Genomic DNA, 141,625 nt, shown 5'->3' on the forward strand with positions numbered 1-141,625 from the left:
ATGAATATTTTGGACCGATTTATTTGTTCAAATTTCTGTTAATTTAGATTGGTTTTAATTCAAACTTGGTCCATTGATACCTATGTTCTTATCTTCTATTAATGGACCACATATTGGTTCAATCCATAAATTTATTATAGACGGACTAGGTCCAATCCAATATATCATATTGGTCCGTCCAGTCTGTTCAAATTTAATGTTTTATTGGTCTATCCAATCTATCCAAATAGATTTTAATTTGGATGAAATCCAACCCAAAGCCGGTCCATTAACACCTCTATCCTGCAAGCCTCCCTCTGGGTCACACATTCATTTTATTTATGATCAAGTATTGATTCATTTCTTTTATTTTTTTTTATGAGTTAAATTAGGTCATGTTTGATTTGTTGCCATGGCCTCGTTCTTTTAATTCTTACGATTCTGAAAAAGAATGGGCAAGAGTGAATGAGATGCGGGTGTTTGAATTACCATTTCTTGCTGCAGGACTCATTCTTATAAGAATGAAACTTGGGTCCTGCGCGAAAAATATAACATGTATTGCGGCACGAAAAATATTCGTGCCCCATTTTACCGGCTCATTCTTTTTTCGTTAAAAGTGTTTGAAACTTGAGTTCTCGACTACCCTCGTCTCAACTGAAATTTTCATCACTCTTTCTCCGGTAAAATCAATCGGCTAAGATCGATCTCCTTGGTAGTGAGGGTAAGATCGATCTCTCTTCTTCTTCTTCTTCCCGTCTTCTTCTTCATCTTCTTCTCAAGCTGCGCACAGAGCACGAAGCTAACAGTGAAGTTAAGTTGGATACCTCCTCCTCCTCCTCCTCCCCCTTCTTCTTCTTCTTACTCTGTTTTTCCCCTTTTTCTAGGTCGACCACTAATTTGTATTCATTACAAAGCTAACAGTGAAGGTAATGTTGTCTTTAGTTTGTAAAATTGTTTAATGGTCAATATTTAGTCTCTCTGTATCCATGATTTAATGTTCAAAGCCAAAATCCCCAAAATATTCAGGCAGAGCTTCAACTTTCAAAACATAATAGTTTCAGGCATTCGGCATCCTAGCTATAGCTAAGTGTTCCAATTTAGTGTTCATCCAAACTCCAAAGTAACAGCCCATACCAAGACGCATGTCATTTTGGGAAAAAAACGAAAACTGAATTTTCAAACGCCAAGTCTCAAGATGCAACATTCAGTGCTTGGCGAAAGTTATAAGGGCCATTATGATTTCCTTGCTAGAAATCAACGAATCATGATTTGAACTTTTAATTAGGAAGGTGGTGCATGCCTTAACTTAGATCTATCTCTACTACTTCACTCGAGTAACACAAACCTACTGTATGCAACTGAAACAAATTAATTTGTCCAACCCCAGTTGAGAGCAACAAAATAACAGGAATTTGTAGAATTGTTTAATCTTTGTTGTCTTTATAACCAAAAAACATTTGTTGGTTACCTTGTTTGTTTTTTGACAAAACAGGATAAATGTCGTAGATAGTGACATAGTGTATAAGATAACTTTGATTAAAAACACATGTTTTTATCCACATATAAACAATTTACAGTTTTACAGTAAACTGGTTGGCTTGAAAATCTTCCATTCATAAGCCCATAATTGGATACTAAAAGGCAGCTTGCTATTATGATGATAGGTCCATTACAACAAAATTTTGAACTTAATGTGCTAGTGAACTAAAACCCTTGCACAAAAAAAAAAATAATTAAAAAAAAAAACTTGGAGTCAATCCCCCTGTTGTGACAAATTAACTCCTTTCTTAGTTGTTGAGTAGATTTGAAAGCTCGTTTACTAAGGGCTGGTTTGATTGGACTGGTTTTAAATCTCTACCATGATCATTTTATGCCTGTCCTATTTTGATTAATTAAGGCCAAGTCTAGGCGAAGGTGAAGGGGAGTTGTTATTTTTTTTTATTTTTTATTTCTAGTGTCCGAAGCGAGGTAGTATTCACCTTTGGGGCTTCATATTAGTGGGTTTTGCTTATGACCTCAAAAGTTTCCTACTGGTTAGGTTGGCATATGAGGGGTTGGCATGGTTTTAAATTTTGATTCGAAGGATTGGTTCAAGCATATAATTTCTGGGTTTACTTAGGTTTGAATAGCTCCATGTTCAATTCTATTATTCATTTCCGAATGTAATCAAGTATGACTAATCCTTTGCTAATTGTGGTCATCTATCAAAAAATGCAAACTGTGGTGATATTTGTCCAGTTAGATTTTCTTAGACATTAATGACCTCAGGTAAATCTGTTTTATTAGGAAACTTCAATAAAATGTCATCTCTCCAGTCCAAATATGCAATATAGCTGTACTCCCCCACATGCACATGCAAGACCTATACCTGAAAACTATTTGTGGTATAGGTCTTTGGTCTGGCTTTCTCTATTTTTTCTCTTACTTCTGTCAAAGCAAACATAACCTAACGATTTTTTTTCTTTTTCCTACCTTCCCTTTCTCACTAATTCAAGGAATCAAATGCGGCCAAACTAAAACCAAACTTTCCCTTTCTCACTAATTTTATGTAGATTTTCTAGCCAAAATTGTAACTTCTGTTAGGAGTATTAAAAGATTTTTCCATCACATAAGTGTTTGTACCAGGTTACTAGACTTCATTCCATGATCTACTTATTGTTTGTTTGTTTCCCAAATATTGTTACTAAAATTTGGAAAGCCAGTTTCCTCTCTCTCATCATGACCTAGTTGTATACAGATGTATTCATGATTCATGCTGATTATTGATCTACCTCACATCAGAAAATGGGTCTTCATCTAAATGTTATTATACTTTGTCCAACAGGCAGTTGAGTAGATGGGGATTTTCAAGTCATAGGGGGCATGGCTCCCCTCAGCCACCTCTTGACTCCACCCCTGTCTATAATGCAAACAAACAAAACAAGGCAAAAACAGAAAAAAAAAGGATCAGAATTTATATTGAAATCATTTGTACTCCCATACTTTTGCATCAATATAAATGAAAGTGCACCATAAACAAACAAGTCCTATTGAAACTTGTCAAATTGAATCGGAGTATATCTATATTTGCTTTGTAGTGCAAATACAAATATCTAGAGTGCAAAATCTTGTAATTGGTACTTTTAAACATTGTATTTGCATTGTACATATTTGTATTTGTATCCTTACCAAACTGAGCTAAATACAAATTTATACAAATACAAATATGCACAATGCAAAACATTGTATACTGTCTTTCTAAACCTTGTTTTGCACAGATCATTTTGGAAAGAGTACAAATACAAATTTATAGAGTGCAAAACCTTATATTTTGTATATATTTGTAATGTACATGTTTGTATTTATACTCTTTTCATGCATTTCAAATCTACAAAGGGGGAGTGGGAGAACTGAAGAAGTTAGCTATTAGGATTTTGGGTTGTCCCCCACAAATTAAGTGTAATAAAGAATTTTGGTTTTGGGTTGTAAGTCTATATTATGTTTTAGTGTTTAAGGTTCTGAATTTGTCCCCCACAAATTCAGTTTTCAGTGGTGGTCTATGTAGTTGGGAAACCGAATTATCTCTTCTTCTTGTCTGAAGAAAATATCTTCCTCCACCTGCCAACAATGCCATAACTCTTAACTAATCCATCTAATGTTTAGTTTTGGGTTTTGAGTGCACGGCAAGGACATCTTGCATGAAACTATACAATCCTTTTCCTGGTGGTGTCTGGTAGGAATATACAGTTATCTTCCTTTGATCAGTTCAGTCTTACTTTCTTCTCCCTTTTAATAAACTTGGGTGGAATACCAAGGGATGTTGAAGTGACTTACTATTGATGAACAAATCCCAGGAACCAATTTGATTAAATGGGGATATGGGTTCTGATACCAGTCCTGTTAGGGGAGGACTGGAGAGTGATTGAAGTCTTGCAACGGGACCCATGCTATTTAATGCCCAGCTTAACACCAGGGTACATTGTTAGTGATGGGTTCCACTGGGGAAGTCTTGCAATGGGACTTATAAATTTTCGCAATTTGTGTTTGTTGTTTATGTAAAGTTGACATGTAAGTTTGATAAGAGTGCAAAAAGTTAGTACAAGTTTATTCAAATAAAATGATGCAAGTCTATTTATTGAGGATGTTTTGTACTCAGGAGGATATTCCAGGGGGGAGAATGGCCTACCAACCTACATAAAAAGAATGAGAAAAAAAAGTAATGGAAATTTTAAGGATCATCCCACAAGTTTTCTTTTCTTACTCTTTTTCAGAAACCAATAACAGCCTTAGTAATTGAAGATAATTCAACCTACTACTTCTTGAAATCTTAAAATTAAAATGCTAGTTTTGAAGATAACAAGCAATGTTGGCTTATTGCTTGTCAGGGGACCCAACATTCACATGATCTCTCACCTACTTTATCAATACCAATACACTAGAATCTAATGTACCAAGTACATTAGATTTAAATCTAGTTATAAGCAAAAGAGTTTGTTGTATACTAAACCATGCACGTACCAACATATGCATCACAAATTAGAGATTCTTTAGGTGGTGCAGGAGACTTGAGTGTGCATCGATGCATGTGACTATATATTAAGTGTTGGTGAGGAAGAGGTAACCTGCATCCAAAGGATTAGATTGTCATGCTCATGGTTTTTTGAGAGAATAATGTATGCTTGCTAGCTAGCTGCATGGAAGAGAGTATAAAGCCAGGATTAGCAAGTTTCGTGTTCCCATAGTCCATAAGTAAGATTTATCTTATGGAAATTATAGGTGTAAGAAGGATGGATTTCATTTAGAATATTAGAGATACTTTGTAGTTATTTTTTCTATTTGCCACCATATCTCAAGGAATCTGTCATTGCTTCCAGCTTTAATATCAAAAAGTATTTCTTATTGCACGTACATGTATGATGCATATATATGCATTGATGGAAAATGCATACTGGCATATACCTCAATGGCATTGAATATGTACTTCTATATATATATAGATGATGAGTTAACTCACCGCACCCATGATCAACTGAGGATTACCAGGGAAACAAGTTAGCCTTCCCTTACCATAACCGAGTATCAAACTATCAATGGTTCTGTAATTGATCAAAATGAGGGAAGAAGGAAATGTGATGAGAAACCAGTTTGCTTTAGCAGTGAAAGTAAATAATTTTGGAGAGAGAGAGAGCTTATGAAATTACCTTACCCCTTCAATCCAACTTGGAAATTATGAAAATCTTCAATCCAACCCCTTCAAAATTATGAAAAGTAAATAATTTTGATGTTATGCATTGCTTCTTTTCATTTTTTATATAATTTTTAATGCAATAAAATACAAAATTTTCTCATGTTTTTTGTCCTTTTTCATATTGTGTTATTGATTTGGGGTCCACATGATTCCATTATATATTTGCCACCATGTAGGGGTATCAATTGGATCAACTAGATTGGACCAAATTCGATCCAGTTCAATATGAGTCCATTATAAATGAACCAGGTCCAATCCAATCCAATGAATATTTGGATCACTTTGGACCGATCCAATTTAGTGTCTGGACCGTCCAATCTGTTCAAATTCGTTTTGATTTAGATTGGTTTCAACCCAAACTCGGTCCATCAGCACCTATATTCTTACCTTATATTAATGGACCAGATATTGGCCTAATCTAACATAATCCAATATATTTTTTTATTACAGACGGACAGAATGGTCCAACCCAATCTAATACAATATTTTGGACCGGATTGGTCCAATCCATCCAAATTGATTTTGGATTGAATGGGGTCCAATCCAAAACCGGTTCATTGACACTCTTAGTTGTACGTATACTTATATATGTTATTATTTTGACTAATAAGAAAATGAATAAGAATGAAATTTGTAACCAAACAAGTTTTGGTTACAAATTTCACTCTCATTCTTGCTGTAAAAAAATCATTTTTTAGGAAAAAAGCGTTTGGTCTGTAGCAATATTTTCTCATTCTTCCCATTTTTATTCATTTTTTTTTTATTTTAGAATTTCATCTTGACAAGAACGAGAAAGAATGAGAATTGAACCAAACATGACCTCAGTGTTGCCGTAAGACTCGGACAGTAAAAACTGAAAATAAAATATCAATAATAAATTAAACTAAAAATAATGAGAATATTATATATGATTAATAAAATAAATTAAAATACTTAATATCATATATTATATATAAAATGACTTGAAAATAACTTTTTAGTAAATATGCAACATTTAAACTAATTTTAGTGATAGGTGGATATTAATTTTAGGTAGATATAACTACAAATGAAAATGTTTAAATATTGATTGTCTTTGTTTGCGATGCATTTTTTTTTTTGCACAAGTAGAAATACATGAGAAGGAAAATGAGAAAACTGCAAGTTCTGGTCCACTTTTGCTGTGAGTTTTACTTTATTTACCTTTTTTTGGTATTTAATGGTACACTTGTGTCCCCCCCATGGGGGCCAATGGGCCATACTTCTTTTTTCTTTGGCATGGTGCAGCCAGTCAGCATTACTCTAATAAGGGTCCATTTGATTTACAGTCAGAATTGGAATTGGAATCGCAAACGATATCTTCTGAAATCGGAATTGGAATGGTCCATTTCTATACTCTGTTTGGTTCAGACAGGAATTTGAATGAGAATTAGAATCAACATGAATGGGATTTCATTCCTAAGAGAGGGGCAAGAATGGGAATGAGATTCCGATTCTGCCTAACCAAACAGCCAGAATCGGAATAGCCCATTCTGATTCCAGACCCCTATTCCAGCGAAGCAAATGGGGCTTAATTCTTCTTCAAAGTCGATCATAGTAGGTAGCAGGATTTGAATCCACATCTCTGCTGCCAAGTGAGCCACTACTCAATTGGCTACTTTAGTTACTTTTAGGTTTTATTTTTTCCATCTATCATCAGGGGCGGAGCTAGAAATTTTTATTAAGGGGCCAAAGCCTAGTAAACATGGATAGTGGGACCAAAAGATAGGAAATTTGGGTAGGAGGGGCAAAATATATGTGGGATTTAATGTGACCATATTGGATTTCAAATTTGAAAGCGATACTAAGGTATTTAAAAGACAATTTTCTATCTCATAAATAATTTATATATGCATCAAGTAAGGCCCTAATTAATGTTCCTATATATTTAGGTGACATGAATTAATATTAAGGGGGCGCTCGTTTTTTGGATTTTGAGAGGAGGAGAGTTGGTCAATGGGATTTTGGTTCCTATTGACCAAGAAACCCATGTTTTTTTTAGATTTATATGGACTAAGGGAAATTTATTTTTTTGGGTATCTACCCATCTCCCATTCCCACCTAGGGAAAGTTGCCAAAACTTGGATGGGACAAAAATGCCCTTTTAATAATAGGTTTTTATGGCTAAAATGATTATTGTCTTATTTACTTGGAAATAGACATGTTCAGGGGTCGGGCTTTGCCTCTACATTAAAAGAATATGCTCATGGCTGAGCCTGATCATCGGGCCTAGGTCTTAAGCCCGAGCCTGAGCCTAGATAGAAATTTGGAATTTTTTTCCTTTCTTATTCCATTAAAAACTATTTTGTTTATATTAAAAGACCTAAAAACCTTAAAAAAATAATGAAAGATCTCACTATTACTTAAAAAAGAGAAGAAAAAAAAAAGAAAAAATATATTATATATATTATATAAAATATTTTTTATTATATAATACATTATCAAGTTGGGCCCAAGCCCGCGGACCTGAAATCTTGTCCAAGCCCGACTTAGATCATCTCGGCCCGTCGGGCTTCCTGGGCCATGAACAGGTCTACTGAGAAATAAAAGAGCATGGGTGCACTTACCAAGAAGCACTTACACAAGTAATTGCATTTACCGAGGTAAATAACTCATCAAAAAGCGAACAAGGCCAAATAGTAAGAAAATGGGATCTGGGCTCACATAAGGTCATTATTAATGAGACATAGTGTTTGTAATTGGGTATGGTTCAAAGAGGATTCAACCAATCACAAATTTGATCTGATTTACTAAAATATTAAGGGTCTAATTGAATATTTGTTGTACGCTAAATCAAAAATTTAACCAATCATGTTAAAAACTCAAGCTGGCCAGGCATGGTTTTTAATAATTAATCATGGGAAAAATGAGATATTAAAAATTTTAAAGGCTCAGTTTGGAAGGAATACAAATACAAATATGTCCAATACAAATACATACAAAATATTACAAAATACATAGTTTTGCACTCTACATATTTGTCTTTGTACTCCTTCCAATCTGAGCCAAAGCATCATGTCACCACTTTCCATTAGTCAAACTGGTGAAGGGGTGCAATTGCTACTTTCTTTGAAATATGAAGGGAGCTTTTAGTAGAGGTCAAAATGCAAGGGGAGGTATGAATATTTGTAGAGGTCAAAGAAGATAGGGCTGTCAATTGGACTGGATTTGGTCCAATCCGATCTAGTCCAATGTGAGTCCATTATAAATGGACCAAGTCCAATCCAATCCAATGAATGTTATGGACCAATTTGGACCATTCAATCTATTCAAATTCATTTTGATTTAGATTGGTTTCAACCCAAACTCGGTCCATTGACACATATATTCTTAGATATTGGCTTAATCCAACCCAATCCAATATAAATTTGTTACAGACGAACCAGGTCCAATCCAATCTAACAAATATTTTGGATCGGATTGGTCCAATCCAATATCTTGTTGGTCTGTCCAATCTGTCCAATTTGATTTTGGACTGGATGGGGTCCAATCCAAAACCGGTGCATTGACACCCTTAAAGGAAGAGGTTTAAGTAATTTTATAATATAGTAATTTTCCTTTATGTATTTTCCTTATTTTGACGCATCGGTTATTAAAGGAATAGGGGTGCAAATCAGGCCAGGTTAAGGTCAAATTTAAACCAATCCTAGGTGTTGAACCCTGGTATGGGTTAGGATCGGGTTAGTTTCAGGTTGGGCTCGGGTTGGGTTTGGGTTAGTCTACTTCCATTTACCAAATGCACTCATTTCCTAGACTCCGCATTCATGTTAATTCAATATTAACATTATTAGAAGTTTAAAAGAATATAGTTACCATGTTTTAGAAAAAAAAAAGTTGTCTTCAAACTTAATTTTTTGACATACAATATGTAAGCATACATGTATAGATAGATAAATATGTATGTACATGAATACATAAATAATTGTAGTAAAAAGATCCATTAATGTATATAGTTACTCGGCGGGAGGGTTTCTTTCTACACGAGGGTCTCTCTCTCGGCAAGAGGGTTTCTCTCTCTCGATGGGAGGGTTTCTTTCTACATGAGGGTCTCTCTCTCGACAAGAGGGTTTCTCTCTCTATGGGAGGGTATCTCTCTCAGTGGGAGGGTTTCTCTCTCACATCTATGGATGTAAGTTTTCATTTATTTCTCTTCATATCGGTAGTTGTTGGAGAGATTCTTTAGACAGATTTGAGAGACGACAGTTTTGATCTAGGCCTATGGAGCAGACTTGGGATCTTTGGTTCTATTCATTTGAATCTTCATTTTCCCTTGTTCTTTTTCTTATTTCTGTTGGGCCTTGGGGTCTGTCATGGGGGTCTGCCATGGGTATCCATTTGTTTGTTTTGGGCACTTTTGGCTTTGGGGTCTGCCATGGGTATCCATTTGTTTTGTAACGATGTTATCATTCCTGGCAAGCCTTTTTCCAGCGATCTTCGAGTTCTCTCCGACAACTTTCATGCTCCAATTGTTTTGGTTTCTACAATGACATGGATGGTTGTTTTTTTTCACATTTTACATCCCTACAGTTACAAGTTACAACTTCTTTTGTGCACTTTTGGCTTTCTATGGGGCCCATTCCTTGAATGTTTGGACGGTGGAGCGTTAGGAAGAGTTTTGTAGCAGGAGGCGATCTTGGGCCTCTCCCTCTTTCACATTTTCAATATTGCCATGGATTGGGTGCCATTGTACTTGTTTTCTCTATACCTCTTGAGGGTTTTGTGTAGTTGATCCTGACTCATTTGGTAGGGAGACACACTTGCTAACTTCATCTCTGTTTGAGGCGCTTAGCCGACCTTTTTGGCGTTTCATAAATTGCGTCAGTTGTGGAGATTTCTCAAGTTGTTTTTCTCCCGATGTTCTTGGTTACCTGTTTTTATCTCAACATGCGTAACATGTTTTTTTGTTGTATTTTTCATTTCTGTTAATTTTTTTACTTTGTAACCTAGGCACTTATTATGAACTGGCCTTTAGTGTCAAATATATATATATATATATGCATAAATACATATTTATAAAATATTTACATACGTAAATATGAAGTTAAGTTCAGTTGAGGTTGGTAAAGGCTTCAACCCAACCCTACTTTCTTGGGTTAGGTTCGAGCTAACCTGACCTAAGTTGTAGCCATATCTCTTATCTACTTCGTAAATTTTAAGTTAGGTTTTCTATTTGATTTAAGAAATTAAATCAGGTTTTATTTGTATTTTAATAAAACTTGATTAAAAAAGTTGGTCATTATTAGTATGGGTCCCACACCATTGAAGTGAGCACTTCTTGGGAGTAGAAATAACCACTTTCTAGACTTGAGAGGATAGATAACCAGTCAAGTCGGCCTATAGATCTTTTGCAAATCAATTATCATCACTACTTTCAAAATCAGACTCGGGAAAACTGGTAACTGATCACCTGACTGGTTTTATTTTAGCTAAAAATCATTAATTTGGTGACCCGGGCAGTCAAACCGTCAAAGTGTTCAACCCAGGAACAAGAAACAGTTTTTGGCCATTTAAGTTCCGCTGACCCAGGAACCGCCAAACTAGAGGTGATCATGGGCTGGCCTTTGCCTTCATAACAACTGGCTTAGGCTAGGCCCGGGCCCAGCCCGCATTATGGGCCTAAACATATAAGCTATGGTCTTTTAAAACATGGATTCTTTTCTTTATATAGATGACTAAGATGAGGGCAAGGCCTTCATTCTAATAATTGAGTAATGTGGGTGGGACATCTCCCCCTTATATATTTTGCCTTCATCTATATAAGGGGAGACCACTCTAGAGGAATAGCTTCTTTCTATTACATGTGAGTTGACTCACATGAGCTACCCAATTCCCACACATGAGTTCAACTCCGTTATAAATGAATTCGGATTAGTTAAATGCGATAGCTGTGGAACCAATGATGAAGTTTCACGCCAATAATAAATTTATGGGCCCCATTGTGATTGCAGGCCCCATGTATATTATTACTGGCATAAAACTTTATCATTGGTTCCAGTCTTCTGAACAGCCATGGCATTCAGCCAAACCTTGCTTGTTATAAATACTACTTTCAAATTTTAAAATATAAACAATATTTTTATATATATATAGCTGGGTTGGAGTGGGGATTTCACTCCCCGTCCCTGCCCTTATCCCTATTGGGTATCCCATTTATTCCGCATCCCTGTCCCCATCCCTGCCAGAGTAGTCTTCATACCTGACCGTATCGGGCCGGGGAGGCCGGGTGCCCAGTAGAAACTGGTAAATTTTTCATCCCTAAACTTTTTATCTAATTGGTCCCAAATCCAAATTTGTCAAATTCCATATTTGTTAAAAACCTCGAGGGAGATTTAAGGATTTTCCCTTAAATAGAACATATATTTCATATATGATTTAAGCTTGTAGACTTGAAAGCCTGGTTCATGCCCAAATCCATATTTTAGGCCTAGGTTGTTGGCCAAGCCAAGCTTGGGCCTAGGCTAAACCCTTTATATTAGTTGCTAAGCACCTCTTTATCTTGATCCATGGTCTCCTCTAGTTGTAGGCCTTCTGATAGCCCATGATTCAAAAGGTTCTTCCACCCAAAACCTAGAAAGAGATTCAAAAATGTTCTAAACCTTCAAGTATATCATATCATATTCACAGAAAAAGGGATGTCAATGTGCTGAATTATGGCTAGGCCAATGTCAAATAGTGCCAATTATGGGGAAGGATCTAGCATGCTTTGTTCAAGCTTCCACAGAAAATACAAAGGAAGAAACCCAGATCTTTCTCATGCATTGGTATATTTTCTTATACTAGTAATTAAGCACATATGTTCCGTGTGAAAAATATTTCTTCATATTAATTACTTGAATTTTAGATATATCATAATTAAATAGAAATTGAAAATTAACAAAAGTAATAATATGATTAAAAATAAACTTAAATGCTTGTAGCAAATTTTGTATTCCATTTCTATCATAAATAAAAAAAAAAAAACTTTTATTTTAACAATTATTTTTATTTAATACGACGAATATATAACATTAGAAATGTTCTCAAATGTTTTCTACAAAATTCTTTACATTTTCATTTTTTGTGTTCTATATTTTTTAAATATTTATTATTCAATTATAACATTATGGGTTTCTTTGAAAAGTTGGATCATTGGCCCACCATCTAGATAAGAAAATAGCTTTGTTTTCGGATTAGTTTTAAATTAGGAAAAAATATAGGCAGAGTAGTTGCACATTTAAAATTAGGGTACAAGTTGGTTCTGAAACCAACAAAACTTTAACAACCGGCTCTACATTTCAAATTCTAAAAACCTCCCACCATGTCATTGGAGGCTTACGTGGTTGTTGCCAACATGGGACTCTTAATCCATGTTGGACCACCAAAATCTTAACCGAGATTGCGCTTTAATGCTGGGTGATTGGAAAATAAAAAAAGGGTTTCTCTCTCTCTCTCTCTCTCTCTCTCTACTCAATGACTATGTGATTTGAAAATAAATAAAATGGTTTTCGGTTTCAGTATTTACGTTCTCTCTATCAATTTCTCTTATTCTCTCTCTACCTATCATTCTCCCCCAATCTCTCTATTCTCTTCCTCAATCGATCTCTCATCCCTTAATTTCTATTATTTGCCGTCAAATTCTCTCCCACTCCCTCTCTCGTTCTTTTTTTTTCTTACACACTTCTATGGTATTAATTAGATTGTATAAAAGAACATGAGACCAACTTGGTATGGTTCAAAATCATTACACCAATTTGATAAAAAAATTCACAAAAAAAAAAAACTCTTGGCTATGAAATTTGTACCAACTTGATAGAAATTTATAACTTGATTTTACAAGCGGTTGGTCCCTTTAGTTTTTTTATACTATCTAATTAATATTGTATAAGTTTGTAAGAAAAATTAAAAAAAAAAAAACGAAAGAGGGAGTAGAAGAATGACTGGGGGGAGAACGATATAGATTGAAGGAAAAGGACATATTGACTGAGAGGAGAAGAATGAGAGAGATTGAGGGAGAATGAGATATTGATTGAGAGGGAGAAGAATGAGAGAGATTGAGGGAGAACGAGATATTGATTGAGAGGGAGAAGAATGAGAGAGATTAAGGGAGAACGAGAGAGAGAGAGAGAGAGAGAGGTTTTGATTTGGCTACAAACCAAAGCTAGGAGAGTGGGAGACACATAGGGAGCGGGAGATCGAGAGATAACTATGAAAGTGAGAAAGAAGGGAGGGGGATAGAGAGACAGAGGGAGCAGGAGAGGCTAAAATCCTATTTTCAATATAGGATTTTTGTTGTGTCCAAATAAGGGAGGGAGATCAGATAAGCCTTCGATGGCATGATAGGGGCTTTTATAATTTGAAATGTGGAGTCGGTTGTCAGAATTTTGTTGGTTTCTAGACCAACTTGCAACATAATTTTAAATGTACAATTGGCTTTAACTATAATTTCCCTTTAAATTATATGTTTCATTTATTTTATATAAATATTTTTTACTTATCACAGTTAATTTTTGTTTGTCTATGATATCATTTGACCCAAACCACTAACCCACCACAAAAAAAAAATAGTTTGATTTCTAGGTTGACATTAAATTTTGTGTTACATTTCCATCATTGATAAAATTATTTCTTATCTATAATACTTACTTTTTGTTCAATATAATGAATGCATAACATTAGAGATGTACTCAATATTTTTTTTTACAAATATATAACATTAGATATGTGCCCAAATTTCTCTATCTTTTTTTTTATTTTATTCATTGAATTTTCTATTTTTAAAATTTTATTATTTGACTATGACATCATTTCATTTTTTGGCAGATTTTAAATTTGGCATTTCATTTTCATCATTAATAAAAATACTTCTTATATTTTATACTTATTTATTTTTTTATTATTTAATTATGGTATTATTTATCAAATTGCTTGCCCGCCATTGGGAGGGAAGAAAATGGTTTTGTTTTCAATTTACTTTTCAAAATATTTATTTTTATAGTAGTAAAATTAATATTGTGGATTTAATTACAAGAATTTAATGGTGAGAAAAATATATGTTAAATATAGGATTTAATGAGAGAGAATAGGAAAATATTTTTATTCCAATTGGTTTTAATTTTTGCATTCCATTTCCATCATTAATAAAAATATTTGTTATTTATCATACTTATTATTGTTTAATATGCATGTTAAAAATGTTCCAATTTTTTTTAATTTCTATTTTTTTCATTTTATCTATTTTGAATTTTATTATTTAATCGTGGCAACATGGATTGACCCATTTGACCCAAAATGGTTTAATTTCTCACCACCACCTAAATGAAAACACTATTTTTTTCTAGGTATATTTTAAAAATATAAGTTTTTATATTATTGGAATTATTAATTTATTAAGTATGAATTTAGTTAATAGAACTTAATGATAAGAACTTAAGAAGAAAGAAAAATGACTTAAATATATGATTCAATGAACATGAATGCAAGTTAATAACTTAAATGTTGGATTTAATGAGAGGGATTTGAATGCATTGAATATCATAAAATTACCTCTTTTCAACTCATTTAATATCAATAATCAATTACCCTATTTGTCCTCATTTTTTTCAATAAATTTAAATATAAAGGGGTAAATTTTGTCCTAAAAAATTCCAGAAATATTCTTGAGGCCATTCGTGCTTTTTAAAGTAGTATAAATTTTGGAGAATGTTGTAGGTAGTTTGTTCTTCTTCTACAGCAACAGTGGTGGGTTATTGGTGGGAGAAACATCAAGAGGAAAGAAAGCTCTATTTGATGTTAGGGCTCTGCTAATTATTTTTAGTATTTATTTCATTCTTTGAAGTTTTAAAATGAAAATCTAAAGAGTGAGTGACAGGGGCCTAACATTCCTTTCATCTTCCTGTAAGATGGTGAATATATATTTAAGTGTAAGAAAGTAAAAACTTCATTAATATGCATGACGAGATTAAGAGTAAATGAGGGAACGAATTGAGGAATGTTTTGAAACTTTGGCTTCATGCACGTATCATGCACGTAGCCTTGCTCTCTTACTCCTATAAAGGAGATCTAATCTTCATTTCACCCAAAGCTAAACCTCATTCCCTTTGATGGCATTTTCCTTCCTGCTTCCAAGACTCTTAAGTCTATCCTTATCCTTGGTGGCTTACACTTCTGACATGTTTGAATAATTGTATTCCTAAAGAGAAGGGTGTCAGTGGGTCTTCACTCGACTCTATTGGATTAGTGTCAAGACCGAATTCAGTGCTCACACCGTGTTCACAGCCTTTTGCAGACATGCATCAGGAACATCTTCATATTTATAAGTTTTTATTCATGAGAAGATATTCTCAATGTACAATTGCAATTAGCTGTGAACACCATTTTGTGAGGACTGAATCCAATTTCTTATGACATGTACAAGAAACTATTAACCATAGATGATATTGTATTTGGATTTAAGTTTTATGAAACGTAAAAACCCAATTTGCAGACATGCATCAGGAACATCTTCATATTTATAAGTTTTTATTCATGGGAAGATATTCTCAATGTACAACTGCAATTAGCTGTGAACACCATTTTGTGAGGACTGAATCCAATTTCATTTATGTCAGCTCAGCCTGAAAGCAAGTATGGGGTTGAAAATAGAAATGATTCAAGTGGACAGATATCAAACCGGATCTTATGACATGTACAAGAAACTATTAACCATAGATGATATTGTATTTGGATTTAAGTTTTATGAAATGTAAAAACCCAAGGCAAGAAGCATCCGCTGTATACATTATATCATATAATATAAAATAAACATATATAAGGGTTCGACTATATTATATCGGGGAGCATCGATAGTTTGAACTGAAGCTTGTTTGGAACCAAATACAAAGGAGAATTTCAATCGGAGTTGAAAGTTGCTCTATCTATAAATAAGAATGCAGTTATGCCTACAGTCCCTTGTCAATCAATAGGACAGTTACTATTTTTGAATACGAGACGATCACAAACCATCTCATTGGTTGAAGTTAGGGCCAGAGAGACCCATTAAATAGCAGTTCTCACAACCAGTGTCGGTAGATACTAGATACCGACCAAGTAAGGCTTATGTATCAGCACGATAAAAATTGTGGAATCATGAACCCAACAAAACAATCCTAATTCTACATCATCAAGAAATATATAACTTAAAACTTAAACATTAGAATAGCAAGGAGATAATCTCTGCCAACAAGATCAAGATTGAAAGAAAAGGGGTAAAAAATTGTCTGCAGGTTAGTAAATCCAAATCCCACTAAAAGATTTTTTCTTTTTTTTTTCAGTTTGAGAGGAAGTACATAACAAATGATACACTATCTGTGCACGTAGTAGTTCCCACTTCTCAGAACCTTAGAAGTTATCATCCTCTCATTTGTCTTCCCTTCCAAGCATCTATGCCTTCTGGAATTAAACAAGGATTTTGAACATGAGATGAAATGAAACACAGTAGGTATATGCAATTACCATCATTGTGTGTGTGGCTGTGTCCGTGTGGGTTAGGGAGGTTACCTGCATTGGAAGATACAACTTAAATTCTGGTGGGAGCTCTTCCTCAGAATAAAGGCGATCAGAGAAATATATCCTTCTCAAGCGGCAATTTGCATGAACCTGAACCCGAAGAGTTTCCACATAGTTTGTGCCATATGCTCTCTTTATAAGATCAGATAGATTCAACTGAATTTGATTCCACCCCTCATCCAGCCTCAAGGGCATAGTGCAGATATATGGCTTCACTCGAGTCACCGCCTTAAAAAGAACAAATTCAAGAGAATCAATGCTTTAATTCCCACAACCACGATTTGCTGAGGTTAAGACAGCATTTGCTATGTTTTGCTTTTAAAAATAGCTTTACTGATCAAGTTTCTTTTCTTGTTTTTTTTTTTTTTTGTTTGTTGGGGGGGGTAACTATTTGATGCATTAAAGTGAAAGAACCCTTCTAGTATCAATATCCAACCATAATAAATTCATGTGATGAATTTTCTTTTAATGGAGTTACATACTTTAACAACCTAACAAATAGTAATAATAGTAGTAGTACCAACACTCTTGGAAACAGCCTCTCTGCATGTGCAGGGGTAAGGCCGCATATATCTGCTGCCCTTTTTAGTAGTGGCACCAACACTATACTTTCAAAATATGAAGCACCTTGGAACCAAAAGTCAACAGTACTCCATCTGTGGTTCTAATACAATCCTCCAACCTGGTTCTATATCCCAAATGTTGATACAATGACAGTTTTATGCAGGACGACCTCAAAAAAGGAGCTTACCCAGAACAAGGGCGCAGTAAACAGCTAGATACAGTATCGCAGATTTAAACTAAAAATTGAAGTATCTGACATGATATGGCACCTCTTTGTACAGGTTTCTAGGTATCATAGATTGCATACTAGTAGAGATTAAGAAAGAAGAACATTAGAGAAGAAAAAGGGGGGAAAAGTGGTAGGGCCCTGCTACCCCAACTCTACCCCTGGATTTTGAGCTTCATTTTTGAAGGGGATAGCAGACTGTTAATCACTTCTCTAAGAATAAGCAAAATTGCATAGAACAATGGAAATGGCATGGCTATACATGACAAGGAGAGAAAATCTCCTATAAGAAATAAATCTAACTTGATGAGCAAATACATGAAAAGAACATCACAAGAAAAGAGAGCCCAGGAATATGTCATTGAATCTTTGGGTAGTCATCTATATAGTCCCCCCCCCCCCTGCAAAGACAATAGGTGCCCAAGAATTGTGGTAGAACTTAAAAAATTGTTACAATATAAAGACAAGCTAAAATAGAACTTAGATGAAATAACTAACAATATGTGGCATAAAATAGTTTCCCAAAAAATGTGTTACTTAATATGACCAACTGTGCAAAAATAGCAAAATAAGTGTTAGGAGAATCTGAAGGAAAATATAATCCGCTAAAGACACTTGATGGTGGAATGAAGAAATTTAAAATGTAACCAAGGCAAAAACAAACATCTTATAAAGATTAGAAAAGACTAAAATGTAGAAAACTTGGAAAAAATATAAAAAAAAAAAAAAACATTGAGTAGGAGCCAAAAAGAAAGTCAGTGAAGTTTGAAGGCATGTGATAAATTTTACCATAACCCAGACAGTAAAGGAGAAAATAGGATTCATAAACTTGGTAGAATCAAGGTTCAAAATTTCGATACGTATTGTATCAGTGGCTTCCCAATATGCCCCTACAGGGGGTGTTTCAGGCCTCAAACCAACCCCTCTGAACCAGTTTGAAAGAAAAACTAAAAAAAATAAAAGGCGAGCCAAGATACAGGCTGATACACCCCTACCGGTGTATTGGCCTGTGTTGATATTTTGAACCTTGGGCAGAAAGAGAGAATGAAAGAGGATAGACTTAAATCATGTTAGATGCATCAAAGGAGACGGAATACCCTGTAAGCAAAAACTCTGCACACAATTTGAAAGTACAGGCATCCAGCCATACATTGGGAACATCTCCCCATGAATTTAATATACAAGTATGGGAAATATTCCCAATGTGCGACTAGATGCCATGTGTGCAGAGTTTTTGCTTTTAGAAGATCTGGGCTCGCATCAAAGAAAAGATCAAAGAGTCTTGATAAAGGGTGAGAAATTATGGAAAGATGCAAAATTTGTTTTAGAAAATCACTAAATGAAGAACATATGGAGGGTGTGAGCTGGAGAGGGATTATTGTACCTACACCCAAACAACCCCCTCCGGAGGGTGTTGAAAATCTGAACTTTGATGGGAGTAGTCAAGGTAATCCAGGACCTTCGGATGTAGGAGGGATTTTGAGAGATAAGGATGGCAGCATTCTATCCTTATTTTCAAGTCCAGTGGGAGTTGGTGATTCTACAAGGGCTGAGATACTGGCTGTGGTACAAGGAATATAGATTGGCAACCAACTCTAAAGTGGTAGTGAGTTGGTTGTCAGATCCAGAAACAGTTTCCTGGGGCTACAGGGATCTTCTTAAGAAAATTAATTGGCTTACAAGGAATATGTCAGTCAGATTTCAGTGGGTTAGCAGATTGGCAAATGCCTTGGGCTGATTCTTTGGCTAAACAAGGGGCTTCTCGGGTTTCTCTGTTTTGGGCTACCTTATAATTGTATTCTGTTAAGAGTTTGGTTATGGTTTCATTTCTAAGGGGAGGTAACATCATGTGCCTCCTCTTAGGGTGATTGTATACTTTATTACTCTTAATAAAATTTCCATTCATTTATCGAAAAAAAAAAGGATGAAGAATGGGAAGGCATCAGCACCCAATGGTATTCCAATAGTTGTCTAGAAATGAATAGGGGAAGGCTTGGTGCAATTAACTGAACTATTCACTGAGATAATGAAAACCAAAAATGCCAAATAAATGGTGAGAAGAAAAACAACCTTCTGAAATAAACAGACTGTTTAAAAAGATGCAGAAAAGTGATAGAGAACAGCAGAAACCAAGAATCAAGAAGAGAGAAGAGGAAGAAGATGGTGGTGGCAATAAGGGTTCAGAGAGAGATTTCCGAATCTAATCTCCTCTTACACCCCTAATCCCTTTTCATTAACTTAATTTCAGTAATTTACAAAGAGGCCCTTAACTGGGCGAATAATTAAAAAGACATAACATAAGAAAGGCCCAAGTTGAGGCTCATTACAGCAAAGAACATAAAGAAAACAGTCTATGGGTCATTCGGCCCATCTTCTCTACACTCCCCCTCAAGTTGAGCATAAATGTCAATCATAACAAGCTTGCCAGTATCATGCTGAAGTTTAGCCTTAAGGATGCCCTTGGCAAAGAAATCAGCTAGTCGTCCTTCAGAAGAGACAAAAGGTAGACAAAATTCTCAAGAAGCCACTCTTTCTCCAATAAAATGTCTGTCAACTTCAATATGTTTGGTTCTGTCATGTTGCACCGAATTGTGAGCAATGTTAATGGCAGCCTGGTTATCACAATATAACATTAATGGCTTATCATACTCAATACCCAGATCCTCCATCAAGGATCGAAGCCATAGTAGCTCAGAAACTCCATGAGCCATGGCTCTGTATTCAGCTTCGGCTGAAGATCTGGCAACAACTGATTGTTTCTTGCTTCTCCAAGAAACAATATTACCTGCTACCAAGCTACAATACCCAGAAGTTGATCTTCTATCATCAATGTTTCCGACCCAATCAGCATCTGTGTAAGCTTCAAGTTTCATACGAACATGCTTAGCAAATAGAATTCCCTTTCTAGGAGAACCCTTCAAATAACACAGAATTCATTCTATTGCTGCCATGTGAGTGTCCTTGGGAGCATGCATGAACTGACTAATGCAGCTGGCAACATATGCAATGTTTGGCCGAGTCATGCACAAATAGAGCAGCTTCCCAAGTAACCTTTGGAAGACTCCCTTATCTTTCAACAATACTCCATCTGAGGCAAAAAGTTTATGACTCATACCAATAGGAGTACCAATTGGTCTAGCACCCATCTTCCTTGTTTCAGTGAACAAGTCAAGCACATACTTCCGTTGAGAGATAAGGATCCCATCCTTAAGTCGAGCAACTTCTATGCCAAGAAAATATCTCAATTCCCCCACATCTTTGATCTCAAACTCTGTATGAAGAAATGATTTAAAATCATTAATCCCTGTTACATCATTGCCAGTCACAACTATATCATCAACATACACAATAAGATATACTGCCAAAGAGCCTCTCCTCTTCACAAAGAGGGTATGATCAAACTGAGTCTGTATATAGCCAAAGTTAACAAGGGTAGACCTTAACCTTTCAAACCACGCCCTAGGTGATTGTTCAAGTCCATAAAGAGATTTCTTCAGTTTGCAGACTTTCCCTTCCATATCTGTGTCATACATCCCCGGAGGATGAGACATATCATATAAGTCTCCATTCAGAAATGCATTTTTCACATCCAATTGGTAAAGTGGCAAATCTGAATGTGTAGCCAGAGATAGCAGAACCCTCACAGAGATCATATTTGCAACAGGAGCAAAGGTCTTCAGATAGTCAATCCCATATGTCTATGTATAACCTTTTGCAACCAGAATAGCTTCGTGCCTTTCAATGGTGCCATCAGCATGATATTTGATGGTGGAAACCCACTTACAGCATACTAGTTCCTTCCTTTCAAGCAAATCAACCACTTCCCAAGTGTCATTATTATGCAGGGCATCAATTTTTGTTCTCATAGCATCCCTCCACTCTGGAATAGTAAGAGCTTCTGACACTGACCTGAGTATTGGGTTAGAAGCAACAGAAGAAAGATAGTCAAAATATGAGGGACATAGCAAACTATAAGAAAGGTGTTTGGAAATGCAATATGTAGTGCACTTCCTTTTACCTTTCCTGATAGCAATAGGGACATCAAGGTCTAGGAAGGATGGCTCCAAAGGGACTGTATCAGTACATGTTGCCTCTTCTGTGACCGGAAGTGTAGGAGGCTCATGTGTTGTAGAGGAAACAATCTACCCACTTCTAGTTCTCAGCCGCTGGTACAGCCTAGGATTAAAAAGAGGACAATGAGGTAACAGAGGAGGAATAGGAATATTGGAATGAGAATGAGATGATTGTTCCTCCCTTGACTCATTTGAAGTAGGAAGAGGCTCAAAAGAAGACTCAATTGGGACAGGAAAGGGGAGAGGTAACAATTATGACAAATTTTCCCCCTTTGGACAATGCCTCTCTTGAGAAGGATCATAAAAAGAAGAAAACTCATCAAAGGTGACATCCATTGAGACATACCAAGTTCCAGACTTTGGATCAAAACAACAATAACCCTTTTGTGTAGGGGCATAACCAAGGAAAATTTACTTGTGGGCTTTCGGATCAAATTTATGTCTCTGGGTACTTGGAATGTGTACATAACAAATGCAACCAAAGACACGGAGTGGAATAGGAAAAAGGCCCTTGCCCAGATAAAGAAAATTGAAAGGAGACTTAAAACCCAACACTCTGGATGGCATACAGTTGATTAGGTAGGTTGCAATGATGACAGCATCACCCTAAAATCTTATAGGGACATGAGAGGCAAACAAGATACTTCTTGCAACTTCAACAATATGCTGGTTTTTTCTTTCAGCAACTCCATTCTGTTTTGGAGTCCTAACACAGGAACTTTGGTGAATATCCCCCAAACCAATGAGATAACAGGTTAGGTTTTTCTCAAAATATTATTTTGCATTCGGATTTGAAAATTTTGATTCTAGTATCAAATTGAGTTAGAACAAATTCATGGAACTGCTTCACAAGTCTGTGAACTTCATCACGGGACTTCATCAAAAATATCCAAGTATATCATGAAAAATCATCAATGAACAAGATAAAACATTCGTAGCCACCCATAGAGGGTAAGTGGTAAGGCCCCCACACATTAGAGTGCACAATATGGAATGGAGGAGAATATCTTTTATTATTCAAAGGTTTCTACAATGTTTTGACAACTCACAAGACTCACAATGAAGACTAGACAAATTAATTCCCTTAAATAGTTCTGGGAAAAAATGACTCAATGCAGTAAAAGAAAGATGACCCAAACGAAAATGACATAACATGACACGACTGACAAACTCTGAAGATGTAAATCCAAAGGCAGCTTTCCTAGGTTGTCCTTGGCCCTGTCTAGGAGTATCCAACAGATATATTCCATTCGCCTCATGGCCACTCCCAATCACTTTCTAAGACTCCAGATCCTGAAAAACACCATAGGAAGGAAAAAATGCTCACTGCAATTCAAGGACTTAGTTAGGCTACTTACAGATAACAAATTTGTATTTAGTTTGGGTACATGAAAAACAGAAGGGAGTAACAAAGAGTCTGTAGCCTTGATGGTTCCCTTGCCAGAGATAGGAGAAAGAGAGTCATCAGCTAGGGTGATTTTATCACGACCAAAAAGCAAATCATAAGAAATAAATAAGGTGTAAAGGCTAGTCATATGGTTAGAAGCACTAGAATCAATAATCCAAGGGATCCTACGATTACCTGAGATTGTTGCATGATTGGCAAAAGCCCGTATACTGAATGAGCAAATGCAGAAGAGATTGAATTTCCCGGAGGGTTGGAAGAAGAGGCAACACTCGCTAGGTGACTGATCATCCTTCCATACTTTTCATACTCTACCTTCACAACTGCTAATTGTTCACTAGCAGTCCTCTCTTCAGTTAGGCATTTGTCACTATCTGGACCAGCAGCAATATTGGCACTTCCTGCCTTCATATTATCAGACTTCTTTTGGAACGAAGGGGAAGAAGCTCCGGATGCAATTTTCTGCACTTGTCTTTTGTATGCTTTGGTTTCTTACAGTAGTCACAAATAACTTCCTTCTTACCTGAACCACCTGGACTTCCTGTAATTCTCTTAGGTTTCAACCCCATGTTAGCAAAGTGATCATTTTGACCAGCCCCTTGAATCTGGACTAGTCTCCTGCTTTCTTCACTACTTACCAAGGCATAGGCCTGAGACAATGAAACACTATCCTTGGATAAGATGTTTTGCTTTGTGATGTCATACTCGGGATTCAGCCCTATCAAAAATTCAAACACCCTGTTTCTCTCAACTAGTTTTTTGTAGGTTTCAGCACCATTAGTACTTTCCCAGGCTACAGTTTCCGTCAAGTCAATTTCTTGCCAAAGGGATTTCAATATTGAGAAATAAATAGCCAAAGGTTTCTCCCCCTGCCTTAAATTTTTCACATCACTCCTTAGCTTGTATGCCCTGGCTACATTCAATTTCTGAGAATAGGTTTCAGCAACATTGTCCCATATTTCCTTTGCTGAATTCATCCACAAATAGTGTTGACTAATTTGAGGTTGCACTGAATTTACTAACCATTCGATTACAATGTATTTTTCTTGCATCCATTTTTCATATGATGGATCATCTTCCGAGGGAGCCTTCTTGCTTTTGGAAATACAACTCCATTTGTCTCTATTGCAAACGTGAATTTTTACTGATTGTGACCATGCCAGATAATTGGTTCCATCTAGCTTGACTGTGGTCACAGCCAATAAAGAGTCAACAGAGGCCCCCGGAACCTGTCCGAATTCAGCAACATGCTTATTTTCAACTTCTAAATGATCCATCTTCTTAAAACACTCCAAAAATAACTTCCAATAACTTCAAACATCAAAGTGTTCAGCAACATGTTATGAATCAACCTATATGCAACTGTACCTATTAACTGCGTCACACCTAGAACCCGAGAGAAACAAAAAAAAACCTAGCCGCACCTTGTAGACTTCATAGAACACCAATCAACTTGAATCGATCTTCAAGATGAAGAACAAGGTCTTTCAATCACTGAGCGCCAAGGTCAAACTCCCTGTGGGGCCCGCAAGCAGATTTCTCCAGTTAATTAGGGTTTTGGGCAATACACTTGATACTGTCAAGGTGGTGACAAGGATAGCCTCCTCTCCAAAAACCACTACCAATTGGGCTGGAAAAAATTTTCTTTAACTATTCATTCGATTCAGCTCTCAATACATTGTGTATGGAAAGAAAGAGGAGAAAAGAGAGAAAAGAAGAGCCCATTCTGATACCAAGAAGAAAAACAACCTTCTGAAATAAACAGACTGTTAAAAAGATGCAAAAAAGTGATAGAGAACAGCAGAAACCAAGAATCAAGAAGAGAGAAGAGGAAGAAGAAGGTGGTGGCAATAAGGGTTCAGAGAGAGATTTTCAAATCTAGTCCCCTCTTACACCCCTAATCCCTTTTCATTAACTTAATTTCAGTAATTTACAGAGAGGCCCTTAACTAGGCGAATAATTAAAAAGACATAACATAAGAAAGACCCAAGCTGAGGCCCATTACAGCAAAGAACATAAGGAAAACAAATAAGAAAACAGTCTATGGGCCATTCGGCCCATCTTCTCTACATGGTGAAAGAGCACCATTGTGCCTATAGTTAAAAACAAAGGCCATATGTAGGGGAGGTCATATCTATCCCAGCCTAGCCTAGTAACTTCTGGGATTAGGCATAGGTTTTTTGTCTAAAACCAGCCCAGTTCGCAATAGTTTAATTAATTGCAATAAGCCTTGTCTCATCGTCGCCATCATCATCTAAGTCTTGTCCCATCTATATGGAGTTGACTACATGAATCCTGTTTTTCCATTCCATTCTATTCAGTGCCAATTATGGGCAATCCCTTGCCCACTTGACACTACACTTGGGTTAAGGTGTAGTACATCGCTTCTAGGAATGCCCTAGCATAAGCATAAAAAGACAAATCAGGATCCATGACCATGAGAGTTTGGCAAAAGTTTTATACAAGTGGAGCTAGTTTTTGAACAGTTTCTTGCTGTGTGGGTGTGGGACATTGTTGAAATCAGCCCCCCACAAGATAGTTTCCCACAACGTCCAACAGCATATCCCCGTCGTGTATTGGGAACATCTCCCGGTGATGCCTCATCATTTCTGGTACTTATCATCGGGAGATGTTCCCAATACACGGGGGGGGGGCTGTGGGACATTGTTGGAAACTATTTTGTCAGGAGCTGATTTGAACTCCCCTTTGAGGCTCACCTCACCTAATCACCAAGCAGTTTTGTACTTTCTATTATAAAATACTTTTTAATTCTTTATTTTTTGAGATTATAATTATAAAATAGACATTGTTATACTAAAATATTCATTTTGTGTGTTTATATACCAATTTCTTTTCATTATTTTCTTATTTGTCAGGGTTTAATCAATACAAACATTGCTAAATGCTGTAATGAACCCTCAAAAACTATGGTGGGGTGGTGTATATTTTCTTTTCTCAATACAATACATTTTCTTCAGAAAAAAAAAAAAAAGTTTTAGTGCCAGCTAAACATGGCTCTAGATGGTTGAAGTGTCTGAAAGAAACAACCTATTGTAAGTTAAGGGTCTAGAAGAAGCAAGGATAGGCCAAAACAGACATGGGTTGAAGTAGTAAGAAATGGTTTGAGAGCCCATGATTAAACAATGGATATGACATTGAACAAAGCATAACGGTGGAAAAATATTCATGTAGACAACCCCATATAATTGGATCAAGGCTTTTATTCACTTAAATTGAAAACTAACCAAGATTGATGGGCTTTCCATGATTGAAATTGGATAGAGGTTGTGCCGATGGACTGCTTGCATCACAATTGCATCCTAAGTGGATCACAAGGTTCATGAGAACTCCACAAGGTTCATGAGAACTAACCAAGATGGATGGGCTTTCCATGATTGAAATTGGATATAGATTGTGCCAATGGACTGTTTGCATCACAATTGCATCCTAAGTGGATCACAAGGTTCATGAGAACTCCACAAGGTTCATGAGAACTAACCAAGATGGATGGGCTTTCCATGATTGAAATTGGATATAGATTGTGCCAATGGACTGTTTGCATCACAATTGCATCCTAAGTGGATGATAAGGCTCATGACAAGTGGGAAGGCATGTCCTAAATTGTATGGATAGGTCTTTACAGAAGCAAAAAGGCTTTATTATTAGGCTCAAGATAAGCAGTAAGAGAGGCTAGAGAAGAAAGTGTGCAATGAGGCATAAGCCAATAATGGCATTTTATTTGAGAAGAATATAAATTTCAGTTGGGTCAGTTGCAAATGGCAGATTAATCTGAGTATCAAAAGGCAATATTATGTGTCAGTCATGCCAGCAACTAGATGGATTCATATCAAATAACATTTAATTTCCATAAATAACCAAGATGTAACCAACTTGTATTAATACGTGTTCATTTCATTCAGTTATTTTAGTGATCAAGGGTCTATCTAGTTTTTTCCACTCAAAGAAAAAAGAATATGAGGGAGAGTAAAAAATAACTAATACATTGCTTAAGAGCCTTGGTTTGCCCCACCGTCTTTCAAACAGCACCCCATTGCCTACTATCCTGTGGTACACCTTAAACCATTTAACTTATATTTACTTGCAATACTACTCTAAAAACTTGTAAAAGTTGTGGCAAAGTAAGGTTTCAAAGGTTAAGAATCATGTCCAAGAAAGAATGGCAATGGTAATGGCCATTCTTTTCATGAATGAACCAAGTTAGATTTATTACTCAAATAGATAGAAGAGGAATGCTGGTAAACAAAGAACTCATCATTTAGTAGAATTCTTCAAGAAAAAGAAAAAAACACTTGGCTCCTATCTCAATTCTCAATTTTGCAGTCCTCCAAATCCCAAATATCTGGAGAACCATCAATAGAGATCCAAAACTGTGCAGTGCCCCTAATCTATGCAATCTGTACATACACATTAAGTAAGAAATTGGAAACACCTACTCTCTGTTACTCTTATGGGTAATGTCCAAGAATGACCTGACCAAATGACAAAGAACTAAGATCTCCATGCTTCTGCAGAAAGTTCTACTAAGATTGATAAAAGGGGGAAATGGACCAAGCAAAGACAATAGATCTGAAGGAAGATTCATACACCTCTGGTTGCTCTTCCCCTATTTCCTTGGTTAATACTATCTTTTCTCCTTTAATCCTTTTTTGCTTCTAATATAAAAAAGTAAAAACCACAAATTTAAGACATATTATTCTAGGGCTAGGACATTCATAAGACAAAAGAAAAACTTCATATACTTAAGCATGACATGATGAATACATCAGCTAATATTCATGAATAATCAAATAAATAAATCAGTTTTGTTAGCAGTAATTTTGAATATATCATGAAGAATCAAATAAACCAAACCAATGTCCTTAGCAATAAATGTAACAATATGAGTTGACATTAAAGATCTGAATTCCCAGAACACATAACCCAAGTATGGATCCAACAAAATTTGATCCAATTTCCTAAAATATTTTCCTAATTTAGACTAGAATACGTGATTATAATCTTTACGTTAGAATTTATTCAATGGTTTATCTTACCAAAAGGTTGTTACCAATAGTAATACATTCTGAAGCACAATAAGCCTATGAGAGAAATTACTAACATCAACAACTAAACAATTGGCAAGACTTACACACTTGAAAGTTAGAAGCTCGGAAACGACGCCTGACATTCTTATCATCCAGCACTTGAATCTCAAATGTGAAATATTTCTTTAGATTCTTCACGATCATAACCAAGAAAGGGAGCTTTATACCAAGTGTTGCAGCAGGATCTGCTGGGCACGTAATGTATGTTGATTGGATATTCGATCCAATTATTTCAAGGACATTAGATTGGATGTCTTCATCTTGCAGACGTCTGATTTGGCCATTAGCAACTGCAGAGGTTCCAAAAAAAAGGAGCATTTATAGATGCTGGAACACAATTTTTGTAGAAATATTAGCACAGCATAGAGCTGCAACCATGGATTGTGAATTTAACCTCTTTGTGCACCAGACATGTTCATAATCGAGATTTTCTTTTATGTGAAATGTTGCACATACTTCACCAATTGTTTAAAAGAAAAAAGATTGAATAAGTTTTGGTTATTTAATATAACTATTTCCAAAAAAGTCAACTCACTGATTGAAGGTCAGATCAATGGGTTATCACTGGCTTGTGCATATCTATTGAATCCCATTGACATGTCATTGCTCCAACACCCCCCCCCCCACACCACCACCACCAATTTTCTTCTAGCAGTATTTCATTTGTCAAGAAGATAGACTGGTTTATGTCCATTATAACCAATAGAGAACAGGGTAAGTTCTCCAATTGGAAGGAATAATGCAAAAAACTGGATTTATCCTAATAGCTAGATGACAGCTCAGTTAAGCAGAAAAGGATCATACAACAATAAAACGAAAGAGGTAATCACCTTCTTTATCCCATATTTGCAAAGGCTTGCTCCTGTTTAAATACCCAATAAGAAAAATTCAGACTTTAGCGCACAAGAGAAGTGTAAAGTTTCAGAATATTAACAATACCATGTATGCAGAACAACAGAAGAGACATACCCAAGGCTGTACAAAATGGATAGAAACCCAGACTGAAATGTGTTTTTAAACATTTTCCACCACCGCCAACCAGAACTGTAACAACAGAATCAGAAAAAAAAAAAAAACTTGATCAATCACCGCACTAAATGCAGGGTCCCTTGAAGAATTAAGGCACAAAGTATACTAGTCAACTAGATGAACCGTCTAATTGTCCCAGCGGTTCAGAATCTTCAGATATTATACTCAAAGGTTTAGAATCTGAAATCTAAACTGACTATAACAAACAAAAATTCAAACTTGAATGACCTAATCATCCGTTAAATTTCACTCGTTTCATAAATTCAAGAAATTTCATCAGGAACAAGCTAGGAATTAGCCGGCCATCATGCCAACCAACTGATACTGACCATCAACATGGTAGAACTATTAGGCAAATTATGAACAAAAGATATCAAATTCGCTAGGGTATCAAATTCCTTTCTACACAAAAGGAAAACCTTCCAGCCAAATCACAAGTTCTCGATTAAGGAATTAAATTCGTTAAAACGTAAAAGTAGTAACGATTCAATTTTCAAATTGACAAAAGCCTACCGTCGCTATTCAGCTAAGCCCAAAATAATTTCAATAACGGCTCCGTTGGACTTCTGCGTAGAAGGGACTGAAAACAGTTCAAAACTAAAACAGTTAGCCATATTTCCGCCCCTTTAAAGGCGAAAACATTGTTTTCCAACTCTTTTTCATCAAAACAAAGGCAGCCAAAGTAGAAAAATAAATCATAGAGAAATTACAACATAATTGAAGAAATCGAGAAAAAAGGTGGCCAAAAATCAAATCCTAAACGACTCCACTATCTCAAAATTATTAAAAAAAAAAAACTCTTACCGGAGAAACGAAACTGTAACCCCAACTGACGAGCGAATAATCGAACGCTTCTCTGGGTTGTTCTTCTTTCTGTCAAAGTAGTAGAAAAAAAAAAGGCAAATCTCTTAAACTCCCTACTGTTTGCTAAATTTATTAAGTATACCATTATTGTTTGTCTTTTGTCTAACGATATCTCACTGTGTCTAATAATTGATTAGTTTTATCCTTACCGTTAACATTCGTTGATATTCCGTCAAAATTTATACACACATAATGTATATATTTTTTAAAACCCAATTTTACCCTTACCTTCTTCTTCCTTTCAACAGCGGCAAACCGAATTAGTTCGATCTTTAATCGGCGACAATAGCCCCCTCCACCTCCTCTCTCTCTCCTTAACCAGTGGAGATGCTGGGGAGGGGGATGACCCGATGCCAGCAAGACAACGGTGACCGATAAGGAGATTTTCGAGCGCCACTTAGAATTTGTGGGTGACCGGCAAGACGACGGTCTCCGACATCCAAATGTGGTACCACTCAGACCTTATTTCCAAGACAAAGAAGAGAGTCTCTCTCCCCTTATACATCGCCGCCAGCGATTTCGACAAATCTTTCTTTCAAAAGATTCACCACCACGATCCTTCTCCCCTCTAATTTTCCACCAGCTCTGTTTGTTCTTCCAGATCTGCAACACCCAATTTCATTGAGGTTTTTCTTTTTTATTGAGGGTCTCCATCTTGCAGGTGGTCAAAGCTCACCTGGTGCCAACGCCTCTGCATTGCTCACCAGACAGCTGAGGCCTGATGATAGCTTGGCTCACAAAGGTAGTTTGCGAGCCATAAGAAGAGAAGACAAACTTGAAGAAACCTTGTTTACAACTTCATGCCATTCGTTAGATTGAGGACTCTTCCTCCCAACCTGAAGAAAATGATCACCCCAAAGCATCTAGTAGAACAAAAGTTTCATATTCTGTCCAATCAACTGAGGAATTCCAGCCACCAAAGGATGGTTTCAGCATAATAGTAACTAGACCTGTTCATGGGCCGGGTAGCCCGATGGCCCGGCCCGGGCCGGCCTGCACCCCGGTCGGGCTTGGTCATGTAATTAGGCCCGGGCCTGACTTCGGGCCTAACACAGTAAGCCCAATTGTGTTTTGGGCTGGGCTCGGGATTTGTTAAAAAAGCCCGGCCCGACTCAGCATTATATATTTTGTAAAATACATAATATGTATTTTATATATTATATAAAATATATAAATAGTATAATATTTATTGAAATATATATTTATAATTATATATATATATATTTATAATTTCTCTCTCTCTCTCTCTATTCAGTCGCTTCAACAATAGTAACAGCATGGGATAAATTTCGAGCTTGGGCCTAGGCCCGGGCTTCGAGCTTTTTATGAGGGCAGGGCTCGGGCCCAAGTTGTAGGCCTGATGGTCGGGCTCAGGCCTTAGAAAAATCTATTAATACAGAGTGAAAGCCCAGCCCGAACCCGGCCCAACCCATGAACAGGTCTAGTAGTAACAATGTGGCAGCAATAAAGAGTGTTGCTACCTAAGGAGCAAACTCATAACCTAAATTCTTAACGGTTTGGATTCAATGCGTTTGGACTCGAAGGGATTTTCTCTTCGAGTCCACTAAAATTTTGACACATCTTTCGGTCCTAGTGGGTTGTGTGTTCAACCCATGACCCAACCCGCCCATTTACTTAGCCTTTTTTTTCTTCATTTGAATTAAATAATTTATAATTAATGTATTAATTTTCTATTAATTATTTCACTAAATTTAGTTTTGTCTTGGAATCAACACACTTCACCCAACAATACATAAATCCATCGGGCTCCACTATGATATGGAAAAGATATGATATCTGAAAAACTTATGATAAGGCGGGTGGCTCGTTGCCTGGTATAGGCCTTTTGCTCCAACCACTTCCTATACGACCCGACCCGGATCTGGACCAACTCGATTTACTCACGTTGACCCACTTCGAGCCAATTAGTTCGGTCCCAAACCCGTGCACAAACCTAATATGGGCAAGTCCAAGTAAATCCACCATTGACTGGACTGGTCTAGTCTGACTAGACTGATTCAGGTCTAAATGGGCTGACCGGTTTGAACCTAAGTGATTTGGTCAAACCCAAAATCCGAACATAGTCAAATGGGTTCGCCGCTTGTGTAAAAATAACATGCATGCAATGTGATTTAAACCCTCACCACTTATACAAATAATAACTACTATTACCACCAAGCTATGACCAACTAATTTGTTAAAAGAGAGTTAGTTTGCTTTTTAAGTCCATAAGTATAAGATTAACGGGTGTGGACAGGTTGGAGTGGGTTAAAGCGAGTTTGAGTTGAACCTAACCCATTTAATTTTAAATAAGTATAAGTAGGTCATTAATGGGTTGGCGGGTTAGATGGAATGGGTTGAAGCTCCATCCAACCCACCCAATTGCCACGACTAGGTGCTAGACTGAAGTTTTCTGTGGGTTATGATTGATAAAAATATTTTTAAACAAAATTTGATAAATATAAAAATTTTGTAAAGAAATCTAACTAAATATTGATAGAAATTTCGAAACCCTCGTATTCTCATAATCGAACCCTTCTCCCCCAACCATTAATGGGAAGACAAAACCTTCCTCACGATTGTGGCTTTGATTTGCAAGACAAATCCTTATATTCTCAATCCAAACGCAACTCAAGCCTTGCTTCTCTAACCATTAATGGGAAGACAAACCCTGTTTTGGCTTTGGATTTGCAAAACACGAGACATCTTTTTCTTCCTCCATACTAAGCTTCTGAAAGTAAAAACAATAGCTCCAATTCTCCAAAGATATATTTTCAAGAAAAATATATTCAACCAGTCACGCTGTCATGCACAGGGTTTTCTTTTCAAAGGATTCTTGGGTTTCAGATTTTAATACGAAAAAGTGGTATTAGGGATTTTTGAACAGAAATCAATGAGTTCATTAACTTGGTCGGTGTTGATAACTTTGCCAACATGAGTTAGAGTTAGGATCTTCAATCTTACAAAGGATTCTTGGACACAAATCAGCGGGTTCATTAACTTTTCTGTTCTCGGTTTCTACCTTCTGTATTTTGGGGTTTCATTCACCTTTGAACACTTTGATGTTTGAAAATTTCCGTTAACACCATTGCTGTCATCGCTAAAATCTACGATTGTCGTTTTGTTGCAGTTTGAACACCATTGATAAGGTTTGTTGTTGTTACTGGTTGGGGGGAGAAGGTTTGAGCCACGGGGCTTTGCAAAGACTGCTCTGTAAGTCTTTTTCGCAAGTTGCAGAATGTAGATTTTTTTTTTATACTTTTTATCAATTTTTATTTAAGCTCCAACCAGTTGTAAATGATAGCCAATTAAGCATGAAATGATATATCAAAATTTTAGTAGATTCATAGAGAAAATCCCTTGAGTCCAAACGTACTGAATCCGAACTGAATTCTTAAGCTTCCGCTTTTTTCCGTGCTCTTAGACTCATCCTCAATTTCCCCTCCTCCAATAATTGTCTCTCTGTCCATCGTCATCCTCGACATCATCTTCGTCTTCATTTGCCTCTTCTGCAATACGTTGCACACCTGCTTCTTACCTTCCTTTTCATCATCTTCCTCTTCCGCTTCATCTTCATCCTCCCACTATCGTTTCCAATGAGTACACCCATGACCCAACCCCCATTCCATTCATTTATTATTAATTAATTGCTTCTTCCCTTGTCCAATATCAGTCATGATCAAAATATTAATACACAGTGCTGATGATTTGAATTTTCATTAATTGGTTATTGGAATGTTAAAAATCAGGATCACAAGGCTCCTTGTGTTGTAGTTCAAAGGATAACATCTACTACATCTCTCCAAATTGTACTTGTAGGGGATAAGTTTGCTTGGTTAATGATGAAGGGAAATTTGACCCGATCTCGCAATCACCCGATACATAGCAAAAGCAAGCAGCTCGGGGCAGCAGAGCGCCCAAAACACAGGCACCAAAGGTAACCAGCAGTCTAAGAACCCGAGCTCCCTACTAAGAGCCCGAGCTCCCTACTAGGAGCCCGAGCTCCCTACTAAGAACCCGAGCTCCCTACTAGGAGCCCGAGCTCCCCACTAAGAACCCGAGCTCCCTGTAAGGAGCCCGAACTCTCTCTTAGGCCCTAAGTCTCACAAAGCCGTGACCCGAGCTGGTCCACGGCAGCTCGGAACACTCCCCAAACCGAACTCAAGACCATCTTGCTCGCCACCCTAGTACTTCGCCTCCGAAACACCAGACTGACCAAACATACCTGACACCGAGGGAGTCCGTATCCAAGGGCTGCGTGCCTGACTGATTTGGGATCTGACGCCTGACAGCCGCACTTCAAACGGTCTCCTGCCACCGTTGTCACCAGCCGCAGGGACGGCTCCGACAAAAGGAGCAGTGGCGGTTCTGCCCGACCAGAGGGGCTGACATCCGAACTGACAGGAGCTCAGAGATAATCATGCCCGATCTGACAGAAGCCTGGGAGTGAGTGCGCGAGGTGGTTATAAAAGGCTCCCTACCCCCAAGAACGAGGTATGCTAACTTTGCGCTATCTGGCTTATCTTGCCTTCGAAGGATTCTAACTTGAGCTTCGGAGCCTTTACACCGGGTTCTCCCCGGAGCTTCTTCATCTCCTCCGTTTCAGGTCCCCCGCTACTCAATTCAGAGGCAAGATCGTTGACAGCTAAGACCGGCCGGATTGTGCATCATCAATTGGCGCCGTCTGTGGAAAATCGCTTCAAAAAGCCTCCCTCCAAACTCTCATACCCCCTTTTTCTTCTTCAAAAAACCCAATGCTCATGGCCTCTTCCAGCAACGCCGGACGCGGCACAGAGACAAACACCACCGGGGAACAGCTTCAAGTTCCCGTGGTGTGCGTTGGACAGTTCACCATCCCCCTTTCGGTGGATGGAATCCCCAGTTTAAATGCGCCACAAGCAGTGGCGCCCATAAACCTTCCTGCCACAAGCATCCCCTTTCCTCCTCCTATTGAGACAACCTTTACTGAACCGACTGCCGTCCCACTGGCAGCCAGCCAAAACCGGTTGGACGACCTGATGCAGTGCATGCGGGCAATGCAAGCCCAAATGCAACAGTTTCAGCAACACCAGCTTCACCAGCACCAGGTGCTGCACAACATCTCCCAGTATCACTAACAACAGCAGTTCCCCCAACTGCCACTGAGCAAACCACTACTTCCACCTCGCCACCCAGCTCCGAGGCCGGCCAAGGCCTCCCCGCAGGATGGATGCCCCCATCAAGGCAAGGCCTCCAGGCCCCAGAACCCCCCTAATAGCCAGGCCTCTTCCCCAGGCCGAAGAGAGAAAAAAGTCATCCCCGCCTCGCAGCTCGCAGACGGGTCGGGCACCTCGCCCGCGAGATTGGCACCTCGGCGCTCCAAGCCCGAGTTCCCACTCGCGGGAAATCGATTCAGCACACTGGCAGCAGCGGACCACCAGCATTCCGGGCCCATCGAGCTCGGCAGCACGGAGGCCAGCAGTGCGAGTACAAGGCCCACTCAACAGCGAAGGCGCCGGCGAAGTCACCGAACCACCACCCGTGTCCTGTCAGAACTCAGAGGCAAAGAGACGAGCTCGGACGAGGCAGGAGTCACCCCGATTCACTCAGTTCCCTCCCCCCTCGCCTCAGAACTCCTGGCGGTCCCCTTGCCCAGAGATTTCAAGCTCCCGCCTCTGGACAAGTATGACGGGTCCTTCGACCCCAACGACCATGTTGACGCTTTCCAGTCCCAAATGCACCTCGCCAGGGCCAGCGAATCATGCATGTGCGTGGCCTTCACCACCACCCTCCGGGGGGTAGCCCGCACTTGGTACAGGAACCTGGCCCCCGGGTCGATAAAGGATTGGGCTCAGTTCGTGCAGGTCTTCACCGCCCACTTTGTCACCAGCAAACGGTGCCCCCGAGCAGAGGAAAGCATCTTCGGAGTAGTCCAAAGGGAAGGAGAATCCATACGGGGCTACATCAAGCGATTCAACGAAGCATGATTGCAGATACCAAGGTTAGACCCCACGGTGCAGCTCACGGCGGCAAAAAGAGGGGTAATGCACAAAGAATTCAAATGGCACATGGTAGCTAACCAGCCCGCAACCGTGGCCGAATTCCTCAAGCTCGCGGACAAGTTCATGAGGACAGAGGAAGAAATCAACAAACGAACTAAGGGTGGAAATGAGAAAAGAAAGAGGGAAGGCGAGCCCTCTAACCTAGTCGATCGGAAAAACCCGGCCCGAGATCCAAAGCCGAACCAGTCGTTCCGAGCTCCCCTAGCAGTTCGGACGGATTACACACCACTGAACACAAGGCGGACCGAGATCCTAATGACGGTCAAGGATGCCCTATACGTGAAGTGGCCACCTCGCCTAAAAGGAAATCCGAACGAAAGAAATAAGAATTTGTATTGTAGTTTCCATAGGGACCATGGTCACAGTACCGAGCAGTGCAATAATCTCCGGGACGAGATAGAGGGGCTCATCCGTCGCGGATACTTGAGAAACTTTGTACAACACAACAATAATAACAATAAGGCAGATCGGCCAGGCGAGCACGAAAAGGATGCCCCCGAGTCTAGCAGCAGGCCTACCGAACCATTGTAGTGACAGCCTCCGGTGGAGAGGCCAGTTCGGGGAACCATCCATGTGATTGTGGGAGGTTCGGTGGTAGCAGGGTGTACCTCGGTAGCAGCCCGGACTTCAGTTCACGAAGCGGTCCTCGAGGAGCGGAACACCCCAAAAAGACCGAAGACTGAAGAACCAATCATCTTCATGGAAGACGACGCGCGAGGAGTCCGCTACCCCCACGATGACGCGCTTGTCATTAAACTAAGGATCAGCGACTTCGAGGTCAGACGCGTACTCATAGATTCAGGCAGCTCGGCGGACATCCTCTTTAAATCAGCGTTTGACCAGCTACAACTACGGAGGAGCGAACTGAAGCCCGCAAACACTCCCCTGGTGGGTTTCAGCGGAGAGGAAGTCAGGCCCCTCGGAAAAATAACAGTACCTGTGGAAGTTGACACGTGGCCTTGTGCGATCAGACTCAACCACGACTTCCTGGTGGTCGCGACCCCCTCCCCATACAATGCCATAATAGGGCGGCCTATCACGCATATCCTACGAGCGGTGGTCTCCACCTACTATTTGGCCATGAAGTTCCCTACAGACTTCGGTGTGGGGGTAGCGCGGGGCAACCAGCTCGAGTCCCGCAAGTGTTACATTGCCGCCCTAAAGGGAAAGACCAAGGCAGCCAGCGACCTCGATCTGGAGCGGCCTGCGGAGCAAGGCGAGGAACGAGCTTCGCCCACAGAGGAAACAATCGCAATCCCAACTTCGCCTATGGACCCAGCTCACACACTCCAGATCGGTGCTTCCGTCAAAGAACCCCTACGGACCGAACTGGTGAGTTTTTTACTTCAAAATTTAGATATTTTTGCGTGGTTCGCGGCCGATATGCCCGGTACTGACCCTGGCCTTATAACTCACAAACTTAACACTGACCATGTAGTCAGACCCGTTAGACAGAAGAAACGGAACTTAGCCCCGGAACGCTGGAAGGCGGTCGACGAGGAGGTCGAAAAGCTCCTCGCGACAGACTTCATAAGGGAAGTCCATTACCCGAGCTGGGTGGCCAACCCTGTACTGGTAAAAAAGGCGAACGACAAGTGGCGCATGTGCGTCGACTACACCGACCTGAACTGAGCTTGCCTGAAAGACTGCTTCCTCCTCCCCAGAATTGACCGCCTAGTGGACGCGACCTCGGGGCACGAGTCGCTAAGCTTCCTAGATGCCTACTCAGGCTACAACCAAGTCCGAATGGACCAGTCCGATGAGGAAAAAACCATTTTCATAACCGAGTTCGGTCTATACTGTTACAAGGTCGTGCCCTTCGGATTAAAAAATGTCGGGGCGACCTTCCAAAGGCTTGTAAATAGGCTGTTTCGGCCCCTGATTGGCACAAAGATAGAGTGTTATGTAGACGACATGGTCGTCAAGATAGTTTTCACAAGAATTAATAAAAGACTTGGATTCTGTCTTCCAAATCCTGCGTCAGTTTAGCATGAAGTTGAACCCCAACAAATGTGTCTTTGGTGTCACCTCGGGCAAATTCCTAGGCTACGTTGTCAATCAGCGCGGCATCGAGGTCAACCCGGACAAGGTAAAAGCCATCCTAGATATGAGACCACATCGGAAAGTAAAAGAAGTTCAGAGGCTAAACGGCCGCATAGCCGCTCTAACCCGCTTCATGTCCAAATCAGCAGACCGCTGCCTACCTTTCTTCAAAGCAATCAAAGGCAAAGGGTTCGAGTGGACCTGAGACTGCCAGCTCGTGTTTGACGAGCTAAAAGGTTACCTCGCCAGTGTACCGACCTTAGCCCGGCCCGAGGAGGGCGAGGTCTTAGAACTATACCTCTCGGCAAGCGACGAAGTGGTCAGTTCGGTACTAGTAAAGGACGCAGACCGGGTCCAACGACCCATATATTATGTTAGTAAAGTCTTGCAGGGAGCAGAGACAAGGTTCCCACAGATAGAAAAGCTAGCGTATGCACTGGTGATAGCAGCACGAAAACTCCGCCCGTACTTCCAGGCTCACACCGTCATCGTCCTGACCAACAAACCTCTGAGACAAGTTTTACTCAAACCCGAGGTTTCCGGTCGACTGACGAAATGGGCCATCGAACTCAGTGAGTACGATTTCCAGTACAAGCCAAGAACTGCCATTAAGGCCCAAGCCTTGGTAGATTTTATCGCAGAATGCACGTTTAGTCTCGGAGCTCCCAAGCCAATCGAGTTCGAACCCCGTGAAGTAGCAACCAGTGTAGCATCTCTCCTGGTTAGATCAAGCGCGAACTGGGATGAAGAGCCCTGGATCCTTCACGTAGATGGTTCCTCGAACCAGCAAGGCAGCAGGGCTGGAATAGTGTTATGCGGCCCGAGTGGAACAAAGTTGGAATACGCACTACGCTTTGAGTTCACGGTGTCCAACAACGAGGCGGAGTACGAGGCACTGATAGCCGGGTTGAACCTAGCGCACAAGGTTGGAGCAAAGCACGTAGTTATTTGCAATGATTCTCAGCTCGTGGTCAACCAAGTTACAGGCGAATACGAAGCGCGCGAACTCGCAATGATTACATATTTGGCAAAGGTAAAGGAGGCTGTGCTCAACTTCCAGTTACACTTCATCAGGCAAATCCCGAGGTCAGAGAACACTGAGGCCGACGCCCTGTCCCGACTAGCCAGCACGAGCCACAAACGCCATGAGAACCGTGTACGTAGAGGACTTACCTCGGCCCAGCATTCTCGGTGGGGTAGAAGAGGTCGCTCCCGTCACTGAAGCAGAGCCGAGTTGGATCGACCCACTCGCGAGCTTCCTGCTAGATGGAACCCTCCCCGCAGATCGCAACGCAGCCAAGAGGATGCAGCGTCAGGCAGCCAAATATGTCATGATAGACAAACGGTTGTACCGACGATCCTACACGCTCCCCTACCTGCGATGCTTGCACCCAGCCGAAGCCGAACTGGTACTCCGTGACACTCATGAAGGCTTGTGCGGCGGACACCTGGGGGGCAGAGCCCTCGCCCAAAAAGCACTTCGGCAAGGATACTACTAGCCTACGATGAAGACAGAGGCCATCGAGCTCGTTAGAAGATGCGACAAGTGTCAGAAGCATGCCAATATCCACCATCAGCCTGCTGCCGACCTCAAATACCTCACCAGTCCATGGCCCTTCGCCCAATGGGGAATCGACCTTCTGGGACCATTCCCACCAGTGACAGGCGGGAGAAAATTCCTATTGGTAGCAGTTGATTACTTCACAAAGTGGATAGAAGCTGAACCTCTGGCAATAGTTACAGCCCGAAACATACAGAACTTCTTTGGAAGAACATTGTATGTCGCTTCGGGCTACCTCGGGTACTGATCTCCGACAACGGCAAACAGTTCGAGGATATCAAGTTCCAAGAATGGTGCCAAAGTATGGGAATTAGTCCGAACTTCACGTCGGTCGCACACCCGCAGGCAAATGGCCAAACAGAAGTAATGAACAGAGCCATCCTCCGCGAACTGAAGGCACGACTAGACCGAGCCAAAGGGTTGTGGGCAAACGAGCTACCAAGTGTTCTATGGGCTCACCGAACCACGGAAAAAACCGCCACAGGAGAGACCCCCTTTAACCTCACCTACGGCACCGAAGCGGTGATCTCGGCGGAAATCGAAGTACCTACGCTGCGACTAGAAGAATACGACGAACAGACAAACGAGGGCAAGTTACGCACCAACCTCGACCTACTGGACGAGGTGAAAGACCTCGCGCACATCCGAACTGCGGCCTACCAACAAAAGGTAGCTCGGTACTATAACGCCAGAGTAAAGAAAAGGAACTTCCGCGTCGGCGACCTGGTTCTCCGTAAGATCATGGTGCCCGAACCCGGTGTAGGGAAACTTGGACCAAATTGGGAAGGACCCTACAGAGTAAAGAAAGCACTCGGGGGGGCATACGAGCTCGAAACCCTAGAAGGAAAACAAGTACCCCGAGCATAGAACATCGTCAACTTAAGAAGGTACTACCTATAAAACCACCAAGGCAAGTACCCCGAAACCGAGGTAAAAAATGAACTAAAGGACCGAAATGGTCAGTTCGGCAACAAAACACAGCTCGAAGACAGGACAACCAACACTTGAACAAAAAGGCTTCTTCATTTCAGATGATGAGGTGTACATTCAAAGAAAAAAAAAAGAAGAAAGGAGCCATTCCATTTTTACAAGTCCAGGGCTACTTCATCATTATCAGAAGCCACTTTGACAACACCCGAAGGCCCTGCCTCCCCCTCGGAGTCCGGTTCGGCATTCGTAGCGTTGGCCATCTCTTGAGTAATGCGCGAAGTGGATATGGTGCTGGTGTCGAGCTCGGGGTAGGTGTTTCGGATCATCCACCGGCTTAGCTTGAAACCCCTCCTGTAGGAGTCCACCATCAGATCATCGAAATCCGGCGAAGCAATATAATCACTGACAACTTTCTTCTTCGCGTCTTCGATGCCTTGAGAGAAGATCTGAGTCCGCTCCTTGATGTCCTCCTGAAGATACTCGACCTGATGCTGCAGGTCCAGCTTCAATGCCGCCATATGCTTCACCACCACTCCCATGGCCTCAGCATCTCTCTGAGACCTCGCCTGCCTAGACCGCGCGAGGCGAGCAGCCTCCTCGGCAGCTCGCGCCTGCCTCGAGCACCTCTCCACCTGGTTCGCCAAAGCGTGAATAGAAGAGTTCACCTACCAAAAGAAAACAAGTGATCAAAGGAACGACCAGAAGAATAAAAGCCGAAGAACTCTAAAGAAGGCAGATCACTTACCACCATGGCATGGGTAACGGCACGGCAGGCCACTTGGTGCAGAGGGAGCTCGGTCCACGCCGCGACTTCCTCGGGAAACATGGCCTCCTTACTCCTCTGAAGAGCATGAATAGGCGACAGCACACTCCTGAAGTCCCCCGGGGCCTCAGAGCCCGACGGCCCAGCTCGCGTATGGGCAGACCCGGAGTAAGCAGGAGCTCCTGTGTGAGTAGTTTCGGCATAAGGAGCCCCCGCCGGCTCCTGCATAGGAGGAACCATCTCGGGCTCCATGGGCTGATCCTCCGCCGGGTAGCCCAGCACCTCGGGTTCCGCACCCTGGGGCAGCTCGACGCGAGCTCGCTTGGCCACCCATTTTCTCCTCTTCATGCCCTGGAATAAGTGCCCACCTCGGGTCCCTCGAGAGTCCATCGCACCTGCGAAAAGAAGTTCGGCATCAGTAAAACAAAAAAAAAAAAAGAACATGACAGGATCGCTAGGGGAAGAACCTACCCGAACTCAGGCCAGCAGTAATAAGCTTGGCCTCCATCAGATACTGTTGACACGTCAGCCCAAGCTGCGCCCATTGCCGGAGGCCCTTCACCGTCTCTTTATCAAGTGTGACGCCGGTGTCGGGAGCAGCCATCCCCCAGCCGGTTTGAAACGGCCACCCCAGCGCACTTCGCACCCCAAAATAGTCCCGCTTCCACGCCGGGACCTTATTAGGGAGTTCGTGTAAGAGCTTGAAGCCTGGGCGAGGAGACAGGTAGTATGCCCGCCTACGTCCAGGAAGGTGACCCGCTTGCTTTTTCAGCATTAAAATAGAAGAAAAAATTTCCAAGTCCAAAGGAAAGTTCTCGTCGCGGAATAGGGAGATCGTCCCCACTAAAGTCCTAATGGAGTTCGGGTGAAGCTGGCCGACCGTCACACCGAAGTGGTTCAGGACCTCGACAAGAAGAGGATGGAAAGGCAGCCGCAGCCCCGCAGCGAGTTGCTCCCGGAATATCACGATCTCATCAGGACTGTGTTCCCAAGGAAAGCTGCCCGTAGGGATAAAATAGGCATACTCCCCGGGCAAGTTATAGTAAGTTATGAGGGATTGGAGTCCCTCGGGCGTCATGGTCGAGGGCCCGAACTGATCCAGAACCCAACCCCGACGAGAGGTGGGCGCAAAACTTCCCGAAGCCCCTCGACCTACGGGTTCAACCTCTTCCTCAAAATCTACATCGGGCTCGCTAGAACTACCGGGGGATGCAAATCGATTCGTAGAACCTGCATCAGACCCGCTTGGACTGTCTGAACCCTCCGAGATAGACATCAAGGAACGGAAGACAGAGTTCCAGAAAAAGCACTCACCCGGGAAGAATACTGGAGTAGACCACGAAAGCTCGAACAAGCAGAAGGAACCTGGGACGAGCTGAAGAGCCTGGACGCGAACTGAAACTTAGACGCGAGCTCGAGAGGTACAGTGGCAGCGACTGGGGTCCCCCCCCGATTTATATCCATAGCAACCAGAAAGCGACGGTCCAGATCGAAGCCAACCCAACGGACCACAGCCGCGCTGACCGCACGTCCTCCGAAGCCGAGACGTGACCAGTGCACGTCTTTCTGAAACGGACGACGCCAGCGCGCGTCTTTTCGAAAACTAACGAGGCGTCGCGCACGTCTTGCTAAAATGACGGGGCGCCGGCACGCGTCTTTTCGAAACTGACAGGGTGTCAGCACACGTCTCTTCGCAATAAAAGCGTCTGCAGCACAACTCCCGAAATTTGAGAAAACGGCTACTGACACGTCTCCCAAACGCGCGCCTTTTTGAAAAATCAAAACGCGCGCCATCAGTTGAGTCAAAATTCAAGGTACGGGCCAAAACCCTCCTGCTACCTTACGAACTCCCCACGCCAAGACAGGACCCTTAGCGCAGGGAGTGGGGGGCAATTGATGAAGGGAAATTTGGCCCGACCTCACAATCACCTGACACGTAGCAAAAGCAAGCAGCTCGGGGCAGCAGAGCGCCCAAAACACGGGCACCAAAGGTAACCAGCAGTCTAAGAACCCGAGCTCCCTACTAAGAGCCTGAGCTCCCTACTAGGAGCCCGAGCTCCCTACTAAGAACCCGAGCTCCCTACTAAGAACCCAAGCTCCCTACTAGGAGCCCGAGCTCCCCACTAAGAACCCGAGCTCCCTGTAACGAGCCCGAACTCTCTCTTAGGCCCTAAGCCTCACAAAGCCGTGACCGAGCTGGTCCACGGCAGCTTGGAACACTCCCCAAACCGAACTCAAGACCATCTCGCTCGCCACCCTAGTACTTCGCCTCCGAAACACCAGACTGACCAAACATACCTGACACCGAGGGAGTCCGTATCCAAGGGCTGCATGCCTGACTGATTTGGGATCTGACGCCTGACAGCCGCACTTCAAACGGTCTCCTGCCACCGTCGTCACCAGCCGTAGGGACGGCTCCGACAAAAGGAGCAGTGGCGGTTCTGCCCGGCCAGAGGGGCTGACATCCGAACTGGCAGGAGCTCAGAGATAATCATGCCCGATCTGACAGAAGCCTGGGAGTGAGTGCGCGAGGTGGTTATAAAAGGCTCCCTACCCCCAAGAACGAGGTATGCTAACTTTGCGCTATCTGGCTTATCTTGCCTTCGAAGGATTCTAACTTGAGCTTCGGAGCCTTTACACCGGGTTCTCCCCGGAGCTTCTTCATCTCCTCCGTTTCAGGTCCCCCACTACTCAATTCAGAGGCAAGATCGTTAACAGCTAAGACCGGCCGGATTGTACATCATCAGTTAAGATACGACGAGTTTGCCCATCAAACACTTGTAGGCATCAACTCTGTAAGCATCCGGTGGCTTGAGGTCAGTAATTAATCTTCTAAAATATCTAAGCAATGGCGGCGTTCACCAATTCGCCGCTGTTGGGTTTACCGCTGCTGCTAGAAGGACAGTGAAGGAACAGCCAAGTTTTCCATCACCGCCGGCGATTCCGACAAACTTTATCAGAACTCCTTGTCTCCTCCACCATTTGCAACGCCGAAGATTTAGGCCCCTTTGTGTGCAAAGCATTTACCTCCGAAAAATTTAGGTCGCTTCTTTCTCGCAAGGTTGCAGAGAAAGGGGTGCCGATTGCTAGATTTCTGGGCCTGGAGTACAAAAGAAGATTTCAAGAAGATGACCACTCTCCCGTGATCACAAAAATCAGAGGAGCTTTGAATTTGATTTAAGCGTAAAATGGACATTTCCCTTCTTTTATTAATATTTTAACGACAATGATAATTTTTTGAAACAGAGTACCGTTAGACAGTATACTTAATCAATTTTGCAAATAATGGGAATAGTTTAAGAAATCAATACTATCCTCCATCCCTTTTTTCTTCACTTTCCGTGTTACTTCTCAAACAGGAATTCAAGAATCTAAGCCTGGCGAAAGCTCTAAGTCTTGTCGTCAGAATATAATTGCTCATGGCAGACTGGCAGTAAAGATGGTGGCAGTAGTTCAGTGAAAACCATACAAGATATGATCAGAGATCTGAAAAAGCACCTCTTTTATGCTCCAAGAGTGAAAGAGCGAGAAAAAGGAAATAAAAAACTGCCCCTTGAAGTTGCAGCGGCGATAGAGAGACATGTCAATGCAGCTAAATATTTTTTATATTTTTGAGAAACCTTACACTACAAAAGTACTCCGAGTTCAAATCAGCCTCCCACAGCTTTCCATAATATATCTCCATCATGTGTTGGGAATATCTTCCAATGATAATACTCAGAATGATAATATCATCATTGGGAAACATTTCCACTACACGGCAGGAATGTGCTGTGGGACGTTGTGGGGAGCAGTTTTGTGGAGGGCTGATTTGGTCTCTACTCTATCGAAGGATTGAGATTTGATAATGCCGACTCTCTTCTCTAGCCTGAGGACAATGCATGCATGTGGGCTTTTTTGATTTGATCAGTTTTTAACCAGTGAATTATAGGTAGAAACCCTGTACTTTGGGGGTAGTAACACTAAACGATCTAAACATTCAATTGAGACATTTTAGTACCCTAAACTTTTAAAAATATACTCTTAAGTCCAATTCCGTTAAAAATAATGTTACAGAGAGGGTAAAATTATAAAAATGTCCATATTTATGTTTTCTTTATTATTATTTTTCATTGTTTTTAGTCATTCTATTGAAATGCTTGTTGAAAAGAATTACAAAATGATTTTAAATGAAAGAAAATGAGTAAATAAAAGGACGGTAAAATGAGTAACAAGATTTAAGTTTTGCTTTCAAATTCGATAATATGATTCGAATGAAGTAGATCATTTGAAGGTGAAAACTTGAAAGCAAACTTAAACATGGACATTTTTATAATTTTACCCTCATTGTAACTCTAGTTTTCACAAAGTTGTGCTTAAGTGTATATTTCTAAAAGTTCAATACTAAAATGTCCCACTTGAAAGTTCATGCCCTTTTTAAGTGTCACTACCCCCCAAAGTACAAGGCACCTATTTTTAATTTACCAAAAGGATCAATTCATTTAGAGATAATTAATTTATGTAAATTATTTTTGGTAAATTTCATATTGAACTTTGATAATTTAATTTTGTCAATTTTATTAAATTTTGGTATATTCCCAAAAAATAATTTCACTAAATTATTTTTTATTTATTTTGGTAAATTAATAATTGACCAAAAATTGTTATTTTTTTTTTATAATTTATGAATGAACAATTTTTTTTTTATTTTAGGAAATTATTGATTTATTAAATTTGGTAAATTATTAATTTTGAAAAGTGAAGTAATTTTGGTAATTTTTGTACATTAATTTTGTTAACTTTGGTGATTAATTTTGTTGTATGGGAAATTAAATTTGTGATTCATTTTATTATATAAAATTTTGGTAATTTCATATATTGATTGTCCTAAAAATTTAATTTTTGATAAATAAATTTTTGTAATGTTAGTAATTTAATTATTATAATTTTGGTAATTTAGGTAAATCAATTTTCATATTTTTGGTAATTTAGGTGAATCCAATAGTTAATGAATACAACATAATAAACTTGTTGCTCTCATTACAACTTATTTGTGATTCAATCAGCTAGATAAATTCATGGTTCTCATACTCTTGATATGCAAAATTTGCATATAAAGAATTTCATTTGATTAAAACTATTTTTTTTTAATTGGTAAGAGACCTACCACATCATCCATTTTCATCTAAAAACATTAAAATTATCAAACTATTTATATAAAGTATATTAATGAACTAAATATATGATATGATACACCCATTTGGAATGTTATATGGTTCCTTTCACTCCAATTTTTCTTCACAATGTAAGGGTGGATTCGAGCTAGAGACTTGAGCTCGAGTCAAAAGCTTGTAAGCTTGAGCTCGGCTCGGCTCAAGCTCAACTATGAGCCAAATGTTTTATACAAATAAAAAAATATACATATTTGACATTTAAAAATTAAGAATTATAAAAACTAGTTATTATTATTATATATAAAAAATAAAAATATTATATATAGAATTTTTATTTTTTACTTATGTATATATATATATATTAATTTTTATATGTATAATGTTTTTATATTATATTATATATATATATATATGTGTGTGTGTGTGTGTGTGTGTGTGTACATGTAAAAGCTTGATTAGGCTTTTATATGTATAATTTTTTTATATTTATTATACATATATACATATATGTAAAAGCTCGAATAGCTCATGAAAGGCTCAATTCGTGGCTACCCCCACATGCACGTGGCCGATTAGTACAAAATAAAGCCTGCAAATCAAACCAGAAATTGTACTTAGTTTCTGGGTCAGTTTTTACAATAATGCGTGTACAAATTACTTCTCAAAAAGAAAACTAATAACTAGGGCTATGTTTGGTTTGAAGGAAAAGGTAGGGAAAGGAAGGGAAACATATGGAACCTATACAGGGTTTGTAAAAGTTTCCCTACATTTCACTTTCTTCCCTAATTTTTCCTTCAAACAAAACGCAGCTTAAAGAAATCCAAGCTTTGAAATACTTGCTAGTTGCTACATGTAAGTAACCATAATTTGTCTCTACATCTCTAGTTCTCGGAAAAACTTTAGCTGTTGGGGGCCAACAGCCTATGCTGTTGAAAGAATTTCTGGAAATGCCATGTTATCATGAGAATGGGTAAATTAGTCATTACATCTTAATTTATTTTGACTAAAAACCAAAGCATGGGCGTGAATAGGTGAACTGCCCAGAACGTGTTGGGCCCCAACAGCCAAAGTTAACCCCTAGTTCTCTACCATAAATAGGATACCGATGAAATGGATTAGATAGATCACATCTTCACTTACAACAAGTTCATGAAATTAGTTAATTAAAAATATGAAATAAAAAAAATTAGTTCCCTAAACCTAAAGAATCAATGTCATAGTTGAAAATTTGATCCTGAATTGGACCTAAGTGACTTTACTTGGAATTTCAAGATGTAAATTAATCAAATTACAATCTGCCAAAATGACTGTAAATCTGATTGTACAATTAGCTCATCTACTGTACTCCAGTCCCCAACCCCTCCCTAAAAAAGTCTATTTCAGACATTCAAATTAAGAAACTGTTTCTCATGGCTCAGAAGGTTTTTGAGAATGAGGTAGCCTTCAATTCAGTTTCAGTAAAAATCTCTAATTAGTTTCACTGAATCTCAAACTTCTTGTCAACCATTCTTCCGTTCCTTCCAAGGCTTTGTGACATGTTAAAAAGTATCCTTCTGTTTCATGCCAAATTAATGTAAGGAGTCTACCATGTTGGGGGGTTTCGGTGCCAAGCTCCAAGAGGTTTCAACCCTTCAAAGGAATTTCTGTTGCTTCAAAAGCAAATTTGATGCTTCTTTTTCACCAGATGACCAAGTTATTGGTGAATACCACACCACATATGATCAAGAAAAGGTACCATCAATCACAGCACATTAACAAAAGTGATAGCCCAAGTTGTGTTCTGAACCTGCCAATTAAAGAGGTATGTATATGTCTTCAGTTTCAAGCTCGATAGATTCTTGAGGGTTGTTGATTGCCTGTTACCTCTATCCAACTACATCCAGGTACTTTCTTTACTTCTCTAGTCTCCATTAATTCCCTCAACTTGCCCACATTATCCCAATTGCCAAAGTCAGCAAACATGTTAGACAATAAAAGGTAAGTTGAAGGATCCTCCTTTTCCAGAGCAAGTGCCTGTGCTGCTGCTCGCTTTCCTGTATCCAGGTCCCCATGAGCCCTACATGCGCCAAGCAAGGTCTGCCATACCAGAACCCCTGGTTGAAAGGGCATATTTAGTATTAGGGCCTCAGCCTCCCTGATCTGTCCTGCTCGACCAAGAATATCTACCATACATGCATAATGATCTTCCCCAGGAGCAATGCCATGGTCGTGGGTCATGGAAGAGAAATACTTCCACCCTTCATCAAGGAATCCCCCTTGACTACATGCATACAGTACGCAAATGAAAGTAATATAGTTTGGCTCTACACCTGCAAACCTCATTCTTTCGAAAATGTCCAGCGCTTCCCTGGCATAGCCATTTTGAGCAAACCCCATGATCATCGTAGTCCATGAAACAACTGACCTAGTGTCCATCGATTGGAACACGCCCCATGCTCCATCCATGCATCCACATTTTGCATACATATCGAGTAGGGCGTTGTCTACGCAGATATCAATTTCAGTCCCTAGCTTAATTCTCAGACCATGAACCTTCTTTCCTTCTTCCAAGGAAGCCAAACTGGCACAAGAGTTAAACGCAGTTGCCAATGTGAACTTGTTGGGTTTAACACCCACCTTCTTCATCTCATCTATCACCGTAAGTGCTTTCCTTGGTTGCCCACATTGTAAACACCCAGAAGCCATTTGGGTCCAGGAGATCACATCTTTCTGAGGCATTTCACCAAATGCTTTTGAACCTTCAATTAAATTTCGATTCTTCAGATACATATCAACCAAAGAATTCCCAACACAAATCTCATCTCCATGACCTGACTTAATGAGCTGTGCATGAACTTGCAAACCCATTTTAAGATCACAAATGGTTGCCAAACCTGTTAGAACAGTTGCAAATGTGAAGTTATCAGGCTTTACACCCTCCTGATTCATCCTATACCAGAAGCCCGGGACATCTATGTAGGAGAACTGCAAGTACCCAGCGATCATCGCATTCCAAGAGACAATATCTCTACATGGACACTTGTCAAAAAATTCTTCTGCTTCCACCAGTTTACCATGCCTGATCAGTGCAGTGAGGAAAGCATTAATCAAGAACACATTTGATTCAAATCCGAACTTAACAATCCAAGCATAAATTTGGTAGGCATGAGAAGGATTCTCAGACAGGGAGCAAGCATTTAGAGTACTAACAAGGGTGAATTCATTGGGACTCACCCCAGTTTGTTGCATGCGAGAGAACAGAGAAAGAGCTTCATGGACACACCCATGTTGGACTAGGCCTGCAATGATGGCGGACCATGAAACAACATTCCTCTCAGGCATTTCTTCAAACAGATTGACAGCTCCAGCAAGGTCATCACATCTCACATACATGTTCAGCAGATTGTTGTGAAGGAAAAGGGATGAAATGAGGGATTCCTTAATAAATTTAGCATGAATTGCTTTACCATGACCCAAAGTAGAGATTTCACCACACCTCTGCAACAAATTAAAGTATTTCTCTTCCTTCATGCAGTCTTCCGAGGTTCTCCATGTTGCACAAAACGTATAAGTCCTTCGAATTGATGGGCACTCCAACTGGCGGACAGAAATTGAACGGAGCATTTGCTTGCAGAGTTCAAACTTCTTACTCGTCTTGGAATGACCGTTAAAAAGCTAGTAGTTACCACACCTCGTGGGAGGGGAGGACCGATGTTTTTGCTGGGACCCACTGAGGAGTAGTGAGTCTGGATCTGCTCCTGACACAGCGCGCCTCACATCGACTTTACATTATGTTCTGGCCGCAAATCAGGAACATCTCATATTTACGAGATATGTTCCCAATACAAGATGGAAGGTGGCTGTGAAGTCGGTGAAGGCGCGCCCGGTCAGGAGCAGATCCCAATTCGTAGTGAAGATATCTGCGTGGGTCTACTACTGAATTACTTATTTTGCTACTCAGGGGGCGCGTCTCACACAAACCTCACAGCGCATCGAAGCCGTGCATCGGGAACATTTCCCATCAATGACAACGTCAAGTATCGTCCCCTTGACACTCGAGTCCGGATCTGCTGGAGCTCTCTCTCTCTCTCTCTCTCTCTCTCATACTGGTGGATTGGCGTGATTTTGAATGGTGAGTTGGTGATGAATCTACTGGAGTGAGCACCCACTCTTTTCATCGTCGAGAGCTTCTGGCTTCTCTGCGTCGTCAATGGCGATTCACAGAATCCCAAAGAGTAAACAGAAACCCAGATCTCCAGTTCTCTTGCTGGTGATCTCCATTGCCGTAATTGCCTTTCTCTGGCTATTTTGCTCTTCCAGTTCTATGGCAGGGTTCTCTTTTTCCTCTGCAAGAACCCTGGTTAATGTGAGGGGACTGAAGAAAGACAGGAATTATGGGTTGGAGAAGTATTTGTATTGGGGGAATAGAATTGATTGCCCCGGGAAACATTGCGATTCCTGCGAGGGTTTGGGTCATCAAGAGTCGAGCCTGAGATGTGCTCTTGAAGAAGCCTTGTTCCTTCAGAGGTATTTTCTTTTTGGCATCTAAGGTTTTGTTTATCTTCTGCTCCTACTTTAAAAGTTCGACTTTTAGCGTCTTATTTAGGCTAGACTTGAGCCACTGAATTGAAGTTTTTTCGACTTCCATTTTTGATGGGTTCTCCTTATTTTGATATCTCTAACGTATTTAATACGCTTATGAAGAGATCTATGTTAGGGAGATTGACAATTAGGGGGGGGGGGTGGGTATTGCGAAGCTTATATTGTAAGGATCTTGCAGTCTGGGAACAGTGGGCATAATTTAAGAGAGCTCACGATCTACAATTCTACATTATGTGTTTGAACTTTGGAGGTTCCCATTTTCTTTTCATTGCTTTCCCATTTTGTGGTATTTGTTGATTTCTCTTTCAGTTTGATCTGAAAGAGACTTGTTCCCTTGGCCTTAGTTAACAATTCTGGCCTATTTGCTTATTTCAGGGAGAACTTATATTTCAGCTGTTTAAGTTGGAGAAATTTCATTCCCCGACCCCAATTAAAAGTCTTGAATCACTTCAAAATTATTATACAGTTAACAATGTTCTAATTTCCTTCAACTTTTTCTTTACAGGACTTTTGTAATGCCTTCAAGAATGTGCATTAATCCAATACACAATAAGAAAGGGATCCTCCATCAGTCCAAAAATGCAAATTCGGAGGAAGAGTGAGTTTTCCTCATACCTTACCTCCTTGTTGTCCTTTGACAATAATTGCCATAAGATATTCTGTTTTCTCCATTTCCAGGCTTTAATTCAAATTTAGGAGGGCTCCTTCTTTCCTTTTTTTTCCTTTATTTTTTTTTACAGTAAACAAGTTCTTCCTTCATCTCCCCCCCTGCAACTGTAGCTTTTTATAGCTGTATATTTCCCCTAATTTTGCAAACAAAGATGTAGGAACTGATTTTTGTCCACAATCTGAAGATGTCTGATCTTACTTCGTAGGTGGGCAGCAAGCTCTTGTTCCATGGACTCTTTGTATGATTTGGACCTCATCTCTGATACCGTGCCTGTAATCCTTGACAATTCCAAAATATGGCATCAAGTGCTATCAACAAGTATGAAGTTGGGAGCCAGGGGAGTGGCACATGTGGAGGGAATTAATCGGATTGATCTCAAAGAAAATAATGCTTACTCTAATCTCTTGCTGATAAACCGTACTGCAAGCCCTCTCTCATGGTATAACTTAATGTTCATAACTTCATATTTCCATGAACTACCTTGCCTTTTTTATGTGCAGGATAGTGTTCCTCTGATTCCCAAAATCTGAATCTTCATAATTAAAGTTCTAAATATCTAAACCATTGAAACATGAAGCCAACTTGGTACCTTAGCAGCCAGAGGTTCAATCTTTGTTTGTTGTGTGACAAAACTATTTGACTTGAGTTAGATGACTGATGTGGGGGTGTATGTCTGTGGAACATTGCAGTATTGCACAATGAGAAAACCATCTAAGCTAGACCATCAATTGGCAACAAATATGACATGATTACGAAAACCCATGTTTTCAAGTGATCCTTTTAGCAACACTACGGAGATGGTGGTGCAGTTGATTGATCAAGTCATGAAATTGTTTGTTACCATCAAATCAGTTCTACATGTATAGATGGCTAATTTTGTGTCTTAAAAGCAAGAAGTACCAGTAAAGAGCGAAGTGTTTTGAACTTGAGGCACAAGGCATAAGGCAAATCAAAATTCTAAAAGAAAAAAAAATTGTTAGTTTAGTTGGTTTGACTATCTTGTAGTCTGTAGGTTCAAGTCATACATAGATTAAGCTATTTAAATTTTGATAATCTTAGTTACAACTTATATGGTAACACTTGCTTATTCAAAATTCAAATTCAATGTTAATTCAACAAAATGTAGCAACAATTCATGATGCACACCTAGGTTCAGTAAGTAAAGCACATAGCACAAAATGAGCCTTGCCTGTATTAAAGCACTGAGCCAGTTATTTGGAGGTTCTTAGGATCTATGACGAATTTGTTTCATCCTTAGTAAGGACTTGGGGAACATCAAGAATGAAGGCTGTTAGAATCTAGTAGAATTAGCTTCATATTTAATATAGATTTAAGAGGTATCAAGAATAATTCCTTTCCTTGTGGGAATGGGTAGTAATTGGGGCAGAAATATGTCTTTCCTTGTGTTTTTTGTGTCATTTTGTTTTTTATTTTTACTTTGGAAGGTGTTGGTTTAGGAAAAATGGTTGATTATCTATATAAAGGAGAGTCTTATGTAGAGGAAGGTGGTATTTTTTTGATTGAATTTTAGAGTTATTTGATAATTAATAAAGTTTCTATTTTCTTGCAAAATTGCAACTATAGATCAATCTTTCTTTGGGACCATTAGTTCTTCCCATCAATTTGCTGTTTTCACATAGTCACATCAATGTGAAGATTAACCGTGAACATATTGTTCTTTTTAGAATCTATTCCTTGATTTCCATTTAGTTTCATCATTAGCAGTAGGATTGCAACTTGGTCTGGGTTAACCTGAACCCAGTCTGAAAAAAGTAGGGTTGGGTTGAAGTTCGGGTTAGGGTTAAAAGTATGAACTTGACATAACTTTGGGTTGGGTTTGGGTTGAGGCTTGACCAACCCTACTTAACTTCATATTTTCATGTATAATGTTATATAAATATGTATTTATTTATGTAAGTACTTGTGTATGTGTGTATTTTTTTTTTTTTTGATAAATACTTGTGTATATGTGTATTCATGCATGTTCGTATAACTATGCACCCATAAATGTATATATCTATATATTTATGTATTTTTTTGCTGCAAGTATTTATGTATGTATGTACGCTCTTTAAGAAGGTAAAGTGCAAAGTTTTCAAGGCGCCAAGGCGAGGCTAGGCGACAGGGGGGCGCCTTGTCGCCTAGTCGCCTAGGTGATGGATTTTTTTAAGTAAAAACTTGTATCCTAGGGTAGTTTCCTAGGTTCCATAATCATATTTCCTTCATAAATATCCATAATTTTCATAAGAAAAGTATAAACTTCATGTTAAAGTATAGAAAATCAACATATTCCAACATATTCATGAGAAGAAAAAGAAGAAAGCAAAGAAAATTAAAAAAATATAGGGGCTGAACCCCTATTTCTGTTATAGGAAAAGAAGAAGAAATTAGTATATAAACAAACAAAATTAGTAAAGAAAAAGAAGAAAATATGTTGATTGGACAACATTTTATGTTCTTCCTTACTTATTGGTTCAGGTTTTGGAGTCTTTGAGGGTTCAATTTAAAAATGTCTATTTTATAATTATAACCTCGAAAAATGAAGAATATAAAAGTTTTTTATAACACACTATAGAAAACTACTTGGCGATACAATACGCATGATACGGGGCGTATCGTATTGTGTCTTTGAAAAACAGATACAGGATACGCATAGAAATAGAGCGTCTCGTCTTTTTTCATGTGTATCGGGGCATATCGGTAGCGTATCGACGAAAAAGATACGGCCAAAAATTGAAAAAAAAGGGGGAAAGCAAGCTTCTTTTCCCTGAAATAAGCCTTCTTTCACCCCCAATTGACTCTAAAACTCCAAACTTCATTCCTAGAGTGTTAGATTTGCAAAATTTTGCAAGAAACAAGTGTGAATCGTTAATTTTTTTGAAGATTTTTCAAATTTTGAAAAAATATGGCAAAAATAGGTAATTTTTTTTTTCAATTTTCTATAATATCTTGTGATTTCTTTTTTTTTTCTTGAATGTTTAAATTTATGTTGATCTACATTTCTTACATTCAAAATCACAACTTTTTTTTTGTGTTATCAATAGATTTATGGAAATTTCATGAAGATATTTAGGGAAAATATAAATTAACAAAAAATTTGAAAATGTAATTTTTTCTCTGCCTATAAAGACTAAATATGTTTTAGATCTATGGATTTATCTATCATATCCATAGAGAAATTGAAATTTCTTCTTTAATAGTTTTTTTAATATTTTTAGAATTAAAATTAAATAATAATTAATTATATTTTATCATTTGATTACAACAATTGAATATATTATAATTCTATGGATGATCTATCATATCCATAGACGAATTGAAATTTCTTCTTTAATAATTTTTTAATTTTTATATTTTTAGAAATAAATAAATAAATAATTAATTAATTATATTTTATCATTTGATCACAATGACTGAATATATTATAATTCTATGGATGATCTATCATATCCAAAAATAAATTGAAATTTGTTCTTTAATAACTATTTTTTGAATATATTATATAATGTTTATTTATTTTGTATAATTTTTGGAAATAAATAATAAATATTTAAATAATTATTAATTATATTTTCACTTAGAAGTTGTGCCAATGCATGTTTTATGGTTGGATAGGAGAGTTGGGTTTTTCCCATCCCATATATTAATTTAATGTATATATACCTCATTTAGGTCTTATATTTAGTGTTGTTGATGTATTTTTATGATTTAATAAAGTATTTATAGTGTTTCCAAGCGTATCTTAGTTTTTCTCCGATACACATGCTTAAAATTGTCTTTTTGATACACTTGGCATTTCCGATATTTGAACCTCCCCTCCCCCCCCCCCCCCCAAAAGAAAAAAAAAGACCCTCAAAACAGAAGAAGAGAGTATCATTTTTAAACATATTATGTATGGACAACCAACTTCTAATAGGGGTGGCAATTTTCCCCATCCCCGATGAGTACTCGGGTTCCCCGACCCAACGGGGTTGGGGATGAGGGTAAAGCTGTTCATGGGTCGGGCTTTTACTCTTTATTAACAGAAAAATGTTAGGCCCAAGCCCGAGCCCAGCTCGACCAACGGGCCTACAACTTGGGCCTGAGCCCGACCCTGATAAAAAGCCCGAGCCCAAAGCCCGACCTAATAAAAGAAATTTGAATTTTTCCCTATTCAAATGGACATTATCTATTTTAATTCAGATGTTTTTTTTCCCTATTTAAATGAACAATGGGCCTACAAGTGAATCAACAACCTTAAATCAAAAAATTTATTCAAATGGACATCACATAGGGTTTTTACTTAGGTTTAACTATAGGTCGGGCTCGGGCCGGGCTATTTTGGCAAAGCCTGAGCCCAGCTCGAATTTTATGCGGGCCGGGCTTTTTGGCCCGAGGTTAAGCCTGCAGGCCAAAAAGCTTGTTCAAGCCTGTCCGGGGGCCGGGCCGGCCCGTCAGGCCACCCGACCCATGAATAGGTCTAGATGAGGGGTACCTTGTCGAGGTCGGGGATGGGGCTACCCCTAAATCCCCGATTGGGTTCGGGGATAGGGAATGCAATCCCCGCCCCAACCCATCCCCGATTAATATATATATATATATTATATATACCATAATATATATAATAATAATATTATATAATTATAATAATTATTATTCATTTTTTTAAAAGATTAATACTTTAAAAATAGTAAAATACTAAAACCCTCGATAGTAAAACACAAAACACTTTGACTGAGAGAAGAGAGAACTCTGTCTCTGAACCCTAGGTCCCTAGCTTCATGCCTTTGTCAGTTCGTCTTCCACTCTTCCTTCGTCTTCGTCACCGGTTGCCGATTCGCCGACCATCATCGTTGTCGCCACTCGCCCGTCGGACATCGGACAGAGGACAGCTGTCGCCACTTACTGAGCGTCGTCACTTCAACCTTCGCCTATCGTCGCCATCGCCCGTCAGACTCTCTCTCGTTGCCAACCTCAACTCCCGCAACGGTCCTCTCTCTCTCTCTCTCTTTCTCTCTCTCTTTCTCTCTCTCAATCTCAATCTCTCTGTCTCATACTCTTAGTCTTTCACATATGATCCAGGATGTGTGCATACATATCTTATCGGGGATTCGGGTCTCCGACGGGGAATTCATCCCCGTTGGGGTCGGGGATGGAGGGGGGACTCCTTTCCCCACCGGGGATCGGGGATGGGGATGGGAAATGTAATCCCCACCCCGAACCCGCCCCGTTGCCATTACTAACTTATAAGATCCTCTACTACCCTATTACCCTATTTATCACCCCTATTTCTGGTGATGCTTTCTGTTAAAAGATTCTCAAATTTCTTTCAGACCAAATGGCCCACAAAACTGCCATAGGAATTGCTGACCAGCAAACTTTCTCTTTTCTGGACAAACCCAAGATGCCCCATTCTTACAAAAGACCTTTAACTGAGAAGGGGAAGCACCAATGCAGATTGAGTGCCTTTGTGAAGTGACACCACACAGCTGAACTGAAACTGCAGTGCAAAAACAAAAACCAACTGTCTCTTCCTCTCTATTGCAAATGACACAGTCTTTCTAGGACAGTGAACTCCTATTTATCACCCTTTTCTTAATATGTATGTACATATTTATCTATCTATATATGTATGCATGTTTGTTTTACATAAAAGAATTGAAGTTTAAAGGCATTTTTTTTTCTAAAACATGATAAGTATGTTATTTTAAACATAATAATGCTAATATTGAATTAACATAAACCCTTAGGGTCTAGAAAATAAGTACATTTAGCAAAAGGAAGTAAAAACCGAGCCAACTTTAGACCAACACAAACTCAACCCAAAGTCTTTGGGTTGGGTTAAGGTTAGGGTTGGGGGGTTGAACAACTTGGGTTCGGGTTGACCTCAACCCAACTTAACCCAGCCTAACTTGCACCCCTACTCAGCAGGACTTGGCCTTAAATTGCATTATAGTTTTTATTCCCTTGGTGGTAAAAAGTTTGATTTCAAATGTTTGAATGTCCAAACATGCGGGATCTCCATGGCAGAATGTTCCTTCCAAGTTCTTTACATTTTGAAGATGGCAACAAACTGAAATGTGGGTGAATCATACAAATTCTTGATCATCTTGGTGGGTCTTGAAACTGAAATAGTATGATGGTAGGGAACAGCTTGAATGATGGGTTCAATGTCCACAATGTGTAATCATATCATTTTTGTTGCCAACCTGATGGTCTAAATCTGTTCACTCATTATTTGTTGTTCTTGTTGCATATGCGTTCCTACATCAGTGACAAAATGTTCAACTCAACCAATGCAACAGTAACTTACTATGACTTGATCAACACATTTTAACTATGGCTGTCATGTTTGATGTTGCATTTTTTTTTTTATCAATAACCACAGATTTCATTAATAATGGAATAAAGTTACAAAGAAAGGGAGCTAAAAATTCTTAGCTCCCCAAGGTATGGGAATACATCTGACTTAAAAACACAAAAAACTTACAATTGAGCCCAAAACCCAGAAGCCCTATTAACCCCTTGTCTAGCTAATCCATCAGCAAAGGAATTAGCATTTCTTTTTACCCAAGTACATTGGACTTCCATTATCCTTGATCAGCCATTTAAACTTTCTCTTCTTATTGTTGTATCTCCACATCTTAGAAGTGTCTTCTTTCAACCAGTCCACTACAACCGTAGAATCTTCCTCTATAATCAGTTTCTTAGCATTAATTTGTTTGGCCCTTTGAACCCCTTACAAGGCTGCTAACACCTCAGCCCTCAAGGAGTCTCCCACATGACCTCTCTCATCTCTTAGTACCCCCCCCCTCCCCCAATACCCGAAGGCCCTGGATTCCCCATGCTACTGCCATCAAAATTTAGTTTGATAAAACCAGGAGGTGGAGGGTTCCAATTGAGATTTGAAGTCTTCTTTCTTGAAATTGAGCTAGCAACTTCTTTCCAATTTCTTAACATATCATTTGTTGAAAAATCTGTGAACTCATTCATTGTCTTCAGCCAATGTATTACCCTTATATGAATCAGTTCTACCATTGTTTCCAAGCCTCTCTCCTGTTCCAAAAAGATCCTTGCATTTCTTTCTTCTCATAATGTCCAACAAATAGCAGCTCTCACACATCTCCACATAATTCTTGATCTTTTTGTTGGGCATTCAATAGAGGAAGAGGAAAACAAGCTTTGCACACTAGTTGGGGATATCCACCTGCACCCAAACAAAGAAGCAAACCAGTCCCAAATATTTTTTGCCAAAACACAAGATATTAGTATGTGGTAACCGGACTAACCAGCGGCTTTACATAAAACACACCAATGTGGAGATAAACAGCTATTGGGTCTTTTTCTTTGAAGTAAATCACCTGTGTTGATTCTTTCTAGGAAAGCTTCCCAACAAAAACTCCCAACCCTCGGAGGTATAGGTTTACACCACACTTCCTCATGTTTGATGTTGCATTACAAATTGATTTGGATTGATAAATTCATTTATTGCCTTTGATGCCATTTATATGCTCTATTTTACATGGATGCACTAAAGATGCAACTTGGTTGTGGCATTTTGTGCTTAAAATTGAACTACTGGACAGAGGTGTGGCTTTTCTTTTGAAGTGTAAAGAGTTATATACAGGATTCGCTACTTCCTCTAGAAACTACTTTGATGGTGGTTGTGAATTTGGCTGATTCACAAATCCATATAGCTCTTCACCCCTTTCTTTCCAAAAGTGTAGATGTCTTGGCTTAAATTTTGAACCTTGCTAGTTCTTGAATAGGTCTTGATCACGGTAACCATCCAGGTTTATGGAGTGCAAGGATCGAAACAACCGTAGTTCTATAATGTTGCCACACTCATTTCTCCCTTCAATGGCGACCAAGAAGTTATGGGATGTAGCAGAGAAGGTGTGCTTCTTTAATCTGACTTGTAGTAGTGTTTCCTAGATTTTAGTTGTTTGTCATGCAAGGTAAAAATTTGATTTTCTATGAATCTTCTATTTGCATTCTTGATGTTGATGAATGATATTTGAAGAATTTGTTGGTCCTAATTCATTTTTTCATATATATTAAGATTGTAACATGTTGGAGGTGTTAGCTCGAATATCATTAGCCTTATTGGTGATAAACCAATGGAATTTCTTCTTATCTTTCATTTAAATTGTTTTGGACTTCTGCTCGCTCTTACCCTTGCATTTTTTTGTTTAAAGTGGTGTTTCTTGTTGGGAGATAAACCTGATACAACATATGATAATCGTTGTGGATTATAAGTAATACTGCTTAGAGATACATTCAATAGCTTGTAAGGTATCAAGGGTGTTTGAGCTGCGATCATGAAAGAAATAAGAGTTTGTTTTGCTCTAGTTTAAGCTCTAAACTTTATTATTTATTCGATCTCTATGGATGTACATTTGTCTTAAATTTATGTTTTGTCTCATGACTCATGAAAATTTGAATACTAGTTGGGGGAATTTGTAGATGTGAGAGGGGTGAGATCTTTGTATATTCTAGCATCATTAGCTCTAGCAATTTGAACAATGTAGAGGGGGTCTTGTATTAGGAATATTTTAGCCCCTCTTGAGTGGAGAAGCATTTTTAGGTGGTTGTTGACTGATTTGGGGAGGGGAATGAAGGTCCTTGGCACCTACAGGCAACATCAATACATCATTATATTAGAGAGGCTAGATCCTTGGCTTCTAGAGTGGGCACTGGAAAAACTTTGGCTGTTGGGAATGTTCTCGGGCATGACATGCTACCATGGGTATAGGGTGAGAGAGTTACTGCCCTCAATATTTTTGACCAACAAGAGAAGCAGGGACCGAATGAGTTACAGTGATTTTACACTATTTTTAATCCATATCTACATATATGTATATAAAACAATAGAATTTACAACTTATACAATAGAAGCCTAGGGTAATATAATCAAGCTTGACTTGAAAGTCAAATAAATTCACATGCAATGGTTATTTAAGTTACATATGATGCAAAATAAACTCAATGTCTAATCTTGAATAATGTAAATAAACCATTTTCTAGTAGGGGTCTCCCTTGACAAAACTAAAATAAACAAACAAATGCCAAAGTAGAAAACTAATTAATTCTTAACTAAGTTTATTTGAATAGCAGTAAATTGTAGGAATCATATTAATTGTAAGGTTTATGAATTAAATCATAGGATTCAAACAAAAATTGTAAGATTTTTGCAGAAAAGGATTTAGACAGAAGTTCAAATCGAAACCCTTGGGATTTATGATTCAAATCATGAATTGTAAGATTTTAACAACATTCATGCGGAAGAATCTCCCAAACAGCCCAGGCTGTTGGCCTCCAATAGCCAAAGTTTTCTTGTGGGAAGCTTCCAAGGAAAAGACCAGGTTGGTGCTTGTCTCCACATGTTTGTAGCCTTTGCTTAAGGAATGGCGAGACGGTAAATCATCTATTAATTTCTTGTTCCTTTGTCACTTTTTTATGGGATTGGTTCTCCTCTCTCTTTGGTTGCAGGTGGAACTCTCCCTCAAGTGTAGAGGATCTTTTTGACCCTAGTTTCTTCAGACAACCAAAGAAGAAGAGAAGGATGATGTGGAGAACAACAAGGGCAGCTATCCTGTGGGCAGTTTGGGAGGAGAGAAACAATAGGATCTTCCAAGGACAAGAAAAATCATCTCCTGAACTTATTGAAGGGATCACCATTAAGGCTATACATTGGCTGAAAACTCTAGATCTGTTCAAGGACTACTCTACAGATGACTTGACTAGAGGATGGAGTATAATAGCAGGGCCTTCAGTATCTTGTTCTACCCTACGAGTAGCTTGGTCCCCTCCTTTACAGCGGACTGTGAAATTAAACTTTGATGGCAGCTCTGTGGGGAACCCTGGACCTTTTGGAATTGGGGGTGTTTTTAGAGATGAGGGAGGAAGAATATTAGCTATGTACTCCGGTCCAATAGGTGTGGGGGATCACTTGGAGCAGAAGTGCTGGCCCTCCTTCAAGGGCTCAAATTGGCAAAGCGTTTGGGTATGCAACAGCTAGAAGTGGAGGGAGACTCAAAGTTAGTAGTAGGGTGGGTGCAAACAAGTAGTCTGGGAATTTGGTCACTGAGACAAGTTGTAAGAGAATTATTGAGCCTCACAAGGGAGCTGGGTGTAGTTGTTAGTTGGACTAGAAGGTCAGCAAATGCTTTAGCCGACTTACTAGCAAAGCAAGGGGTGAATAGAGAGACTTTGTTTTGGGATTTGTTGTAACTTGCTCTTTGTTTCAGGGGTCACCTTGTTCTTCTGTAGGTGACAGTTTGTAAACTCTGGTGTTTTTATTTAATGAAGGTTACCGTTTCCTATCAAAAAAAGTTTTCTCGTAGGCACCTCATACAGATGATCCCAAGATTAGCTGGCTCTTTGAAAATTTGGCTGATTAGTTAGGCTTGGGGATGAGCTGTGAGGAGTGAGATGTATTGGGGCCCTCCATTTCAGGATATTTTTTGTACTCGTTGTAAGATGTCCTTGTTTTATATCACATCAGCAGGTTTGCCTTATCATAAATTTATGTTGGCGTCTTGTTCCCCATGTGTTATGGGACTTGATGGTTGGTACTAGAGTGTGGTTATTGATATGAAGGGTTAGGGAAAAGTGGTAAGGTTCATATCATTGAATTTTTCCGTGCACTTAATTAGATGGTCATTTGGTAATGCCTATATTTTAGAAGAAATTAGGGGCCTTAAGGTAATTCTCCCCATTATCTCTAGTTCAATATGGTTTTTAATTACTTCTTTTCATTGTACTCAAATTTTGTAGAAAAGAAAATTCACATGTTTGCATTCATTGTGTATGTTTATACATCTTTATCCTTCTTTCTTTTCTCTTTTCCTTGTAATCTTCTTTCTATTAAAATTTCTTTTCCCCTATCTGATCAGGAAGGGGAGAAAAGTACTGATCCTTAATTTGGAGTTCTGGATGATTTAATTTCAACAGATATGTGTACTATATTACCACTGTATATTGTATTACATAGTTCAATTTCATGAAGGACAAAAATATCTTGAACAAATTAATTAGATGGTAAATTGCCCCCCCCCCCCCCCGCAAAAAAAAAAAAAAAAAAAAACTAATTGGATGGTGAGTTTTTATTTGGGTTATTGCCTTAGTATAAAAAAGGAAGACTGTTTGAGATTATATAATAATGCAATTTAACCATGTTGCTTATCAGAAAAATAAAAAAGAATGTGTTGTTGTCTCCCTCATCTGAGTCATTTTGGATTTAGAAGGCTTTTCTGTTTTTTTTTTTTTTTGTCTTATATCATCAACAGAACTTGATTTGTGTTACTGGTTAATGTGTATTTGTTCAATAATTCTTGTTGAGCACATTGCATAATCATATGGGAGAGCCTGATTTGAATTTGTACCATGCAGTTTCCCTATTGGTCATGTTGTTTCTCCCCACTTGTTCCTCTGATCCTGTATGGTGATTTAATAATAGAATGGCTTAATACTCTTTGAAAAACTATTTCATATTTACTATTGTCAACCATGTTGCCAACCCCATTTAGTTGGGACAAGGCTTAGATGATGATGATGATATCTACTGTTGTCAACCATGTGATCTATTGAGCAATTTTATCTTGACAGGTTAAGAGGCTCCTTGGTGATTATGATGCCATCCATGTGCGTCGAGGTGACAAGATTAAGACAAGAAAAGACAGGTTTGGTGTTGAGAGGAGTCTTCATCCTCATCTAGACAGGGATACCCGTCCAGAATTTATTCTCCGTAGAATTGCAAAATGGGTCCCACCAGGAAGAACCCTTTTCATTGCTTCAAATGAGAGGAAACCAGGATTCTTTTCACCTCTCTCTACCAGGTACTTCTATTTTATTTTGTTTTATTTTTGGTTGGTTTCTGGTGAGACTGCAAGTACCAAAATTCCAATGACTTTGGAGCTGTTTACCATAGAAAAGGCATAAGCTTGTTTTTCTTCCGGAAGTACTGTGCATGTTGGTTCCCAATGCATGGGATCAAAACCCCTTTCTTTTGCAACCCACTTAGGCATTAAATACATTGCTTGATGTTCCTTCTAGGAGAAGGCACCCTCAAGAAGCATAAAACTTGTCTACCTTGCTTTGTGACTACCTAACCACACATACACAAACTGGGGTGGGGGGTTCTGGTTTCTTTTTTGCTTATGTTGAGATAAGATGAGATGCTAATGGACTGAGAAATACAATGGCTTTCAATCTTCTCATTTATAATTCATAAATATGCATTCTGAACCAAATCTTAGATAGATATTTAAATGTTTGCAAGTCATGCTTTTACATTTAAGTGTGGCATGTGCAGATAGCATGTGATTTAAAAAGGTTTTGATGTTTCAGTTTTGAATATATCACCCAAAAAAAACATGATTTTTTGGTAAAATTATGTGTTTATTTTCTTCTGGAAAAAATCTAGTATTTTGGACCTATTACCATGAAATTCCATTTTTTTTCCTTTTTATTTGAAAAAAATGGAGTCAATATTCACAGGTTTTCTTTTACAAAGAATTGCTGATTTTATCGAGTGAAAAGTAAATAACAAAAATAAAAGTCTGGAAACATACTGTGGAGAAAATAGCCCTTAGTTCCTTTTTTGATCAGCAAATAGCCTTTTTATTTTCTTTTTTCAATGTTCTTATCTCCACATCTATGGTGGCATTCTTTTTTTATTTCTTTTTTTTTTCCCATTTAGATACTTGGCTTGGGCTGCAAAGTTTATTATGACTAACAGAAGTTTGGAATAAGGTTCCACAAAGAATGATAGTCCTTTTTAAGAATAGCTAATCATAGATTAGAAACTTGACACAGACATGTGTAGGGTTATTTCTGTTGCTTATAAACCCCTATCTGTATCCAACCTGTGGCATGGATTTCTCAATCAATGAACATTGCCTGAACAGTAATCCCAGGTGTAGGAGGTTCATAAACTGAGCCTTAGCAAATGCTTTATGCCATTGCTGTGCCTTTTGGATTCTGCAATATCTCCTGATTGATTTTGATGGTTAACGATTTGGTGTGTAAGGTGCTGGGATTTGGCACAAAAAGTGAACCTCTTCTTCCCTTTGCTTGGTGCTTCCTTTTCTTCCATGCTCACCTAACCTACATACAGTATGTGTTAATCATTTGTAAATGGACTTGATGTTTTCTAAGTACTGGTTTTTTCTCTCTCCATGTGTTTGATGGTTAAACTCTTTGACCTGAGCCATCAATTTTATATCTTGGTTATCATGGTTTAGGCAGAACATTGATCTTTAAGGTCACATGATTTTCTCTGCAGGTACAAATTGGCATATTCATCAAATTACAGCCTTATCTTGGATCCAGTAATTGAGAATAATTATCAATTGTTCATGATAGAGAGGTTAATCTTGATGGGGGCAAAAACATTTATTAGAACATTCAAGGAAGATGATACTGATCTCAGCTTAACAGATGATCCAAAAAAGAACACCAAGGATTGGCAAATACCTGTTTATACCATGGATGAATAGGAGAGCTAAATTTGTAATGCTCTTATTTTTTTTTGCATTTGTTGCCTTTTCCTCTTGAGATACAACATAACTAGATGCAAGGAACTGGGGGATTTCATATTCTACCTCTGGGCAGAGAAGGGGCATGGGGAGAATGGAAAAGTAAAACAATTTATTGATGTTGTAAATGTTAGTTTGAAGTTACAAACGTCACAAGTCACTCATCTGGAACAAGGGAAAAAAAAAGTAAAAGAGGCTCTATTCTGAATCTTTTACCTCATATAAAAGTGAGTGTTCAATTGAGTTTTAGTTTACTTTGTTCTTTCCTCCATTGGACACATAAAGTTACCAACGTTCTTGATCTGTTAAACGTAAAACATCCACTGGTTTGATTTATTTACCATAGTTTGTGGTTAGAGTTTTTTTTTTTTTTTTTTTAAATCTTTCATGTTTGATTTTGTTTTGTTTTCTTTCTGTGTATCACCATCACCATCATCATCATCATTCAAGTCTTATCCTGACTATATGGGGCTGGCTACATGAATCCTGTTTCGTCATTTCATTCTTTTTTACGCGATCTCCATTGTTAAATTATTGGTGTTTAAATCAGTTTTATTATTTCAATCCATGTCTCTTTTGGTCTACCACTATCTTTTATAGCCCATCAACTTGCAACAAATCACCTCTTACAGGTGCCGTTGATGGTATTCTATGCACATGACTAAATCATCCAAGTCTACTTTTTCATTTTTATCACATATTGGAGCTACTCCTATGTTCCTTTTAATGACTTCATTTTTGTTTGACATATCCTTTCTACTTTCTCTCCTATTATTATTAAATTTACATCCACATGTTTCAAAACCTCTTGTTTGTTTCTGCATATGCATTCATGAATATATAGAAATCTGCAGAATGTTAAGCTTTAGAAATTTGAGGATAAGGGAAATACAAAGGGGAGACTGATTCTCTCTATGGCTTTTTTTATCTGTTTCTTCTTTTAATAAATTGGCCATAAGTAGAAGGATGATGTTTGTTTCTGGCTTTCTGCATATGCATTCATGAATACATAGAAATCTGCAGAAAGTTAAGCTTTAGAAATTTGATAAGGGAAATACAAAGGGGGAGACTGATTTTCTCCATGGATTTTTTTTTATCTGTTTCTTCTTTTGATAAATTGGCCATAATAAGTAGGATGATGTCTTTTATATTTGATTTCTATTAGTAGAGATGAGTAGTAGCCATATTAGTTCTCTTGTCTTATACTCACTAACGGGATGAAAATACAGGTTATGGGTTTGTTTGGCTTGGTCATTTTTTTGCTTTGTGTTATTAACAGGGCTTCCTCACTTTGCACTCCTGCGAATTGATACTCAACTCAAGTACAAAAAACAAACTAAAACGAAGAGGTAAAGAGGACTCCATACATGCATTATATTTTGTGCATGATCACATGTACTTCATGCTTGCAAAACATGAAGTGCAAGATTCAGCATTATCTACTAAAAATAATGCTGGTGATGATGTCGAGATGATACTAAAGCATGAAAGAAACTGATCCCATATAGTTGGGATAAGGCTTATATGATGATGATGTTGAATACCATGTGGCGACCCTTGCGTAATACAAATATCAATCATGTGCTAAATATGCTACTAAAAATTATATTTAGGCTCTGTTTGTCTGCAATGCAATTTCATTTGCACTAGTACAAATGCATGGTAAGGCATATCAAAAGGGTGTAAATTTTGATCATTCTTGTGGGGTTTTCTTCATTCACACTGAAAACGAACAAAGTAAAATAAAATTTAAAACAAAAATAATTTAGAATTTGCATACAACTCATTTCCACTCCCATGCTTTTGCACTAGTGCACATGAAAATGAGATTGCGTTAAGATAAATTGAAATGTGGGATGTTAGAAAATATGCTCAAGGATGCCGACACATGGGTCTGATGTTTTATACATATCCTCCAAGAATTTGCAATATCCTTGCCTGAAGCTAAAATATTTTGGAGTTGCATTCCTGTCGTGGGTGCCTGAGAGATTTGAAAAGAAAGGAAAAGAAGAATCTTTGAAGGAAAAACAAAAAACAGAGGAGCTGTGCTCAAGAATGCTTCAACTAGATGGACTGGGTTTGTTTGGGCATTGTTAGGGTTGGAAAATGTTAAGGGAAGGGGATAACTACGTATTCTGCTATGAGTTTTGTTTTTCTTTGTTTTGTTCTGGCTGATTGCTCGTCTGCAATCTGGATGTAATCTCTCTCTATTAATGAAATTTTTTTTTTTTTATTTATTACCAAAAAATGCTCCCTTCAGATGTATACACCAGAATGCCGGATGGCATTGTCAAAAGATTCAAAACCACTAAATGTGTTTCTTTGAATCTGAAAGGAGTGATTCAGAGAAGGACCAGCTCAGAGTCACATTCTTGATTCTTACACATCCACTGTGTATGATTTGTTTCCAGTTCTAATGAGTCCAAATGACGAGAAACAGTGGTTCTTAAATGTAATAAATGGGACGTAGACAAGTATAGCTTTCACATACATGTAACCATTGAATCCTTTATGGGACTGGCCGTTGAGCTGTATATATAACTTAATTTGGAGAAAAATTAAGGAATTTATTAACAAACAGTTGGAATGAGTACACAAGGGAGTAACCCACAAAACATAAAACTTGCTACATTTTGAACTTTCTCCTACACTACAACTTTGATCTATCCTCATCTGTACAATCCTCTTACAACTGCAATTCACAAAACATGAGGAAAACGTATAACTGAAAAGAGAAAAAAGGGTACACAGTGCTTGTTAGAAAATAAGCCAGACATGGCTTATGCTCCAGTTAAGACCTGCATCAGTTCTAGTATTGACTCACCCTATTATGTTTTCCTTGCTGTGCAGCCCACAGGTCAAGAAGCCTGCTTAGTTTTCCTCTCAATCAGGCAAGCTATGGAATATCCTTTAGACTTTGGAGTGACAGATCGATGAATCTCTTTCTGTCTTCAGTTATTCAAGGTTTATGCAATGAGCGTGAAGACATGCCACGTAGGAGTCTCATGAACCCTGTGAAACTGAGCTTTCCATCTGCATGTCTTATCCAGTCTTGGAGGACCGCATGCAGAGGGATTGATGGACTAAGGCCAAGTTCCTGATAAAACAAAACTTTAATAAGATTGATTACACAATGCATTATGCAATGTTAAGCATATGGATTTCCCAAAAGCACATGTGCATGTCCCTCATCCCAATTCACATGGACAATGATACCCTTGTCAAGATAAAGTATTACCTCATTCGAGCTTAGCTATTTATTTAATCAGTATAAAAACAAAAATATATGTATTTGCAACTATTTATTCTTTTTTCTCCCTTTACCCGGGGGGAGGGGCGTTGACGAGGGAAGTAAAGATTATTAATTTTCCATTTAAGAAAACAAGCCCATATACACAGATATGGAAAATGAGCAAGACAACCATGCCAAAAATGTTCTGCTATTTGACTTTTGACTTGCCTTAAGAATTAAATAGTATCATCCCTAGCTCTGATTCAGGAGAAGAATAAAGAAGTCTCTAAAAGCCAACTCTGATGCAGGCATGAAAGAAAGGAAAGAATCCCTGGAGAAAAATATCGGTTTTCTCCCAATTCCTCATCCAATGGAAACTTCAAAAGTTCTAGGAAATTCTGAACTTTAAAATTTGACTTTTTTTACATTTATTATTTAGCTTTCTAGTGTCTTTTAGGAAAAGGGTTTAGAGAGTTCAACTATAAAGCTTTCAAGATTTTGAAAAGTTAAACATACAATTACATCAATTTTCTTTCATCCTATTTTCCTATGCACGAAACTTGTCCGCTTTGTATGACTTTGGTGTCATTTGATAGGCAATTGAATTGTCTATCATGAGACCAAAATCTTGTAAATCCACCATGATCTGAGCTATGGTCATTTTAGCAAATAATTTATCAGTTAATAATGGGATTTGGGTCTTTATATTTCAGTTTTCCTTTGGATCAGTCTTGGAATTGTTTTTTATTTGTTTTGATTTAATAGGATTAATAAAGTATTGTTAAAGTTATTTTGGGAGTAAGAATCCTTATTTGAGTGTCCCCATTGGATTGCTTTAATTTTATTGTAGTAAGAAATTGTCTTGGATCAGTTTCCTAGTTAAAACTGGATATGTAAAGGGATATCCGAGCCCTTATGATTAGTCTATAAATAGTCTTTGTAATTGAAATTTGAGAGATGATTTAATGGAATAAAACTTTATTTTGAAGTTACCTGCAGGTAATAGTGAGTTTCTTCTCTCTCTCTCTCTTTCTCTCTCTCTCATGACTCGGTCCTTATTTTCCCTTCACCCACTATATTCATACTAGTAGGACTTTCTCCTTTCCATCCTACACCATACTCCTAAGAAACGCAACTTGGGTGGGCTGGGTTGGTTGGTGCTAATTCCTCAACCCAAGCCCAAAACCCCAAACCGGGTTGTTTCAGGCTAGATCAGGTTGGGTCAAATTTGGGTTGGGGTACAATGAAAGATGGGTTAAAAAAAGGTGTATAATCATCACAAGAGATACTGGGTATTTTGCACAATCCCATGTAGGAAAGTCATTTGCACGAGAGGAGATCAAGATATAAGTTACACTAGGATAGGCCAGTAAATTGTGTAGTAAATCTTAGACATTTTCAGTGATGTGAAAATCCTACATCAGCAATAAATTGGTGCAGGGAAAGGATACTAAAATAAAATTACAATGAAAGGCAAGTAACACATGTAATTATCTTAGGAGGTAATCTGAGATTCTGAAGTCTTATAAAGGAAAGTTATATTTCAAGGAAAATAAATCAACATAGAATTTATTTGAATCATAGTTGTCAAGGTGTTGCCTAGGCATCTCCTTAGGTGTCGACTAGGCACCCTTGACTTGGTGCTTCACCTAGACTCCTTGTTTATAGCAACTAGGTATCCATCTAGGTGACTAAGTTGCCTGCCTAGGCGACTAAAATGACAAGGCAGGCACCTTATCACAATACCATTTGCATTGCTGAATCTTTACTAATATGTGTGTTACTACATTCTATTATATACTATTTGTATCATTTATACTTGGTTTTAATGTTTTACCATTTAAATTTAAAAGATCCAAAGGTTTTAAGAAGATCAAAAGAAAAAAAAGGATAGAAATATAAAAAAGTTTTTGTTTTTTCTACTCTCTCTCTCTCTTATATTAAATAAATAACAGCTCCACCGTTGTTCTTTTTCTCTTTTACTTACTGTAACCTTCTTTATTTGCTAACTTGATATGAAATTGCTTTATTAAATATTTGTTATATTAATATCATTTTTGAAAATATTGAAATCAACATAATTGAAATAATATTGTCCTAGATATGTTGATTTTCCATGTTTTGAGAGGAAATTCAATGTACTAATTGAGAAAATTTGCTATTTTTCCAATTAACATGCATGCTGAATTGTATATAAATGTAGGAAACTAGGAAAAACTTGGTTTTTAATTTTATGAAATTCTTATTGCCTAAGTGCCTTAACAACTATGATTTGAATTTATGCCATTGATTTGTAATTAAGTTTTTTTTTTCTTTTCTACAAGGGTAATTAATTAATGATGCTTTTTAAATGAAAGCTGTTTTTTTCTCATTTAAAAGTTCTGCTTCACTAGGAAATGCCTCGGTTTCATGAGTTTTAGCATTTTTAAGGATTTTGATAAGTGGGTTATAAAATCAGTTTTAACATCAAGGTGATGGTCCAACCATCTAGTCTGGTCTTGGTCTCAAAACATTTGGTCAAGGTGTCATACATGACTGTAAATATGCACATTTGCACGCGTGCACACACACACATAGAGGAGAGAGGGAGAAAGAGAGAGATACCGTGGCAAGTTCCTCAATGAGAATTGGTCTGTTCCCATCTTTCTCAAAGTTCTCATAAGCAGAACGTGCATGTTGCTCCCAGCTGTCTAGCCCTTCCATCTGATACACACTTGATGCAGCAGCACAGAATTCCTCAAAATCTAATTTTCTATTTTGAAGCGAACTCACCTGTAAAATAGATGTGAAATCATGAACTTTCAACCTTTTTTTTCTAAGTTTTATTTTTTATATAGCTTGTTCTTTGGGTGACAAAGGGCCTCATATCCATACCATGTTAACATAATCAACCACCCGGGAATCCTTCATGGCATCAGTAGAATTCTTTGTCAAGGCCTGGAAGTTCCAGCATCATTTAGAATTAAGTAGAAATTGGATAAGCCAGACATGGACCAGAAGTAGTACTGACCATCTTAAAATTCTGCAGAGTAATGATTCCATTTTTATTTGGGCCTAACAAAGTGAACTGCTCCTGGAAATAAGCTAGATGAGACACTGTCAATGTCTTTGCAAGAGCCTGTGAAAGTAAAATACATCAGTATGTTTATCTATTTCAGGATGTTATAAACAAAACTATGTTGTAATTATACCTGAATGCCTCACAGCCTGAGTATGTATATCTATTCCAAATGTTATAAATGAAACTAAATTTACAGTTATATGTTTAATCCCTTCCTCCCTGAATTCATAATCTTTCCTTCAAAATATATTGATAAATCCCATTTCAGATCCTGCTTATAGAAGTGCCAACTCCAATTTCTTCATGAATTTTTCTTTGGGAAGAAGGGGGCTAGAAAAAAAATATTGCATCAACAGCAGGCAGTTACCCATACTCTGAGAATTACAAGGAGAAAGGACAAAAGTTCAAACCATTTCTTTGACTGCAGTGACAAAACAAATATGGCCAAGTTGCCTGCCATTATATTTTCTGTACGAGGAATGAAGAAGAAACGTATAGTACCACTTGGACAAAAGAACTAAGAATTCTTTAAATTGATGGTGAAGCCCATTTTAATATATTGTTCCTAGTTCTTTCTATAACTCACAAACAAGTTTTTTTCTAGTAGTTGATTTTTGTATAGACTAACTATTATCTTGCTTTTGGGTAAATTGCTAATAGACAACAAATTTTGGAAGAAATAAGTGGATTTTTAGGTGATTAAAGAATATATCAAAGTTACAAACAAAAACACACTCTGAACTAAGAACATTAAAAGATCTAAAGCTTTTGCATTAAAAACACAACTGCAAATCATCATGAAATTATACTTCTAGTAAGCTCTAGGGGTCAGCTTTCTGAGGGCATCAATAGTTGATACTTTTCACTGGAATATCACCTTAATGTCTCGGAGGAGAAAAAAATATAAAAACGCCATAAGCAATCTTAAAATACCCATACTAAACAAGATACTCTTTCTCTACCTAAAAGATCCTAACCATATTTCAAACTTTCTTAATAAAAAAGAAAATCTACAACAGTAGTTATATAAGCGATGTTATGGTTCATAATTATTTTTCTATGAGTATTATGGTTCATAATCATCTTACAATGGTAAACAAATCAAATCTCTAGATCATAAATATGATTAAATACTGACAAGTTTTAGAGTATTGTAAGACCTGACATTAGAGTTACTTTTCTTCCTTCTTTTGGTAGAAAAATTGAAGGTTTACATATAGAACCATTTTTCTTTACCTACAACAATTATCTCTTCTAGCTGTTCTTTTTTGGGGTAAATTACAAAGACCCCCCGATACTATGGGGTCAGTGACAAATACCCCGTGAACTTTCATTTGCAACAAAGACCCCCCTGAACTTTCACTTTGTGACAAATACCTCCTTCCGTTAGAGTTCTGTCAGTTAACTTTGAAAAAGATTTTCATTCAGCTGTTTAAAATTTTTAAATCCCCAAACTACCCTTTTCTTATTTATTTGAATGATTTATGATTTGATTAGCTTTCTAAATATAATGTTGAAGCCCTCAAGATTTCACCAATAGATTCTTGCAGATTTCTGGTTGGATTCAATATTCAAATGAAATGGTTGATGTTTCTTTCTGATAGATATAAATTTATGGTTTCGTTTGGTTTTTCTTGATTTACTGGAGAAAGGAGTGGGCAATTTTTATATTTTAAGATGATGAGAGACATTCATGTGAGTGAATTCAATGAAAATTAAAAAAAAAAAAGCTTTTTTTCCTATGCCGGTGAAATGACTCTTGTTATTTTAGCTGGTTTCGTTTTGAAAAAAAAATGAGGTATTTTTGGTCAATTAGGGTTTAAGAGAAAAAGGGCAAGAAAAGAAAATAAGGAAAGTTTAGGTGGGCATTTTGGTAATTTAACACATTCTGTCATCTGACTTAAGAGCTGAATGAAAATCTTTGACACTGACCCCATAATACAAGGGAGGTCTTTGTAATTTACCCTTCTTTGTATAGAAAGTAGAAGCGAGTGGTCTGACCAGTATAATAACTATTAGACTAAGGGGCTTTAAGATAATGGCTGAAGTGAATGACGTATTGCTTTGTCCTTTTTGATAAAATAATAAAATATTCATGGATATAGTTATTAACCCAACTTCAGCTTCAGCCATCAAGAATCTTACAAGCCCCTTAACAATTTTTTTACTAAATGCAGAGCAACAAGTCATTCAGTTCAGCCACTTCAGCTGTTATTAAACAGCCCCTACACAATGGTTGTAGGTATCCAAGTTGGAATAACTGTATTTGTGGCACATGTATGACCACAATGACAATGCTAAAATAAGTTAATAACTAAGAGGTACCAACTGCTAAGCAAGTGGCAATTGTTAGTTCTACAACCATTAATATTACTGGCATGATTTACAATATACATCGTCTTTGAGTAATAAGATGATTTGTGGTGAACCCATGTTCATATTATTTATTAGATCTACTTAAAATGAAAATAATAAAACAATGAAAGAAACTTTATCTACAGATACTTTAAAAAAATGCCAAAATCCATGCTATTCAAATAGTTATTTTCCTTTTGGGCAAAAATCTATATGTAGAAAACAAATATATTGAAAACTGACAAGCAAAATACTAGAAAAGGTGACCACAAAACTATCCTCTATATCAGAAAAAATGTCAAATTACATTGAGCAGTTAACATGTTATGATATTAATATCTAAATAAATATTATTTTAAACATTACATCCTAGATTTCCTAATAAAAGTTCAACTATATTTAGTTTGCATATGGGTTTTCCTTTTTCCTTTTTACAAGTAAATGAGAAGATATACGTATACAAGTTACAGACAAACAGACCTTTAAATTCAAACACAAGAAGCTTTCACTATAAAAGAAGACTCCCTCTAACTCAGTATATTTTCCTAACTAAATGCTAACTACATATAAGTACTGCAAGAGAGCTGGATGCTTACAGGGAAATAGAAAGGACTGCATGAGAGCTGGATGCTGAATTCAAATGGTTAGGAGTGTAAATGGTCTAGCCAACTCCCTTGCTAAACAAGGGATAGAAAGGCAGCAATTATTTTGGGCATCTTTGAACATAGTGTTGGTTTTTGGGCTGATGTTATGGTCATCAAATTAAACTTGTAATGTTTTTCACATGTAATTAATATAATCAAAGTTTCATTGATAAAAAAAACTACATATAAGTTCTGCAAAGGCAAAATTACATACCTGCAAAGCTGCTTTCCGGAGAGTAGATGAACATACATAAGCCTTTACATGTTTACATATTGATATATCGAATGGGATTTTGACATCATGATAGTTGGAAAGCCATGGATGACCTAAACACAAAGATAAAGCCACAAGTTTAAGGATTTTCAAAACTGAAGAAAGGTTGTCTAATAAGGATAGAGTAGTCAAATGACTTACTGAGAGCCTGAGCAGCAGTAAGTCTCTTACGGTAATCCTTGTTCAACAATCTCTTGACAAAATCTTTTGCCTCAGAAGATAAAGAAGGCCATGGTGCTTCTTCATAGCTGGGCTCTGCCTTCAAGACAGATCGGAAGATTCCTGATTCTGTCCGAGCCCAAAATGGGCGGCTTCCACACAGAAGTATATAGGCAATCACACCAATACTCCACATATCAGCCTCGGTGCCATATGCTCTATGCAGAACTTCAGGGGCCACATAATATGCACTTCCTACAATATCATTTAATCGTTCATCTGCACATAATCCCAAGAGTCAGGTGATAAACCATACCTTCAATAATTCAAAAGGAATAAATCTCATAAATTACAACTAACCTGGCTTTACATAATCAGACAATCCAAAATCAATTGCCTTGAGTTGAGATTCCTCCTCCTTTGTACTAAAAAGAAAATTCTGAAGTAGCAAATAACATATGAATATAAAGAAAAGAAGCAAATAGAGATACGCTTCAGTAACTGAGACATTTCCTAACAATTTTCACTAGAATCACAACAAATACTGGTTCAAGACCAATGGTTTAAGAATGGGGTCACACCACATCCTCCCATAATTGGTTTATCAAAAAGGCTAACCTGAGAAGCTGGAAAAAGGTCATCTTGGATATATATGGTAATAGGATGATAATTGCATCCAATTAATGGTGTTTGTTTGTAAAGTAAAAAACTTTGCATACAAAGGTTTACATAAAGGAAGTCACCTGACAGTTCACATTATTCATTATGAAATATTTTTCCTATCCTACCCAAGAGGTGGCCATGAGATGACACACTTAACTCACCTTTCAAGATGGAACGGATAACTTTTGATGGTGCAATTACATAGCAAGTGATAATATGGAAAGAACACATCACAATCCATGAATCATAATGAGGTAGACTAGAATAATAGAATTTATCAAAAAAAACTAGAAAAATAGAATCTACAGCATATTTAGAAAGAATCATTAAAGAAGCAAGGGCATCTTCTAAATATAGTAAACTGTCTATGCCACCAACAATCCATGAATCATAATGAGGTAGACTAGAATAATAGAATTTATCAAAAAAAAACTAGAAAAATAGAATCTACAGCATATTTAGAAAGAATCGTTAAAGAAGCAAGGGCATCTTCTAAATATAGTAAACTGTCTATGCCACCAACAAGAGGCAAAACAGAAAAAAAAAAAACGAAAAGAAAAAGAAAAAGAGACAAGATAAAAGGTGATTTAGTTGGATTTTACACATCCGAAGTATAGATGATCATGTATGGCATTCCAATATGGATATTTTTTAGCCACCTAAAGAAAAAAAAAATACAGGATGATTACCTCTGGCTTTAGATCACGGTGAACCACACCTTGGAGATGACAGAAAGCAACAACACTTAGAATCTGGACCATGACAGACTTGGCATCTTCTTCTGAGTATTTTCCACCCCTAAAATCATGAATGGAAACTTTCTCCTATTAGAAAATAATCAACTTGGAAAAAGATTTTTGCAACTTTAAAAATCTACTACTTAAATTACCTTGACAGTATCCTATCTAAAAGTTCTCCTCCTTTGCATAACCTGAATAATATAAACAACAGAGTTAAGAAATAGATTTAAGTCAATGCTTTAAATTCTCATCTTAAATGCAATAGATTAAGAAAACTTCAACACTTAACATACCCCGATAATATTCTGTATTCCTTAGGCTAGAAAATGACAAAGATGATGATCCAGGAGAATCTACTAAATACAGAATTCTAACCATAATTGATCCAGATTAGCCAATTTTCCCACAGGACAGAACCCAGATGGAAATTTCAAATGGTATAGTCCCATGCCTCATATTTTCAACCTATGACTCAGTTACTAAAGCTGTCGGATTTCATAAAAATGTTTACCCTCAATGGAGTCGCAAGAAACTGTCATGCAGATATATAAGAAAACAGGCCTAGGGGCCCTAAAATTGACACCAGCCAATTCAGAACGGACCTAGATGATATTCTGAGGGACTCACAAATCCCTCCTCCTCCCCTCCCCCCTGCCCAAAGTTGAGAGATGCAGATTTACAAGTGGTCTAAATGGCATTTTTAGGAATAAACAAATCATTTCCTTCCTCTTTCTATATGCCAAGCATTGGAACAGGTAAAGTTCAGCAGTCTTTGAACTTGGTATTAAAATAAACTATGGTTTCATATGCTGTTTAGTTAATACACCTAAAGCTTAATGGTCAACAGTTTAAGGCACAAAACCTTTTCTCTGTTTATTACATCAACCAGTATTTGCCTCAGTGTTGGCCAAGTCACATAATGGCTTAAGTCTTTGACACCCTCTCTAAACTGAGAGAGAGAGAGAGAGAGAGAAGTTCTTATGTTCTGTTATGTAGCTCATCTACGAATACTCCTAGTGGCAATAACACAAAAGGACGAAATGTTTACAAAATAAGTTAAAAAAATTGCACTAGAAGAAATTAAACTTACTCCATTACTATATACACATTTTCATCATCTTCATAAGAGTCATAGCACTGCACCAAGTTCTTATGTCCTGTTAGAGCACGCAGTATTTTCACTTCTCTTCTTACATCTTCAATAGCAATTGCTGTTGTCATCTGGAAAAAGCCACAAAACAGTACCCATTCTATGAGAGAGAGAGAGAGAGTATTGATCAAAAGAGAGAGAGAGAGAGAGAGAGAGAGAGAAGAGAAAAAAAAGGGACTAGAAAAAGACTTTTCCCCTAATTACAATTTGTGAGACTTAATAATTGATGTGATTCTTCTAGGAAGGGAAAATGGTTTTATATCACGAAATGAAGCCATTTCATTTCATGTGGATCTCATAATGTTCAAAATCAAGGTAGAACAAGCTTTGACCACATCAGATCTACAATAAATTAAAAACACAATTGTTATTTTGCAGCACTAGTTCTTTCTTTGGGTCATAAATTGGTTATAACACTGGCCCATTATTATTGTATTAGCTCCTTAATCAAGTTAAAATATGCTTCTTAAGTACAGGAGTCTTGAGTTCTTAGATATTAATGCCACTAACAATTTGTGCTGGATGCCAATCTCATAGCTCATTCTTGTATAAACATCAGTGTTAGATGGACTCTCCTAAATAGACATGTCGGAGTCTAACACTCCATGAATTCTTGAGGATTTTCCTATGTGACATCACAACTGAACAGCTAATGTGCAAGATGAATGCCCTTTTTTGCAGGTATATTATATACAATTTTAGAATTTGAAAAACCTTAACTATTTTGGTAGTATATACTTATCCATATATGTATCTGCTAGTCCATGTTTTCTCATCTATGCCGAGTCAAACTCTTGGACATGAGTTGGATTCTGACTCCCATGTCCATGTCCATGTCCATGCAACACTGATAGTTGATACCACCATAACAAACCCAGTAATAGTATTCATATAATAATTGTTCTAAGGCTGCATTTGGCATTCCTTATTTTAAGGATTTATCTCCTTTTTGCAGTTAAAATGCCCTTATGAACATTGAGTTTTTAACTGTACAAAGGAGATAGCAAACATCACCTGATTAAGCAATCTTACTTTCTCAAATCATAATTATAGCATTTCACAAGTGAGACATCCAAGGCATAATCACGACCAATTGCAAGACTGTCAATAAAATCCCATAACTGATAAGTATTACAGATAGAAGATCAATAAAATCGAACCTTTTCTTTTGGAATGATCTTGACAGCGAGCTCCTGTCCCTTCAATTCCCCTTTCCTCGCCTTTGCAATACAAGTATACCCGAAATGGCCACGCCCCACCTCTTCACCAAGCTCAAACTTTGAAACAAAATGCTTTGAAAATCCAAAATTCTTATCCAATCCGACTTCACATTCGCTTCCTTCAGGGATGGTGGCCTCGTTGGGCTTAACGGAGCCATGCCTGCGAGCGAGCAAGGCCTTGATGTGCTTTGCCGGGGAAGGAGGTGGGAATGGTCGCTTGAAAAAACGCAGAGGGGTCGAACTCACACTTGAATTGGCTGGCGAATTCTTGAATACATTTAGTAGCGGACTGGGGCTGTAGAATGAATGGGTTAAAGGTTTGCTGACATTAGAATTCACTGCGTGCTCGACATCGCCCGGAATCACCGAGTTTTCTGCATGACTTGAAGGGTTTTCGATCGGCTTTCCATGACAGAGTCCCATGGAATCAAGAACTCAACCGCAGAAGGAACAGGAGAATGAATTACTAAAAGTGAAAGTGAGAAATTGATTAAAATTCCAACAAGGGAAAGGGAGAAGGTTGAGAAAAAAAAAAGAAATACTCTACAAGGAAAAAAATCTAAAACCCAATTAGTTGAAACACCGAGGAATTTTAAGTACCAAGAAGGGAAAGAGGAAACATGAAAAACTCAAAAGGAAAGCAGAGAACCACGCAGAAATCTAATATTCTAAATGATCAAACACAGGAAAGAGAGCTCAAATCAGAATACAATACCAAGAAAATAGTGCAAATTTACCACCCAAAGACGACCAGGAATGTAAATGAAGAGAAAGAATTATTGTTGTTCAGCTGATCAAGCCTAGTTATGGAAACTCCAGCTAGTCAATCTTAAAGTGAAGAGAAGAACTGGGAACAAACAAATAGGACTAGGAAATATAAAGTAAAAGAAAAGTAATCAAATTCAATAATCAACAAAAAAATCCTCAAAGAAAAAAGCCCAGAAAAAAAAAATCACTGAGAATAAAGATTCAACGGGAACAGATGAAGAAATGCAAGAGAAGGAAAACCCAAATTCACAAAAACAGACAAAGAAAAGTCCAACAAGAAAGGAAAGAAGATGGGGCTTGGGAGAGAGGAGAGAGGAGAGAGGGTGGAATAAAAATAAAAACAAAAGATGCTTAACAGAGGCTGCAAGGAAAAAAAGAAAAGAAAGAAAACCCAACTCCCTTTTTCTGCTTTTTAGCTTTTCTGAGTGGGGTTTGATGGAAAATTTTAGCTTTACTTTCAGACCCTCTAATAATGGTGTGCTTGGTGACTTCCTGTGTGTCTGTGGATCCTTCCAACCTGTACTTTTGATCCCAGAAAAACACCATGAATGAAGAGCTTCGAGTTTTTTATATGCACAGGTTACTTTGGTTATTTTACATCATAATCCAGTTTTTATTATATTTCTATTTCCATGGGAAGTTTGACCTTGTTTGAGCTTTGAAATATCTCTCTCTCTCCAATATTTTATTGAATTTGTTGGGACGGAATTGGACCAATGAGAATTGGTGCCTGCTTGTTTATTGGGAAGGACTATGTTGGCCCTGGGATGTGAGTCCTGTGCCCATTTGTGGACTTAACCGGCCCACAAGAATCTGGGTCGGGTTACAAAAAATGCATCAATTTTGAGAATGAACCAGCCAGCTTAACTGGTCAATCAGATCAACCCAGCCAATTAAAGTGCAATAAGACTGAAATATATCAAATACTCTAGCCAATACCATCTGGGTTCATATATCTAGTGGCATTTATCCAGACTCAGGTTCTGGGTCGAATTGGTGGACTGCTCAACAAGTGGCTAATGTATTCCCATGTGGATCACTGCCGGTTCAACCATCTCTCTATCTCAAGTATTGGCCAACCTAAACATTCTTAATTGGGAGGGGGGGGGGGGGGGCGGACAGGAATCTAAGACATTGTTTTCAAGGCTGTCATTTCTGAAGTAATTCAGAAGGAAGAACACTTGTTTCTATCCAAGTAGTGGTTTAAGTGTATCCTTCTCTGTTTAATTCATCTAATAAATAATCAAATTTTCTTTAATCAATGATCGATAACGCCATTAATGGTGTCAAGGGGTTGGTTTCTTTTTGTTTAGGGATGTTTAATGTCTAATCTAACCCTAATTACCAAATTAGTTGGGGTATACCAACTAAATAATAATAATAATAATGATGAAAGGTTCAAGACTTCAAGTAGTTCATTAATCAAATATCCAATTTGACATTTAAATTAATCATAATTATGTTTGGTCGGGCATGACTGCTGCCCCCACATCAAGCATATCTTTCTTAATCAACAAAAGGAAATGACCCACAATGAACAATTAAAGCATTACTAGGAGGCAGGATCCCCTCTCCACGGTGACATAGTTGGAAAAGTAGGTGAAGTTTTTAGGGCAAATTGGAATAGTATTATTAGCTAATGCTTTATACTATAATTCTACATGAGATATTGTTTTTTTCTCAATAGTTTAATAGATTCTAAGAGCATTAACATCTCCACAAGCGGGATCAGCAGCTACTTTGACTTTTGGGGCTGAATTTAGAGCCCTCTGGGAGAGCTTCAGCTTTGATTGAGCTGCATTCACTGAACAACTTTCAAAAAACTACAAAATTTAACTTCTTTTGGAAAGTTGATTTCACAAATGAATGAAAGCATATAAAGGCTTTTCAGGTTTTTCACCAAACATAGCTTCTAGGCTTTCAATGTAAGTGCCACCTTTGCAAAGTCAGAAGCCAATGCATTAAAGCCTTTCCAAATAGGCACTAAGAGACCGAACCCATTTGGATTGAGCTGCTATAAAGAAATGGTTCATGTTGAACATCTATGTTCTGGATAAATTATTTAGATAAGCTTCATATTTAAATTGCTCAAGTGGCGTTCAAGACACTGATTTAGTCTTTCCAGATTTTCACCAAACACAACTTATTATGTTTTTGTATCAGGCTGAATTCGAAACACCCAAATCCACATCCCAAAAACATCATCATCCTAATCCTTGGAGAGAGTTGCCCATTCAAATCTACAAGTATCAGCAACCTTTATTTTCTTAATTAGTCAATCTTGGTATAGTTTCAGTTAGAAAATATTCCTTAAAAGACAAAAAAAAAGGGCTTCTGGAAGAAGTGGACTCAATACTGACCTAATCTTTAGCATTTTTTTGACACCTGTCAGCCCAAGATAAGCAATGGTTCTATTAAGACAATATACAAAAGAAAATTCCTATTCTACTTATTTTAATCCACATCATCCAAACCAAGAAATGAAAATACCCAAATCATGCAATGGAAGCTTTTCTTTATTGAGATTTGGATTGAAGTCCAAACAGGCACCATAACAAGACTAGACAGTGGACTCCATCTAGGATGATTGAGAAAGTGAGGAGTGCAAAAGCTAACTTTGGTATTACATGAACCCTAATCTCTTCTTTGTTGACTTTTATACCAAATAGAGTCATTTTGCTTGGAGACGATCATATTTAAAAAGTCTAAAACACTCATTGCGGCCCTCTCAAGTAGTGATAACTGACAAATTTAGGGGCAAAAGAACTTACTAAAATCAAAACCATAGAAACCTAATCAAAGATTTCAATTAAGCCTCTGTTGGCCCACCCCAGAATTAGTGTCCCCAGCACAAGAAAAGCAGATTGATGCCTCTTTTATGAAGAGTGGACCATTGTGTGAGACAAGGAATTCAATTCCTTGATCACCTTCTTCCCTCCAGACTTGTTCCTATCCTCTGGAATAAAGCTAACAGATAAAGGGTGGTTGAGCATAAAAGGGAAGAACCCACTTTTTTGTATCACAGCAGCTACTGAATTAAAAATGTGAACATGCAAGTACATGGAATAAGGTGTTTCCATGCCTCCTGCAAAGAATTTCTTGACTCAGACAACCATGTAAATGAGTATTTTGTCAAAGTTATGTAGTTGAGGCAAATCACGTCCACCAGCTACATAAAATTCATGTTTTACAAGGAAAGGAGATGGCAAGCTTCAAGCCACATAATTAACCAATAAATACCCTAAAACATAGAATTAATTACTAGTGTTAGACACTTGATTTAACAGCACAAGCTTCTCAAATTAGGAAATCCAAGCAAAACAAGGCTTTTAGGCCATACTAGAACCGATTATTTTAGTTCCGGCTTTGAGTTTTGTGTCCCAATTGTAATTGGGTTGGGACTGATTTCTTGCTGTTCGGAATGATCATGTAATTAATAACATATGATGTTTTTTTGTAATTTTTGTTATATTTATGTTTTTTGGGTAAATTTTTTTAAACAGTATATAAGTAAGATAATTTTGGTTGAAATCACTTATTTTATCATCATATAAACAGTTTACTATTTATTTTCATTTTCAGTAAGGTATATATATATATATATATATATATATATATATATATATATATATAAGAATGAAGTTCCAATTTGTTATATAAAAGTATAAGCAGGTCGGACCAAATTATTCTAATTAACAATTGTCCCAAATTAGACCCGACCAATTGACAGCTCCAAGCCATACCAAGTAGGTATATAAGGTTGAAATAATTTGGGAAAGTTAGCTCGAATCCAACCCGAAAATATATTGAAGTCTGGGTTAACGTAAAGGTTGAAATTTTTGAAACCAACTTAATTAAGTCTGGGATATGACACATAGATGAATAGATAAATAGATATAAATACATAGATAGAGATAGACAATAGGTAGATATATATATAGAGAGACATCAAAATTTGATTCATCAATATTCGGATTTGAATTGAATCTTATACATTGGATTTGGATTGAATTTGTATATCGAATTCCACTAATAAATTTGATTTACAAGTATCGGCCATAAATGATATATGATATTTAGAATTAACATTTATGATCTGTATGTCATGGTTTTTAAAACCGGATCGGACTGGACAGTCGGATTGGAAAAATCGGGAACTGGTCCATTTTTCTTCAAAACCATTGATTGGTCAATAAACTGCTGACCCGGCCGGTTAATCGTTCAAACGATTTTGACTGTTTTTTATTTTTTGTCAGAACGGACTGACTATTCGATTCAAACGGTCGAACCATTCAATCCGAGAACCAGACCTCTAACTGGTTCGTTTTTCGAGCAGATTTTTAAAAACCTTACTACATGCACACATAATCCAAGACAAATATCTGCTTTATATAATATAAATATAAATATAAATACAGCAGGGAGGATTTGGGTCCAATTTTGGCATGTAAATGAGTAAAATACATAATGGTTAACACATGTTTCTAATGTTTCTTCAAAAGCCATATATAAAGCCTGAAAAGATGGAAACAATAAAAAAATGAATATTATAACTTAAATCAATCAAATAAGAAAGATAGACTTATCTATCTATACATTAACTACATTTATTTTTTAATTTAAAAGCCATAATAAAACAAAGATATTAAAAGAGAGGAGGAAAGAGAAAGGGAGACAGAGAAAGAGTGAGAGAGATTGAAAATGAGATTTTCTATTATTTAAAGGAAAAAATCAACAAGATTCTCTACTCTTCCTTTCCTTCCATCTTAAGCATATAGGATGATGTTATTGAAACTCATAAGCAAACTGTGACTTAGAAAAAAAACTACAGTCATTATCTGTTTGTAACTGTAATTGGTTGCCACACATTTTTCCTCACCAGTAGTTAATGAAAGAAAGAGAAGTACTGAAAGCTACAAGTACACACAACAAGAGCTAGTTCTTTCTCTTGACGTTGTCCAATCTTGGCTTGGCAGCCCCACTTTATCCTCTGCACCCTGTAATGTTGTTGTTAGGTGACCCACTCCATGGAGGAAGGCTAAGAGTCAATTCTCACTTTCTTGACCAGTTCAGAGCTCAGACAGTGGCCCGGGGCCACCATGGCCGGGCCTGATCTTTGGCCTCTTCTGCACCCTTCTATGCCGTTTTATATATATAATGCTGCGATTCGGCCTGTTGTCTGTCGGTCGCCTTGTGTCTGTGTCAACGTCTGATTCTTGGCTCGCCGTTCCCCTTCTGCTTGCGTGTATCCGCCGAAAGACTGCTTTGTTGGAGCTTTTTAGGGATTCGAGATGCTCTGCCCTTCATCTCAAAACAGCTTTGCTGAGTGCTCTCACTTGTTTATTTTGAGAAAAAGACATGGATTAGATTAATAAGGCTAGACTGAGTTTGGGAGTGTTTAAAATAATCACTTATTTTAGGCTGGGACCATACTAATGAGCATTTATTTGCGTCGGAAAATAAGCTTTAAATTTTGAGTTTATTTTTAAGTGTTATTTACTTTATGGCCTATTTTGGCCTGCCACATTGTTTTGAAAATACCTATACTACCGTTTCAAATAAGTGTTTTTCACCAAATAATTGTAATCACTTATTTTTTAAATAAGCACTCCCAAACTTTGTCAATGTGTTTGGTGTCGTGGGTGTTCATAGAAGGCGCCTAGGGGTGAGTAAATAGGTAGGTTCTATTTGGAATCCACCTTAAATTGATCCTGCCCAATCCGCTATAAGGTAGAGCATGTCTGGTTCCAAATCCTTGGAACTGACCCCCACCTAGGGCAATTCTAGGGTTTAGGAGTTTACCTACTTGAACCAATCCGATGAACCAGGCTTGGTTGGCCTTGGTGGAACCAACCTTGTCTTGAAATAAACCTTAGAATATTTTTTGGAATGTAAAGAGTTGAATCCAAGCATTAATGGTTACAAAGGCTGTGATCTCAATTGACCATTGAATTACTTAAGTGATTTGATCATTTGTTTTCATTTTAATATTTAAATGTGTACAACAAGTTTTGCAAAAGGTAATATTCACAAAATTTAAATTTAATTTATAAGGTTTTAATGTAATGATAATCTATATATTAAGTTATCTAATTTAATAAATAAAGATAATATAAGATTTAAACTATATATTATATTTATTAAAAATCAAGTTTTAAAGAACATGATTTTTTGTGAAGGGAGAGAGAGAGAGTAAAGAAAGTACAGGTTCCATGGGTAGACCCTGGAACCAACTCTGGAACCACTAAGTAGGGTTTTACCTAAGTCAGATCAGATTCGATCCGACTCCGATACCGATCCGTTAAGAGACAGATTTGGATATCCCTCTTGATCCTAACAAATCAAATCAGATCCGATCCGCTATGATCCAATTTGGTCCGTTAATTATGAAATATTATATATTATATATTATTTACATATTATATATGTATATTTTAATATATTATTATATTATTTATACAAATAATATAATATATTATTTTATAAATATAATTCTAATCGAATTGGATTTGAATGAAATATTCAATGATATATTCGAATTCCAATCATATTTTTGAAAATCTGACGGATCCTTATTGAATTCGAATCCGTCAAATTTTCTTAATGGGTTGGATCGGATATGCCCTTGTCGAATCCGATTTGATCCATTTGCAGCCCTACCACCAAGGCCATAATCGACATTTAGAGTAGGTTTTGGTTCCAAAAAACCTAGAGTCGACCCCTATAGGGTAGGTTCCAAATTCTGCCATTAAATCAAACCAAACTAAATTGGCCCATGCTCACCCCTAGATTGTGGTGTTTCTCTAATAAAAATATAATTGAAAAACATTACTTTAAATGTTTTAGGCATTTCAAATAACACCCCATAAAATTATCTTTCACCTCAGCTTCCAATGCTTCAAGTAAGTATTTCATTTTAATCATATTGGGGCGTTGGGAGAAATAAAAATTTGAAAATTTTCCCAATGCCTAATGCACATAAGTGGATAAATCCAAGTGTTTCTGTTTTTTAATATTTATTTGATAAATATTGAAATGAAATAGTGGTTTCATCTATCATAAATGCCAATGCGTGATGTGGCAGCATTTTTCTAATAAATACCCACAAAACCAAATATAGCCTAAATCTGAACAACCGGCAAAAATGGATTCCACTGTTAAAAGAAAATTGGGGGTGGCAAAAGGCCGACCCGACCCGACAACAGAATGGGTGAATTATGTAAGTTTGTTTTCAAGTTACATTAGTGGATGTTCCTGTTGGTTCAGACCCAACAGTCTGGGCCACATGGTCCAAGATCTGGAGGTCGTACTTCCGGCCAATGACCCTTTAGAGTTGGTCATACGACAGCTCAGGAGTTGCGGGTCCGGTTTGGCGGGTTGTCAGGTTCCTTCCTCGGCGCAGTGGTGGGTCCGATTTATTCCCCCCCCCCCCCCCCTCTTTCTTTCTGTGTAGTCTGTACTTCCTCCTCTACACCCTCTCTGAAGTCTGAAGCTGAAGTCTGAAGTACCACGAACTCCTGGCCCTCTCACTCTCTCAGCCAAGGTAAAACAAAGGGAAAAAGCAATATTGCACGAGTAAGAAAATAAGAAAACGGACTGATCCGATCCACCAATCAATGTTAATCTCGACCCAATTTTTTTCACATAGCCAGCTTCACGAGAATTGGCGATTTGGGGGTTTGGGCTGACATTTTCGTGTCGGGTTAAGCCAGTGTTGTCATATGCGGACCAGAACAGATAACCTAGTATCTGCATTCGGGTAATTTGAATTTTGAGCAATCGGGTTTTAAAATCCCATTGATTGAACAGGTCAAAATTGTTCCACATGAGTTTAATTTGGCTTTGATGATGAAATGAAGAATAAGGATCAATTCTCACTCGGGAAAACCTTTTGGATCGGTCAGGTACTGGGTCGGGTCAAGATGGCCCACGCTAGAGTACTACTATAAGGAATAATCCTTCTGGAATCTGGATTGCGGGATCCACCGGATCGAGAACCCACGTGAACCACTTTAATTTGGTAGTTAGTGGGTTATAACTTATAAGGTGTTGGCTATAATTGACCACCGGAGTCCGGAGAAACCAATGCTTTCTTGCTTATAAAGCATTAAAGGTTCTCGTTTTCCGCAATGGAATCTGACTGCTTGTAGGTGATTAATGAACTGCCAAGCATGTTTTTCAACATTGGAACACTTTGAACCAGTGTTTCCAATCCGCCATTGATCCAGACATCCAACTGTCACCCAATCACAATTCAGGATCCGATTTTCCTAAAACCTGAGATTTGAAAACCCGTTCTCTCTGGTGGTTGAACCATCCTAGTCATCAAGTAATAGGTTATACATTATATGTGTATATGTGTATAAATCATGGTTTTCAAAACTGGACCGGAAAAATCGGTAACCGGTCAGCCACCTGGGTCCGGTTTTGCTAGAAACCAGAAATTTGAAAAAAAAATGTTGAAAAGTCAAAAGAAAACCACTGACCTAGGCGGTCGGACCACTAAATTGTTCGACCCGAGCAGCGGTTCGTAGGTTAATATTTTTATTTTAATGTTTTAAATAAAAACAAAAAATAAAATACCAATTATATCCCAACTAGTTTGATTTTCGAATCCCAGTCCCTTATTCGGTTTAGCCTTTAGGGTTATTTCCCAAGTTCCCTCCTCACTCCTCAGTCCTATCAAGTCTTAACCGTCACACCCTACCACCTGCGGCGGCCATCAACTCTGGCATCCGGCGGTGACTGGTGAACTTGTAGCAGCGAAAAGAGTCACCCTCACCTCACCCAAGCACTTGCAACGGCATCTGATGGCGAAAAGATTCACCAGACACCAGCACCTGTAGCGGTGGATGGTGAGCTTGCAGTAGCACTCAACACTTGTTTTCTTCTTCTATCCTTCTTATTCTTCGTTTCCTATGAAAAAAAGGGTCTCATCCTATATTTTTCTGAATTTTCTTTCTTTTTTCCTTCTCAAAATATGTTTTGATATGAAATTTATGCTTTCTTCTCAAAGTATCTTCAGATAATTTTTTCTGAACTGATATGCTTTTTTCTTCTAAAAAAAAAACAGGTGCTCATTACATATTCTTGCTTACATATTTTTTCTATATTTTTTGTACTTTTTTGTCTTTTCTGTATTTTATTATTTTAATATTTAGATATTTTTATTTTTTTCATGTGTTGTTCTTTTTCCTGTATTTTTTGTATTTTATTTAAATTTCTACGGTATTTTTATTATGTATAAGTATTTTTTGTTTTTATTTATTTATGACATACGAGTTGAACCGCTCAACCCGGATGGTTGAACCGCCAAACCGGAAAACGGTGCCCTGACCGATTCAGTCACTGGATCGGTTTTAAAAACCATGGTATAAATTTTTGGAATCCATACTTTTGTGCCTAATTGTTTAAATTAAGTGATCTTTATGTTAATCTTAGGTAACTTTTGATATCTGTATGTTAAAAAAAACCCATTTTGGCCCAATATCCCAAATTTTAACATTTTTATAATAAAAATTAAAAATTATAATATAAATTTTTATAATAAAAAATTAAATATAAAATAATATATATTACTTTTACTTGTAGAATATGCAAGGTGTTAATTAGTTGTAGGGCTGTTCACAAGTCGGGTTGGGTCGGTTTAGTAGTGTTTCTTCAACCGACCTGACCTGGTCGGGTTACCTATAGACCAAACTGAAGCCAACCCTCTATTAAGTAAAACCGACCTGGTCGGTTTGGGTTTCAACCAACTCCAAGCTTGCACAATGCACATGAAGTCAAAGTGCTAATATTATATATAATATTTCAGAATATATTTTCTAGAAATATATATTTAAAACCAAAACATACATACAAATATATCGAAATATATATTTTCTAATTTCTGGAAATATATATCTGATATATTTCAGAATATATATTTTTTCAAATATATATTTATTATTTAAAACTAAAACATCTATTTAACAGATATTTTTTTTCAGAATATATATTTTTTCACATAACTCGGTTCGGTTCAGTTTCGGTTTTCACATACAAAAATCGAAATCGAACCGAATTATCGATTTGTTCATCTTTGCAACCCGAAACCAACCGGTAGTGAAGAAAAACCGACCAACTCGGGTTGAATCGGGTCGGGTTGGTCGGTTTGGATTTATTTGTGAACAACCTTAATTGGCTGATTGGTAAGGTCTTTTGTTGGTTGTAGCAGAGACTTGAGACCGAGTACCACCTACACTTGGGTGTCAGGGGGTGTGCACATATACTTGCAAATATGTCATTATTTGACCCATTTGACAGTCAAACCGGTAAGCCACGACCATGAGGTAAAATAGTTAGCCTCTCGATTGGTTTTTAAAATACTGATATGAATTAGATAAAATCAGAAACAGAAAGAAACTGGAAATATGTTTTCAAAAATCAGACCATTGTGTCACAAGTGACCATTTTTCTATGCCATCAAGTGTCTTCCTTGCACCCACATCTCGCCATCAAAATGTGGAAAAACTTTGGTTGTTGGCCCTTCTTGTTGAGAGAGTTTCTAGTTGGGCACGTTATCATGAGAGTGGGCAATTTAGTAATTGTCCATTAATTTATTTTGAGTAAAAATAAAAGTATGTCCATGAATTGGTAAACTGCTGTGAAGTGTCCAACTCAAAAATTCTCTCAACAGAAAGGGTTATTGGCCCCCAACAGCTAAAGTTAACCTTCGGAATGTCATCTAAAGTGTCTTGGGTGGGGCAACGTATGTATTTTGTATGGGGGATAGTCAATGACATTATTATAATTATGCAGTATGATTTTTCAATATTTCTATATAATCTTTTATTAGAACACCAAAAGGTTAAGCTATTCTTTGAGGGGAAATATGTAGTTGAATGATGCTAAAACATGTAAAAATTAAACACGAGGTCCCCTCGACAAATATAAAGTATCTTTTACTAATTCATATGCCATTTGTTTGCTTTCATAGACTTATTACACCCAATCGAATGCTGCACGGGGCCTCGCCGACTAGTAGTCCCGTGACAATTGAGCGGTCTTCTTCTCGCCAATCCCACAAGGTCAATTTCATGAATTCAGCAACAATTCCTTGTCGGCCACGTTTTCAAATTGTCCTTGAATAATCTCGTTTGGTTTGACCAAACCCACTTCTCTAAACCGAGTTAAGATTAGTCTAAAATCCGGATTGAGTAACTAAGTGACTTATCCCCTTCTAGTCTTCTGTCATACGTATCGCATTATGTCATTAGACGTGTATAGACTAGATTTAATAATGAGAAATTTAGGTCCATCTCCACGTTCAGAGAACACAATTAAAAAAAAAAACAATGTCTTTGGTCCAACTACTCTTGTTGTCTTCCATGAATACAATCCACTGATCTGATTTCCCTAATCGGGTCGATCAGGAAAGCTTGTAACATGACCCCACGTGTTTCTGCCACGTGGTCAAGACATTTGAATCATAATCATTAGTCATTCTCTCAATCCGCGTCAGCCCTACGATCTACCTTGTGTTAGAACAGTTAAAGTTGGGCAAGAACACGTGGCAACAGACAGTGAGGGTTGAACAGGATGATTTATTAGTTTCTCTTAGATTTACGGATGGCAACAGACAGTGAAGGTTTTATAAATTTTAGACTTTATCTATCTTTCTAAACCTTCCAACCCATATTTATCCCAAAACTCTAGTGGGTTGGATTTTGAGAATATAAATTCTACCTGCATTTTAAAATGCAAACCCTTCCTCTGACCCTACTCTCCCCGAATTCAAGGGTAGGATGGATTGGATTTAGAATTCATATCTAATTTCCTATTATTTATTGTTATATAAGAGTAATAAATAATTAAAATAACATAAATAAATAATAAATTTTTTAATTATTTGATTAAGACATGTAGAAAACACATGAACTATCAACTATCTTTCACATGAAATTCCAAATATTATTAAATTCAGCATTTGGTATATAAAATTTATATGCTTTCCAACAACACATGGGTCGGGGAGGATCAGGTTTAGTCTAATACCATACCACTGTTTTCAAAACCGGACTGGACTAGATGGTTTGGACCAGAAAACCAGGAACCGGTCAGTCATTTTCCTCCAAAACCATTGATTTTGGTCAACAAATCGTTGAACCGATCGATTAATCGTTCGAACGGTTTTTGACCAATTTCTAATTTTTTAAATTTTTATTATTATTTTGTTAAAATAGGCCGGCATTCGGATCGAATAATTAGACCGTTCGAACCGATAACCGGACCCTTGACCAGTTCAATCACCAAAAACCATGTATCATACCCTATTCATACCGTACGGGTTGTAGAATCCTAAACCCCATCGGTAAGGGTGGATACCCACCGGGTACAGTAATCAATCCAACTTTGATTCCTGATAACTTGTACATTAGACAACTACGAGTCATTGAAATTAGCTACTTCAACTGTTGTCAAATGATCTGTATTTCGATTAAAATATCAATGCGCCTGATACCCTCAACTATTATCGGTGTGTGTTGATATGACCGATATCTTTTAATTTTTTTTACTTTTTGTAATTTTTTAAATATTAGAGGATCTACATATTATTTTAAAGTTTTTCAAAATATTCTTGTATTGATGTATCCAAGCGTATGATACACCGATATATCAATATTTTAATCCTCTAAATGACCTACTAGAATATCCATCTCTTCTCAAATATTACAGTTTATCATACAAAATGTATGCACGTTCAAGTTGTTTTATTATGAAATTATTGAGTTGTTTAATTTGGAATGATGTCATTGAACCGACTTTGGAATTTTTTTTGGCTGTTTGTTTATTTCATATCACAAATTGACAGGGGATTTCGGGTGGATATAGGGCAGGGTGTACATGAAATAGGACACGGTGAATTTCTAAATTCTCTAGGTGTTGTGTGTATATTTTTTTGTGCATTTTCTCAAAAATGTGGCTCATGGACGGGCTTGAACATGCAAAAGAGCCTATGGGCTAGAAAGCCTAGTCCATAATAAATTCGAGTCGGGCTCAGGATTTTTCAAAATAGTCCGACTCGGCCCAACCTATAGATTAAAGTTAAAAAACCCTAGTTGAATCCCTCTTCTCTTTCACCTCTTTCCAACCGAACCTCTCTTCTCTCCAGTCTTCATATCCTCCTCAGTCCTCAGTCCTCAGTTCTCTCATTCACTGTTCTCTTCTCTCTCTTGCTCTCTCTCTCGCTCTCTCTCTCTCTCTCTCAGACGTGAACTGATCACTGTTGAAATCACAGCTTACAAATCTCAGACACCGCAAACTCAGCTTACAGTCATCGGCGAGGCGACGAATATAGGCACCAACGGCGACAGTGAGTTCTCTGTCTCTCTCTCTCTCTCTGACACGAACTGGTCACTGTTGAAATCGCAACTACAGTCATCGCGAAATCGGGCTTCGGGCTCGAGCTCGGGCTTCGGGCTTTTTATCAGGGCCGGGCTTGGGCCCAAGTTGTAGGCCTGTTGGTCGGGCCGGGCTCGGGCTCGGGCCTAACAAATTTCCATTCATGAAGAATAAAAGCCCGGCCCGGCCCATGAACAGGTCTAGTTTAGACCATTAAGGTTGTGTTTGACTTGAAGGAAAAAAATATATATAATGATACGTAAAGAAAACCTTTTCAAACTTTTTATAGTTTTCCTTATCTTTTCCTTTAAATCAAATATTGTCTAAAAATAAAATGCCGATTTGAACCGGCATCATTGTTTTAAAAAATGGCAACGAAACCAAACATCCCCAAAATTTACTTGATTATTGATAAATGGTACCGCTGGCAACTAAAGTTTCTTAGAATTTGGTAAATGAGCGTCTCTACCGATACAAAATATTCTCTTCCTTTTTCCAACTTCAAAAGAGTGAAGGACAATATATGTACACCACATATTCGGAACATTTTGTTAATTGCTCCCGGCCCATTGTCCCAATGCTTTAAGTTGCCATAGCATCGCCTATAAATGTCGAGCAGCTGTGGATGGGTAAAAGAGTAATTTAAGCAATATTCTTTTAATTGAAAAGGCGAACAAGGACTGAATGAGATAAGGTGTCATAATGATGAAGCTCTACAAGCAATACAACTTGTTTTTTATTTAGAAAAACTTATTCAAGAGCCTGATATATTTGGAAGCAGTACAAAATGCAAATATGTACAATTTAAATACATACAAAATATAAAGTTTTACACTCTACATATTTGCATTTATAATTCTTTTAAATTCAACCTAATGTTGAATAGGTTTTATATTCTCTAACACACCTTCTCATGTAAAAGAAACTTGAAGTGTGAATAAATACATACCCATCCACATCTTATACCGAAATTTAATTTAATTATAATGGGTGCAACGAGATGCGAACACTAGACCATTTGGTAAAATAGGTTCTGACATCATTTAGGTTAAGTCCCTGAATATGCTTTAATTCTCTAACATGTCCAAATATAGTACGACCATTGCCCAATTTTAATCCCAGCTACCTAGGTCCTGGAAGAGGTATATTGAATGCATCCAGACATATTTTTTTTGTACAAAGTGGCCATCCACATGTTCAAACCCCATTCTCACGCTCGCTTGCATGAGATTTCTTTTTTATGTTTTATTTTCTCTTATTTCTTGTAGCCAAACACTGTATAAGGTGTTGGATTTTAATCTTATACGAGATTAAATCCAATGGGTTTGATTGGTTAATTACATGAGAAATTATACTTGCATACTTTATTAAAAAATTAGTTTTTTTCTTATAAAATCCAGTTTTGAACTTGTTCCACATTGAAAAAGTATAAGCTTTGTGTTTAGTATTTTAATAGGAGCTGATTTACACTCCTTAGAAATAGTAGAGAAGAGTAAGGGGGTTTGATACCACACAACGCGCGCGCGCGTGTGTGTGGCGCAATGAGGTGCTTTAAAGGCGCACTTTGATTTTGGTGCGTTGCTAACCGTTGATCACCATTGATGAGATCAACGATAATAATCATAATGTTTGAAATTGTGATTGTTCAAGGTGCCTTCTCTGAACCAACACCTACCTTTTCTTCATACTTCTTCATAAACTATTTAAGGAGCATGAATCAGACTTCAAAAACACACATTTTCGAAATCCACTTTCTCTCTCTCTCTCAGTCCGGTTTGCTACAATCTCACAGAAGGTTTCTTCGGAAATTCTTCAACTTTGCTGGTTACAGATTTTCACCCAAGGCTCTGTTGTATCCTGGGAACAGATTTGCTTGTAACACAACAGCAAACTCAATGAAACTGAGTGAGGGCAAATAACGTTCTAAAGAACGGTGTCTTCAGACGCACCTCAGAGCTTCTCCTCCAAAGTTATAATGACCCCATTTTTCCAACATAAGGCTTATCCCTCCCCAGTCCCCACAGCCTTGTTTTATCATTTAATTGAAAATTTTAAGGTAGCTATCCTTCTACCTGAATTAATAGTAAGGGTTATAAGGCTGTATTTGGCATTCTTTATTTTAAGGACTTATCTCGTTTTTACAGTTAAAACTCTATAAGTTTTTAATTGGATTTTTAATTGTAAAAAAAAAGGATAAATCCTTAAAATAAGAAATGCAGCCTAACAAGGAAAAAAACCGAAAAAGTGATTTGCATTAAGATTTGGAATAGGGATATTTCACTCTTTGTTTTATACATGCATGTGGAGGATGCTTGTCTTTCAAATTTCAATATGAGATGTGAAGGTATTTGTAGCATTTACAGTATTCACATAAACAGGTCTAAATGAGGAGAATAGATCTCCATTCCTAGTCTCACAATTGTATCAGGCCCTGATTAGCAGGATCTGTCTCTACAAACTTTAAACCAGCAGAGCAAAATTGGGTCTATAAATTTGAGACCAAATAATAACTGGGCCCAACTTCGGACCAGATTAGCAGCTACCCATAAACATTTAATTTCAAATTTTCTAAAAAGAAAGAAAATATATCTACTAATTTGCTCCTTTTTGTCTAATTGTATGCATACAATAAAATAAAATTTTTTAGGTGTATTAATACTTTTGCTAATTTTTACATGGTTCCCGATTATTGATATAAAACAAAGGAGAATTGGGCCGACAAAAGGAAACTGCCATTTGTTGAAACAAGCATAGGTCAAGGACAGATTGGCCTAACCCAAAAATCAGAGAAATGCAAGTAACCCAATTATCTATACATTCAAAGCCAATTGGCTACCATAGGTATTGTAATATCTCACTATACATTTCTAGATTAATTGTTTTTTATCATATGAAAAGCAGCAGTTGTGTACAGCCCACATTAAGAAATATTGAAAAGTACAGCAAACAGAATGTTGTGTGTTTGGTTAGCTACTGCAGGTTTCGTCTTCCATAAATGGCAATAATTAATCCTGTTTAATTGTGAAGCCCAAGCAACAAGCAACATTTTTACTTGTGTTGTTTTCTTATCTACTTTGGTTTGTTTTCAATTTTCTTTTTTCTTTTATTAGAAGCGCAGAGGAAAGATGTGTTCATGCAAAAAAGTTTAAGAAGCAGTAGCTGTTCACATCTTCAGGGCCAGGCTCTCAGCGGTTATGACAAGCAAAAAACTCACGGTCAAAACAAATTATATCAACATCAAAGCTGATGAAACAACTGATAGACCCTTCAATGTTGCCCTCTCTCTCTCTCTCTCTCTTTCAAGTAAACTGTGTATCATGGGTGATATTAACTTGGGTTTCTCCTTTGTGGTGCCTTGCTCTAAGGAAGTTTACAGAGGGTCTAATCGTCTAAGGCTGGATTTGACATTCCTTATTTTAAGGATTTATCTTTTTTTTTTGCGGTTAAAATGCACTTATTAAAATTAAGTTTTTAATTGTAAAAAATGAGACAAGTCCTTAAAATAAGGAATGCCAAATGCAGCCTAAGAAGAGTATGATAATCTACAACAAGAGAAGGGATGCCAATGCCTCAATGGGTTAGGTTTTGTGGTCTACGGCATGGTTTTCAAAACCGGTCACTCCATTTTTTCCTAAAACCGTTGATTTCGGTCAGCAAATCGCTGATTCGGCCGATTAATTGTTCGAACGGTTTTGATCATTTTTCAAAATTTTTTATTTTTTTGTCAGAACGGGACCCAATAACCGGAGCCCTGACCGGTTTGGTCACCGGGTCAGTTTTAAAAACCATGGTCCACGAAGTGGGGCAATGTGAAGTAAGCTAATGGATAAAAGACATTAACATTGTGTTTGGTTTGAAGGAAAAAATAGGGAAAGGAAAAGAAAGATAGAAAAACCTTTACAAACTTTGTATGGGATTTTTTACCTTTCCCTACCTTTTCCTCCAAACCAAACATAACCTAAAAGAAATTGAAAATTATAACATGACAAACTAGAAATTGAATAGACCATAACCCGAACCCTGATGGGTTAAGATTTCCTATGAGAACCCTGATCAAGGCAATCTGACTCTATAACTTTGAAGGCATCAGGTGGAACCCAACGATATGGCATGTTGCTTGAAATGGTATAAGGTAAAATAAAACCTCTCAGGCATTTTAAGACAGAAATGCGAGTTTCTTAAATTGATGAGTGGTAAAATTAGGAAGGATACATGTTTATAAATAAAGGCATTCAAAGGAATCTGAAAAAGTGAAAATAGTTCCAATAGGTGATAAAACGAGAGAAAGTAGATTGAGATAGTTTTGTCACGGGCACAGGACACATATCAACAACACTTATTAGATAAAGTGAACTATTACAAGCAAGGTTCAAAAGCGTATTGTATTGGCAAGCACTCGTAGAGAAATGCAAGGCTTTGGGGGTTTTGATTATTTTTTAGGGGGTAAGTGCTTAAAACCAACCCCCTGACTGATTTTTGGAAAAAAATAAAAAAAAAAGTTATGTAAATTCGAAAACCTAATATGCATGTTTGATTTATCGATACTTTGAACCTTGATTATAAATTGAAGAGATTAGAAGAATTAAGGGCAAACCCAAAAAATCTTGAATAAAAATACTAATAAATGATTTAAACATTCATATATATATATATATATAATTTAACAATTTATGTAATCAACCCCATATAATTGAGACAAGAATTGAATGGCGACAACAACGATGAAAACCTCCAAGCTAGACATTTATAGAGAAGGGAATGGTTGAGATAGGCTATGGCTATCCCATTAATGAGTTCCCCTCAAGCTTCATTCAGCCTATAGAAAGAACAACGGAGTTGCAAGTACTCTTTCCAGCAGTAGTAGTAATATATTATGGCAGCTCATGTTGTTGTAGGGCATAGACAAGTTCTGGGAAGTTACCAAGAAAACCATCTTTCCCTTGATTGTAGCATTGGAGTTGTATGTGTCAAGTAATCTAGTTCGGTTTTTTGTTTCTTCAGGGTTAAGGCTCATTTTCCTTTGCAGTGTTTTGTTTAATATCTTGGGAATTACAGGTGATGTCTGAAACATGTGTACTTATGGGCTTAGGTGATATTCATGTGTCTCCTATTTGTACCTTGAGACAACTCTTTGGCCGTGTTTGGTTTGACAGAAAATGAGAGAGAGATATTTTAAATTGTCTATCAATTTTCTGTTCCTCTCTTATTTCTTTCAAACCAAATATAGCCTTTAGGTTTTCTTTCTTTCTTTCTTTTTCCTTTTTTACCAGGAAGGTCATGAACCTACTGTTATTTGGAGGTATAAGCTAAATGACTTCTACTAAAGAGTTGGAAAAGAGTTCTATCTTCCCTTTGTTTTTATATGCAGTTGTTGGTGCATATGAATGATCATTCAATTTTTTTTGATAAAGACTTGTTTGTTTGAACTGCAAATTGCTGCAAATGTACGGGAGTGAAAATGGGTTGAGTGAAAATGGAAATTGAATCTGGCTTGCCTCGTTTCCTTTGTTTTCTTTTATACGGTAAACATGCATCTTTTTCCAAGTTTTACTTTGTTTTATGTGTTTGGGAGGAATAAAATTGGACATAGTGACAGGGCTATCAAATGGTCAGGCAGACCTGACAGATCCAAACCAAACCGACCCAATTACAAGATCTCGGTCTGCATTAAGAGTATAATTAATGACTTGGTGCAAAACCTGGCTCAGCCCGGTCCATAATCACCTCACCCCAACTTTACACGAGAGAGAGAGAATGCTATGGTAGGAAAAAGGTGGTGCAATTTGCATCTTTTATTGGGATGCAAAATTTGCATTGTTCACGAGTACAATGAGACAAAAGGTGAAATTTTTTCTTTTATAAGGCTATGTTTGGTTTGAAAGAAAATATAGAAAAAGGAAGGGAAAGATAAAGAAAACCCTTATAAACCTTGTATCAGTTTCCCTGTCTTTCACTTCATTTCTCTACCTTTTTCTTCAAACCAAATATAGCCTAAGTAGGAGTCCATACAACCATATCATAGTTACAAACAAACACACGTGGCAAATATGAACTGGTTCTATATTTTGCATTGGGTTTGGATTTGCACTGCAAACAAACAGAGCCAAAGCACTTCATTATTATAGTTTTTGTATCATCAAGAATGACGCGAAGGAAAAAGGCGATCTCTATTTCCACACTCACAAATCACAATTGGAGAAGCATTACTTTTAATATCATAGGGAATGAAATCTACTTCAAAGTACTAATAGGAAGCTATTCACTAGTTCAGTGGCATAGTTTCAGAGGAGAGAGCAGATAGTGGAGATAATGAAGAGCAAGGTTCAAAATTTCGACTAGTATCATATCTGCAGTTCACCGAAACCCCAATAAGAATTGCTTCAGATTTTTTTTTTTTTTTTTTATGATGAAATGTTTCAGATTTTGAGTAGTATCAGGGGTAGACATGCCTGAAACTGACCCTTGAAGCAATTTTGAAAAATTAAAAGAGAAACTAAATGTTTTTTTTTTTATTTTTATTTTTTGTAGAATAAACTAAATGGTATTGGGTGTATGAATACATTGAACCTTGATGAAGAAAAAGAAAATAAATGGTAGAAGATCAAATTGAGAAATTCGAATTAACTGAACACAATGACTGTTCAGCGGGCTGTGGAACCAATAATCAAATTCTACGCCAGTAATAAATTCATGGGTCCCACTATAAAAAGTGTAAATGCCATGTATTTTTTTATTGGCATGGAACCTTATAATTGATTCCACAGCCCGCTGAACACCAAACAGCCATCATATTCTCCTAAACCTAACTCTAAATTGAGGGAAAAACTTTGCCTGTTGGGGGCCAACAGCCTTTCTTGTTGAGAGAGTTTCTAGGTTCGACACGTTATCATGAAAGTGGACAATTTAGTAATTGTCCATTGATTTATTTTGAGTAAACCTGTAAATTGGTGAATTGCAGTGAACATGTCCAACCCACAAACTCTCTCAACAGGAAGGACTGTTGGCCCCCAACAGCCAAAGTTAACCCCAAATTGAGTACCTGATTTAAAGAATGTACACAGCACTGGGCCTAGGCTTTTGGAATGGGCCAATTCAAATTCTATCAACTTCTCAACACGAGCCCACTCAAGTTCTTCAATTGATATTCCATTGTTTTTATTGTTAGCAAGGGAATGCAAAGCTTCAATTGGAAAGACCTTTCAAAAAAAAAGTTGTTTTGGAAATAGCTAGTTTGCTAGCCTGATCTTGTAGGAAATGTATTAGACTCTATTGAATCTCTCTATATTCTGACTTTAAGGTCTGTTTCGATCAATGGAATAGGGATTTGGAATCAAAATCAGAATGGTTCCAACTGTTTGGTTGGGCAGAATAGGATTTTGATTTCTATTCTTGGAGCAATGGTATTCCCACATTTGAGGGAATAGCCATTCCAACCTCCCTTTAAGAATGAGAATCTCATTTCAGCAAAAAAAATTAAAAAAAAAGAGGTGAGTGACTTTAAAACCCTCTCAAATCTTATCTCGCTTTATCCAATCTTTCTCGAGATTTGTACATATCTTATAGAATCCGATTCCGATTCCTATCTAAACCAAACAGATAAGGGAATAGGATTCTGATTTACGGGATTCCGATTCCAACTACAAACTAAGTGAACCCTTACTCTTTATATCCTGACTACTTCTGTTGTGATTAAACATGATACTAGACAGGGCAACATGGTTGTGATTTATTTTTGCTGGCAAGTCGTCCCTCTTAGTTGGCTTGTAAATATTTTCAACTTTGAAGCTATAGTTAAATAGAAGTTTGTTTTTACCTAGAGAAAGAAAAGAATAGAAAAGGAAATACCATTTTGGCAAAAAAACATTACCACACTCTTAAGTGTGCATCTTTTAAAAATAAAGTGAAAAGGCTTTTGATTTTATTCTGAAAAAATAATTGTGTTCTTTCAACCAACAAAAATGTTATTAAAAACAAAACAATTTTGTTCTATACACCCTATTAAGCTGCGTTTGGAAAAAATGTAAATAAGTCTGAATGCAAATTTGTAGAGTGTAAAATTGTTCATATAAATTGTAAGATTGGGTTAATTTTGTACTTACAAATTTATCTTCTTACCAAAAAGACTTTTAGCTGTAATGGATGCAAACATGAATTCCAATAAAGCATATGCTTTTTTTTTATCAAAAGCCCACTTGAATGCAAATTTACTTATTTTTTATTGGTATACTTTTACATCTTATTATCAATGTAATTATGGATTGATCTGTTATTTGTCAATCATAAATGTAATGTTACCAAACACAGGTAAAAGTGAACCAGAGTGCAAATTTACCCTGAAGCAAGATTTACACTCCATTTGCATTTTTTCCCAAACGCAGGATTACTGATTTAAAGTTTTTCTTCTCGTACCAACCCACATTTAAATGGATTTGAAAACAATGTATAAAAATAAAGAAGAAATAATAGAAAGAAGAAAGATGAACTTGGTATTCATTTAACCAAAACCACCATTTGTGCTGAAATATAATATCAAATACTAGAGAACATATGTTTTTAAAATTAGAAATTCAAGAAAACGTTTCTAGTTTCAGCTTTGGAAACAAGAAATTCACCATACAACAAGGAACAATTAGAAAACCCAGTATGAAACCTTTGTTTTAAAACTCATAACCATGGTTTAAAGTATAAATATGCCCATAACAGGCGTATCGAGTGTTTCAATACTTAAATAACTTTTTTTGTTGTTTTTTAAATTATTTCAAGGGTCGGTTTTAGCCTTTTAAGCTTGTCTACCCCTGAAAGTGGTCAAATTCCAAAACATCCTTTATTTAGGGTTTCGGAAAATTACTGATACAATACAATATGCCTGATACAGGGCACACGATATCAAACTTTTGGACCTTTCTCACAACAAGCAAAAATATTCATATTAGAGAACACTCCCTTGGGCTGTGTTTGGTTTTCCTACCTTTCCTTTCCATTGTTTTGAAAGGTTTTACCTAAATAAAGACCTATGCTTATTTTTTATTTAAATTAGTTTTGAAAGATGATTTATAACCAACAATTACTTGTTTTTTGTTGTTTTATTACAATTTTTATTTGAATGGTGGAATGGTCGAACCAGATAATCAAACGATTGGACCTACGAACCAGATGAGGTAGGATAAATGATGGAACCAGAGACATACATCCCTTATATTAGTTGTGCCTTATGTGGGCTTAGACTCATTCATTGGTGATTGGACCCATATCAGAACACAAATAGGCCTAAAGGGTTGATTGAGAGCATACATGTTTATGGGCCGGGTCAGGCCGGGCTTTCACTCTTTATTAATAGATTTTTTTAAGGCTCGAGCCTAGGTCTCATAAAAAGCCCAAAGCCCGAACCCAAAGCCTAAAGGTCATACCGCTATTATTGCTGAGAGAGAGAAAAATTATAAAGAAAAAAATGGTATATATTAAATATTATATATTTTATATTATATAAATTAATCAAGCAGGGCTTTTTTGACAAATCCCGAGCCTGGCCTAAAACACAATCGGGCTTGGTGTTTTGGGCCCGTGGGCCTAACTACATGTCCAAGTCCAACCAAGGCGTAGGCCGAGCAGTCTAGCTACCCGGCCCATAAACAAGTCTAATTGAGAGTGGCTTTAAAGAAGCTATTAGAATGAGAAGTTTCATTGGATGGTCATTGGTAGGTGTGAACATTCGATTTATTCGGTTAAAAACTGAACCAAATAAATCAAAATCAAATTAAAAGAAAACCGAAATAACTGAAACCAAAGTTTTTGATTTGATTTTTGATTAAAAATCGAATTTAATATATATATATATATAATATTATATATTATAACTTATAATATATATTATGAAATTGAATTTCATTATAATACATTAATATATAAATATATAGCATATTATATATTATATGTTGTATATTGTATATTATATATTATATATTATAACCTATAAAATATATTATATATTATATAATAAATTTCAATTAATTCGATTTTTTCAGTTAACTGAATTACTAACTCTGAAAAGTGAAACCAAAAACTAAAATTCCTAAAAAGCGAATTAACTGAACCGAATTACTCAAAACTCAAAAAAATTAAAACCAAAATTTTGACGGAATAATGCTCACCCCTAGTATCTGCACCGAGTGAAAGCTACTTGAGCTTTCCGGGTGCATCGGGCCCACCGTGCAAAGCCAGAAGCCGCTCAGTGAAAGCCCTGCCAAATGGGCATATATGATATATTCGCGTGCGTTCGTGATTGGTGAGAACTGAGAAGGAGCTAGAACGTTGGCTCAGGGAAAAAAGAGGAACTATAGAATCATAGAATGTTATCGAATTGTCAAAGTCTCGAAGCATACAGAAATATTCCTAAATTACGAGAGGCTTCCACTTCTTCTCTATAAATACCGAATGCATCCCCCATCTCTGCATCGTGAAACGGTGAAATCTTCCAGCACTCTTCAAATTCAAAGGCTTCCGCTCGTAGTTAGCAAGCGTTTCAATATCTCTTGACTATTTTTATTTTATCCATTTCAAACAGAAACCCTGAAGCAGAGATGTCGATCATCCCAAGCGTTTTCGGCGGCCGACGAAGCAACATCTTCGATCCTTTCTCTGTGGACATTTGGGATCCATTCCAGGACTTCACCTTCGGCAATGCTCTCAGAACCCCTCAATTCTCAACCGAAGCGGCAGCATTCGCCAATGCCCGCATCGATTGGAAGGAGACTCCAGAAGCCCATGTCTTCAAAGCTGACCTTCCTGGCCTGAAAAAGGAAGAAGTAAAAGTCGAAATGGAAGAAGGTAGGGTCTTACAAATCAGTGGAGAGCGCAACAGAGAACACGAAGAGAAGAACGATAAGTGGCACCACATCGAACGCAGCAGCGGCAAGTTCCTTCGTCGTTTCCGGTTGCCGAAGAATGCCAAGGTGGACCAGGTGAAAGCGGCGATGGAGAATGGAGTTCTTACTATAACTGTTCCAAAGGAAAAGACAAAGAAGCCGGAAGTGAAGGCTATTGAAATCTCTAGTTAGAATAAATAGTGTAATACTTCCATTTGGTCTGATGAATGCATCGTAAAATTACAAAATGGTGAAAGATGATGTTTTATGTGGAGGATTGAGCATGAATAGAAAAGTATATAAATTGTATAAAACTTATTTGATCTAATGTTTAAATAAATTTAGCGTTCAGTTTTTTTTTTTTTTTATATGAAATGGAAAAGTGATATAATAATTGCTTCAGTTCAATTGTGTTATCATTAATTGTTTTCATCACTGATAAAAAAAAATCATTAATTGTTTTCCTTCTTTGTATTCAGTGCTTCTTAGTTTGGCTTTCCGGTTTGTTAAAAAATTGTTAGAAGTCTTGTTCAATCAAGTATTTCCTACCTCTTGAACATGTTCATAAGGCCAAGATTATTTTAGGGCCAGTTCAGAACCATGTCCTTAGCATCCAGGGGAAACTCACAGATGAGCTATCTAAGCTCAGAATTGTGTCATGAATTTCAGAGGATTCCAGTAGGAGTAGGAGGACACCTGGTTGAAGAACATTAATAGTGAACACATCAATTGCATTTTGTATTTGAGTCATATGCTGAGAAAAATCCGATCATAGAAGTATCAATAAGCTGCAATTTTCTGGTCATGATGATGGTGTATTATTGTTTTCCTTCCAGTCACCCATCCAAAGAATAAAAAAAGAAAATGAAATGCCAGGCACAAAAAAGACATAAAAGCCGTATAGAATATATATCTTTTAGAAGTATAAAGTGAAAACTCATTCAATTTGATTCTGGAAAACAATTTTGTTCTTGCAATCAACAAAAAAGTGGCTATAAAGTTACAAAATATAGAATGTATTAGATAGTGTGGGTGAGAAATTGGATGATATATTTTTAATTACATTTCTCCATTACACCACACCTGTAGTGTAATGTAATTGAAAATACACCATGCTAAGGAAAAAATTAGGTAGCCTAACCACACCACACCCACCCATATAGGTGTTTTGTAGGGTGTGGTGTGGTTCAGGCTTACCCTTCTATTTTGATTGTATATATCTTGGATACACTACGAGATGATCTACAACATCCGCCAAGAGTAATATTTTTTGTTGTTAAGCAAAATACAAATTAATTTAATATTTGATCAATTTAAATATAGCTAATACAAATTAATAAAAAGTTAACGGGTGAATTCAAAAAAATTTAATAATGACTAAAAAATTAAAAATAATATAAAAATATATAACACACACATAGAGAATTAATATTCAAGATAAATAATTAACAATAAATCAATTTAGAATATTAAAATTAGTAAAAACATAACAAAGTCAAATTCTGATTTTGAATACCAATTAATAACAATTGTAATGGTAAGACAAATATTATTAATTAAATATAAGATAAAAATTTAAAAAAATGTATAATTTATTACACATGCAAAGTACTGGATAAGGAAAGAGGCATGTGGTGTGATTGTGACCATGAGATAATGGCGTGGCCAATGTTTTGGGGTGTGGTGTAGTTCACACCATGATATAGTGGGTTTTAAACCAGAATGCATTAGAGTGGTGTGGTGTGTTTTGAAACCCAGTATTTCGTGGGTTCACTATATTACACAACACCACCTTAGTATGTGGCACACACATTAAAAAATTAATTGAATGAGAATTTTTTTCCAAGTTAATTAAGGTTATGTTTGGTTTGAAGGAAAATGTGGGGAAAGGAAGGGAAAGACAGGAAAACCTTTACAAACCCTTGTATTGGTTTCCTTGTCTTTTCCTTCATTTCCTTACCTTTTCCTTCAAACCAAACATAGCCTAAGGGAACTCTTAATGAAGGGGTATTTGTCACAAAGTGAAAGCTCGGGCAAGTTTGCAAATGAAAGTTCAAAGGGTCTATGTTATTTTCCCAAAACTTTATTATACACATACCATAATATTATGTATACCATATTACTAGCATTAGTGGTGTTCACTGGTTGGTTTGGTTCGATTGCAGGTTGTTTAGCCAATCGAATTGGCCTGGTCGGGTTGGGTTGGGGATTTAGTCACCCGAAACTAACCGACCATTAGTGAAAATTAGCCAGTTTGGGTTGTATCGATTTGGATTGGTTTTCAGTTTGATCAATTGGCTCAAAAGATTTAAAGTTAAAAATTAAATTCAAAATTTATAATGGTATTAATAAAAAATAAATTAAAAATGTAAGTTTACAATATAAAAATATTTTAAATTAGGAAATATGGGAATATTTCCCACTTTCCTATATTAAAAATTTAAATTTAAAAATATAAAATATTAATATAGATTTATAGTTGGGTTAGTTTGATTTTGATCAATTAACAAATGGCCTAACCAAAACCCACCTGACATGATTGGATTGGGAAATTGTAGAACCAAAATTATTCAAAAATTCTAGAAAACCGACCAACTCAAGTCAAATTGAGTTGGGTTAATTCATTTGGTTGGTTTTATTAGTTTGATAAATAGCCCTAACTAGCACTTGTTCAAAGCTTTTATGGATCATATCAACCCACATTTAAATGGATTTGAATCCAAATGTATAAATTAATAAAAATATAAAATGTTAAAATAAGAAAGGTGAGATAGTAGTAAAGGTTTTTAAAACTGAATCGGACAACAAACTGGTTAAGGGTCCAGTTCTTGGGTTGAATGGTCCGACTGTTCGAATCGAACAGATGGCCCGTTTTAACAAAAAAATAAAAAATAAATAAAAAACAACCAAAACTGTTGAACAGTTTGACTGCCCAAATCAGCGGTGTACTGACCAAATCAACAGTTTTTGGCGAAATAACGGTTCTGGGATAAAACGGAATTGATTGTTCCCACTTTTTCTGGTCCGATCTGGTTTTGAAAACCATGCTAGTAGTAGTATCCATTCAATCAGAATCGTTATTTGTGCCTTGTGAAACATTTTTGAAGCTCAGGACAAGAAAAGCAACTACCCCTTAAAGAGTTGAAGAGTTGATCCACCCATTAAGAAATGAGATTATTTGCACAGGGAACTAGCAGCTAGGACGGTTGCCCCTTTGACTATTTTAAGCTTATTCTTTTCTTTATTTAAAATAGGTTTACAAAGACAAGTCTGTAACCATTTATTTTGTTGTTTTGTTATAAACTAACAATTCTCATTGGAGCGAGTGAAATGGTCGAACCAGATAATCTGACGGTTGGACCCTGGACCAGATGAAATATATATATAGGAAGGTTTTCATGTCAAAAAGCCTTACTCAATGAGACACATGGCCCTCCTCCAATGCCTGTCTTTTCAAACCCATGTATCTTATGAGAACTTAATTTTAGGAGACAAATTAAAAAATTCTGTTGCAACCAACTCATCCCCACGTACATGTTAGACTCCAAGTCACGTCCAGAAACCTACATTCTCATTCAATCTATCAGTTTCAAACTCTAAATTCTACTCCAGTCTCCACAGTCTTTGCATACGATCTTCTCCAAAAAGTTCACTTCATTGGAATTCTTACTTGGATGTTTGCAACTTCAACCACTTAGGTAATTTTACATTTCATCTCCCTTTATCTTATATGTATAGAGCTTTGAGTTTCAGTTTTGGCAAACATGTTTCAATTTTGTGTTTCATTTATTTTATCACGTTAGAACTCTGTTTTCGCAATCTTTGTCTCATGAATTCTATCTCATGTCAAAACATTTATTTGAATTTCAAAACATTTGTTCCAACAAACTCAACAGCACCCCCTGCATCAAAACTGCAACCAAGAAACTTCTATGTGACCCGCTGGTAGCCAAGAGGGGAATAGCAAATAGCAATTGTCGGCCCAAATCATTACCGGAGAAAATAGGGCCCTCTGAGAAGAAAACCAGATGTTTTTGTTTTTATTACTATCGACCAACAACTACTATTATAATGTATATGAGATCGCCGACCACTGGTAATCAGTTATGGGTTAACACCAGTGGCCGGGAGGATCATATCAAGGTAGAATACGGCGGCTCTGTTGAAAATCCATGCCTGAGAAGAAGGTAGAATCTGAGCCGTTTGTTTTTTTAATACAAACAAATACCGGTTGTTCTTTAATGTTACATGAGATCGTTGGCCATGGGCAATCACTTATGGGTGGTCACTGGTGGCCGGGAAGTTCATACGACCAGTGTATAGGAAGCCAGATACGAGGTGTTTTTTTTTTTAAATACAAGCAACCACTGTCTCTTATTTAAGGTTAGATGAGATCGTCAACCACCGGCAATCACTTATGGGTGGTCTCCAGCGGCCGGGAAGGTCATACTATCATTGTTGATGACGTCGCTGATGGTCGAGTTTCGCACAAACCGTTGCCTGAGAAGACAACGGTTCAACTGAGAATACTGGGTCGCACTACTTCTTTTGTACACATTAATTAGTTATCAATATTTATAAATAATAAATAATAATATTAATAATAATCATTAATGATTATTCATAAATGCAAAATAATAATTAACAAATAGAAGAAATAATTATTATACTTGGTTGGAAACCAATTTGCTTTACAATAATAATCATTATTAATAAGAACAATAATAACAATTATAAAAATCACTAATTAAAAATAATAGTATTCTTTAAATAATTAATTAAGTCAATATTATAAAAGGAATAATCTTAAATAAATATTTCATTGATTACTAAAATAGTTAATAATATTATTAAATAACAAAAAATATTAATTAACTACTAAGATAGATTAAAAATTCGTAAATGTGCTTAAACTATTACAAATTTATTAAATAATGAATTAGCTTAAAATGATTAAAAAATAATAAAAATGACTAAACAATTAATACAAATGTTGGAAATCAAACTTTAGTGAATTTTCCTATACATAGTATGGGGCCATTCACTAGCTAAATCTTTGTAATTCAATTTCTTAATTTATATATAAATATAATTATTAAGTAAATAGTGAAATTTAAATAAAATATATAAATCAAAGGAAGGCTTTAAGGTTACAGCCCCCACCATTCAGACACTTGGTTTTTTCAAATTTAGACACGTGTCATTTTCTGAGGAGTTCTTAAAGCCCACACCCCACTACCACAATTTAGACAAGTGGATTTCTAATTTTCTAGAAAACTAGACATGTGGCAATTTCAAATAAATTTCAGTTAAAGCCTATAACCCACTACCCGGCTACAGCTCCCCACCATTCAGACTCATGTTCTTCTCATTTTTCTGGAAAGTTAAAGCTCACAACCTACTTCTACCATTTTCAATCCATTCATAAAATAATGCTAAAAATACAAAAATAATCTGACTACATTCTATCAATCTCATTAATCATCAACCCTCTAATTATCATAACAAGAAAAGCTATCAATTTATTACCGATTCCACGTACTTATGAGTCACCGGTTTCAGATTATAAATGGGCCTAAAATTCAAATCCATGTAAAATATCCATCTGTATCACGGGAAGCAATTATGGTGGGCCCCATATTTTTTCTCGCGAGCGAGCGTTTGTTATCGGTGAGAAGGAACGAGAATGTTCCCACTATTCCTAATACGAAAATCTAGAGACATACAGAAATTTCTCAAAATTACGACAGTCTTCCTCTTCTTCTCCATAAATACCGAACGAATCCCACCACTTCTGCATCGTGAAAATTTCCAGCTCTCTTTCGCTCATAGTTACCAGCTAGCAAGCGTTTCGATCTCTCTGTGACTGATTATTTTCTCCATTTTCAATAGAAACCCAAAAGTAAAGATGTCGATCATCCCAAGCATCTTTGGTGGCCGACGAAGCAACATCTTCGATCCCTTCTCTATGGATTTCTGGGATCCATTCCAAGACTTCACCTTCGGCAGTGCTCTCACCAGCCCTCAATTCACAACTGAGACAGCAGCATTCGCCAATGCCCGCATCGATTGGAAGGAGACTCCAAAAGCCCATGTCTTCAAAGCTGACCTTCCTGGGCTCAAGAAGGAAGAAGTGAAAGTCGAACTGGAAGAAGGTAGAATCTTACAAATCAGTGGGGAGCGCAGTAGAGAACACGAAGAAAAGAACGATAAGTGGCACCGCGTCGAACGCAGCAGCGGCAAGTTCCTTCGCCGGTTCCGGTTGCCGGAGAATGCCAAGGTGGACCAGGTGAAAGCGGCGATGGAGAATGGAGTTCTTACTATAACTGTTCCAAAGGAAGAGACAAAAAAGCCCGAAATGAAGGCTATAAAAATCTCTTGTTAGGATAAACGGTGTAATACTTCCATTTAGCGTGATGAATGCATTGTAGCATTTACCAATGGTGTGAGATGATGTTTTATGTGCAGGACTCAGCATGAATAGAAAAACGTATAAATTGTATAGAACTTGTTTGATCTAATGTTTAACCAAATTTACCATTCAATTTTTTTTTATATGAAATGGAAAAGTGATATAGTTGCTTCAGTTCAATTGTGTTATTTTTCTATGCAATTGAGGATTTTTGTAGCTTCAATCATTAATTGTTTTCTTCCGATGTAACTAGGAGAAGATCTGTAACCTTTATGGACTCTCATATATTGTTGCACTTACATTTAAATAATTCATCTTTGTATTCAGTGCTTATTAGTATGACTTCGGTTTGTTTAGGAATTAGAGAGTTGCACCAACTACTAAGACTGAAATGGCGTCATGCCTGATGCAGTAAATGCTATATGAAAAATGCTCATGGCCTTTGCTTCCTATTGTTAGAAGTTTTGTTCAATCAAGTATTTCCTCTGGAACATGTTCATAAGGACAAGATTGTTTTAGGGTCAGTTCAGAACCATGTCCTTTGCATCTAGGAGAAAAATTGCGTAACTCAGAGAGGAGCTATTTAAGCTCAGAATTGTGTTATGAATTTCAGAGAATTGCAGTAGGTTATTACTTATTAGGATGATTGCTAGAAGTGGAAATTGGACACTGCTTCCTTGCATGGCTGAGAAAAATCAGATCATAGAAGTTATAATCTTTTGGGGCTGCAATTTTCTGGTCATGATGATGGTGAATTCTTGATTTCCTTCCTGTCTAAAGGTTTTAAAGGTAAGTTCTTATGCATTAGGTGCGTTTGTGATGAATAAGCAGCATTTGGTAGTAAATCTTATCTGTAAGAATAGTCATTGACTTGAACCATATCTGCTTCCTCAAAAGGATTACACATCTGCATATTTAGAAACCTTTCTGCATACTTGGTCATGTTGTTGTAATTCTGTCTTGTTCTTATTGTTTTAGTAGTAATAGAAAGGGATGGCAGATTTGGTGCGGGTACCTTGAAATCTCTTTAATGATGTTTAAACATGGGATTTAAGTGGAAGAAGACGGTTCCAAGAGAACATTGTGCTTGAGTGCTGTCCATACGTTATTGCACAAGTATTTAGTATGAACAATATGAGAGATATAGGGAGGATAGCTTAGGATTGATATTATTTTCAAAATGTTTCTTACATGTTATATGAATTCAACTTTTCATATCAAAATAATTTTCAGGATATCTTCTTCAAACAAATTTATGTTGTTTCACCTTTCAGTGGTACATTACTGGATAATCTTCAGAAGAACATGGATGCTAAAGGAAATGTGGTATCTAGTTTTGCTGGTGCCTACCACAATGCACTAGGAAGAACAATGGAGTTGCAAGTACTCCTACTAGCAGTATATGTAATACTAGGACAGCTTTTGTGTTATAGAACATGGAAAATCTCCTGGAAGTCACCAAAAAAACATCATCTCCTGGGGTAGTGTGATCCTCCCAAAAAAGTTCTTGTCTGCATCTGTACCTTGAGGTAACTCTTTAGGTTATTTGATTTTTTTTTTCTTCTTTTTAGCAACTAGGTGAGAACTAGTTCTGCATTCTGCACATTTACTTATAGTGTCAGATTTTGAGTTTACCCTGACCTGACCAATTGACACTTGAGATTTGACAGCACCCCATTTATAAATGATCAGATAAAATGGAAGTAGAGGCGAGATTGTTTGTTTGGAAGGAGTAAAATGGAATGCAGGTTGGACTGGTTGACCCATTATCTGGCCAAATTGAATGTGTATCTTTTACCTATCAAAAGAAGAAAATAAAAGAAATGCCATGCTGGCAAAAAACATAAAAACGATCTAGAATGTGTACCTTTTGAAAGTATAAAGTGAAAACACATTCAGTTTGATTCTGAGAAACTACTTTGTTCTTGCAATCAACAAAAAATTGCCTACAAAGCTACAAAATATAGAACATGTTTTCACTTCTCTGCTATTTAGCATATGTCTATGTCACACAATCCCAACTCCACCTTCAAGGCTCTCCATTATCACTCTCAATCCTCTTTCCAGACAGGAGGATTAACTTGTTTTCTCCCTCAGTTCTCTGACTTTGATGTTATTATCAAATGTCATGGCGGGGTTATCTCTGATTTGGGAGTTTCTTGTGGTATTTGTGTTTTTTATTCTTCCAAATCTTTTATGTTGGCTTGGAGGGAACACAGTTCTAGCTGAACTTTTTGCTGTTTTTGTGGCTCTTTTGCTGGGATGTTCTAACAACTGGAGGCGTATTTTAATTCTTCTTGATGCAAAGAATGTGGTTTCTTTTTTGGAATCTGGTTATCCGTCTCTTTCGTGGGAACTACCTTGGTTATATATGACTGTATATGCTCTCTTAAAAGTTCTTGTTATACTGTTAAATTTGTTTATATTCCTACAACTATGAATTGGGCGGCTCATTAATTTGCTCAGCTTTCTAAGCTTTCAGAAGGAAGTTTGTCTTATGGAGCCGCCCTCCCTCTTGTATTGAACAGTTTGTTGCATCTTTTTGTTAATACTGTACTTTTTTTACCTATCAAAAATTATTGGTGTGTATCAGACGCTTTCTTGATGAGCAGTACATTTCCAACTTTTGAACCCATCGACTTTAGGGTTTTTGTCATAGTTCAAATGAATAAGAAAATGGGTAGTTTGGATGTTTAAAAATTTTAGAACAGCTGAATAAGAACTTTTTTTACCCAAGGGGTATTTCTCACAAAGTGAAAGCTTAGGGAGTATTCTATATATTCATTTAATCAAAATTATTATTTGTCTTATGAAACATAATATCAAACAAGAGAATATGTATTTTTAAAACCACCAATTCAATAAAACATTCATGGTTTCCGATTTGGAAACAAGAAATACTTCACAGAACCAAGAGCATGTTTTCTATGTTTTTGTAATCAATGCTTTTTTTTAACATCAGGTATAGAATCTTTGTTTTTTTAAGCTCAGACAAGAAAAAAAAAAAAACAACTCCCCCTTAATGAGTTGTGCCAAGCTTAACTGAGCCCATTAAGAAATGAGATTATCTGCACAGGGGATCTAGTAGATAAAAGAGCTTAGAGTTTATGGGATGGTTGCCCACTTGCCCCTTATGAACCGAGCCATATATACTATTTTAAGCTTATTCTTTATTTAAAATAGGTATTAAAAGATGACTGTAACCATTTATTACTTGCTGTTTGTTGTTATGTTACAATTCAAATTTGAGCGAGTGAAATGGTCGAACCAGATAACCTGAGGGTTGGACCTGTGGACCAGATGAAGTAGTATAATGATGTAACCAGATGAGAAGTAGTATATTAGTTCTATGTTGCGTGGGCTTCGACTTGATTCATTGGGCCCATATCAAATTATAAATGGGCCTAAAATTGAAATCCATGTAAAATATTCGAGCTGTATTTGTATCACTGTAGAAGCCCAATTGCCCCTTTGGTATCCGTGGGCCCCATGTTTTTCTTCGCGAGCGTTCGTGATTGACGAGAAGGAGCGAGAATGTTCCTAAAAAATAAGAAAATCTGGAAACATATACAGAAATTTCTCAAAATTACGAGAGTCTTCCTCTTCTTCTTTATAAATACAGAACGAATCCCACCACCTCTGCATCGTGAAATTTTCCGGCACACTTCAAATTCAAAGGCTTCCGCTCATAGTTGCTAGCTAGCATTAGCAAGCGTTTCAATCTCTCTCTCTGTCACTATTTTCTCCGTTTTCAACAGAAACCCAGAAGCGGATATGTCGATCGTCCCTAGCATCTTCGGTGGCCGACGAAGCAACCTCTTCGATCCCTTCTCTATGGATATCTGGGATCCATTCCAAGACTTCACCTTCGGCAGTGCTCTCACCAGCCCTCAATTCACAACTGAGACGGCAGCATTCGCCAATGCACGCATCGATTGGAAGGAGACCTCAGAAGTCCATGTCTTCAAAGCTGACCTTCCTGGGCTCAAGAAGGAAGAAGTGAAAGTCGAACTGGAAAAAGATAGAGTCTTACAAGTCAGTGGAGAGAGCAACAGAGAACACGAAGAGAAGAGCGATAAGTGGCACCGCGTCGAACGCAGCAGCGGCAAGTTCCTTCGTCGGTTCAGGTTGCCGGAGAATGCCAAGGTGGACCAGGTGAAGGCGACGATGGAGAATGGGGTTCTTACTATAACTGTTCCTAAGGAAGAGACGAGAAGGCCTGAAGTGAAGGCTATTGAAATCTCTAGTTAGAATAAATGGTGTAATACTTCCATTTAGCCTGATGAATTTGTTTTCGTATTAGCATGTAGAGAATGGGGTAAGAATGTATTTTTGTGTGCAGGGTTGAGGTTCTATAAAGAAATATTCGAAAATTGTATAGAACTTGTTTGATTTAATGCCAAAACCAGATTTAGCACCCAAAAGGAGTTTGTTTTCTGATGAAAATGACATAAAGATTAGTAAATTTACGTTTTCTGATGAAATGGAAAATCTCTTGTGGTTTTGTTTCAACTATGTTGGTATTCTGAATTGAGAATTTGTTTGCTGCTGCTTCAAAAGAAACATAGTTGGGTTTTATTTGACAGATAGCGTGGAGCCTGCTTTGGCCATCATATGTTTGATGTATTTGCATCCAAGAGATGAGTCTAGTTAGAACAGAACTAGAAATCTAGGGAGAATAGCGTCGGATTGATGATATTATTCTCAAAATGAATTTATACGGGCTATATGAATTCAATTTTTCATTTGGGTAGTATTACATCAAATATCATGAGGAATGAAATTGACTTTTCAAGTTTTAATAATTCATGTTAATATTTTCCTTGAATGCATTATACATGTAAATTGAAGCAAAGACTAGTTCCCCAATCCTACTCATGAGAGTGGAATTAGCATTTATCAAATACTAGTTGAGGGGCATGTGAAAGATGAGAGAGCAGATAGTGGAGAGAAGAAAATAAAATGAACTAAAGTGTTTAATTGTCTGGCGTGAATGCAAGTACCAGTATTATATAGTAAAGATTAAAGGGGTATTTAAGGTGGCTAAAGTTTTAGTGATGGATATTCAATTAAGTATGCATAAGGTTCAAAGTATCGACATTGGCCCAGGAGCCCAAAATCAGTCCCCTGAACAGGTTTTGAAAAAAAAAAAAAAGCATAGATATCGGCATATTGATATTTTGAACCTTGCAATGCATTAATTAATGACTATACACATATAGGGGGTGCAATCAAGTTAAGCTTAAGCATTAATTTGAGTGAGTTTGGCCTAAGACCTGGCCTTTAAGTATAAATTCTTCATATCAGGTATCCAAGTCCAATTTTGAGTTTTCTAAGCATTAAATAAGGAGGTTTAGGTATGTATCTTCATTTTAGTCATACTTTGGGGGAAAGAAACTGGTTTGCAGATTTCTGGCAAAGGACATGGATAGACGATGGGGCGTTTCAGTTGTTGAGCTCATTGCAGAATGTTCCAAATGACATTAAAAAGCTGCTTCGTGAAGATTATTTATAAGCTTCCTGTTTTACTGATATCATTTAGTGTTTACGTTTCTTTTTCCTCTTAAGCCTTCCATGTGGTGGATTTGAGTTGGAGAGAATCGTTTTATTGTATGGGTTGAGGGTAGAGGTGTAAATCGGGCCAGGCCGCCAGTGGCCCAGTATGGCATGGCACAAAGGTCCACGAGCTATGCCAGGCCCGTAGTGGGCCGCACTTGGCCCATCTAGGAATATAGTCGTTGCCCCCCCACCCACCCCCCCCACCCCAAGGGGCCCAACAGCTATAAACAGCCATATTAGGGGGGTATTTGTGTATTTTGCTTACGAGGGGTTGAATAATGATATAAATGTCCCCCAACAACTATATAACAATTAGTTTAGGGGGCATTTTGGGTAAAGTTATAAATAACTTTACAATGATCAAAATACCCCTCCCAACAACTAAATAGCAGATAATTTTTTGGATACCTTGGGCAATTGAATTATGTTCAATCCTATAAATAGCCCTATCCTCCACCATTTTCATCACACCAATTCAACAATTCTCTTAATCTCTTTCTCTCTCTCTCTCTCTCATACTCATACATTCTCAATTATCTGCAATTTGAGAAATTCTTATTAGCTAGTTGTTTGATTCTGCATTCACCAATTCTTAAGTCTCAACTTTATCGAAGCTTCGACTTTCAACAAGAAGGCTTGCTCAACCAGCTCAAGTATCTCAATTCGGGAGGCTTGGACGTTGAAAGGCTTCAACCGTTGAAATCAAGTTGAGATTTTGAATCGGCAATCTGGGCAAATTGAATTAGATTAATTTTTATCTTTTTAGAATTAAAAATATGGCCAACTCTTCTGAAAATCGATTACCCAACATGTTCACCATGGATGACATTCAATCACATTACGATAGTGTTAGCATTGATGCGATTGATGTCGATGGAAGTGGAACTTTCACCCTCAGTAGTAATGATACTAGGGGGAAACTGAGGGCTTCTAAGCTGAGTAGCCCGGTTTGGAAAGTTTTCAAAGTAGAGAATATTAATGGGAAGGGGAAAAGGGTCGTTTGCCAAAAATGTAGGAAAGACTTTTGTTATTGTAGCAAGGGTGGTACGGGTCATTTGAGCAAACATCTGCTCACACATGAGCGAGAGGAAGATGAAGGGAGAGAAACAACCTAAACACAAATCGGGAGGGGGACTAGTTTAGGTACTTTTAGATATTCACAAGAAAAGATGAAACAAGAACTTGCTAAGTATATTGTACAGCAAAACAACCATTTGTATTAGCTAAAAATCCAAAGCAAGAAAAAATGGTTGCGTAGTTCTGTAAACCTACAATATAAAAAAGTTTATAGGAATACTATAAGAACTTATGCTTTAAAATTTTTTATTCATATAAACAAAATTTAATTTCTTTGTTAACAAATCTTAATTCTAAAGTTGCAATTACTTCGGATTTTTTGACATCCAAATTTAATAATAGTTATATTTGTGTTATCGGCCATTTCGTTGATGAAAATTGGCTTTTGAATAAAAGAATTTTAAGTTTTACTAGGCTTGAATGGCCACATAGTAGCCCAGCTATTGCTGCAAGTATTTTAAATACTTTGCATGCTTATGGAATTGTTTTCTATTAGTTTTGATAATGCTAGCAATAATGATTCTGCAATAAATATTTTAAAATCTCAATTAAAACCATGCTTAAATGGTAAATTATTTCATATTAGATGTGCATGTCACATCTTAAATTTATGTATTCAAGATGCCTTGAATATTATTTCATATCATATTTCAAAAATTAAAAATTGTATTATATATATAAAAAGTTCAGGGGCAAGAAAACAAAAATTTAAATATTTATGCCAAAATTATGGTTTAAAATATAAACATTTTATATTAGATGTAAAGCATAAGTGGGATTCTACATATGCTATGTTAGAAAGTTGTATATCTCATAAACAAATTCTTTTTTATTTTTATAATTTAATAATGCCTAATGATATGATATTTGAGGAAGATTGGGAAATGGCAATCTGTATAAGAGATTTTTTAAAATATTTTTATGATGCAACAAATGAATTATCTGAAATTTATTATCCAACTAGTTTTAATTTACCATATCAATTAATGGTAATTAGTGATTGTTTTGCTAAATATAGAAATAATCCACAATTTCAATGTATTATTGAAATTATGAAAAATAAATTTAAAAAATATTGGGAAAATATTCCTCTCCTTTATTGTTTAGCTACAATATTAGACCCTAAGATTAGGAAAGATGGTTTAGATATTTTACTTGAAACATATTGTGAAAATATGAATATTGATATAGGAAATAAAAAAAGAAGAAAGTAATAATTTATTATTTGAAGTGTACTATTTGTATGAATCTGAAGTTGTAGGAAATATTCCTACAACTTTCTCATCATCTTCTTCTTCTACTTCTGACCTTGAGCCCAGTAGTAGAAGAGAAAAACTTTTTTATTTAATAAGTAGAAGGCAGAAATCTGCTAGTTCTACAAGTTCATTTACTAAACTTAATTTTTATTTAGAAGCAAATTTTTCTAATTTAGGTGAAATATTAAGTAATTTTGATATTTTAACCTGGTGGGGTGAACACTCAAAAAATTATCTGGTTCTCGCCGCTATGGCACGTGATCTAATAACCTGTCCGGTGTCTACAGTTCCATCGGAGTCTTGTTTTAGTGCAAGTAACAAGGTGTTGGATGACAAAAGAAGCTGCATGAACGATGAGAGCATAGAGATGTGCATCTGCTTCAAGGATTGGCTAGATGTAGAAGATAGATTACAACACAAGGGAGGGCATGATAAAATTCACCCAAAGCAGATGATGAAAGTCATGAATGATGATTCATGAATTTTGACTACTTCTATAGAATTTTTCATTTTTTCAAATTATTGTAATTTTTTTAATTTAATTTAATTTATTTGATATATTATTTTATTTTTTAACAATGTAATTTTGTATTTTCAATTTGTAACCATATTGTATTTTTTATATTTTATTAATTTATTCCATTTTTATATTTTATTCATCCAATTATGCAATGATCCAATCATTGTATTTGTAATTCATTAATTTGTACAATTCAAATTTAAATGAAATAAAATTCCTATTTCTTCTAATTTGTTATTCCATCATTCTTATTTCAATTTGGTTAAGTATTTTTTTTCATTTATGTGTTGAATAACTTAGATTTCTCATTTCCTAATTTTTTAAATGGTTCCCAATTCCTGAAGTTCATAGGAAAGTTAAATGTTTTAGTTTTACAATTTTACTTAGAAAAGAAATCAAAATTTTCAAAAAAAAAATAAAAAAAAAAACAATGCAGCCTGGTTCGGCCCAGGCCTAAGGCCCGCCCTGTGGCCCAGCTCGACACGTCCTGCAGCCCGGTCCGGCCCAGCCCAGGACTACATGCCAGCATGGTACAGCATGGGCCTGCCCAGGCCTGGGCCGTGGGCCGTGCCGGGCCGACCCCTAAAATTTCCACCAGGGAGGATGGCACGGCCCATGGGCCAGCACGACACGACACACTTTACACCTCTAGTTGAGGGGAAGGTGGACTACATCCTTGTCCAGAATCAGAATTGGAATGGGCCATTTTGTTTTCAATAGTTACAGTTGGGCAGATTCGGAATCCCATTTCTGATGAAATTGGGTAGGGAGGGGGGGGGATGGTGATTCCCTCTCTCTCTTTGGGAATGAAATTTCATTCCAGCTGATTTTAATCTCCATTTAGATTTTTCTCTGAACCAAACAGATTATGGGAATAGACCATTCTAATTCCATTTCTAACAATGCTTTCCAATTTCGTGGTTGATTTTAGTGATAAACCCACACTTACCCAACCCTATAGGTTATGGTTGGGTTAGTCTTATACCAACCCCAACTCATTGATATTGCAGCATCACTTTTGTATAAATAGTTATAATCTATAGAAAAAAATTGTTATAGTTTGTTTTCTTCATGGAGCTACACAGTGGGGGTAGTCTTCACCCATCCCCTTAACCCCCACCCTAATGGCATAAGGATTTGATCCAAGGTCATTGCTACAATAGCCATATTTTTTTTTTTTTTTATTTAATCATAGGGCTACACGATGGGAGGATAGCCCATTCCCCCAACCCCTGGCAGTGGGATTTGATCCTAGGTCTCTGCTATAATTATGGTTTTCAAAACTAGACCGGACCGAAAAAACCAGGAACCGATCAAGTGACTGGCATTGTTTTCCTCAAAAATCGAATTTCCCACTAAAACCGTTGGTTTTGGTCAGTGAATTGCTGAACCGGACGGTTAACTGTTTGAACGGTTTTGACCTTTTTTTCTTTTTTTTTTGTCAGAATGGGCCGTGCATTCAGGTTGAACGATCGAACCGTTCAAACTGGTAACCAGATCCCTGACCAATTCGGTCACCAGTTCGTTTTTAAAAACCATGACTACAATGAATCAAGATCTTACCAAACAGAGCCTCGTCAATTGGTGAACAATAGCCTAGTTGAATATAGGTATACTTAAATTACCAGATAGCTCTTTAAAAGAAAAAATATAGTTGTACTATAAGTTACAGGTTCGGTTAGGTTTGGTATCCCATCCTTGTTTAGTTGTTCACTTCCTAACCACCATGAATGTGATATTAATCGAAATTTCAAAACTGTAACAGAAAAACTTATCAAATGGTAATATGATTAATATGTGGAATTATTTGATGGCACGCTCCACCCAATTTGCCTACTGGAAGATCCTCAGCTTGAGGGTTTGGTCAGGCCTGGTATATTTAACACCAGGCCTCAATTATACCCAGGATCAGCCCATGGGTTATCTGATGCAAGTACGCAACCATTGTTAGGCACTTATATCAATTCTAATCCATGCTCAGGCAATAAATCCAAAATGTTGATTGTTTTTTATGTTCCCAATTCCAAAAATAAAATAAAGCCAGTTTGTGTAGATGATATTTTGTTAGGTATATTTGATAAATGTGCTTGTGTTTTGTTTTGTTTTTTTTTTTTATAAAGTATAAAAGACAAGAATCAACGTACAATTTGTTCTTTGTGGACATGGTTGGATGCATTTGTTTATGGCAAAAACAGAAAGAAATTATGGGCAGTGGTTCTATCGATGCCTTACTGGAGTGGTACATATCTTATTGGTTATATGTTTTTTGTTATGAAATATTTTGTTCATTTAATAATAGAGTTTTTTTTATAAGCAAGCACACAAAAATGATTTCATTTGAGTAGACCAATTCATACCCCGTAATAATGAAAGACATGTTGAGATGCGAGAACAACCAATTGCACAAAATAAGGACCATTTTGTGGCTATCACTGCTTGTGGGTGTTGTTGAATCATGGCATATTGGGCTTTTGCTTTATTACTTGTATGTTTTATTTTAATCCTCAAGTAATCAAGGATTAAGTGGTGACAATATGAAGACATCACTATGACATGACACGTATTTTTTATAGTTAATTTTAGAATTAATGTGGGTGGATTTGCAAAACTGATATAAGAAATAATTTCATTGTCCAAACACTATTTTTGTTCCTGTAGAACAAAAATTCATTCTTGAAAAACAATCTACCAAACGTCTTTGTTACTCCTGAGGAGCAAGAAATAAAATTATTTTCTAGAATAGGAATTTCTAAAAGAACAAAAACAAATGGGAACATTGCCAAACAAGGTCTAAATGCGTGTTACTGAATTCCTGGTTTAAAGAACATATTTTCATATCATCAATTAAATATCATGTTCCATAAATAATATCTTATCTGCAAAATTTGTTTTTTGTTCTAAATAAAAAAAGCATTAGAGGGTGTTTGGCAACATGATTGGTTTTGTTTTTGAAAACAAAAACAAATGCTACATCAGCAAAATTAGTTCTTTTTGTTTTTTTTTTAAAGAAAACCACCCCGTTTTTATTTTTTAAAACAAAAATACAGTTCTACAACATGTTTTTTTTTTTGTTGCTCTTGGCAATTTCAAAAATCAAATGAAAACAAAAGCATTCATGTTGTAAGTTGTAACACCCCTAATGAAAGTGGTCCAAGTAGCATCACAAGTGGTCTTATATTTCTATATTAGCCTGTGGCATCTGAATTGCATGTGAAACCTTTTAATTATGGAATTTGAAAACAAAAGGAAATAGGATAAGTTTTAAGTGGAAAGAAGGTCCGGAGTGAATAAAGTTGAGTAAAGCTCTCAGTCTCACTTGTCATCTAAGCCATGTCCCAACTATATCATATGAAAGCCTCACTTCTATAGGTACATAATAGAAAAGTATTTGAATCCCTTGAGGCAATGTTTGGTTTGATAGGTAATAAGAGAGACAAAAGGTTGAGAGAGAGAAAGTTGTAACGAATTTTTATTTTCTATCGACCCAATGCGACATTGCAACCTAAAGTCACAAGTATCATTCACAGAACAAACTATTTACAACAGGAACCAGCCAATTCGATGCGTCATTCCACGAATAACAAACATCACCAAAAAGTTTAGCTTTCTGAGCCAACCTGTGAGTTGCCAAAGTTCAGTTCTACGGACATATACTAAAGATTTACAGGTTCAAAACATTTTAACACTAAGGATCCGTTTGATTTGCAGTTAAAATTGGAATCAGAGTCGAAATCTTTTGGAATGAGAATCAGAATGGTCCACTCCCATAGTCTGTTAATGAGAATGAAAATGGGAGTCAGCAGGTCAAGGGAGGGGCAGGGAATGGCCATTTCCTCAAATGGGGGAATGGCATTCCAGTGGGAATGGGAATGGGATTCCGATTCTGCCCAACCAAACAGTTGGAACAGAATAGCCCATTCCAATTCCGATTTCAAACCCCTATTCCCACGAACCAAACGAGGCATAAATATTTGGCCCATAAGGCCATGTACTTCCAGTGGAGAAACAAATCCCGGCCGTTCAGACTTGAATGATCATTTTTGCTTTGAGAACAAAAATGGTATTCCTCCGCCCTTGGTTCAGAGCAAAAATCGAAGCATTTAGGACTGGATAAAGTTCAGCTAAAGTTCAGCCTCAGTCGCATCATCCATTCCTCAAGAAGAACCTTCAGCAGCCATAACGAATTTTGTTGTTATGGTCATAGATGTAAAAACCAAAAGTACCTCTACAGCTGGTATCTAAACCACCACCACACTGAATGATAAAAACTTCAGCATTAATAGACAAATCCCTATCCACCAGAGCTTGATCAGATGACAAAGACATTTGAATTTGGTTAAGGAATCAGAGAGCTATGAAAAACGTGATGAGTGAACTTAATGACCCAATTGACAGATCTGTTAATATTGAGAAAAATAGCATTATTCCTAGCTTTCCAGACAAAATACAAGGCCACAGCTAACCAGAACATAATATCCATGAAATTACACATACTAAGACCTGAATAGAACAAAAATATCATAAAGTTTAGGATACAAGGTGGGAATCTGCAAGGCTCATGGACTAGCAAACAAAACACACAAGTAGCATCCACAAGACGACCCCTATTCAACAAGTCAGCTTTAGAAACAATAAACTTCCTACATAGTCTCCATAATAACAGTTGAAACCTTGGGGGTATTTTCAATTTCCAAATCTTGCTAATTATATTCAATGAAGAGGAAAACAAGATATTATGGGTTGATCTCCAATCTTTCTGAACAAAATGTTTGACAGAAAATTTTCCCATTAGATTCATCTGTCCAAATAAATTGATCATGATTTCCGTTTCCAAAAAAAAAAAATCCTTTTAGTTATAGGATAGGAATCATCATCATTTAAACTTTATCCCAACTATATGGAGTCAGCTAAATGAATCCTCATTTCCATTTCATTATATTTAGTGTCATATCATTAAATAATGAGTGCTTAAATCATTTCTTACTACTTCAATCTATGTTCTTTTGGTCTGCTCTAGCCCTTCTAGCCCCTTCAACTTGCAACTGATCGCTCCTTATTACAGGTACTATTAACAAGTTATCGGATTACAATATAATATAGAAATGAAGCCCACAGTTTAATTCATTGGGTACTGCCTACAATTTTCTATTTTGAATAATTTGCCCACCTTTAGCTTAATTTATAATAAGGTTAAAAGTGGATCCTTCCATTCAACTCCCTGAATGTTCAAAAATTCTTTCATTCCATGTAACTTCCAATATTTCACTTCAATTCTTCACATTTCATTAGTTTTAATTCTATTTTCCTTGTTTGCATTGGGCATTCTTTTCATTCTAAGGATCTCTTGTTCTTCTACCAATAACCATGTTAATTTTTTGGACATTCTAGCATTAAGAGAGCATGGCATAGGATATTCGTTTGCCTTTAAGGAAATGTTAGGGAACATGGACAAGATGAAGGGCAACCTATGCTGCAAGATGCAGGAGAGCAAAAACAAAAGAGTGAAGCACTTAGAAATTGGCTAATAAAGCTTAAATATGTGGCCTATAATGGCAAGATGGGGACAAATTGGACGAGTTCTTGGCAGAAGTTTTGAAATAGAGAGTCACAAAATAAGCAAGGTATACAACTTTTCCCTTTTCAACCATTCCCATTTTTGGAATGGGAGGGGTCCTCAATAAGATAGCACATGCTTAGCTAGCTTATATCAATGGGAGAGTAAAGAGGTATTTTGAATTATGAACATTGGTTTGTGTTTCCTAAATGTTGGATAAGAGAAGCCATGCTGGAGCAATTAATAGAATCTGCCGCAGGAGATAGATATAGGGGTGTAAATAGATAGAATTTGAACCGAATCAAGCAATATCCATGATAAAGTTCAGACCTGCACTAGAATTCTGTTAGAAATAGTATTAGACGAAGATTAGAAGAGATAGAAGAGAGAAGAAGAGAAGAAGAGAAGAGAAAAGAAGAAAGGAGAAAGAGAAAATTGGTTCAAACAAGAGAGAAAAGTCACTCTCTCTAGTCGGTCAGGTTATATTTATATGTTTCTATTAAATAAAACAAAAGACTATTATGTCCCTACTTAAGTATGGGACACATCACTTAACATAAACATTACACATAAGCTTGAACATAAATAGAAAAGACTAAACTACCCCTATACAGTCGACAGGAAATTCAAATCCGATTAGAAAATACAATATCAGAATTTGATTCAATATCCGACAGATATTGAAAATTAATATTTGAATTCGAATTTGATTAAATATTCAAATATTCTATTCGAATTCAACCAATTAATTATTTTAAATAATTAATAAATATATAAATAAATATTTTATTTATATTTAAATATATAAATTATTTATATATGTTAAGATGTGTCGAATAGGGGTAGTTTAGTCTTCTTCTGTTTATTAAGTAACTTGCTTATGTGGCTGTGTTATTAGAGTTACTCTGCCCCACACTTAAGTAAGGGCATTTCTGTCTTTGTAAACATGATTAGAAGCTAATATAGATTAAGGGGGTCGACTGAATGGGTTAACCATCAGATTTTCGACTGACCCCTCTTCTTCTCTTCCTCTTCTTCTTCTTCTTCTTCTTCTTCTTCTTCTTCTTCTTCTTCTTCTTTTTCTTCTCCTCTTCCTGTTCGGACTACTGTAGCAGCAGTCGAAATATGGTATCAGAGCAAGGTTCCTGATCTAAGTCAGTTGGTAAAGCACCTCAGTGTTGTTCGTGACTCTTCACTTTCGTTTCTGGTCAGTCGATGGAGAGGACTGGTTCGCCCTAGGTCAGAAACATTACAGCTTGTCTCTCTGCTGCGCATAACTCTCTTCAACAAGGAAAGTAACTTCAGCAGTGAATGGTTGATTGATATTCTCAAAAGAAGGTCGGTTCTCTCTTCTTCTAGTGTTACTTATATTTCTGGGTAGAAACCCTACAAGAAGCTGTTAGTATTGAGTAGAACCTAGAGAACTAGGTTCATTGTTGCCCTAGGTAGGGCTGTGTGTGCAGTAGCCGAATGGTGTAGGGCTGCTGTGAGTTGTTGAGTGGCTGTGTGTGCAGTAGCCGAATGGTGTAGGGCTGCTGTAAGTTGTTGAATAGCTGTGTGTGCAGTAGCCGAATGGTGTTAGGGCTGCTGTAAGTGGCTGAGTGGTGTAAGGTAGAATGCAGTGAACTTGCCGAACTCCTTGTGGTTGTGTAATGCCCTCTTAAGTGTGTTGAACAAGTCTGAACTGGGTGCAGCAGATTTGGCTGTGTTGTGGTGCTTGAGTGGTTGTAAGAGGGCCTCTACTTGTGATTAATGAATGGTAAACTGATTCTTATGTGGGACGTAAGTGTGTGAAGTCAGCAGTAGTGTGAATAAGAACAAGTGTGTGCTTCCACTGTGGTGTTTAGAGACTGCAATAGGTGCTGAAATATCAAACTGTGAACAACATCAATCAGCTTGTAGCTGAGAAGTAAAGTTAGAGACAACTGTGAAAGAGTACAATGGCAGCAATAGGAGATGGCTACAATGATCAGAAACCTAGTGTAGTAATTTCCTCCGACTACCTAGGGGTACAAATGACCTCAATTAAGCTAAATGGAGAGAACTATGTTCCATGGGCTAAATCAGTGGAAGTTTTTCTCAAGGCAAAGAAGAAAGTAAAGCATGTAAGAGATGAGAAGCCACCGGTTGACTCTCCAGGGTTTGATGATTGGGAACAAGAAGATGCTCAAATCATGACTTGGCTGTGGAATAGTATGGAACCCAAAATCAGTGCCAACTTCATGTTCCTTGATACGGCTAAGGATATATGGGAGCATGCTAAGAAACTATATTCTGGACAACACAACACAACAAGAGTATATCAGCTGTATCAGGAGTACTTTGATCTACAACAATGAACCAAAACACTAGAAGAGTACTATGCCTGCATGAAGAATATAAGGAATGAACTCAATGTCTATCATCCCCTTACTTCAGATATTCAAGTTCAGCAACAGCAAAAGGAGCAACTTGATGTTACAAGATTTTTAGTGGGGCTGAAGTCAGAATATGAACCAATTAGAGCTCAAATATTGGGGGGCTCTACTCTTCCATCACTTGAGGAAGTATTCTCAAGACTTCGTAGAATTTCTTTGGGCCAGACAGAGAACCCCACACAGTATGATAGATCAGCACTTGTGACAGCTAGAGGTGGTGGACATAGTACAAGAGGGGGAGGTCATTCCAGAGGGGGCCGTGGCAATTCCATGATTGGTCGGGGTGGCCGTGATTCAGGGGGAGGCCGTGGTAGAGAAAAAAATAATTCTACAAGGAAATGTACTCATTGTGGTAGGGATGGACACACAGTGAATTTCTGTTATGACCTACATGGCCCTCCCTCTAAATGGGCTAATCATGCTGTAGCAGGCGAGGTTGCTATTAGTGACAGTAAACTGGCAGACCGAACACCTCCCACATCTACATCTACTTCTGGGAGGGAGATGGTGAGTGTTCCGTGTGATGAGTATGAACGATTCCTTCAAACTACTTCACAGCATACCACTGCCACATATGCCCAATCAGGTATTGCTTGCATGTCATCTAAAACTCCTTCCTGGATTATTGACTCTGGAGCCTCAGATCATATGACCGGGACTCCAGGTGTGTTCTCTTCTCTTTCTGAAACCTCCACATCACAAACTGTTACACTTGCCAATGGGTCCTCATCTCCCATTTGTGGTGTTGGTAATGTTGACTTGGTTTCTGTCCCCTTATCATCTGTTTTATATGTACCTAAGTTTCCATTCAATCTTATGTTTGTTAGTAAAATAACCAAAGCTCTTAACTGTTCTGTTACCTTCTTTCCTTCCACTTGTGTTTTTCAGGATCTCAAGACAGGGAAGAAGATTGGTGGGGGGCATGAAGCTGGTGGATTGTATTATCTTGACGGCGATGGATCTTCAATTGCACTTCAGACCTCCCTTACTCCTCTACAATGGCATTGTCGACTGGGACATCCATCTCTCAAGGTTCTCAAGATGTTGGTTCCATCATTGAGTCAGTTGTCAGTTTTACAATGTGAGTCATGTCAGTTTGGTAAACACCGTCGTGTGTCCTTTAGTCCGAGAGTTGAGAGTCGCATGTTGAGTCCTTTTTCTTTGGTTCATTCAGATGTTTGGGGTCCAATCAAAATTGAGTCTTACAATGGGTACAAGTATTTTGTCTCCTTTATTGATGATTGTTCAAGAATGACATGGATTTACTTAATGAAAGAAAGAAGTGAATTATTTTCCATTTTTCAAAAATTTCATGCTGAAATACGTACACAATTTGGTGTTCCAATCAAAGTTCTCCGTTCAGATAATGGTCGTGAATATTTTCTTACTGCATTTCAACAGTATTTAGAACAGCATGGCATTATTCATCAGACATCATGTGCTTTCACCCCTCAACAAAATGGGGTGGCTGAACGGAAGAATCGTCATCTTCTTGAAATTGCTCGGTCTATGCTTCACCACATGAATGTTCCTAAACGGTTTTGGAGTGATGCTGTACTCACTGCATGTTTTCTCATTAATCGGATACCCTCTTTTATTCTTCATGGTCGGTCACCCTTCTCCATCTTGTTTCCCACTTTATCTCCGTTTCCATTAACTCCTCGTGTCTTTGCTTGTGTGTGCTTTGTTCATAATCTGAGTCCTGGAATAGACAAGCTAGATGCACGCTCAATTAAATGTGTCTTCCTTGGCTACTCTCGGACTCAAAAAGGGTACAAGTGTTATAATCCCATTGCCCGAAAGTGCTATGTCTGCCCTGATGTCACCTTTTTTGAGTCTGTTCCCTTCTTCTCCCGTCCTGAAGCACCCTTGTCCTCACCCTTACCTCCTCTTCCTCTTCCTGTCAGTGATTCAGTTCCAGAAGCTGTTGTTGGAGTAGACTCATCTCCTCATCCAGTGCAGGTCACCACTGAACGATCACCGATCCGACAAATGTATACACGTCGAACGACACCGGCCCCTCCTCCTACTTCTACCTCGTCTGCGGATCCTCTCATGGCTCCTATTGCTGAACCTTCAGATCTTGACCTACCCATTGCCTTACGGAAAGGTAAACGTAGTTCTACACTCCATCCCATTTCCAATTTTGTTTCATTATCTCGTCTTTCTACCTCACATCGCCAGTTTGTTTCACTTTTGTCTTCTATTTCCATACCTAACAATGTTCAAGAAGCTCTTAGTTCACCTGGATGGCGGCGGGCAATGGAGGAGGAACTTTCTTCTCTTCAACATACTCAAATGTGGGAACTCACTACTCTCCCACTTGGGAAGCATGTTGTGGGCTGTAAATGGGTGTATACTGTGAAATACTTGTCAGATGGTAGTGTGGAGCGTCTGAAGGCCAGACTTGTTGCTAAAGGTTACTCACAGTCGTATGGTGTGGACTATATGGAGACATTCTCTCCGATGGCTAAAATTGGTTCCGTTCGTGTTCTAATTTCTTTGGCAGTTATGTATGATTGGCCTCTCCTTCAACTTGACATAAAGAATGCCTTCCTTCATGGTGATCTAGAGGAGGAGGTATATATGGAGCAACCACCTGGGTTTGTTGCTCAGGGGGAGGGTGGTAAGGTGTGCAAGCTGAAGAAAGCAATTTATGGGTTGAAGCAATCTCCACGTGCTTGGTTTGGGAAGTTCAGTGAAGTGGTGAAGAGTTTTGGAATGAAGCAATGCCAGGTTGATCACTCCGTGTTCAGCTATGACTCAGAAGCTGGGAAGATTTTATTAGTGGTCTATGTGGATGATATTGTCATCACTGGTAGTGATAAATTGGGGATTGGCAAACTAAAGGCATTTCTGCAAAATCATTTTCAAACAAAGGACCTTGGAACATTAAAGTATTTCTTGGGAATTGAGGTTGCCAGGTCAAAACAAGGTGTGAATCTGTGTCAAAGGAAATATGTCCTTGATCTATTGGAAGAAATAGGACTGTTAGGTGCAAAACCGGCTGAGACCCCTATGGAACCAAATGTTAAGTTGAGCAGTGATACAGGAGAAGTATTTGAAGATCCTGGAAGGTATAGACGACTAGTGGGAAAGCTGAACTATCTGACTATCACGAGACCCGACATCTCCTTTGCAGTCAGTGTGGTGAGCCAATTCATGCAGAACCCTCGTATACCTCATTGGGATGCAGTCCTTAGAATTGTGAGGTATCTGAAAGGAGCTCCAGGCCGTGGGCTATTATATAAACCAGGAGGAAAACTTGAAGTAGTTGGGTATACAGATGCAGACTGGGCAGGCTCAGTGAGTGACAGAAGATCTACTACAGGCTATTGCACATTTCTGGGAGGAAACCTTGTGACATGGAAGAGTAAAAAGCAGACGGTTGTAGCCAGAAGCAGTGCTGAAGCCGAATATAGGGCCATGGCTCACACTACCTGTGAATTAGTGTGGCTGAGGAATCTTCTACAAGAAATTGGGTTTCACATGGATAAACCTATGAAATTGTACTGTGACAACCAAGCTGCACTCCATATCTCTTCCAATCCTGTCTTTCATGAGAGAACAAAGCACATAGAGGTTGATTGCCACTTTGTGAGAGAGAAGGTTCTTGCCGGAGAGATAAATACAGAACATGTGAGCTCCAATGACCAGTGGGCAGACTTGTTTACAAAAGCTCTAAGCTCAGGGAAAGTGAACTATCTATGTAACAAGCTGGGATTATATGACATATATTCTCCAGCTTGAGGGAGAGTGTTAAGATGTGTCGAATAGGGGTAGTTTAGTCTTCTTCTGTTTATTAAGTAACTTGCTTATGTGGCTGTGTTATTAGAGTTACTCTGCCCCACACTTAAGTAAGGGCATTTCTGTCTTTGTAAACATGATTAGAAGCTAATATAGATTAAGGGGGTCGACTGAATGGGTTAACCATCAGATTTTCGACTGACCCCTCTTCTTCTCTTCCTCTTCTTCTTCTTCTTCTTCTTCTTCTTCTTCTTCTTCTTCTTCTTCTTCTTCTTCTTCTTCTTCTTCCTGTTCGGACTACTGTAGCAGCAGTCGAAATAATATAATTTAATAATTATATAAAACATTTAAATATTTTATATATTATATATAAGAATTAAATAACTGATCAAATTCGGATATTTATCGAATATCCGAATTCAACCAATTACAACATTCGAATTATCCAAATTCAATTTGATTGTGTCAAATCTTGAATTCGAAATTGAATTTTCAAATACCATTGACACCCCTATATAGATGTGACCCCATAGAGGGTTCCTACATAAAATTGCCTTCAAAAAGAGTCACAAGGGGAGCTATTCTTGCTCATTCTTGATGACACATGGAATGAATCCAATGAAGATTCAGAAGGATTGACAAGCAAAAGATGTCAAGAATCAAAGCAAGAGAACAGGGATATCTGCAGGCAAAGTCAAACAAGGTGAAGGAATTGGCTGAACCCTCGAAGGGGCTGTATACATACCCTCCAACAAAGGATCAGACTGCTGTAGTTTGTCGACTCTTCAATTCCAGCAGTGAGGGGTCAAAGGTGTGTGTGTGGAGAGAGAGAGAGAGAGAGAGAATGTCAGGTATTTAGCTCCAAGTCTATTGGGTCCCCATGTGAGTATGAGGGCCCCTATTTATGCTATTCTCTACTACTTCTGCTTATACCAGGCCATGGGTTCAAGCCAGGTTGACAAGATTTATTGCCTTCTACAAACCCATTATCTTACACCACCAAAGCCCAAATTTATGTTTTGAGACCCGTAACAAATATATACTAGAAGAAAATAAAATACAAAAGAATATAACGTTTGTATTTTATTTTATATAATAATATTAATTATACATCATTTATGTTATATAGGTGAGGGAAATCCTTATCCTGCTGCTTGTGGCATGACTCCTGCTTTCTGACTTCTACCTTGCATCCAAGGTGAAAATTACTGATTGGATCACTTCACTTGTAGTTTGGCTCCCAAAACAAAGTCTGCATTCTGCACATAGAGAGCTTCACTGCTCAGGAGAGAGAAGTTTAGGCATGCAGTGAAATGGAGAAGGGTGTTGATTGCTGAATGTGAAGGCAAAGAAGATGATCAAGGAGGAAGCAATAGAAGGAGGAAAGACAATTCTGAAGATTAGAGAATCCGGAAAGGGACTGTAATGCTTGGAGGAGAAGTAGTTGTGTGGTTGAAAGGCCTCATGTATGGAGGAACAAGATTGCAGATGAAAGAAGGCTTACCGTGGAAAGAAAAGAAAATATAATAAAGGTAGGTTTATTAAGTTTAATGGAGACAATATTCAAAGGGCAAGAACCAACTCATCTGCTTCCCTGAGGGCAGACAATAGATCTGCTTCTTATCCTTGTACAGGGAAGCATAGCCATCTCCACATTCCTTCAATTTATTGGTTAGAAAATATCTTCAGTGGCATACCACATTTGATGTTTTTGTCCATAAACATTTTCCCACTTAGGTGTCTATGTAGATTCCATTCTTTGTAAATTTAAAAAATTCTTTTAGAATCAATATCCTTGTCATAGGAATAGACTTAGCCCTAATATCCAGATAATCATATTATTCAAATAAAGATATCATTTCAAGCAAAGAGCACCACAGTGTTGACTACTGAGCTAAATATGAGACCATATGGGCCATAGTAAAAAAATGAGACTCAACGTGTGGTGTTTATATTCCTACATTATATTAACCACTTTGAGACATTTTTCCAATAAAAGAAAATTCAAAATGGCTTTGTAAATTCATACTGAATCAAAAGTTTAAGGCCCATTGGGTGAATACACTCTTGCATATGTTCTGCTTCTATATGTTGAAGTTATGTAACTGTCTCATCAATCATCATTATCTACAAAAGCACCTCTATTGCAATAAAGATAAACTCACTAGTAGCTACAAAACCATATTGAGTTCATATAAAAAAATGCATACATGGAATTGATGCACCACCACTAAATAAGAGTATGTCTACCAAAACATCATTCTGTAGTAGCCAGAGCTGAATGTAGAATTTCTTCAAGGTATTTCTCTGCAGCAGCATATTGCCTTCTTTTATCCTCAATAGCTAAAGCAGCTAATGCTTTATCCTGCACAAATAGAATGTTCTGAGATTCAATTTACCTTTATACAATACAAAAATAACTAGAATCCATTTTGACTGAGACAAGTACAGGAGGCAAATCTTGGTAGCTTCTCAAGGTATCCATGATAGGCTTTGTCATCTTCTCCAACTCCTTCTTATGTTCAGCCATTTCAACCAAAACCCCATGGCTAATCTCTGGGGTGTAGCCCACACGATTCAATAATGCCTGGTTCCAAAGAATATGAAGTATGAAAAATACATAATTTAAATTATGATACATAGAAGCACAATGGTCAGAAAGCTCAATGTTTTTACATGAACAGAGAAAAAAGGATCAACTTAGAGACTGGTGATAGAAAAAGCATGGCTGACATACATAATAATCAGATCTACCAATGGCATAAAAGCTTGAACAACAACTTAAAACTTAAAATGAAAGAGATTATGCAATTTACAAATACATGACAGACAGCATCAACTTGAAGACATAATTTCACAATAGCAGACAAGCAGCAAGTTACCATTACAAGACAGCACAATGAATTTTAAGAAAGTTCCTCTAAGTAACTGGTGTTTATCCCCAAACCGATATATCATGTGTGGATTGAGTGGTGAGACTGCTTTTCACTTACTAAACTCCTACCCTTTTGTCTGTTATATTTGGGGGTGGTTCTTTTCTCTTTTTAGTTGCAGATAGGGATGGCAATTTCATGGGAATTTTCAGGTATCTGACCTGTACCAACCCTAATAGGGTCCATTTATTCAAAACTATATAGGGTTTGGGATGGGTTTGGAATTTTAGATCAAAACCCTATAGGGTTTGGGACATGTTTGGGTTTTGACTTTAGGGTATCCGGTACCTAAACCTAATTATACTTAACACAGGTACCCACTTCCAATACCCAATTATAAACCCGTATATACGTTATTAAATATGTCTTATACATTTTAAAGAAATAATATACATTGTAAAAAAGGTTGAGAGAGGATTCAAACCCTTGCCCTTATTAAGTATTGTAGGAATCTTTAGCACTGGCCTACCACACCATTTCTACTTCAGAGGGGGGCATCACAATTCTTATGTGAAGTAAAACCAGGTGCAACCGTTCAAGGTTCAACGTATCAGAAAATGCAAAGAATACTAAAGAGGTAATTTAAAGAAACGTATCTGGTTTCTAGATATGCTTTAGATAAACATGGATATGGTGGAAAAATTAAGATACACATGGACACGCCATGGAAATTCAAATATTTATTAAAAATGTATGAATTAATATATAATCTATAGCTCTAATAACTCTATACATAAGAAACATGTATTTTAATAACTTATGACTTTATGTGAAGTGTAAAGTCGCCATAAAAATGGAAATTGTAAGCTATCATAATATCCCAAAGAAAAGTTAGCATGCATAGCTTATCAAACTAATATTATACACCTCATTAAGATCATGTAAAAGGTTATGAAGTTTAAAATAAACTAAGTTTAATAAATAATGATGATATGTCATGGTAGAAAAATTACATTCTCTTATGAAATTAGCCACCCAAAAACATCTAAAATTACATTCTCTTATGAAATTAGTCACCCAAAAACATCTATTAAATGGATAATTGGGATTATAGAGGCAAAAAGCATTCAGAGCTAGTTTGATTATGGCTAGAGACCAGGGTATAATATGGTTGCTCATCAATTAAATGAATTTTCTGTACTTTAAATAGGCATGAATATAATATGGTTGTTCATCAATGCTATTTAGCAAGATAGTGAGGAGTGTTCTAGTGGCTAGAATATGACAATATGTATGTTTCAACTTTCAATTAATCCATTTCTACATAATTTACTCAAAATACTTGTGCAAGAAATAATCCATTAAGTTCATATTATAAACAAAGTTTACATAGATAACAAAAAATTACAACATAATATCAACAGCTCTAAATTTTATAACAGGTGAAGTATTAGATGATTAAATCCATTCCTACATAATGGAATTTATTCAAAATACCTGTGCAAGAAACAATCCATTTCAATGGCACAGAAGGAAGATGAATTCAATAATCCAGTGTAATGGCACAAGAAGCAAACTAATTCCAAGTAGATAAGCTACTAAAGTATGTATTTTGTAAAGGTTACAAAGTCGACATTTAGAGAAAACCAAAACAGTAATTTTATATAATGTTGCAGTTCTTGTTCTGATAAGGCATGACACATAAACCATTTCTCATTTCAAACACGAAAATCTTATTCCGAGGCTTAATTGATTAAAACTCTAAGCAGGTTAAGTTTTGCATGCCCTCAACATTTTTTTTTTGAATTCACCTTTAATTTGGATTCAAGATCACCAAAGGTCAAACCAGTTAAGATTCATTCCCCCTTCTGAACTTGGTAGGAAATACAATAAAAATACAGTATATACGGAGAAAGTAAAGTTGTACCCCATAATTAGAATATTGTTGCAAGTATTGCCGCTCTTTCGATGCCATAATTGCCAAATTTGTCTTCCACTGAAGCATTTGAGCCTCACAGGCAGGTACATCATCTTCCAATTGTGCAAGCGTTCTACAAACAGAGGAAAACATTTATTTCACAATTTCTTCTGTTTGAATATACACAAATATCGACTGACAAGGATTTAAAGATGAAACCTTTTCAAATAAGTTAGCCTTGCAATCGCCTTCCGAGTATAGTCAAGGAGCACTTTGGATTCTTTCTGTACTTTAGCCCTCTTCTCCTCTACCCCCGTCTTCCTCAAAGAAATATCCGCCATTGCTACAAGAAAACTGAATCCATTTTCACATCATCAGTATCTTACTGCTTCAATATTCTGAAACACAGATACATAAGAGACAGATGGGGAGGGCTCACCTACTCATTTCTGTGTCTCTTATATTTAACAAATTTGCCACATTCGCAAGAACCTGTGCTGATGCAACAATATTCGACGACAAACTCTCTTGTGCCAATCCCGCACTCTCCAATATCTCCCTGATTCTCGCAGCTGAAATTGTATAAGTTCCGTATAAAATAAAAGGCAGTTAAGCTTTAATAAAAAAAAAAAAAAAATGTATAGAGGTAGAACCTTGGGAACGGTATTCTTGAGCTTTCTGTCGGAGATCGGCGGCAAGGATTCCGGCGGCCTGGGACTTGGCTTGGGAGGCAGTGCCAATAGAATGCAAATGAGCGACACTTCGAGGAGTGTATTCGAATTCCGGAACGTCCTTGCCGGCGGCATCAAATTGGGAAGCGAGCCAGGCTTTAACTTCGGCGATTCGGGCAGTGTCAAAACCGCTCTTTGATTCCGATCCTGGAGTAGGATCGGCAGTGGAAATCAGATCACTCATTCTTCTCAAAATTCGTATCTTTCAAGCCTGCAACCGACGGGGGTGGTATGAATATGGAGGTCCGGGGAATTAGAAAATGGATCTTGACATCTTACCACCTCTCACGGGATTTAAAAGAAGGGGGCGGGGGTTGAGAACTGAGAAGAGTTTTAAAGCGAATATTTAATTAGAGTTAATTAAATATTAAGGAAATTAATTTTCTGCAAATTAAATATTCCAACAACATAATCAAAACAAAAAACGTTTATGAAAATAATTTTGTGAAAATTATGTACTGCAATAAAATATCACAATTAAACAAATTTCAGAAAATAATTAAACAAATATCTAAAAAAATATTCTCAAAAAACAAATTGAAAACTAATCTGAAAAATTACTAATGATTACTGTATCTAAAGAACAATTTAATAATTATTGTTCTTGTAAATGACTAACTAATTTAATTATAATTTAAAGAATTCAATTATAATGTAAATAATTTAAACAATTTAGTAATTTAATGATAGTTTTCTAAAATGAGTTTAATTTTGGTAAATTAGTTTTCTGAAAATTCATTTAATAAATTCTTACAGTAAATTAATTTTCTAAAACAGATAATAATTATTATAATTTAATTGTTAAAATAAATTATTTACACTAAATATTCCAACCCGACACACGTGACCAAATATCCAAATTCCACCCCATCAGCACTTGAACTGAATATGAATGTCAAACCCACAAGGTAGCGTCGACACTCGCCACAAAAACATCTCTAGACCGTCTATCCCAAAAAACTTTTAGCGGTCCTACTTTTACCCAAAATCTCCGCTTCACTCCATCAAGCCAACCCCTAACTCTAATCGAGTTGCCAGTCAACCCCTACCACTAGGGGACAATAACTTATCACACCGTACTGGTCCGGCAACCCGTCCATAGCCATACCCCTTAGACACCTCATATAGCCAAATTTACCAAGTTACCCCATAGTGACACGTGGACCAAAAGAGGGGTGTGTTGGCGGCCAAACTAGGACGAGCACTCTAGAATGTTCCAAATTTTGAAATCAATTTTCTGTCATTTTGGAACAAAACTGTCCTCTAAAAGCAATAGTACCCATCATCTTCTCCACCTAGAAGGATCAACTTCATGGAATCCTTTTTTTTCTTGAAAATAATGTTTTATATTTATTTATAGATAAGAAGAAAGATGAAGAATGAGTCGAAGCCTCTATTATGCAGGAGAATGGGGTGGAACCCCTGTTTTTTGTCAAATGTAGAGAGCCAAAGACATACCTGTAACATAAGTTTCGTTGATCCCTGAAACTGGTGCATGTGACACAAACTCGATCTTAGAGGAAGGAAGGTGCAGGTAAACTTGGCGACGAGAGCCTTGAGGCAATTTCTAGTCCGTGTCGATAGCATTTCGAACAGGAAGCAACTCTAACAAGGATAGAGAAGAAGGTGGTACTCGGTGTCTGTAACCTCTCGAACGTAAAGGAATATGGTCGCTAGTCAATGTCGATAGCCTTTTGACCAGGACGCAACTCCAACAAAGACAAAGGATGGTGGAGAAGCCATCGATGACAAGGGCCTTGAGGTAGTTTTATCAAACAGGACGCAACTCCGATCAAGACATATTCTTCATGCTTACATCGGTAGCCTTTCGATCAGGGTGCAACTCCGGGAAAGACAAAGAGGAAGGTGGAGAGGCCCTCGATGATGAGGGCCTTGAGGCAATCGGTGCCCGTAGCTCTCGAACATGAAGAATATGGTTTTAAATAAGAAGGGGCATTTTCGTACAAAATTATGTGACATATGTACAAGGTGGAGTTGAAAATAAAAACTGATTTATTAACTGGATTTGACGCGGTTTGTGTGGTGCTTGGCCAGTAAGTCACGTTAGGCCTGTGACTTTATAACCTTTTTGATATGCCTCTCTCTCAATTGATGTACATGTCTAAACCATCTTAGTATTTACATTTCTACACATGTTATTTCTTTGCTACATATCCAACACTCTACTCCATACAAATAGTTGCTCTTATAACTGTTTTATAGATTTTCTTTTTAATCTAAGTGGTATCCACCTATCATATAATAGTCTATACATACCCCTTCGCTTTGCCTATTCTCCTCTGATTCTTTGGGCAACATCCTCATCACGAATTATTGAACCAAGGTACAAGAAAACGATCACATTGAGTTATCTATTGTTTTCTAATCCTAAGTATATTTTGATTTACACTCCTATCATTACTAAATTTATGTGTAATAAATTCTATTTTATTCTTATTTATTTTAAAACCTCTTGTTTCTAAGGCATTTATTTATAAGATTAATTTTGCATTTAATCATTCATTAGTTTCATCAATTAAAATAATGTCATCTATAAATAACATGCACCATGGAACTTCTTTTTGAATATGTTTAATCAATTCATCTAAGATTAATGCATATAGATAAGGGCTAAACATGAACCTTAATGAAAGCCATAATTACTATAAAATCGAATCATGTTTTACAAGTAGATTTGGTTTGTTTCACTATAATCAAATTGAATCCAAATCAATTTAGAAAAATGGCTGATTTATTTGTAGTTATGCAATTGTAGAGTAATTTCATTGCGTTGGTAACATCATGTAGGCATTTTCAAATCTTGTTTGTTTGGTTGATTTTTATGTAATTAAGCCATTAGTGTTTTTTATTTTATATCTTATCTTTAATCGATAGTTAAATAATTATTTAATCATTATTATTTACTTAACTGCTTAATTATTTAATGTGTTTTTATTAGTTACTAATTACATATTAATTGTTAACATTAAATAATATTTTAATTTATGAGTTTATATTATATTATAAATACTTATTAATTACTTAATGATATAAATAATTTATCATTAATTAGTAATTATTTATTTATTCACTATTAAGTATGAAATAATGATTGTTACTTTTTATTTATTTAGTCAAACTGTTTTATTAATAATTTATTAAATATTTAATAATAGGTCACGGGTATAATAGTGACTCATAGAAATATTACAATGATGGTGTTAAATGAGAATGGTGTAATTCCACTTATCAATAATTGAGAACTATAACCCCACTTTTTTTTCCAATCTCATTCCATGACATCCCACAAACCAAATATGGGAAGGGAAGAATATTCAAAAACATCCATTTTTTTTTTCTCTCTTCATCTTCAATAGAATCTAAAAGTGATCTTAAGAAGAAGTATCATTTGGATATCATGATAAGAGGGATGTTGTGTGGTCATTTTGTCCTATCACCTATTTAACACTTAGTGGTGCTTATACTACTAATTGTTTGTACTTCAAAATTTCTAAGAATCAATGACATAAACTAAGGCTGCATTTTTTTTTTGTGTCTGTGTGTGTAAATTCAAATCGGTGTAAAACGCTACTCTCGGTCCATATTGTTGGTGTTTGGTTGGAGTGTAGTTTTACATAAAAAATCGATGTAAATTCCACTTATGGTAGAGTTTTACATCGATAAAGTATATGTAAATATTTACATTGATAATCACACTTTTCAAAGTTGCAACAGTTCACTCATTTAAATTGTTGACATTTATTTTATTATTTTAAATTTATTTATTACTTAATTTAAATAGGTTATTCATGTTGATTTTTTTTTTAATTTGGGCTATACATATCACTTAGTAAAGAAATATGCTAAACGTATTGATTCAAGTTACGTAAGTCGTGCCATGCCACATGTATAATAAATATGTAATTATGTTCTTGTTTGAAAATTTTGAAATGATTAATTTCATCATTTTATATTTATATCAACCTATATGTTTGAATGCTTATGTCTTAACATGACATGAATATAATACAAAAATAGGAATTACCACCCTTAAGTAGATATCAAGTGTATAATGCTTGATGTATATGATGCTCTACTCTTTGAAAATCTTCTTTTGAGCAAAATTGCTAAATTCATCTATACTTCATCTACATCTAGTCAATTATATCTCATAATGTGTAACTTCTTCTGACAGCTATCATCTAAGAGAAACTTCTTTAATTGCATCCCAAATGCCTTGGCCTCATCTATTCAAACTAGAAAAGATGTTAGCGCATGAGTTATTTAGAATGCTATTTAGGTGGACCTTTATTTCTTGGCAGATCAAGAACAAATGATTGGCAATATCTCATTGACAAATTGCACTCAGAATTTGTTGGATGGAAGACCAATTTATTATCCCAAGCTAGCCATACAATGTTGATTAAATCCACACTAGAAGTAGTCCCCACTTATGATGCACACTCATATCTTATCAAAAGAACTTGCAGACGGATGGATGCTATATATAGGGATTTTTGGTGATGAGCAATTCATGGAAATATGAAGTTTCATCTCTATTATTGAATGTCTCTTCTTAAACCTAGAGTTGAGGTGACCTTGCCTTAACAATGGCTGAACAAAAAAAAATCAATCACTTCTTATGAATTTAACTTGGTGCTTTCATTGAAATCCACACATGGGCTCAGATTATATAGGCTAAATATTTGAAATGAAACAATTTATTGGAGTGCTCCAATCAAACATGAATGTTCTTCCACTTGGTCCTCAATGTTAAAGACACGTGATACTTTCTTTCAAGGTGTGAAGTGATCCATTGGCAATGGGTGGGGAGTGGAGTTTTTTAGTGACCCATGGGTGCATGCTGGTTTTCTTCTTTAATGCAATGGCAATGTGATCTATTGCACTTAGTCTTACAAGAATGGCATAATCCTATGTTAACCTAGTGATGCAAGTACAACTACCAACTAGGTGTGCAGATCTATATGATCAAGTTTATTGGATGTTCACACCTCATGGAAATTATTCTCCTTCTTTTGTTATGAAAATTATTGAGGATTCTTAGTCATCTACTTTATCTAGTAACTATATCTTTGCTAATCTGACATGATAAAAATTTTGGTCTTTGAAAAATTTCGCCCCTTCCCTTAAATTGTTCATTTGAAGATGTGTTAAACAATTACTTTCTACTCGATATCGTTTGAATAGATTTTTTGTATGTTATTGGTGTTACTTACCTAGTTTGCCACAATGCCATAGTCTTTGATCCACCTTTTGGTATTGTGTCTTGGAGCAAAAACTGTTTGGTTAAGATCTATTAATTTTAGACCCCATGACAATTCAATATTGGATATTTCAGACCTATTTCTTTCTTGGTGGCAACATGACAAGACGTTGACTGATGAAGTAAATGGATGATTTTTCAAAGGGAGTATCTACATGAAGCATATATGGTAGGTTATAAATGAAATGTTGTTTGGGGGAGTTCCTTTCAATCTTATTAGTACTAGTAAGCATGCACATCCTTTGCACGTGGCAATTCTAAATGATAATAATTATAGTAATAATCTATTCAAATTTTATTATAAACTTATGTATTTTTTATTTTATATTGTTTATTATTAATCGGATGTAGATTGCGAAATCCATATCTGAATACAGAAACACCCCATTCAAATATGTGATAATCGGATCGAGTTGTGAAGTTTCAAATATCAATGATAGACCTACCAATTTGGCTAAATTATTATTTTTGTAATGTTTTATCTTTCTGGT

The 141,625-nt window shown here is 37.1% G+C and overlaps 8 protein-coding genes across 12 annotated transcripts; 4 read left to right on the forward strand and 4 right to left on the reverse strand.

Annotated features, from left to right (window-relative positions):
* Window positions 1–16,369: 16,369 nt before the first annotated feature.
* On the reverse strand, window positions 16,370–30,869 carry BUG22 (cilia/flagella-associated protein). 3 transcript variants are annotated; one of them, XM_010273507.3, is made up of 8 exons: window positions 30,242–30,869; window positions 29,954–30,022; window positions 29,663–29,729; window positions 29,090–29,164; window positions 28,951–28,982; window positions 28,169–28,410; window positions 16,739–16,975; window positions 16,370–16,630 (listed from the first exon to the last, which is right to left on the reverse strand). In XM_010273507.3, the coding sequence occupies exons 4-8, from the start codon at window positions 29,140–29,142 to the stop codon at window positions 16,622–16,624; spliced, it is 573 nt and encodes a 190-aa protein (XP_010271809.1). In that variant the 5' UTR covers window positions 29,143–29,164; window positions 29,663–29,729; window positions 29,954–30,022; window positions 30,242–30,869; the 3' UTR covers window positions 16,370–16,621. The 3 variants fall into 3 exon arrangements, with proteins under 3 accessions (XP_010271809.1, XP_010271810.1, XP_088748471.1); XM_010273508.3 differs by lacking the exon at window positions 29,663–29,729; XM_088892345.1 differs by lacking the exons at window positions 29,663–29,729; window positions 30,242–30,869 and having other exon boundaries at window positions 29,954–30,093.
* Window positions 30,870–48,174: 17,305 nt separating this feature from the next.
* LOC104607798 (pentatricopeptide repeat-containing protein At2g13600-like) lies at window positions 48,175–50,258 on the reverse strand. Of its 2 annotated transcripts, XM_019199523.2 has the most exons (2): window positions 49,718–49,856; window positions 48,175–49,562 (listed from the first exon to the last, which is right to left on the reverse strand). In XM_019199523.2, the coding sequence occupies exons 1-2, from the start codon at window positions 49,768–49,770 to the stop codon at window positions 48,326–48,328; spliced, it is 1,290 nt and encodes a 429-aa protein (XP_019055068.1). In that variant the 5' UTR covers window positions 49,771–49,856; the 3' UTR covers window positions 48,175–48,325. The 2 variants fall into 2 exon arrangements, with proteins under 2 accessions (XP_019055068.1, XP_010271815.1); XM_010273513.3 differs by having other exon boundaries at window positions 48,175–50,258.
* A 264-nt stretch (window positions 50,259–50,522) lies between these two features.
* On the forward strand, window positions 50,523–65,529 carry LOC104607797 (uncharacterized). Its single transcript, XM_010273512.3, has 6 exons — window positions 50,523–51,010; window positions 51,591–51,683; window positions 51,961–52,194; window positions 59,528–59,630; window positions 63,345–63,574; window positions 65,023–65,529. Exons 1-6 carry the CDS (start codon window positions 50,694–50,696, stop codon window positions 65,234–65,236), a joined length of 1,191 nt encoding a protein of 396 aa, XP_010271814.1. The 5' UTR covers window positions 50,523–50,693; the 3' UTR covers window positions 65,237–65,529.
* Window positions 65,530–67,821: 2,292 nt separating this feature from the next.
* Window positions 67,822–80,128, reverse strand: LOC104607799 (CDPK-related kinase 7-like). Of its 2 annotated transcripts, XM_088891184.1 has the most exons (12): window positions 79,489–79,840; window positions 78,714–79,239; window positions 77,494–77,624; window positions 76,553–76,594; window positions 76,353–76,461; window positions 75,361–75,439; window positions 74,983–75,279; window positions 74,782–74,894; window positions 71,518–71,625; window positions 71,382–71,444; window positions 71,112–71,279; window positions 67,822–68,372 (listed from the first exon to the last, which is right to left on the reverse strand). In XM_088891184.1, exons 2-12 carry the CDS (start codon window positions 79,194–79,196, stop codon window positions 68,235–68,237), a joined length of 1,731 nt encoding a protein of 576 aa, XP_088747310.1. In that variant the 5' UTR covers window positions 79,197–79,239; window positions 79,489–79,840; the 3' UTR covers window positions 67,822–68,234. The 2 variants fall into 2 exon arrangements, with proteins under 2 accessions (XP_088747310.1, XP_010271816.1); XM_010273514.3 differs by having other exon boundaries at window positions 78,714–80,128.
* Window positions 80,129–103,276: 23,148 nt separating this feature from the next.
* On the forward strand, window positions 103,277–104,187 carry LOC104607800 (17.8 kDa class I heat shock protein-like). Its single transcript, XM_088891825.1, has one exon. The coding sequence runs from the start codon at window positions 103,502–103,504 to the stop codon at window positions 103,976–103,978; it is 477 nt and encodes a 158-aa protein (XP_088747951.1). The 5' UTR covers window positions 103,277–103,501; the 3' UTR covers window positions 103,979–104,187.
* Window positions 104,188–109,511: 5,324 nt separating this feature from the next.
* LOC104607801 (17.8 kDa class I heat shock protein-like) lies at window positions 109,512–114,622 on the forward strand. Its single transcript, XM_088892209.1, has one exon. It carries the CDS (start codon window positions 109,695–109,697, stop codon window positions 110,169–110,171), a length of 477 nt encoding a protein of 158 aa, XP_088748335.1. The 5' UTR covers window positions 109,512–109,694; the 3' UTR covers window positions 110,172–114,622.
* LOC104607802 (17.5 kDa class I heat shock protein-like) lies at window positions 113,973–114,710 on the forward strand. Its single transcript, XM_010273517.3, has one exon. It carries the CDS (start codon window positions 113,973–113,975, stop codon window positions 114,447–114,449), a length of 477 nt encoding a protein of 158 aa, XP_010271819.1. The 3' UTR covers window positions 114,450–114,710.
* A 17,602-nt stretch (window positions 114,711–132,312) lies between these two features.
* LOC104607804 (AUGMIN subunit 1-like) lies at window positions 132,313–136,160 on the reverse strand. The gene is made up of 6 exons (XM_010273518.3): window positions 135,773–136,160; window positions 135,559–135,691; window positions 135,339–135,473; window positions 135,129–135,252; window positions 132,778–132,915; window positions 132,313–132,693 (listed from the first exon to the last, which is right to left on the reverse strand). Exons 1-6 carry the CDS (start codon window positions 136,032–136,034, stop codon window positions 132,586–132,588), a joined length of 900 nt encoding a protein of 299 aa, XP_010271820.1. The 5' UTR covers window positions 136,035–136,160; the 3' UTR covers window positions 132,313–132,585.
* Window positions 136,161–141,625: the final 5,465 nt, after the last annotated feature.

This window comes from Nelumbo nucifera, chromosome 7 (genome assembly GCF_055504915.1).
Source record: "Nelumbo nucifera cultivar China Antique chromosome 7, China Antique-T2T, whole genome shotgun sequence".
Lineage (NCBI taxonomy): Eukaryota > Viridiplantae > Streptophyta > Magnoliopsida > Proteales > Nelumbonaceae > Nelumbo > Nelumbo nucifera.

Coding starts and splice junctions, on each gene's coding strand:
- LOC104607802 (XM_010273517.3), top strand. CDS start 113,973: ATGTCGATCGTCCCTAGCATCTTCGGTGGCCGACGAAGCAACCTCTTC.
- LOC104607799 (XM_010273514.3), bottom strand. CDS start 79,196: ATGGGACTCTGTCATGGAAAGCCGATCGAAAACCCTTCAAGTCATGCA. Junction 76,595..77,493: donor AATGTGTATATAGTAATGGA/GTAAGTTTAATT, acceptor TATATTATTCAG/GTTATGCAAAGGAGGAGAAC. Junction 68,373..71,111: donor TCATTGAGGAACTTGCCACG/GTATCTCTCTCT, acceptor TTGTTTTATCAG/GAACTTGGCCTTAGTCCATC.
- LOC104607797 (XM_010273512.3), top strand. CDS start 50,694: ATGGCGATTCACAGAATCCCAAAGAGTAAACAGAAACCCAGATCTCCA. Junction 51,684..51,960: donor AATGCAAATTCGGAGGAAGA/GTGAGTTTTCCT, acceptor CTTACTTCGTAG/GTGGGCAGCAAGCTCTTGTT. Junction 59,631..63,344: donor TATGGGATGTAGCAGAGAAG/GTGTGCTTCTTT, acceptor TTATCTTGACAG/GTTAAGAGGCTCCTTGGTGA.
- LOC104607800 (XM_088891825.1), top strand. CDS start 103,502: ATGTCGATCATCCCAAGCGTTTTCGGCGGCCGACGAAGCAACATCTTC.
- LOC104607798 (XM_010273513.3), bottom strand. CDS start 50,107: ATGCTCCGTTCAATTTCTGTCCGCCAGTTGGAGTGCCCATCAATTCGA.
- BUG22 (XM_010273508.3), bottom strand. CDS start 29,142: ATGTTTAAAAACACATTTCAGTCTGGGTTTCTATCCATTTTGTACAGC. Junction 28,411..28,950: donor GCAAATATGGGATAAAGAAG/GTGATTACCTCT, acceptor GAACCTCTGCAG/TTGCTAATGGCCAAATCAGA. Junction 16,976..28,168: donor TCCGAGCTTCTAACTTTCAA/GTGTGTAAGTCT, acceptor GTTCTTTTTAAG/GCGGTGACTCGAGTGAAGCC.
- LOC104607804 (XM_010273518.3), bottom strand. CDS start 136,034: ATGAGTGATCTGATTTCCACTGCCGATCCTACTCCAGGATCGGAATCA. Junction 132,916..135,128: donor AACAATATTCTAATTATGGG/GTACAACTTTAC, acceptor CTTTGGAACCAG/GCATTATTGAATCGTGTGGG. Junction 132,694..132,777: donor GCTACCAAGATTTGCCTCCT/GTACTTGTCTCA, acceptor CTATTTGTGCAG/GATAAAGCATTAGCTGCTTT.
- LOC104607801 (XM_088892209.1), top strand. CDS start 109,695: ATGTCGATCATCCCAAGCATCTTTGGTGGCCGACGAAGCAACATCTTC.